Source organism: Pan paniscus, chromosome 20 (genome assembly GCF_029289425.2).
Source record: "Pan paniscus chromosome 20, NHGRI_mPanPan1-v2.0_pri, whole genome shotgun sequence".
NCBI lineage: Eukaryota > Metazoa > Chordata > Mammalia > Primates > Hominidae > Pan > Pan paniscus.
In genome coordinates, this window is record NC_073269.2 from 50584012 (window position 1) to 50698428 (window position 114417).

Here is a 114417-nt window from a genome sequence, read left to right on the forward strand (position 1 = left end):
TTTTGGAAATATGTTTCTCTGTTTAATCAGCTTGTCTTTAGTGTGTGGAACCAGTCAAAGAATCCTGAGTCAAAATTGAGAGAACGAACAAGCCTTCATCACCATGGCACATTTATATAAAAAAAAAAATGGGAGAGATATTGCGGGAAGTCAGGGACTCTGAACGTTGGGACAGGCTGAAGCCATGGCAGAAGAATATAAATTGTGAATATTTCATGGACGTTTATCACTTCCCCAATCAATACTCCTGTTTTTTCCTATGCCTGTCTTTAATCTCTTAATCCTGTCATCTTCGTAAACTGAGGATGAATGTCGCCTCTGGACCCTGTGATGACTGCATTATCTGCACAAATTGTTTAAAAAATATGAAATCTGGGCACCTTGAAAAAAGAACAGGATAACAGTGATGTTCAGGGAATAAGGGAGATAACCATTAGATCTGGCTGCCTGAGAGCCAGGCAGAACACAGCCATATTTCTCTTCTTTCAAAGGCAAATAGGAGAAATATTGCTGAATTCTTTTTCTCAGCAAGGAACAGCCCTGAGAAAGGGAATGCGTTCCTAGGGGTAGGCCTCTGAAATGGCAGCTCTGGGGACGTCTGTCTTTTATGGTTGCAGATAAGGGAGGAAATAAGCCCTAGTCTCCCGTTGCACTCCCAGGCCTATTAGGATGAGGAAATTCCCACCTAATAAATTTTGGTCAGACCGGTTGTCTGCTCTCAAACCATGTCTCCTGATAAATGTTATCAATGACAATGCATGCCCAAAACTTCATTAGCAATTTTAATTTTGCCCCAGTCCTGTGATCTCACTCTGCCTCCATTTGCATTGTGATATTTTATTACCTTGTGAAGTATGTGATCTCTGCGACTCACACCCTATTCGTACACTACCTCCACTTTTGAAAATCACTAATAAAAACTTGCTGGTTTTGCAGCTTGGAGGTGCATCACGGAACCTGCCAACATGTGATGTCTCCCCCAGACACCCAGCTTTAAAAATTTCTCTCTGTACTCTTTCCCTTTATTTCTCAGACTGGCCAACACTTAGGGAAAATAGAAAAGGACTCTTGTTGAATCATCATGGGCGGGTTCCCCCAGTGCATAGGTATACATGTGCCATGGTGATTTGCTGTATGCATCAACCCATCATCTACGTGTGCCATGGTGATTTGCTGTACACATCAACCCATCATCTACATTAGGTATTTCTCCTAATGCTATCCCTCCCCTTGCCCTCCACCCACCAACAGGCCCCGGTGTGTGATGTTCCCTTCCCAGTGCCCATATGTTCTCATTGTTCAACTCCCACTTATGAGTGAGAATATGCAGTGTTTGGTTTTCTGTTCCTGTGTTAGTTTCCTGAGATTGATGGTTTCCAGCTTCATCCATGTCCCTGCAAAGGACATGAACTCATTCTTTTTTATGGCTGCATAGTATTCCATGGTGTATATGTGCCATATTTTCTTTATCCAGTCTATGATTGATGGGCATCTGGGTTGGTTCCAAGTCTTTGCTATTATGAATAGTGCTGCAATAAACATACACGTGCATTCATCTTTATAGTAGAATGATTTATAATCCTTTGGGTATGTACCCAGTAATGGGATTGCTGGGTCAAATGGTATTTCTGGTTCTAGATCCTTGAGGAATTGCCACAGTCTTTCACAATGGTTCGACTAATTGACACTCCCACCAACAGTGTAAAAGCATTACTATTTTTCCACATTCTCTCCAGCATCTGTTGTTTCCTGACTTTTTAATGATCGCCATTCTAACTGGCATCAGAATGTATCTCATAGTGGTTTTGATTTACATTTCTCTAATGACCCGTGATGATGGGCTTTCTTTCATATGTTTGTTGGCCACATAAATGTCTTCTTTTGAGAAGTGTTTGTTCATATCCTTTGCCCACTTTTTGATGGGGTTTTGTGCCTGTAAGTTTGTTTAAGTTCCTTGTCGATTCTGGATATTAGACCCTTGTCAGATGGGTAGCTTGCAAAAAGTTTCTCCCATTCTGTAGGCTGCCAGATCACTCTGATGATAGTTTCTTCTGCTGTGCAGAAGCTCTTTAATTTGATTAGATCCCATTTGTTAATTTTGGCTTTTGTTGCAATTGCTATTGGTGTTTTAGTCATGAAGTCTTTGCCCATGCCTGTGTCCTGAATGGTATGGCCTAGGTTTATTTCTAGGGTTTTTATGGTTTTGGGTTTTACATTTAAGTCTTAATCAATCTTGAGTTAATTTTTGTATAAGGTGTAATGAAGGGGTTCAGTTTCTATTTTCTGCACATGTCTAGCCAGTTTTCCCAGCACCATTAAATAGGGAATCCTTTCCCCATTGCTTTTTTTTGTCAGGTTTATCAAGATCAGATGGTTGTAGATGTGTGGTGTTATTTCTGAGGTCTCTGTTCTGTACCATTGGTCTATATATCTGTTTTGGTACCAGTACCATGCTGTTTTGGTTACTGTAGCCTTGTAGTATAGTTTGAAGTCAGGTAGCCTGATGCCTCCTCTAGCTTTGTTCTTTTTGCTTAGTATTGTCTTGGCTATACAGGCTCTTTTTTGATTCTATATGAAATTTAAAGTAGTTTTTTCTAATTCTGCAAAGAAAGTCAGTGGTACCTTGATGGGAATGGCATTGAATCTATAAATTACTGTGGGCAGTATGGTGGCCATTCTCTTGATATTGATTATTCCTATCCATGAGCATGGAGTGTTTTTCCATTTGTTTGTGTCCTCTCTTATTTCCTTGGGCATTTGTTTGTAGTTCTCCTTGAAGAAGTCCTTCACATCCCTTGTAAGTTGTATTCCTAGGTATTTTATTCTCTTTCTAGCAATTGTGAATGGCAGTTCACTCATGATTTGGCTGTTTGTCTATTGTCGGTGGATAGGAATGCTTGTGAATTTTGCATGTTGATTTTGTATCCTGAGACTTTGCTGAAGTTGCTTATCAGCTTAAGGAGTTTTTGGGCTGAGATGATGGGGTTTCCTACACATACAATTATGTCATATGCAAACAGAAACAATTAGACTTCCTCTCTTCCTATTTGAATATGCTTTATTTCTTTCTCTTGCCTGATTGCCCCAGCCAGAACTTCCAATACTATGTTGAATAGGAGTGGTGAGAGAGAACATCCTTGTCTTGTGCTGGTTTTCAAAGGGAATGCTTCCAGATTTTGCCCATTTCATATGATATTGGCTATGGGTTTGCCATAAATATCTCACTATTTTCAGATATGTTCCATCAATACCTAGTTTATTGAGTTTTTTTTAGCATGAAGGGATATTGAATTTTATCTAAGGCCTTTCTGCATCTATTGAGATAATCATGTGGTTTTTGTCATTGGTTCTGTTTATGTTATGGATTATGATTATTGATTTGCATATGTTGAACCAGCCTTGCATCCCAGGGATGAAGCCGACTCGATCATGGTTGATAAGCTTTTTGATGTGCTGCTGAATTTGGCTTGCCAGTATTTTATGGAGGATTTCCGCATTGATGTTCATCAGGGATATTGGCCTGAAATTTTCTTTTTTTGTTGTATCTCTGCCAGGTTTTGGTTTGAGGGTGATGCTGGCCTCATAACATGGGTTATGGAGGAATCCCTCTTTTTCTATTGTTTATAATAGTTTCAGAAGGAATGGTAACAGCTCCTCTTTGTAGAATTTGGTAGAATTTGGCTGTAAATCCATCTGGTCCTGGGCTATTTTGGTGGGAGACTATTAATTACTGCCTTAATTTCAGAAATTGTTATTGGTCTACTCAGGGATTCGACTTCTTCCTGGTTTAGTCTTGGGAGGATTTATGTGTCCAGGAAATTTTCCATTTCTTCTAGATTTTCTATTTATTTGTGTAGAGGTATTTATAGTATTCTCTGATGGTAATTTGTATTTCTGTGGGATCAGTGGTGATATCCTGTTTATAATTTTTTGATGTGTCTATTTGATTCTTCTCTCTTTTCTTCTTCATTAGTGTAGCTAGTTGTCCATGTAATTTTGTTAATCTTTTCAAAAAACCAGGTCCTGGATTCATTGATTTTTTTGAAGGATATTTCATGTCTCTATCTCCTTCAGTTCTGCTCTGATCTTAGTTCTTTCTTGCCTTCTGCTAGCTTTTGAATTTGTTTGCTGTTGCTTCTCTAGTTCTTTTAATTGTGATGTTAAGGTGTTGATAGGAAGGCTGGGCACCTTCCTATCAGGTAGATGGTCTAGAGCTCCAGACAGCACCAACTCCTCCTCATGGCCTCTTTCTCCTCCTACAACTCTTCATTCTCAAGCCTCAGCCCTTTCCCGAGATAGGAAGGACAAGACCATGTTTCAGGTTGGTTGTTTTCTCTTGTGAAATACCACCTCAGGCATCAGAAAGCAAACATACCTCCCCCGTTGGTAAAAGGAAAAAGAGTGAAAAATGTATTGGGTGAATACATTACATTTCTATGTGAGGCAGAGTGTGTGATTCTGTTTTAGAGATGAAGAAAGGAATGGTGGATCTCAGACTTAAACCCAGGTCAGTACGACTTCATGATCTGCCTTTCTGCTCTGCTTGCTGCCTGCCTATGATAGCTTCATGCAAGGGCCCATGGTCAGATTATGCAGAGAGATGACTCTTAATGGTTGCACTCTTAGTGGTTAAAATAGGGTCTGACATAGTATCTATTGACTGGCCAAATGTCAGTAGTAGCCATTCGAGAGGCTGAATGTGATATGCAGTCACTCCTGATGGCCAAATTGCACAATCCCATGTTATGCTGTGACTCTGGGGTTCAGTGCAACAGGCTTAGGTGTTTTCGGTATTCTTAGCAACACATCTGGATGCAAGAGATTGCTCAAGTCATTTTAAAGGCATAGTGTTACTTCACAAAGCCCTTATTATACTTGAGATATGTGCATTCAGGCTGATGACTGTCCTGAAGTATAGTTGCAACTTGTTTAGATCCACACATGCTTCCGGGATATTGGTATCCTTTGTATCTGAACCCACCTTACCAAACGGCCACATCAACTTGTTGGTAGGATACGATGTTACTATCAGCATGAACCTTATATTCTGACCAGACCCATCTCCCCTACCAATCCACTCCAGTTAGAGACAACTTGCTTAATATCTGTCTCTATGTACTACCAGATTTTATTTCCAATGTTGTCCCCACAGATGGGCTGCTTTTACAACTCTGCAAATCCCCTTAAACTTGTATTAACCTTTCTACCATATAGCATTAAAAAAAATGACACCAGAGAGTAACACCTCATTTTATCTCATAGAAAGCACTGAATTCCTACCCCTACAGTAACCCATTGCACAACAGTTGCAGCTTTCTCTCCTTAACTGTCTGTATACCTTACTGCCACTGAAATCCTAGCAGCTGGTTGGCACCTGAGTAAACTTTAGGCAACCCAGTGAGACCTCAAGGACTGCAGACCCCAAAGTAGAAAAGAGACAGCACAAGTGCACAAGGCAGACCCACTGTTGGCATGTCCATCCTATCCACATTAGTCTCCCATGATTACATAGGTGGTGTGGTTTTAAGATGTGACCCCTCCCCTTAAGTGTAGCCTAGACTTAGTACTCATGAATATAGCAGAAGTGATGGTGACTTAAGAGACTGGGTCATAAAAGGCACCCTGGCTTCTGGCTTGCTCTCTCCTTTCTGATTACTTACTCGGGGGGATGTCAGTTGCTACATGATGAAGGCCTTTAGCCCTGGGAGGCCCACGAGGTGAGAAACTGAGACCTCTATTAACAGCCAGCAAGGAACTGAAGGCTCCTGCCTGAAGTGATCTTGGGAGCAGACCTTGTAGGCCCCAGTCCAGCATTCAGATGACTGCAGCCCCTGCCAACATTTGATAGCTGCCTCCAGAACATTGGGGGAGATACTGCCCAGAATTTGAGGAGTCTGCTGACAACCTCTGGGAATACAGAATGAGTTAAACTTTTCAGCCACAAACTTTGAGGTCTGAGGGGTGTCTGCATTTGTTCTGATGGCCATAAAACCCTACATCCCAAGTGACCCTGCTGCAGTTCCATAAATTACTTTTCATCCCTACCCCTTGCCCCCTTCTGAAACCTTATTTCCCACGGTAAATACTTTGGTTATCTAGATATAAAGTGCCTGTTCCCCACCTCTTGACATGTCTTCTCTCTTTGGCAGCTCCAGGCAGCAGAAGGCTCAGACCAGAGCAGACCCAGGTCTCCTGAGTCACCAAGACAGAGGTTATCCTGGAGGAACACGTGATGGTGTGCTGCCCTCTACAAAACCAGGCTTGCGGGCTCACTAGTCCAAGAAGGCAGGACTGAAAAATGGAAACACCATGGCTCCTAATTATCTAGACTGCCTTATCTCCTACCAGCCAGCAAAAATGATGTAGCCTCTGAGAGTATTTACATCACTCATTTGTATGCCTTATCTTTGGTACAGGGAGTTGGGTAAACAGGAGAAAAAGCCAAAAAAGTTATAGAGGTTACAACATGAATCTTTAATCATAAGGGATTGTTCCATCAGGCTAATTTGTAAAAAATAGCTCTACTGTTATTATAAAACGGAAAGATACTTTGTTACAAAGTAAAATACATAAAAGTACAACATATGTATTATACATTCAGAATCCCACCACTAGAGATAAGTAGTTATATGTCCTCTCCCACATCTTTTTTTCTCTGTTGCTCTAAACATACACACAGAAAAACATACTAACAAAATGGGGTCATGCTATAATTGTTGTTCTAAAACTCTCCTGGTTCACGAAATACTTCATGAGCAACCTTCATTGTCATTATCTGTGTGCCTGAAGATTTCTAGTGGCTTTCCATTGCATACATATGCCTGAACTTATCTAAAAAATTTCCTACCAATGGAAACTGGAATATTAACATTTGCTATTTTAAAAATGTTTTAAAAAAACTCCACCTTCTGCATGCGTTTTTGCCCAAGTGGGCAAATATCTCCCAAGTATCAATTACTACATATTTACTGCCACTTCAAAGGTTATAGAAATTGAATTGATACGTTAATGAATTCTTTTGAAAACAATGCACGGATTTTCTCTCTCACCAGTGAGTACATAAGACTTATTACGTCCATTTTTGCACTGCTATAAAGAACTACCTGAGACTAGGTAATTTGCAAAGGAAAGAGGTTTAACTCACTCACGGTTCCACATGGCTGGGGAGGCCTCCGAAAACTTAGTCATGGCAGAATGCAAAAGAGAAATAAGGACCTTCTTCACAAGGGGACAGGAGAGAGACAGCGAGGAAGGGCTACACCTTAAAACCATCAGCTCTCATGAGAACTCACTATCATGAGAACAGCAAGGGAGAGATCTGCCCTCGTGATCCAATCATCTCCCACCAAGGCCCTCCTCTGACACATGGGGATTAAAATTGAGATGAGATTTGGGTGGGGAACAGAGCCAAACCATATCAGACTGTTTCTACAACCACCCCCCCCGCCTCCACTGATGGGGGATTTGATGACTCTATTTTAATACTGCTAACCTGCAGGGTGAAATGGCACTTGTGATTTTTAAGATACCTAATATTTGATGTGTTAAACTATGAAATGAACTGGAGCAAAACCATTATATTCATGAGAGCAATAAAACAAATTCCTAGAAATATGCTTAAGATGACTCAGAATCTATTTTTAACCATCTCTAAGAAATATTACTGAGGGACCATATGAAATACTATCAGTGGTAAAAAAAAAAAAAAAAGTCATTTTTTTTTAAAGTGAAAAAAATCAGCATTTCAAAGATGCCACATTCTTTCAAAATTAACCTATAAATTCAATGCAATGCCAATTAATAAATTTATTTAATTAATAATTCAATGCAATGCCAATCAGATTTTGCTTTTTGAACCTGGAAAGAAGACATATTTCTGTAGTGTACTACAACTCCTCTGAGAGCTGTAAAGCTTACCTGCAAGATAGAACAGTCATAAAAACATGATAAAAATGTGAGACACACACATCACCCAGATCTGCCAAGAGGACTTTGTTCCTGGTCTTCTCAGAGTGACTTGTTTCAATAAATGTTAATGTTATCTTTTTGTTTTTATAAAGCGATCTTTAAAAAGGTATATACCAAACTGTTTTAGAAAGGTGGAAACTTGTTTCTACACTGTCCCATTGGTAGCTATCAACCCACACAAAGAATCTATGTCCATAATTAGCACCTTGGAAACATTCTCACCACTTGTACATTGTAAAAGCTCCCTCCCAGGCAGATTCTGATGAAAGTGAGGATTATTACTGAAACCACTGCTGCACTGTTTCTTTAAAGCCTACTCCGCTGCACAACAGACTCTTAAAGACTGAAGTTAGTAACTGAAGTGCTAACCTATTTATCACATGTCCAGGTGTTCCCTTCCTATGCAGACTAGAAAATGTAAAATCATCAGTTTCTCCTATAGCCCTCCTACGTGTCACTTTCCTATGGTTTTTCTCCTGTGTTGGCTCTCAGATGGATAGAAAGCTCTGACTCCCAGATGGAATCCTCTATGTACATCTACTTATAAGGGTTCTCGCCTAAATGCACTCTTTGGTGGTTCCGCAGACCTGAGGTATAACTGAAGCCTTTCCCACACACACCACACGTATAGGGCTTCTCTCCAGTGTGGACTCTCTGATGAACATGAAGACAGGAGCTGCGGCCAAAGCCCTTCCCACACTCCTTACATTTATAGGGTTTCTCACCAGTGTGGACCCTCTGATGACCTTGAAGATGTGAGCTCTGACTATAGCCCTTCGCACACACGTGGCATCTGTATGGCTTCTCGCCAGTGTGCACTCTCTTATGACTAAGGAGACCTGAGCCATATCTGAAACCCTTCCCACATTCATAACAAGTGTAGGGTTTCTCTCCTGTGTGCAACCTCTGGTGGGTGCGAAGATTAGAGCCATAACTGAATCCCTTGCCACACTGATCACACGTATAGGGCTTTTTTCCCGTGTGGACTCGCTGATGTTTGTGAAGGCTTGATGTGCACCTAAAGCCCTTTCCGCACTCTTGGCATCTGTAAGGTTTCTCGCCTGTGTGGACTCTCTGGTGAATGAGAAGCCCTGAGCTGTAACTGAAGCCTTTGCCACACTCAGCACATTTATAGGGTTTCTCTCCAGTGTGGACCCTCTGATGGATAAGGAGGTCGGAGCTGTAGATGAAACCCTTCCCACACACATCACACACGTAGGGCCTCTCTCCCGTGTGGACCCTCTGGTGGCTGTGAAGGTCCGAATTCTGCCGGAAGCCCTTCCCACACTCACTGCATTTATAGGGTTTCTCTCCTGTGTGGACCCTCTGATGGATGTGGAGGTCGGAGCTCCGGCCAAAGCTCTTCCCGCACTCGCATTTGTAGGGTTTCTCTCCCGTGTGCAGTCTCTGATGCATGAGAAGCCCTGAGCTGTAACTGAAACTCTTACCACACACATTGCATTTGTACAGATGCTGCCCCATGTGAACTCTCTGGTGAGCTTGAAGGTACGAGTTGTGACTGAAACCTTTGCCACACTTGTCACACTGGTAGGGCCTCTCGCCAGTGTGTGTCTTCTGATGACTGCTGAGGTGGGAGCTGCAGCTGGATCCCTTTCCACACTCGCCACAGCTGTAGGGCTCTTCTCCAGGGTGAATGTGCTGGTGTTTGTGCAGTGCAGACTTGGCACAGAAGCCTTTGCCACACTCACTGCAGGTGTAGGGCTTCTCCCCTGTGTGCAGCCTCTGATGGACTTGAAGCACTGAGCTGTAACTGAAGCCCTTCCCACACTCGCTGCATTTATATGGTTTCTCTCCAGTGTGGACCCTCTGATGGACAAGCAGGTTTGAACTTCGACCAAATGCCTTCCCACACTCCTCACATTGATAGGGTCTCCTTCCTGTGTGCACCCCTTGATGAATAAGAAGAACCGATTTATACCTGAACCCCTTTCCACAGACATCACATCTATAGGGCATGTCTCCCACAGGGGCTCTGGGGTGGTTATGTATGTGTGCGTTCTGTCTGACGCCCCGACCACGCTCAAGACTCTTAACAGATTTCTCTCCTGTGGGAATTCTTTGATGTCTGTTAAGATGGGCACTGTGCCTCAAGCCCTTACTAAACTCATGATATTGATAGGGTTTCTCTTTCAAAGGTACTCTTGGATGGGGGGGAAGATCTGCATCGTCCCTGAAGCCATTTCCGTATTCGTTACTTTTCAAGCCATTCTCTCCAGGGTTAATGTGATGAAGTACAGAGTTTTTAATGCAGTCTTTTCTGCATTTATTGCAACCACACGGCTTGTCTATTTCAGGGAATCTGTGATCAACATGACAAGATATCCAGCAAAAGCTGTAATCATCCCAGTTACATTTATATACTGTGTCTTCTGTGTTGAGATTTTTACATCTTTCTTGAACATCCCCTAACTGGTTCACAAACGCTTTTGCCCAAGATCCTTGAATGGGGATTGGTCTTATAGCTCTCCAGGCTGGAAACTGTTGATTTTCTAGACTGATAAGCCCATCCCCTTGTAGACTGTCCAGGAAACTCTCAACTGGAAAACATGGTGTAGATGCTCCTTCCCACCTTTGATGGGGAGCAGCATCTTCTGAGAACTGGAAGTCTTTTCCTTGCAGATTTACTCTACACTCTTGGCTCCCAGGTAATTCACCTACCACCTCTTCCCAGATTTTGCACGAGGAGAGCCCTTTGTGTGAAAAGAACCTTAATTCTTCATCTTGAATATACTCCATATCCTTTCCATTCTTGTCTCCTATGAGGTTAAAGACAATTCAGAGATGAGAACTAGTAAAAGACTGGCTCAGGGACATCAGACTTTCAGACTTGAACTAATAATAGCCTGGAGAAAAATTAGGCTTTATGTATCATAACTATTAGAGCACTTATGTTTATGACAAGAGGAGGCTCCTATTAATAAGTTTTGAAGCTAAATGCTAGTATGATCCTATTAGTACCAAACTATGTCTCATCATAGAATTGCCAGGCAAAAAAAGAATTTCGGAACAGATTTTTATAGAGAAAGTTCACTTCTTCGCTTAATAATGCTGCTATAACTAATAATATCTGACACTATTGTAACACTTCCTATCTGCCAATGATGTACACATATTAACTGACTTAAACCTCAGAATAATACTCAAGTAGAAACCATTATATTACCTTCATTTTCCAATGATGAAACCAAGTCAGAGAGAGGGTAGGTAACCTAGCACACTATTCCACCATACTGTGAGGCAGTGGTGGAGCTGGCATTTAAATGCAGGAAGCCCACACGGCCTTCTCCCTGCACTGTGTCTCAGGGGTGACTGTACTTCTGCGTATTTGTGAGCCATACTTCAGGAGGGTGCCAAATTTTCCAAAGTGCACCACCTGTGTCATCTTGTGTGAGCAGATTCAATAGGAATCCAGAAAATACTGTTAAGGCAGGAAGACACACAAATATTTGACTTATGCCTTGAGAACCTTTGGATCCCAGGCTGCAAAGGATCAAACTGTCATATTTACCACAGCTCTGGATGATTTTAAAAATTTGTCCATGTTTTCTGACATTCTTTATTGCCTATTTTTCTTTCAGGGCTTGGGTAACAAGAACCTGTTTATAACCAGGGACTAGTACAATACTAGAAGAAAGTGAGAAATTCATCTAAGGACTCTCAGTATTCTGGGACAGTCTCTGCCACTGGCTTGCCTTCTACTGCCTGGCTGTTTCTATTAGAGGGACGGAAGTCCAGAGGTCCCTCGCTCATTCTGGGTATGATATTCTGTGAAAGGCATAGAGAAACCATGAGAAGGTAGGAACTGAACGGAAGAAATGAAGTTGCAGAATAATCATCTACAATGCTGCCAACAGTACCCACAGGCAAGACAAGGGGTGAGGAATGGGACCTCCTGTGGGCAAGCTCACTTCTCACTGCCCAGCGAGGCTCCTGTCTCCAAGACCTCTAGTCCTCATGGTTCTCACCTGGAGATGCATTTCTTGGAGTTTCTCCATCTGTTACCCCAGTCTTCAAAAATTCCTATGTTGAAATCCTAAATCCCAACGTGATACCATTAGGAGGTGGTGGGTCTTCCGGAGGTAATTAAGTCATGGAGGTGGAACCCCCAGGAAAGAAATTCGTGTCCTTAGAAAAGAGATGCCCAGAGAGCTCTTCTCTGCTATGTGAGGACACAAAAGGAAGTCAGCTATCTGCACCCTGACAGAGGGCCCTCACCAGAACCCAACTATGCTGGCACCCTGATCTCAGACTGTGCCTTCCAGAAATAAACTTCTGTTGTTTATATGCCACTCAGTCTGGCAATTTTTTACAGCAGCTGAAACTAAGAGTTCTATAAAAATAGGATTTAACCTGTGTAAAAAAGCCAAAAATATCTTCTCTCCAGGAACAAGAACACTCCAAGAAGTTCAGTTCCAATTACCCAGAGGATTCCTCTCACCCACTGAGAGTAGGTTCCTGAAATTCTCCTGCATCACATCTTGGTACAGCTGCCTCTGGGTAGAGTCCAGCAGCTCTAGCTCCTCCTCAGTGAAGACCACAGCCACGTCCTTGAAGCTCAATGGCTCCTAAAATGAAAAACCATTAACACAAACATCTACTAGATGAAGACAAACTGGTGTCCACAGAGCAGGTTTATAGAAATAAAAAAATTTAAAAATCTGGATTAAGAAAATGTGGCACATATACACCATGGAATACTATGCAGCCATAAAAAAGGATGAGTTCATGTCCTTTGTAGGGACATGGATGAAGCTGGAAACCATCATTCTCAGCAAACTATCGCAAGGACAAAAAACCAAACTCCGCATGTTCTCACTCATAGGTGGGAATTGAACAATGAGAACACATGGACACAGGAAGTGGAACATCACACACCGGGGACTGTTGTGGGGTGGGGGGAGTGGGGAGGGATAGCATTAGGAGATATACCTAATGCTAAATGACGAGGTAATGGGTGCAGCACACCAACACGGCACATGTATACATATGTAACTAACCTGCACGTTGTGCACATGTACCCTAAAACTTAAAGTATAATAATAATAAAATTAAATAAATAAATAAATAAAAATCTAAACAATAAAGATAAACTGCATATCTCTAAAAAAAGAAGACAAGATAGCAGGAAGTTGTTCAGCCCGGTGTGTCAACTCCAGTTTATTAATGTTTGGTGCCAGTAATTTCAATTCTAACCAACTGAACTACCCCAGATATGCAGCATCAAGCAAGAAACACATCATATCCTGTGCTCACTTGGGGCACTTTTTTTTGGACACAGGGTCTCTTACTTTGTGGCTCAGGATGGCATGCACTGGTGCAATCATAGCTCACTGCAGCCTCAATCTCCAGGGTTCAAGCAATCCCCATGCCTCACTCAGCCTCCCAAGTAGCTAGGACTACAGGCACACACCACCACATCCAGCTAATTTTTATTTTTTTGTAGAGATGGGACCTTGCTGTGCTGCTCTGGCTGGTCTCAAATTCATGGCTTCAAGTGATTCTACCATCTTAGCCTCACAAAGTGTTGGGATTAACAGGGGTGAGCCACTGATATTTGGATATTTGCCCACTGATATAGTTTGGGTATTTGTCCCTGACCAAATCTCATGCTGAACTGTAATCCCCAGTACTAGGAAGTGGGGGTGGGAGGTGTTTGGATCATGCAGTCAGATCCCTCATGACTTGGTGCTATCTTCATGATAGTGAGTTCTTGTGAGATCTGGTCATTTAAAATTGTATGGCACCTCTACCCCTGCCCCCCAACTCTCCCGCCACACTTCTTGCTTTAGGCATATAAAGTTCCTGCTCTCCCTTCACCTTCCATTATGACTGTAAGCTTTCTGAGGCCTCCTTAGAAGCCCAGCAAATGCCAGCGCAATGCTTCCTGTTTAGCCTGCAGAACTGTGAGCCAATTAAACCTCTTTTCTTTATAAATCACCCAGTCTCGGGTTTTTGTTTTGGTTTTTTTGTTTGTTTGCTTGTTTTTGAGACAGAGTCTTGCTCTGTTGCCCAGGCTGGAGTGCAGTGGTGCAATCTTGACTCACTGCAACCTTTGCTTCCCGGGTTCAAGTGATTCTCCTGTCTCAGCCTCCTGAGTAGTTGGGACTACAGGCATGTGCCACCATGCCCAGCTAATTTTTTTGTATTTTTAATACAGACAGGGTTTCACCATGTTAGCCAGGATGGTCTCGATCTCCTGAACTCGTGATCTGCCTGGGTATTTCTTTGTAGCAATGCCAGAATGGCCTAACACACCTAGCCCACTGTGAGCACTTCTTCAGGAAATTTCTCTGAACTGGATCAGGTGAATCACCTGTCTGCACATTTTATAATCTGACTCTGACTTGTAGATTGCCAAATTTTTCTCCAAGAAGTCTGTTACAATTTACAGTTCCAACAGTGCCTAGTTTACTGTGCCCATGCCTGCATGTACCCCGAAATCATTCTCTCTGCCAGAATGATGGTTCTTTCCCAATCATTCACTACCCTTCCATCACCAGGTAGGCAAATCCTGCTCTTTGCTACCACAGCCCCTCTTCCCTTCCACACTCTTTTTAAGGGACTTCCATGTCAACAACTGACAGAAATCAGCTAATTTATGTCATGCAACCATCTCCTCAACCAGGTGAGACCTCAAAAGTAGCATTTTGAACCAAGGAATTTCAAACTATGCTGTGTCCCCTTCAGCTACGAATGGTGGCCTGTGTTTTTAAAGCTAATTGTTCCAGTTCAGTGAGAATAAATGGCAGTCATGTATTCTGCAATACAGTGATCATCAAAATATTACTGTAATATCATTGCTGTCTTCACTTGGACAGTGGCAAGCTTTCTTGACAACTGCATATGAGGGCTCTCAGAATTATACTTTGCCTTCAGCATGTCCCTGGAGTACCTGCGACAAGGTATTGCAAGTTAAGAATGAGATGAATGCTTTCACTTGACTTTTTTATTTAAGTCATGCATATATTTTTGATACGAAGGAATGGTAGCTATAGAAAGTTTTAGTGCATATTACATGGTTTGTCTCTGTCCCCACCCAAATCTCATCTTAAATTGTAGCTCCCATAATTCCCACGTGTTATGGGAGGGACCTGATGGGAGGAAATTGAATCATGGGGGGTGGGTCTTTCCCATGCTGTTCTCATGATGGTGAATAAGTCTCACGAGATCTGATGGCTTTATAAACAGGAATTCCCCTCCACAGCCTCGCTTGCCTGCCACCATGTAAGACATCCCTTGCTCTTCCACCATGAGTGTGAGGCCTCCCCAACCATGCGGAACTGTGACTCAAGCCTCTTTCCTTTATAAATTACCCAGTCTCGAGTATGTCTTTATTAGTAGCATGAGAACAGACTAATACAGAATGCATACCATATTACTTTTTCAAGAAATATTCAGTACCTATAAAATAATGTTAGGCACCAGGAATTAGAGAGATGAGCCAAAAAGCTAGAGTTTCATGGAGCTAGTATTGGCAGTTCCTAAAACCAGATCCAGGTCGTATGATTGGCCATGAGGACTCACAGGACCTGATATACAGTGACACTCATGGCTAAGACTTACTACGGTGAAAGAAAATAAAACACAATCATCAAGGGGAAAAGACGCATGGGGTGAACTTGGAAAGAAACCAGGTGCAAGCTTCCAAGAGTCCTTTCCTACTGAAGTCACACAGATATGCTTAATTCCTCCAAAAATAAATTGCAACAAGGCCTGTGAAATGCTGTCTATCAGAGAAGATCAGCGGAGACTCGGTGCCCAGGGTTTTCATTGGGGGCTGGACACATAGGTACCTCCTGACTTCCTGACTAGCACATACCAAAGTTTCAGACTTCCAGAAAAGCAGGTTTTCAGTAGAAACCATATTGTTTGCAGACAGTCCAGGTACTGTATGCCATTCTTATCAGAAGCAATGTTTACAGAGGCAAATGCTTTGTTTGAGAAAGTAAAACTGGATCTAAATTCTGAGGCATAAGTAGAAATTAACTGAGGGAAAACAGAGGAGAGAAAATTCCACACAGTGGGAACAGTTGGTGAAAACCCTTAAGTGGTAAGAAGCACGGCACATGTATCTTAGCCTCAGGCAATGCCGCTGTGAAGTAGGCAGCGGCCAGATCACTCAGGGCCTCTTAGGCTACATTGATGATTTTGGTCTTTCCCAAAAGCAGGAAACAAATAAACACTGAAGGGTAGTTTACAGTGGGTAGTGATAAGATTAGGTGAGCTGTCTTAAAATTATGAACCCGACACAGCATGGAAAAACATAGCAATGGATCAAGTATAGATACAAGGAGACCACATTGGACGCCACTGCAATATTTACAGGGAGACATGTTAGCCCGGACTCGGACATGGGAGGATTACTTCAGCCTAGGAGTTTTAGATCAGCCTGGGCAACATGGCAAGACCCCATATCTACAAAAAATAGAAAAATTAGTGGCATGTGGTAGTGTGCACCTGTAGTCCCAGCTGTTCCGGAGGCTGAGGTGGAAGCCTGGGGGTTCAAGGCTGCAGTGAGCTGAGAACGTACCACTGCACTCCAGCCTGGGTGACAGAGAGAACCCTGTCTCAAACAACAACAACTACAAAAACCAACACCAATCCAAAAACCACCATAAAAAAAGGGCACCATTACTAAGTTCTAGCCAAACTTTAATTCCAACACCATTTTTTAAATCAAATTTCTAAATTTCAAAAGTAGGTGTTTAAGCCAGGCACAGTGGCTCCTGCCGGTCATCCCAGCACTTTGTGAGGCCAAGATGGGAGGATCACTTGATTCCAGGAGTTTGAGACCAGCCTTGGCAACATAGGGAGACCTACATCTCTACAAAAAATAAAATAAGCTAGGTGTGATGGCGCACCTGTAGTCCCAGCTACTTGAGGTGGAAGAATCACTTGAGCCTGGGAGGTCAACGCTGCAGTGAGCTGTGGCTGCACCACTGCACTCCAGCCTGGGTGACACAGCGAGACTGTGTCTTAAAAAAAGAGTTGGTATTCAATGCAGATGTACAAGTAACTCGGTGAACCAGAGCACAGAATGCAGGAGCAGTCAGGTCCATGTGAAATATCAATCAATTGCTGTATTTCCTTCTGTCTTTGTATTTGATATGTATACATACATATATGTGTGTGTATATATATATTTTATATATTTACATGTACAAACATAAATATATATATATTTACACACACACAAATGAGGGTGGTATTTTGGTTGACTCGAAAAAGAATGATTGATGTAAAAATAACATTTTCATAACTGGCTATCCATCTTGAAGAAATGAACTTAAATGTCAACCTTATGTCATTTACAAAAATAAATTACAGTTATACTAGGGATAAAACATTTTTTCAGACCTTGCTGATGAGAAAAACATTTTTAATATAAATATTAAAGAGCCATTTAGATGACTTTTTGATTAATCTGAAAATGGATAAGGTCTTTTGAAACTACATGAAAGTAAATTTTCAAAAAGGAACTAATAAATCATTTAACTATATAAGAACCTTAAACTTCTTTACAGTTACCATTAAGAAAGTAAAAATTAAGAAGACATACATGCAGCCAACAAGCATATTTAAAAATGGTCAACATGACTACAGAAATGAAAATCAAAACCGTGAGATACCACCTCACCCCAGTCAGAATGGCTATTATTAAGAAGTCAAAAAGCAACAAACACTGGCAAGGTTGTGGAGAAAAAAGAACATTTATACACTGCTGGTGGAAATATAAATTAGTTTAGACATCATACAAAGCAGTGTGGTGATTCCTAAAAGAACTTAAAACAGAACTACCATTCAACCCAGCAATCCCATTATTGGGTATATACCCAAAGGAATATAAATTATTCTACCATAAAGACACATGCACACACATGTTCACTGCAGCACTACTGACAATAGAAAAGACATGAAATCAAACTAAATGCCCATCAACAGTAGACTAGATAAATAAAATGTGGAACATATACACCATGGAATACTATACAGCCATAAAATAGAATGAGAGCATATCCTCTGCAGCAACATGGAAGGAGCTGGAGGCCATTATCCTAAGCAAAGTAATGCAGGAACAGAAAATCAAATACTGCATGTTCTCACTTATAAGTGGGAGGTAAATGATGAGAACGCTTAGACACACAGAGGGAACAACAGACACAGAGGCCTACTTGAGAGTGGATAGTGGGAGGAGGGAGAGGATCAGGAAAAATAAATAATGGGCATTAGGCTTATTGCCTGAGTGACAAAATAATCTGTACAACAAACCCCCATGCCATGCAATTCACCTATATAACAAACCTGCCTATGTACCCTGAACCTAAAATTTTTTAAAAAGTAAAGATTGAGAGAAAATAATTATAACACTTTTGATAAGTGTTTAGAAGGGCTTCTAAAAACATGGTAAAAATGAATTAATGAGAAAATAGGCAAAAGTATTTCCTAAGCAATTTACTGATGAGAAAATACAAATATAGCCAATATACATATGAAAAGTGCTTATCATGTTTACAATGCAGGAAACTGCAAAATAAAATGGGGCATCTTTGCCACATATCCTCCATCAGATGAGCAAAAATATTTAGTACTAATCATTCTTGGGATTGAATGTGTGCAGAACAGCAAAAACTGCTATGATTTCTTCTCAAATACTGTGGCAATAATATATTAACAGTTTACAACGAAGTGTGTGATGCTGTGAAATAGATATTTGGTCTCTGTGGCATACAACTCCAAAAGCCCTTAGAAACTCCACCGTGATGTCTTTTTCTATGCTAATGGGTTGACTAGTAGCTGGCAGCTGGCAGGTAGCTTCAGGATGGGGCTGCTTACTGGAAAGAACAAGGAAGGATTAGAGGATTGGACTTATACTACTTCCCCCTCCCCCAACCTCCAGTGACGGGAGAGGAGCTGAGGGTGAAGTTGATCACTGGTGCCTACCTAATGAAACTTTCATAAAAACCCAAGAGGACCAGGTTCAGAGAAATTCTGGGAAGGTGACATGCCCAGAGAGGGCATGGAAGCTCCATGCCCCTTCCCCCATACCTTTGCCCCATGCATCTCTTCATCTGTATCCTTTTGTGATATCCTTTATAATAAACCAGTAAACATAAGTGTTTCCCTGAGTTCTGTGAGCTGCTCTAGCAAATTAATCAAACCCAAAGAGTGGGTTGTGGGAACCCCAACTTGCAGCTGGTTGGTCACAAGTTCTGGAAGCCTAAACTTGCAACTGGTGGGAGGGAGGAGCAGTCTCTTGTGGGACAGAACCCTCAACCTGTGGGATCTGACACTACCTCCGGGCAGACAGTGTCAGAATTGAACCGAAGGGCACCCAGCAAAACTGCCACAAAACTGATTGCTTACTTGAGGAGAAACCCACACACATTTGGTCACAGAAGTCTTCTGCTTGTGATTATTGTTGCTGAGTGTCAGAATACAAACAGAACTTAGAGTTTCAGTAGCTTTTTCCACACTAAGCATACCCCTTTGGGCCAGCAATATTCAGACACTTACATCATAGAATTTAAAGATTAAAGAACAGGATGCAAAAATCACATGTGTTTGTACTGTTTGTAGTGCTAAAACTGGTGGTAATCAGAACTGAATATCTTATGGTAGTAAAATACACATAACATGGAAAGCATACATGTTTCCATTTCCTTTTTTTTGAGATGGAGTCTCACTCTGTCGCCCAGGCTGGAGTGCAGTGGCATGATCTCAGCTCACTGCAACCTCCGCCTCCCAGGTTCAAGCGATTCTTCTGCCTTAGCCTCCCGAGTACCTGAGATTACAGGTGTGCGCCACCATGCCCGGCTAATTTTTTTACTTTTGATAGAGACAGAGTTTCACCATGTTGGCCAGGGTGGTCTTGAACTTCTGGCCTCAGGTGATCTGCCCGCCTTGGCCTCCCAAAGTGCTGGGATTAGAGGTGTGAGCCACCATGCCCAGCCCCATTTCCTTTTTAAAAAGAAGGTAACATATATTTTCACATGACAAAGATATTGATGGATTCACACCTCTTTGTTAATGTTGGGCATATTAGCGAGGACAGAATTTCAATTGGGGGAACCTAATTTATTTCATTATAGACCTTGGTATGGTCTGTCTTCTACTAAATCTTTATTTTAAAAGTTATAATGAAATATATATAAACTAGTATTATTAACATGGCTGAGCTACAGAGGTTTAATACTATGAGTGAGTATGGCAGACAACCCAAAAACATCTCCATGGGAGTCCCACAGAGTCTCACAGTTGTAAACTGCACAGACCATCTTAACACACAGGACTCAAAAAGCTACACCCACTCAATTTTTGTGTAGGGGGGAGCTTGCTAGAAAAAGAATTAATCAGAAATTTTTTAAGTGTAAAAAAAAATCGCTGCTAGGATTGGAAGAAAAAAACAACTTAGAGATTAGCTAAACAGATGAATGAACATCCAAGAAGAAACAACTGTAAAACAGGACAGGATTCTGGAACGCAGTGGAAAATGGCAAAAAGAAAGAAGAAAGAAAAGAAAAAGAAAAAGAAAAGGAAGAAGGAAGGAGAGAAAGAGAAAATAAAGTGAAAGAATAGGAAGGACAGATCCAGAAGTTACACCATTTATCCAGTAGGTATTCCAGGATGACCAACTGGATTAAATAATAGTAATAATTGACATCAGGCACAAACAGAATTAATGCCCGAGAGAACAGAGCAAGGAAAATAAAGTGTGATCCATGAAAATGCCACACACCCAAGCATAAACACAACAGATGCTTCTGGAAAAAAATGACAAGAATGAATTTAGCTCACCAGAAGGTGAATGGAGAAGCCACAATACAAAGTCCTACACAAGACTTAATATAAGAAGAAAATGACACAACCTGTACTGAGTCCAGAAAGTGTGAATGAAGAATTTTAAGCCCTGGCAACTTGCAATTTGAACATAAAACCAACATTCTTTTTTTTTTTTGAGACAGGGTCTCGCTTTTTCACCCAGGCTGGAGTAGAGTGGCATGATCTTGGTTCACTGCAGCCTTGATTTCCCTGGGCTCAAGCAATCCTCCCACTTCAACCCCCAAGTAGCTGAGACTATAGGAATGCACCACCACACCCAGCTAATTTTTTAGTATTCTTGTAGAGACAAGATTTTTACCATGTTGCCCAGGCTGGTCTCGAACTCCTGAGCTCAAGTGATCCGCATGCCTCAGCTTCCCAAAGTGCTAAGATTACGAGCCACTGCACCTGGCCCACAACATTCTTAAACTTGGAAAAATGCAGAGGATACTACAGCCAAGTCTTTGGCGTGGGGGAACAAAAAGACTGCATCCAAAGTCTTTGTAGATGAAACTGAGGCAACCAACAAATAAATTCAAGTAAGAAAGTTGTGGTAAAAGGAGAGGCGGTGAGCAATGACTTAAATACACAGAAGTGAGTCTCAACTGGGGGAACTGATGGTGATGAATCAGAAGACAACAATGACAATAACAATATAATAACCATCAGAAGATGGTGGGAAGTAAAAACGTGCTAATTGCTTCAACTTTCACAGCAGGAAGTAATCATAATATTTAAAATTAAGGTACACAGTAAAAGAAGTGAATCAAATCTTCAAAATCCTTTCACAATCTCTTTTCATAAAAAGAAAGGTTTAGAAAATAATGTTTCATGTGTTGAAAAAACATACTTAAAATTCTGCAACGGCTATGATTTTTTTCAGTTTAAAAGAAAATTAAGAAATATGTATATACTAAAGGATAGCCTATTTCCATATCCCTATATTTTCATTTACTTTATATCACTTGATAGCAGCTTAGAATCTAGACAAAAGAACGAATGAAACTACAATTCACTAATTCAACAGATGAACATGGAATCTTTATCACTATATGTGTTTGTATGTATATATATGTGTGTGTGTGTGCATATATATGTATATATATTTGTAGATATGTGTGTGTATATATATGCGTATATACACATTTGGCTGTTATGAATGATGCTGCAATTATCATTCTTTGCACATTTATTCTGACTTAGAAAAAATTCTTAGAGTGGGAAATGCTTGACCAGAATAAGGAGAACTTCTAGAAAGGCTGAAATACTCCTGCAGCTGTGTGGATGTACCCATTTCTCCATATCCCAGCTAACAGTGCATGTTGACCTTTCAAATCTTTGGCTGTCTGCTAGAAGAATAATCATAAATCTTATTTCAATGTGTATCATTTTGATTAATAGAGGCTTATAGTCTTTTCATATGATTAGTGGGCATTAGTTTTTCTCTGCTCCCTTCCTGAACAAGAATGCTCAGGTCTTTATGCATAACCCTCTTCTGAAAATAAGGATATTAAAATTTTGTCATAGATGAAACTTTTCTAATATGTTTTTCTTTTTTTAACTTTGTGCATGGTATACTTTTTGGTAGTGTCTACTACATGGAGAACATTACATCTATAAATGAATAACGTTCCACAGAGGAGAACAACCCAGGCAGCGATGATTCAGTATTTGGAGAGTCATCTCTCTGCTAATCTAGGCTTGGGCCTCTGCATGAAGCTACTGCGGTGGCAGGAAGGCATAGCGGAAAGGTAGATTATCGAATCCAATTGACCTGAGTTCAAATCCTGGATCCCCTATTCATTTCTTCATCTCTAAAACAGAATCATACTATCTGTCTCACATCACTATTTTGTGGATAAATGCAATGAGAAATGTATTCACCCAACACATTTTTCGCTCCTTTTCCTTTTACCGAGAAGGGACGTATGTTTTCTCTCTGATGCCTAAGGTGGTATTTCGGGAGAGAAAAGAAAACAACCCACCTGAGACATGATCTTCTCCTCCCTATCTTGGGAAATGGCTGAGGCTTGAGAATGAAGAGCTGTAGGAGGAGAAAGAGGCCATGAGGAGGAGTTGGTGCTGCCTGGAGCTCTAGATCATCTACCTGGTAGGAAGGTGCCCAGCTTTACAGACTGGTTTCTTCTCACTTGAGGAAATTCCTCAACACCCAACTTTTTCTCCTCCACACTCAGTTTGGATTCTCCCTCCACCCACCCCCTCTATTAGCTGTCACCTCTTTTCTCATGCCTTGAGGTCAAAGTCTCCATGGTCTCTTCTGCTAGGTTTTCTGCGAGCAACAGCAACTGTATTTATTCTCTGGTTTTCCTAAGCTGGAGACGCAGAAGATCCAGGCCTTTTTCATTCCGGAAACTCTCCAAGCTCTGACAAGTTCCTGTCTCCACCTTTACTGTCCAGAGCGTGACTGCTTCCCATGGTCAGGGGACCTGTAGGTTCAGGAGGGAACTTTACTTAGTCCTTTCTTCTGGGCCCCAAGGCTGTGGTTCACATCCTCTGGATAGTATTCATTCAGTAGTTTACAGGACATTTACTGAGTACTTGTTAGGTTTAGTCCCCTACTCTGAAGGGGCTCATAGTCCACAAAGCCAAGAGTGTTGCAGATGGGTAAGGACAGTCACAGAAGAGTCTGTGAGGAGGGTCCTGCAGCTAAATTCTCAGTAAGGCACAGGGCCCCTCAGAAGGGCAGAGAGACCCCACAAATATATGGGACCTGTGACCTGTGAAGAAACACCTGGAGAGGAAAAGCTTTATTAACACAACACTGTTTGACTTGCAAAAAAAATAAAATACAATAAATCCCCATACTTAGGGATTATAGAAATCAGGATAAAGATTAGAGCCATCCTTAAGTCAGCGTTTTTAACTTTTTTTGTGCCATGGCCCCCCTTCACTAATCTGATGATACCTAAAGATCCCTACTGAGAATAAAGTTTTAAATGCATAAAATGAAATGCAAAGAATTATATGGAAATACAACCTTCAAAACTATTAAAACTCTGCATGGCTCACTGTGCAAGTATAGTGCCACTTTATTAATACATTCAATATAAATAATAAATTTAACTACAATTTCAAAAGAGTAATGAGCATAAACAATACTCTGAAATATTTGCACAAACCAGAATATGACATAAAAATATATATGATGTATATGGATGACAAAGTCACAAGTACTGCTAATAATATTGTGGCTTAGCACCTATGTTCACAATGAAATGCTACTTGTGACTTAGACTAGTATAATTTTTTTCCCATTCAAATTCATGGAACTCCTGATTTATGCTCATAGAGCCCAGGGCAAGAATTCCTTTTCAAAATTAAGCCTCTTCTGCCCCGCCCCACCCCCCAGACTGAATTAATTACTCTGGGATCCAGCAACACATGGTATGAATTGCTGGTTACCACCTTTCACACGGCCTCCATGGTCAGATCTCTAAGTCATCAAAATAATTGAGTCTTCTTTTTCTTTATTTACCTTTCATGGCTCTGGCACATGGGAAGCACTTAAGGGTCCTAAGCAATTCTATCAGCAGGAGGTGATGCACACAGATTGAACAAAACTCTTACAATCTGCTCAGAGCTACTCAGGAGGTAGTGCAAAGACAGTGGACATGAGTTTCCAACCTTCCCCACCTTGCCTGGCCTCTTTCCTCTTGAAATTCAAGTCTCAAGGTCAAGTTCAGACAAACAGATACACATACTTGGGCTGTCTACTCTAGGACACTCACTGGATTTTACTGCTTCAGGAACTCAAATCTCCTTCTTTCCTCTAACCATCTGTACCAGCCCTCTGCATGGCCCACAGTGACAAGCATCTTTCTCTCTCCCTCCCTTCATGCACTGCCCTGAACTGGGGATTGCCCTTTGACCCAGGTGTGGACAACCAGGCAACACGCTACCCTCCTACACAAAGGACAAAGGGAAGAGTAGAGGCCAGATCTGAAACAAGGCCTCCACCGCAATGCCACTTAAACTCAAACTTCAGGATCCTCTAGGACTGCGCTTTGCAAACTTCAGTATGTTTAAAAATCACCATGAGCAATGATGAAAACAGACTGCTAGAGTCCAGCTCCAAAGATTCTAATTCTGTATCTCTGCAGTAGAGCCCAGGAGTCTGTGTTTTAAACAAGTTTCCAGGGGATGCTGACAAAGTGGGTCCAGGGGCCACACCTGAAGCAAACTTGCTAAGTTACCCTCACTTCCTCTGACTGGCTGATTTTCAGGGTTTCCAGAGACTTCCAGTGGGTAAAAATTTTCCTTGTGCTTCCTCCTCCTATCCCTGAACTCTTCAGGTCAGGAAGCCTCAAGAGTCAGCACATAAAGTTCTCTATCTTCTTTCACTCCCTTGGTGAACATATCCAGCCTCAGGCCTTCAACACAATCTACACACTGATGACTCCATGGCAACCTGCCATCTCCACTCTTATGTCTAAAAAGCAACTCAAAAAACATGTTCAAAAGAAAAGTCCAGATTTGCCCCTAGAGGTACTTCTCTCCTTTGAAATGAAGAGGAAATATTCTAGTCATCCTTGATTTCTTCCTCGTACTCTACATCCAATCCATCAGCAAATACCTACAAATCAGAACCAGAATCAGATTATTCTTGCTGCCACCGTCCACACCATCATGTCTCACCTGCATTAACGTGACAGCCCCCTAAATGGCCTCTGCATTCCTACTCCTGTTCGTTTCAGTCTACTTCCTACACAGCAGCTGGAGTGATCTTTTAAAAATATAAACTCATATTCTTCTCTGGCCAAAACCATCATTTTACTCAAAACCTTGCACCAAGGTCCTTTCAATGGCCCAAAGACCTTACACTATCTTCCTTCCCAATATTCAGTTTCCCACTTATCCTCCCTCTTTCTCATTCTGCTCAGCTCTGGCTTCCTTGCTGTTCTTCACATGCCCTCATCACCAGGCCTTCGTGTTGTTTTCTTTGCCTGGAACTGCTTTTCCTCAGATGCCTGCAGGCCCCTCACCTGCTTTGGGTCCCTATTCAAGCACCATTTTCTCAGTGAAATTCATCCCTCATTATCCTTCTCAAATTGGCAGACCAGCACTTCCTACACCCTTCTCTGCTTCATTTTTCTCCATGAAACTGACACCCTACCTACAGTCTATTTTTCTTGTTGACCATCTTTCTCCACCCACAAGAATGTGAACTCTATGAGGGCCAGTATTTCAGTTGGCACCTGGCACACAGCAGGTGCTCAATAAATATTTAAATGGGAGAACGGGAGTAACCTGAACTCAGCTTGCTGATATGGATCCTTGGGTCCTCTTGATGTCATCTTCACAGCAGAAGTGATTTTATTCTCCAGTTCATAGACTTAGTAATTTGGGTGCTAAAACCTCACAGCAGAACTGATTTTGTTCTCCAGTTCATGGACTTAGTAATTTGGGTGCTAAGGACTATGCTGGCTGTGTTGGGACCCAAGAGTGAACAGGGCAGACAATGACTCTGTGCTCATGCAGCTGCTAACATTCTAGGTGGAAATCAGCAGCCATAATGAATATCTACTGTGTTCCATGTGCTTAGGATACATTTCTGGACTGCATGGAGCTCACATTGGGGGAGAAAGAGGGTGACAGAAAGAGTTGGTACAAAGGCAGTGGGACACAGAAGTAATGGGAATAAGAGGTAATTGCAGAGGTAGAAATAACAAAACTAAAAGAATAATTCCATGTAGGGATGAAAAGGAGGAGAAATAAATATGATTCTGAGGTTGAAGTCTGAGGAAAACAGGTAAATTATGAAGTTATGATAAAATAATAAGATAGCAAAAGGGAAAGCAGGGTTTTGAAAATTGCAGCTCTAGTTTCTCAAAACTGGAGTTGTCAAAAGGTTTAGGTTCGAATTCTGGTTCAGCCACTTTGTAGTTACATTAACACCACAGGAGAGACTTAACCTTTTGAATGAGTCTGTACTTCTGTCAAATAAAGATAATCCTTACTTGCAAAACTAAAATAATTTAAGTTTTTCTCTCTTTCACACACACACGCCTATGTGAATAAACTTCAAAGCCCAGTATGTGGTACACAGAAAATCATCAATATACTATTACCATTGACCCAACCCAGCATTAACCTAGGAATACAGGAACTCATGCATTTAGTAAATGTACATTCAGTGTCTAACAACATCTTAGGAGAATAAACACTAGACATACAGCAGTAAATTAAGATGGAAAAGGTAATTGTTCTCATGGTGCTTACTTTCGGGTGGGTTAATCTCTCTACAAATTAGGTGACCTTTGGTTGCAAAAAGGGCTATGAAGAAAATAAAGCAAACATGATAGATTCCTGTTTTCCAACAAGAATGTAGGTGCTAGCAGGTGAAACATACGTGGCAGCTGTGGAAAGAGCAACATTAAATCAGGTGGTCAGGGACAGTCTCTAAGAGCTGCCTGACAAATAAATCAGCTGTGAAAAAACCTGGGATGAGACAAGTCCAGAAGGAAGCATAAGCGCAAAGACCTGGTTTCTGTTTAGAAGGTCTCCTGGCCAGGTCTTACTTAAGTTTCTTTAACTTTTTAAACCTTAGCAACTCATCTGTGACATGGGGATAATAGCTAACATACAAACTTGCTCAGAAAATTCAATAGAAATACATTCATTTATTCAAATATTTATTGGCAAGCCTGGCACTGTCCTAGACACCACGGATAAAGCATAATACCTGGCATATAGTAAGCACTCAGTTAATATACACCATCACAGTTACTCTAATTATTTCTACCCTGCGTTTCTTCCCTAGCATGGCGCTGAAACGGTGTAAGCCTTTACTGACCCAGTGACCCACTACTAGGAGCCAAGAAGAGAATACACTAAATAAAGACACTGGGAAATTCCTCAAACCTTCCCCATTTCTAGGGGAAGGCAGGTGTGGCTAAGGGGTCTGAATGAACATTTGTGAAATCAATGGGATGAAGAATGAGGTCACCAAGAGACCTGGCATTGCCACAAAAGAGAACCAAAGTTCACTCACCTGGAGCTCTAGTGTCAAGAGATGTGGGGTTATTTCTCCCTGTTTTATACAATTATCTCCGAGAAACGAACAATTCCAAGAAGGAAGCCTGTGAAAGAAAAATGAACAGCAGGATACCATGATTTAATCCCAATTCCCACCACGCCACAGGGGGAATCTCTCAGTGCCAGCTAGATGTAATCTACCCCTTCCTGTAATCTACCCTCGCTACTTGCTTCAGGAGCCAAGGAAAAGAGCCTCTCTTCCTATAGGACTCAGAGTACAAGGGACACGCCATTCCTGATGCCCAAAGAAACCGTCTAGAAGCCTACTTTCACTGCCCCTTTCAGGAGACAAGGAGAATCAAGACAAAATCTCAAGATTTGAATCCAGAGCTGACTGTCACATGCTGTGGGACACTTACAAGTGAAATTCTGCCTGTGTGTGCTTAGGCGGCTACAAAAAGCAGAGCCAGCAACGATACAGCAAACCAACTCCTAGGACTTGCACAGCGCTTAATACATTTCAAAGGATAAAATTAGAACACAGGGAATCAACTTCCTGTTTACAGAAATGACTTCGCAGAAAACTGTGAAATTACTCCACAAGTGGGTGGGCGGCTACCCTGAGAAAATTCATGTCATCGATCCGCGACTGACACAGTGGAGTCTCCCGCACTGCAGATCTCATCTCAAAGCCAGAGCTGGCCTCAAACTGCTTTTCCAAGCCTGGACTGCGAGGGCTGCCGACCCGGGCCCACCCCCCACAGGCGCTCAGAATGTTCGATACGTGCGCCTCCTTACACCCCTGCCTCACCAGGCCGAGCTCATGGAAATCCGTGGGCTTCGACCCTCCGCGGCACGTTGTCCCTTCACACTGGTCCTATAGAGCCGATCCTAATTCCCGTGGCCTGACAGTACAACCGCATGGAGATGCACGTCTCTAAGACGCCTCACCACTGCCTAAGAAGCAACCAAGGTGACGCGCCCACCGGAAACGGAAGTAGTCGACTCGAGGTGTGGGACTACCTTTCCCAGAACCCTCCGCAGCGCAGTCCGATCCTAGGGGCGATGGTGTCGTAAATGCGCGTCCACCTCGAGTCCCGCCCACTGCGAGGCGGCGGGAGGCGGCATGCAAGGTGTTTCTGAGTTGAAAAGAATGTCTTTACTCAGTACTAACATATTCGCGTTGTAGCAAACCTGACTATATTCTCAAACAAGCCCATCATCCCATCACCAGGGATATAAAGCATTATTGATTTTCTGGTGTAAAAGCCAACTAAATATTTATTTCAAAAGTAGTTCATATTACATGTAAAGAATGGTTAAAAAAAAAATTCTTACTTAATCCCTGGCTTATGTGAGTAAATATGAATTCTTAAGAATCCCATTTCCCAAATGGCATCATAATATTTTGTAATCATTTCTTGCCACAGGTCATATATCGTGGATAGTTCTGTATGTCACAAAAGACGTAGAGATACGTAGAGATAATAAAAAAAACACAAATTATTTGCAATACTTGCCTAGCATTCTTTAGTTTTTAGGGAAGTTACCCCTTTGTCCTCTATTGAACTTACACTTCTAATTTTATGATATCAAAACTAGACACAATCACTTTCTTTAATATTTTCCCAATTTGATGGACTAAATATCCTGTCTTATTTTCCCAATTTGACAGAGTAAATATGCTGTCTTATTACCGATTGCATTTCATTGTCATCTTTTATTGTCATACACTCTCTGTGTATGAATGATATCGCTTCTGTTATAAGTGATGAATTGCTCCCCCAGTTTCAACATTTATAAAGTAGTTTAGAAAAAAAAAAAACAACCTTCATCTGACAAGGTATATCAGTCTTTTCATTTGTGGCTTCTTTTTTTCCTCCAGTATGACCAAAAAGACATTCCTTAGCCTGATTCCCAATAAGTGCATATCTATATTCATTTCAGGCTCTTTCATTTTTCTTTTGAATCACCGCGTGATTCATTTAAGTATATGATATGAAAGGAAGATGGAGTTTCCTGTTTCACCAAAGGATTGTCTACTTTTCTTAACAAAGTTTACATAAATATTAATTCTTTCCTTTCTGATTTAAATGGCATCCTAATCACTTACTACATTACTATATATATAATGAAATATTTTCTGGGATACAAGTGTGTTCCAAAGATAGAGATTGCTGTTTCTGTGCCGTGATGAAAGGTTTCAGTTACAGTGATAACTCATTTCCTTATCTCTCCCTCCTTGTTGTGTTTCAAAAATTTCATCCTAGAAGTTCTAGAACTCTCCCTTATAAACAGATTATCGAATTGTTTTGATAAATTCTAAAAAATTGCCAATTGACTCCAAAGCATCCAAGCCCTTCAGGTATTTGGTTCCAAACCCACCCCTCTTTGCTTGGGTAGACACGGTCCTACTTCCCAGCCTGTATCCTCCAGTTTTACAAATGTCTGAATTTGCTGCTATTGTTCTTCCCTCTGTAAGTCCATCCTTTCCTGTACTATTAAAATCTTACTCCGTATTTAAGACACAACTTGAATACTTCCTCTATCGAGTGTTTTTGAACTCTATATCATAATTCAATGAACAGATCAGTCTGTGATTGGGAGAATTTCATGTGAGTGTAGTGGATGTTAAATACCACTCTCAGAACATTCTCATTTCCCCGAGAAATCAATAAATTATATTACTCTGGGATCCAGCAACACATGGTTTAAATTGCTGGTTACCACCTTTCACATGGCCTCCATGGTCAGATCTCTAAGTCATCAAAATAATTGACTCTTCTTTTTCTTTATTTTCTTTATTTACCTTTCATGGCTCTGGCACATGGGAAGCACTTAAGCAATTCAATCAAGTGTCTTGGCCGGGCGCGGTGGCTCATGCCTGTAATCCCAGCACTTTGGGAGGCCGAGGCAGGCAGATCACGAGGTCAGGAGATCGAGACCATCCTGGCTAACACGGTGAAACCCCATTTCTACTAAAAACACAAAAAAGAAAACAAAAAAAAATTAGCCGGGCGTGGTGGGGGGGTGCCTGTAGTCACAGCTAGTCAGGAGGCTGAGGCAGGAGAATAGTATGAACCCGGGAGGAGGAGCTTGCAGTGGGCCGAGATCAAACCACTGCACTCTAGCCTGGGCGACAGAGCAAGACTCCGTCTCAAAAAATAATAATAATAAAATAAACATAAAAATAATTATTTTAAAAAGGTGTCTTGACCTGGAAGCTAAGAGCCAACCTGCACAAAGTGTGGGTAGATGAATCCATTCCAAGGCCCAAGGTAAATATTCAGCCTTCATCCTACCTCATACAAACTGCAAAACACTGTAGAAACCGTGTGTCAACTGAATTTGAAACTGCTGTAATTTCCGACTCCCTAACAGTTTTGTTATTGTTAAGAAAAAATAACCCAATTTTAAGTAGGCAAGGTATTTCAGTAGACATATCTTAAACGAAAATAAACAAATAGGCAAGAGACACATGAAATGACTCTCCACATCCTCAGTCATTAGGGAAATGGAAGTCAAAACAATGGTGCCACTTCACACTCACTAGAATGGTCAGGATTGAAAAGCAGAAAATAGGCTGGGCACAGTGGCTCATGCCTGCATCCCAGGACTTTGGGAGGCTGAGGTGGGCGGATCACCTGAGGTCTGGAGTTCGAGACCAGCCTAGCTAACATGGTAAAGCCCCTTTTCTACTAAAAATACAAAAAATTAGCTGGGTGTGGTAGCATGCATCCTTAATCCCAGCTATTCGGGAGGCAGAGGTTGCAGTGAGCCGAGATCGCACCACTGCACTCCAGCTTGGGCAACAAGAGTGAAACTAAATCACACACACACACACAAAAACAGAAAATAAAAAATGCTGATGATCATGTAAAGAAGCTGTAACATTCCTGCACTGCTGGTAGGAATTTCAAAATCTACAGCCATATTGGAAAATAATCTGGAAGATCCTCAACATGTTAAACATCATAGAAGTCTCCAAATGACGCAGCAATTCCACACCTAGGTATGCACCAAGAGAAAACATTTGTCCAAACTAAATATTGTACAGGAGTGTTCATAGCAGCATTATTCAAAAAAGTAGAAATTCATCACCTTAAACGGGTGAATCTTATCCAGGGCATCCACGTGGAGACAGGGGCAGACACAGGGAAAGAGAATGAGGAAATGTCTGAAATGGAGGCCGAAAGAGAGACAATGAGAAGGCCTGTGAATGGAAGAAACCGAGCGCAGGGAAAACGGTCATACGTATACATCAGAGATCTGAGAACGGGGGATCACACCGACAGTGTCACTGCCAGGAAAGGGGGTCAAGCTAGAGATGTCCCCGGTGGCATCGCCCGCAGAAACACAGACAGGTTGGGGGTTCACGCTGGCACGGGCGCCAGCAGCCACGTCAGCAGGCAGGAGGGTCCCACTGCACAGCTGAGGGGTGATGATAGCCCGGGTAGTGATGTTGGCCATCAGAGGGGCCTCTCCTGCCAGCAAGTGTGTGACAGTAGCAAGTAGAAGGACAGGTCTTTGTGTGAGGCCGGAATGCGGGAAGGGCTCTTCTGTGGCTGAGTGTGGGGTCCTCAGCAGGAATGTGGATAAATGGCCAGGTAACTGCATCACGTTGGCTAGGAGGATGGCAAGGACTTCGAGCTGAATGATGATAACGGGGAGTGACTGTGAGACCCTGCGAGGGTCTGAGTGTAAAAGAAGTTGGGTGCAGGGCCCCAGGGGAGTATGTGGGAGCCACTGCTGTGTAGATGGAGGTCGTTGGGGAAGAATCTGGTGAGCTCTGTGAATTTCCAGGGGTCTCCTGTGTGCTGGGGGCTGACTCTTGCAGAAAACTGGGGATGGTTGGAGAGTAGCTGGGAGACAGGAAAGAGACCCTAAGGAATGGCGGTACAAAGGTCAGAGAGGAGCGGGAGGAGCACAGTGAGGTCTGTGAGTTTCCAGGTGAGTCCTGTGTGTTATGGGCTGGCCCCAGGAGAAATCTGGGGATTGTTGGAGAGGAGCAGGGGGATGCTGGAGAGTCTCTGAGGGATGGGGATGCAGAGATGGGAGACACAGGTGAGGAGCACAGGGAGGTCTGTGGGTTGCTAGGTGATGCCCTGAGCATGAGAGGCTGACTCCAAGAGAAATCTGCAGATGGCTGGAGGGGAGCTGGGAGACACAGGAGAGCATCTGAGGGCTGCAGATGAGGAAATGGGAGACATGATTAAGGAGGGCACCGACATTTGTGAGATTCTCGGTGACCCCCGGGTGTGGGGGGCTGTGTGTTGCAGAAATCTTGGGATAATGGGAGAGTAGCTGAGACACACACACGAGTAGCCAAGGGCCTGGAGTAAAGAGTTGGGAGACATGGGGACGGAGCCCCGTGAGGACGCTGAGTTTCCAGGTGTTTCTTTGGTACAGGAGGCTAACTGGCTGAGAAAGGTGGGGAGGTCTGAAGAGTAACTGGGAAACGTGGGAGTGTCCCTAGGGGGTGGGGGTGAAGAGATGGGACACATAGGGGAGGAGTGCAGTAGGAACTGTGAATTTCTGAGTGTTGCCTCGGTGTGTCGGTTTGACTGTTGTAGAAACCTGGGGCTGGTTGGAGTGGAGTTGGGGGAAACCAGAGAGTCTCTGGGGGATGGGTATGAAGAGATGGAACACATTGGGGAGGAGCACAGGGAGGTCACTGAGTTTCTAAGTGATTGCTGCGGGAGAGAGGCAGACCCCGATAGATATCTGGCAATGCTGGGAGAGTAGCTGGGACAGACAGGAGAGACGCTGAGGGCTGGCGAGGACATGAGACAGACTGGGGAGTAACTCAGTGAACGTGGTGAGTTTGGTGCAGATTTATGGGTGCCTGGAACTGATTCCCGCTGAAATCTGGGCGTGGTTGAAGAGTAGCTGTCACAGACAGAAGAGTCCCTGAGGGTTTAAGAATTACCCGTGTAAGTGAAAAGACTTTTAAGAAAGAGTGGAGATATGCGTTGCATATTCTTTTGCTCTAGAACCACGTAGAGACATGGGAGCCAGTTGGGTGGAGCATTCATTGGATGAGGGTGCTTGGCTTAGGACTATCAAGGAATATCAAGGTGTGGCTCCAGATAATTCAATCATCTAATTAAGTTTTCAGTTATGCTAATCTGTTGTAAAATTCCGTTTGTGTAAATTCTTTTACTCAGACTGAGAATGGCAATGCCTCAACCCCAATTTCCAGGGAGGGTTGAGAGCCTCAGGTTGAGTTGATCACCAATCGCCTATGGTTTCACCCATCATGCCTATAGCATGAAGTCTCCATAAAAACCCAAAAGGACTGGGTTTAGAGAGCTTCTGGATAAAACTTCCCGGAAGGTAGTGCGCCCCTCCCCACATGCCGGGCCCAAAATCTGTTTTCTGAATGTTTTGCAACATCCGCTATCATACAATGGTAAATGGAAGTGTTTCCCTGCGTGCTGTGAGCACTTCCAGCAAATTCATGCAACTGAAACAGTGAGTGGTGGAAACCTGATTTATAGCCAGTTGCTAGGAAGCACAGGTAAAACAACGTAGGGCTTCCCACTGTTCTTAGAGTGGGAGGCCAGTCTTGCGGGACTGAGGCCTTTGGAATCTAATGCTATGTCCCGGTAGATAGCGTCATCATTGAATTAGAAGACACATGTATGTTGAGAATAATTTTTCTAGTCATTTGCTGTATGTCTTATTTACAATATGTAATCAAATTCTTTGTCCTGACTTTATGGCACCTGGGTTGGGAAAAGGTGGTCTGTCACTTTCTCAGTTTGAAACTTTATTTCGCCGCTAGCGTTTTGCTATTCTTTTTTCGTTTTGTTTTGTTTCGTTTTGTTTTTAAGTTCTGGGGTATATGTGCAGGATGCGCAGATTTGTTACAAAGGTAAACGTGTGCCATGGTGGTTTGCTGCACCTGTCGACCCGTCACCTAGGTATTAAACCCAGCCATGCCAAAGCTATTTCCCTTAATGCTCTCCCTCCCCCAATCCCACCCCATGACAGGCCCCAATGTGTGTTGTTCCCCTTCCTGTGTCCATGTGTTCTCATTTTTCAGCTCCCATTATAAGTGAGAATGTGCTGGTTGGTGTTGTGTTCCTGGATTAGTTTGCTGAGGACAATGACTTCACATCACTAGTGTTTTGTTTCTATTTTAAAGACTAGTATTTTATTGAATTAGATTTATTCACAGAAAAATAAGCTTTAATCTACAATGAATGCCAGAGTGTACAGCAGAAAGCAATTTTCTCAGTTTTCCACACACAAGGGTTCCTACTAAGTGAAAAAAGCCATAAAATCTCATTCGCAAATGTACTACTCTGTCTCAAAACATTTCACATAATTATGCACAACACTAATACAATTACACCTGTTACTCAGTCAGGTTAAAGTATCCCTCTAATAACTGATTTTTAAAATGCTATCAGTATCCACTCCCTATCAGTCTGCCATTGTTAATGGTGTACAGCGTTATTGAATACAAAGGAATCCATGAAGCCCATATCCACGGACAAACCGTGACTTATGATGGTTTGATTTATGATTTTTCAACTTTGTGATGGGTTTATTGGGACATTAGATCATTTCTGAGTTACACTGGCTTTATCAGTATGTGACCCTATACTCCAGAAATAGCTGTATAAAGGAAAACAGGTGTACCTCATTAAAATATACTCAGTGACTTGAGAGAAACCAGTAGATGTTTACAATTGATGGAGAACCGTGAAAGAGAGATACCAGTAAATAAAAACAATAACACAATTTTCCTGCAACTGTCAAGGATTTCCCAAAAACACACAGAAAGTAGGATGCACCAAAGGCATACGAAAGAGAGAGGGCAGAAGGAGTAAGAGAGAAATAGGAGGAAGGAAGGAAGGAAGGAAGGAAGGAAGGAAGGAAGGAAGGAAGGAGAAAACACCTGGTGTTACTAAAACCAAAAAAAAAAAAAAAATGGTTTCCCACTGTGGGTAACGCTACAATGTGGATGAACCTTGAAAATATTGTGCTAAGTGTAAAGTCGGTCATAAAAGCTCCCATATTGTATAATTCTGTTGATAGGAAACGTCCAGAATATGCAAATCTATGGATATAGGGTTGAGCGCTCTATGTAGTTGTTACATAGGGCTGAGGGTTGGCGAGATGGTTTGAGACAGAATGAGGAGTGACTCACGTTTACAGGGTTTTTCTCTGGGAGGGGGTGATAAAATGTTCTCAAATGGATTGCGAATTAAAATTGAATGTGCACAACCACAAATATACTAAAAGCCACTCAATTCATGACTTTTAATGGGGGAATCTTATGTGGCGCACTCTCGTCGAGACCACGGCAGACATAGTGAAAGCGAAAAAGGTGAGTAAATATCTCAAATGGAGGCAGAAACAGAGAGAATGAAAAGCCCTGTGAATGGAAGAAAGAGAGAAAAGGGAAAATGGTCCTATTTACAAATGACAGATCTGAAACTGGGGCTCACATCAACAGTGTCGCTGCCAGGGAGGAGGGTCATGCTGGCCATGTCACCGGTAGTGTCACCCACAGGGACACCGACATGCTGGAGGTTGGTGTCAGCATGGGCTCTGGCAGCCACGTGGGCCAGCAGGAGGGTCCCGCTGCACAGCGGTGGGGTGAGGATAGCCTGGGCGGTGATATCGGCCATTAGAGGGGCCTCTTCTGCTGGCAAGAGTGTGACAGTAGCAAGCAGATGGACAGGCCTGTGTGTGAGGACGGAATGCAGGAGGGGCTTTTCTGCGGCTGGGTGTGGGGCGCTCACCAGGAATGTGGAGAAATGGCCAGGTAACTGCGTCATGTTGGCGAGTAGATTGGCCAGGGCTTCGAACTGAAGGACAATAACGGGGAGTAGCTGTCAGGCCCTGGGAGTGTCTGAGTGTAAGTGGAGATGGGTTTGGGGTCACTGAGGGATACGTGGAAGCCATCCCTGTATAGATACAGGTCATAGGGAAATAGTCTCGTGAGGCCTGTGAGTGTCTAGGGTTCTCCTGGGTGCCTGGGGCTGACAGCGGCAGAAATCTGGGGAAGGCTGGAGAGAAGCTGGGAGACACAGGAGAGTCCCTGAAGGCTGGGGGTGAAGAGGTGAAATAAATGGGGGAGGGTGGCAGTAAGGTCCATGAGTTTGTAGGTGATTCCTGGGTGTGGGAAGCTGACTCCGGCTGAAATCTGGAGATGGTTGGAGAGTAACTGAGAGAGACAGAACAGTCCCTGAGGGCTGGGGGTGAAAACATGAGTGAGACTGGGGAGTAACTGAGTGAAATTGGTGAGTTTGCTGGTGTGTCCTGGGTGCCTGGAACTGACTCCAGCTGGAATCTAGAGAAGTTTTGAGAGTAGCTGAAAGAGACACAAGAGTCCCTGTGGGCTGACGGCAAAGACCTGAGAGGGACCGCGGAGGATCTCAGTGAGGTCTGTGGGTCTGTAGGTGATTCCTAAGTGTAGGAGTCTGACGCCCGCTGAAATCTGGGCATGGCTGGAGAGTAGCGGGGACAGACGGGAGAGTCCCAAGGGGCTGGGGGTGAAGATATGAGAGAGACTGGGGAGTAACTCAGTGAAATTGGTGAGTTTGTAGGTGATTCCTGGGTGCCTGGAACTGACTCTCGCTGAAATCTGGGCGTGGTTGGAGAGTAGCTGGGACACACAGGAGAGTCCCTGAGGGCTGGGGGTGAAGACACAAAAGAGACTGGGGAGTAACTCAGTGAAACTGGTGAGTTTGGTGGTGATTCCGGGGTGCCTGGAACTGACTCCAGCTGAAATCTGGGCGTGGTTGGAGAGTAGCTGGGACAGACAGGAGAGTCCCTGAGGGCTGGTGAAGACGTGAGAGAGACTGGAGAGTAATTGAGGGAAACTGGTGAGTTTGGTGGTGATTTCTGGGTGCCTGGAACTGACTCCCGCTGAAATGTGGGCGTGGTTGGAGAGTAGCTGGGGCACACAGGAGAGTCCCTGAGGGCTGGTGAAGACATGAGAGAGACTGGGAAGTAATGCAGTGAAATTGGTGAGTTTGGTGGTGATTTCTGGGTGGCTGGAACTGACTCCCGCTGAAATGTGGGCGTGGTTGGAGAGTAGCTGGGACAGACAGGAGAGTCCGTAAGGGCTACGGGTGAAGACATGAGAGAGACTGGCGAGGATCTCACTGAGGTCTGTGAGTTTGTAGGTGTTTCTGGGGTGCGGGAGACCGACTCCCGCTGAAATCTGGGCGTAGTTGGAGAGTAGCTGGGACAGACAGGAGAGTCATGGATGGCTGGGGGTGAGCTGCTGGATGATGGCAGTAAGAACATATGGTATATTATTGATGAATGAGGTGACTGTGAAGAATCTCCAGAGGAGGACACGGGAGAGCACAATGACATCAGTGATTGTCCTGCTTGGTCAGGAAAGGGAAATGTAAAGTTGTGAAATTGTGTTGATGATGGATGTGAGAGTGGTGAAGCCCTGCGGGATGATGTAGAGTACTTCCACATCCCTGGCGAGGAGCTGCCCCTTGGGTCTGAGTTTCTGGGAGGGGAGAGGGAGAAGCTGGGTGAGGCAGGCATGAATCTTGAGGAGTCAGGGCTGGGGGACCGCTCATAATCTCCCGAGACCTGTGAGTTTCTGGGGGACTCCTGGGTGCATGGGGCGGACTCTCGCAGAAACCTGGAGATGGTTGGAGAGTAACTGGGAGACACAGGAGAGTCCCTGAGGCCTGGGGATGAAGAGATGAAAGACACAGGGGAGGAGCACCGTGAGCCTCGTGAGTTTGTAGGTGATTCCTGGGTGTGGGGGGCTGACTCCAGCTGAAATCTGGGGTTGTTTGGGGAGTAGCTGGGAGACACGGGAGTCTCCCCGAGAGCTGGGGGTGAGCTGCTGGGTGATGGCAGTAAGATCATGTGGTATATTATTGATGAACGTGGTGATTCTAAAGAATCCCCAGAGGAGGACGCAGGAGAACCCAATGGCTTCATTGATTGCCCATCACGGTGAGGAAAGGGAAATGGGAGCTTGTGGGATTCTGGTGATGACAGAGGTGAGTGTGGTGAAGCCCTAGAAGGTGGTGAATTGTAGCTCCGGATACCTGGTGAGGAGCTTCCTCTTAAGTCTGAGTTTCTGAGAGGGGAGAGGGAGAAGCTGGGTGAGGCTAGCATGGATCTTGGGGAGTCCGGGCTGGGGGACGGTTCATAAGAAGAGCCAGACAAGACCCTACTGTTCTTAGGTGCAGACATGATTAGGTAACCTGCAGCTCCCAAGGACCCCTACCAATTTCCTAACCCGCAGAATGAAGGAGTGTGTGTGTGTGTGTGTGTGTGTGTGTGTGTGTGTGTGTGTGGTGTGGTGTGAGGTATGTGCTCCTTAAGAAAATGGAAATAAACCAACCAATGAGACAGACAGACAGACAGACAGACAGAGATTCACTTACCCAAGTGTTCTGTCCTGTCCTCTGAATCCGCTTCCAAGTCGCAAGACGCTGTAAGCTCCAAGTCCACGCAGAGCCCGCAAAACGCTCTGGCCGCTGCTCCGCTCTGCGAAGATCTGAGTACAGGCCCGCCAGGGTGGGTTTAAATAGCCTCGGGCGGGCGCAGCCTAGCAGCGGAAAGGGCGGAGCTTCACTCCTCCTTTCCATCAATCACCCCCAACTTTCCCAGGCTACACCGCGTAGGAAACTGCTCTCCTGATTTGATTTCATGCGCCACATTTGGGACAATCTAAGAACTTACGAGTTTTTTTGGCCAAATATATTATGAATTAAATGCACTGAAACACTGAAAACCATCTAGTGGTTCTGTGGTTCTCACCTTGTGGTTTTGAGACCAGCAGCATCCTTGCAACCCTCAAACCCCGGACATCCACAGATCTGTGTTGTAATAAGCCCTCCCCCTGACCCTGATGCATGGCAGTTTAAGAATTACCCGTGTAAGTGAAAAGACTTTTAAGAAAGAGTGGAGATACGCGTTGTATAAACATTCTTTTGCTCTGGAACCACGTAGAGACTTGGGAGCCAGTTGGGTGGAGCATTCATTGGATGAGGGTGCTTGGCTTAGGAATATCAAAGGTGTGGCTCCAGATAATTCAATCATCTAATTAAGTTTTCAGTTATGCTAATCTGTTTTAAAATTCCGTTTGTGTAAATTCTTTTACTCAGACTGAGAATGGCAATGCCTCAACCCCAATTTCCAGGGAGGGTTGAGAGCCTCAGGTTGAGTTGATCACCAATCGCCTATGGTTTCACCCATCATGCCTATAGCATGAAGTCTCCATAAAAACCCAAAAGGACTGGGTTTAGAGAGCTTCGGGATAAAACTTCCCGGAAGGCAGTGCGCCCCTCCCCACATGCCGGGCCCAAAATCTGTTTTCTGAATTTTTTGCAATATCCGCTATCATACAATGGTAAATGGAAGTGTTTCCTTGCGTGCTGTGAGCTCTTCCAGCAAATTCATGCAACTAAATCAGGGAGTGGTGGAAACCTGATTTATAGCTATTTGGTGAGAAGCCCAGGTAAAAAAAAAAAACATAGGGCTTCCCATTGTTATTAGAGTGGGAGGCCAGTCTGCGGAACTGAGCCTTTTGGAATCTAATGCTATGTCCAGGTAGATAGTGACATAATGGAATTAGAAGACACCCAGCTGGTCTCCACAGCAGAATGGATTGTGTGCTTGACTGACTGAAAGAAATCCCCAGACATGTCCTCACAGAAATCTTCTGTGCTGATTGTTGTGATGTGAGAGCGGAGGAAAAACAGTTTTTGTTTTTTTCACTCAGCCTAAAATGTAAACGTGTCCAGTTTCTCACGCTATTGAGGATCACGTGATTTATAATAAAAATGTTCAATCTTTGTCAAATTTATATATAAAAAGGATGTTGGTTTTCATTTTATTGCTCACAATCAAGGTGGTCATCGTTGATGCCTTTTCATCATTTTTCTTTTCACTGCGTTGTTATGTCTTTCACCCCCTTTTTAATTTTTTAATTTTTCATTTAAAAAATTTTTTACACCAGGTGCAGTGGCTCACGCCTGTAATCCCAGCACTTTGGGAGGCCGAGGTGGGCGGATCACGAGGTCAGGAGATGGAGACCATCCTGGCTAACACGGTGAAACCCCGTCTCTACTAAAAAAAAAATTACAAAAAATTAGCAGGGCTTGGTGGCAGGTGCCTGTAGTCCCAGCTACTGGGGAGGCTGAGGCAGGAGAATGGTGTGAACCTGGAAGACGGAGGTTGCAGTGAGCCGAGATCGCGCCACTGCACTCCAGCCTGGGCAACAGAGCGAGACTCCATCTCAAAAAAAAAAATAAAAGAGAAAAGAAAAGAACTGCCCCAAATTATTAACTCCATTCTCACCTCACATGCTGTGAGCCAGGGAGTAGGGACTTTGAGTATTATAAAGCACATTAGCAAATATAAGTTGTTAAATTACACTCCACAAATTTGAAGTTTGAACACTCTCTGTATATTTGATAAAGTTAGAGATTTTGTGTTAATTATTTTAGGTGTAATAGCAGCATTTATTACATTTCTGATCGTGTTTCTGGGCAATTGCAGTTCCAGATTCAGCTGCACTTTTCCTCTAGGTCTTCATTCCCTGAAGAGGTTGATATGGGCATCTGGTCTCATTCCTGATGCATTCCTCAGATCAGAGTAGCTGTCAGGGTGAGGGATGAGAAAGGCATTTGTGTGAGAGAACTGTGTGGACTTTGGCAGACAGGGAAAAAACAAGAGTCTTGAGGTGTCATGTGTCCCATGCCTTTGGCTCCCCACCTTTTCCACCCTGCTGTCTGCCCTGAAAGGCAGCCATTGCCTTCTGGCCTTGCTTGTCTTTGGCCAATGGGAAGTCTCAACAGGAAAGTTTGGAGAGAGGAAGAAGTGTGAGTTGGAGTATCTTGTCCCCCTGTTCTCTCTCTGCAGGATTGTCACAGATTAGCTGCCCTTCTAAACAACAGGTCATAGTTTAGGTGGCCCTGGCCACACAGTCCTCTTAGTTCCAGGCTCCAGGGACTGCTCCCTCCCCTTACCTCTTAAGGCCCAGGTGTTATAATGGCACCTCCCTGTCACTCCCCAGGATAGAGCCTTATCCACTGTGACTTCCTTACCCCCAGCCAACACCATTGTAAGCTGTCTGTTTATTAAACTCCCCTCAAATTTCAATGTGCCATCTGGTTCGTGCCACGGCCCTGACTTGATACAGGCAGGTAGTGTCTGAAGCCAGAAATTCAGGAAACCAAACCCCCAACCATATATGTGTGAGTGCATGTGTGTGGATGTGTGCTTCAAAATAAACCTGTCCCATTATTGGCTCTTCAGTGAGAACAGGTACTGGAAGTAGAGGGTGAGTTTATGTCTTTGCACGTGCATCTAATGTATAATATCCAAGCCAATTCTATTTGTGCATTTGTTAATATTGAGAAACATTGATTGAGTGCTTGTTAAATGATAAGATCCTTACCAAGTACAGTGGATAAAAGACTACAGCTTGGTTATTATTTTTTTTTTTTTAGGATTTGTAGTTTTTTGACAGGGGAAAGGAGGAGTGTTTTCTTGGTAGGTTTTAACTATTGTAAAACGATGTAATTCATGCTGTACTAATGAGTTGAACCCTCCTTATTTTGGCCTTTGTTGGAGCCCAAAATAAAAAGTGATTAATGATGTCTCTTAAAGGTAGGAAAGGAGAGAAAAAGAGTCCAAGGATTTACCAAAAAGACATTTCCTATTCTATTAACCTGATTCTATAACCCTGTGAGCTGCAATTCAAAGGGTAGCCAACAGACCAGTGCCAATAAATGATATTGGTCTGTGACCAGATAATTTGAGAACTTGAGTGTAGATGTTTAAAATTTTGTCTTATTGATTAACATAATAATAACAATCGGGCTTTAATTTGCTTACTTTCTTAATTTCCTTTTTCCGGTAATTTAAATTTAAATTGCATACCTTCTTAATTTCCTTTTTCCAGTAATTTCTTGTTACTGTATCTTACCAAAATATCAGTCTGTGACAGACTGAAAGTAACCGTAATAATAATTTAAAAACTAGTCCTTTATCACAGTTAGTGTGAGAAGCACTATCTGAGAAGACAGAAACTGGTTTTGGCCTTTTATTTTTTAATCTTCGGAGTTTCCACAGTGCCTAAAGTGGCAATTTTATACAGTAAGTTTCTCCACGAAGGCCAGAGGCAATTGTGTTTACAGAGTTTATCAGATGGAATCCCAATAAAAAATAAACAGAACACTCGAATTGGGTAATTTGAGAAGAGCTTAATAAAGAGACAGTCTATAAAGTCGTAGGCAGGCTGTGGTAATCAACAAAGGATACTGCAATATTTCAGAGCTAGTGAGAGCAGGGTAACTTCCTGGCTTTAGGACTGAAGGGCTAAGGGAGGAGGCAGTCACTAAAACCTGAAGAAAGATTTATGGGATGACAGCTGCCTGATGGAGGCCATGACCTTTGGTCAATGGATATGGAACATAGCCATTCCACAGCAACCTCTAGGGAAAAACGTGGGGGAATAAATATTCTGACTTCACTCTTGTCCCTTCCCTGGATCTCTTGCTGGCTTTCCCCATTGGCTGAACGCAACTGGAAGCTAATTGGCAAGGGAATCCACTGATATAAGCAGAACAGGAAGGGGCTGTAGTGTATATGAAGTGGCAAGCTTAGAAGGTCTCTGTCTACCCACTTTGGTCTACCTGCAGTCTGAGGATATTTATAGCTCAGTATACTGTGAGCATTTGCAGAGCAGAGAATGCGTCTTATATGTCATAGGTGTGTCATCAATACTTGCAAAAGCAGGGGATAGAATGGGTGCTGGAGAGAGAGTTTAGGAAGACAAGAGTCAAGGTGTAGATGTTTAAAAATTTGTATTATTGATTAACGTAATAATAAAAATTGGGATTTAATTTGTATGTCTTGGCTAACTACAAGTCCTTCAGACCACAGGCCTGGCCATACAAGATCAAGTCTTGCAAGTGAAAGTGGAAATAGCAGAAGGTCCCTGTCATCCTGAGATTGCTCTCTTTTTTTTTTTTTTTTCTTTTTTTTGAGACAAAGTGTCTCTCTGTTGCCCAGGCTGGAGTGTAGTGATGCAATCATGGCTCACTGCAGCCTCCGCCTCCCAGGTTCAAGTGATTGTCCTGTCTCGGCCTCCTGCGTAGCTGGGATTACAGGTGTCCGCCACCACACCCAGCTAATTTTGTATTTTTAGTAGAGACAGGGTTTCACCATGTTGTCCAGGCTGGTCTCAAACTCCTGGCCTCAAGTGATCCACCCGTCTGGGGTTCCCAAAGTGCTGGAATCACAGGCGTGAGCCACTGTGCCTAGCCCTGAGATTGCTCTCTTAATCAGCAATTCCAGAGCCTCTTTTCCAGCGGAATTCAGATGTAGACTGTGTCAGTTCATTCACAAGTCTGAGAAATGGAAAACAATGTGCAGGTTTTGACCCAAAAGCTTGAGGAGAGAGACAGGAGTTATACAGTGGTCTGAGATTGAGGGACTGGGGACAAATCTAGGGAAGTCTTGAGGAGGTGGGAGTTCAGTCTGTTCAGAGTGAGAAGAGATGATATCTAGGGAGAGGAGAAATTGTGAGAAACTTGTACAGATAAGGAAGGAACCAATGTTCATTCACAACTTGTTGGATCCATGATCTCATGGATTATTTCTTCTTTGCAGTTCTGCTTTTCCAGAATTCTGCCCTTTCCAAAAGGAAGACGGTATGATTAAGTTCCAGGTAAGTTAAGGGTTTCTTTCTCTTTAAATATGCTGTTCATTCTGAGGAACCAGACACTTCTGTTTTCTGAAAGGAGGTCAGCATTTTTTGAGTGACTACTATGTATTAGGTACTTTATCTGCTCATAATGACTTTGTGAGGCAGGTGATATGACTCCCTTTATAGAAGTGAAGAAACAAACTCACAGATTTCAAGATGTCTACTTTGGTGCTACTCTAATTGTAGTTCATGTATCAGTACCAGTCCATGAACTCCTTGTCAGTGCCCCATGAGGGAAAAAGAATCAAAAGTAAGTTCAGAAACTTTTATAGCAATTTGGTGTTGCTGCAGCATCCGAGTGCATGGGCAGCATATACATGACCATACTCTAAATGTCACTGGTCTACTTCAATAAGTAGCATGATTTGAATGGGTATGTATTGGTCAGAGTTCAACCAGCAAGACAGACCAATAAGAGATATATTTTAAAAGATTTATTGTAAGGAATTGGCTTATATGATTATGGGGGCTAACTAGGCAAGTCCAAAATCCATAGGGCAGCCCCTCAGGAAGGGTGGGCTGGAATTCCTGGACACAGACTGAAGCTACTGTCTGTGGGTGGAATTTCTCCCCCTCCCAGGGAAGCCTCAGTTCTGCTCATAAGACCTTTCATTTTATTGAATCAGACATACTCAGATTAGTTAGAATAATCTCCCTTAAAGTCAACTGATTATGGACTTTAATCACATCTACAAATTATCTTTATAGCAATACCTAGATTAGTGTTTGATTCAATAACTGAGGACTGTAGCTTAGCCAAGTTGACACATTAAAAAGACCATCACAGTGTGGTGGAAGGATTTTCTTTTAATCATGAAAAATTTAATGATGAAAATACACAAAAAAGGGCAAAGGGTATTATGATCCTCCATTTGCAGTACCCATCATGCAGTTTCAACAATTAACTTTTTGCCAAAGAGATTTGCTTAATCTCTGTTTCAGTATTTTTCTTTCCCAAAGTATTTGAAAGAGGCATGGTATTTTACACTGTATTGGTTTTTCTCTGAGCATATCACTTTTGTATAGTACCTTATTATATATGCAACTAAAATGAATGAGCTCACACTTTTATCCTTCTGCCTGGAAACCATCTTGCCCAAGTCCAAGATTCATTAGGTACATTTTCTATCTTCTAAATTACAGCAACAGTTCACCAAATGTTCACCACTGCATCACCCAGGTCACCATTTTTCCAGCCTCCTGTAACAGTGTCCTCAATGGTTTTGGCCTGGACCTAAAGCCAATGCCATGAATATTTGGTAGCACTCTGCTGGTTTTGGTTAGCTTGGGTATGTCCTCATAGCAAAGACAGAGGGGCAAGAGAGCAAGTGGGCATGTGAGATTTCTCAAGGCCCAGGCTTAGAACTGGCACATTATCACTTTTGCTTCATTTTGGTAACCAAAGCAGGTTACATTGCCAAGTCAAAACTAAAGAGGTAAGGAAACACACTCTGGTCCTTTAGTGGGATTGGAGAGCATGGAAGAGGATATTTCTAAACAGCAATCTAATTTAACACACTCTCTATGTATTTCAGTATATATTTCCTTAGAAATGGACTAATGAGATAATCAATAATTATTTGGTATTATCTAATGCCCAGACAATAATCAAATTTCCCTGATTATCTCAAAAAAATTTTGACAGTTGCTTTGTTCAAATGGGATCTTAACAAGGTCTATACTATCATATAGTTGGTTGTTGTATCCCATAATGTCTTTTAATCTAGAGAAATCTGCCCATCTACTTTATTCTCTCCTGCTGTTGACTTGTTGTAGAAACCAAGTTTGGTGTCCTGTGTTCTTTCCTACATTTGGAATGCATTTGTTTGCTTCCTTTTGGTGTCTTTCAGTGTGTTACTCTATCCACAGTATTTTTTGTAAGTGGAAGCACCAGATGCTTGAATAGATTCAGGTTGAAGGTTTTACAAGAATATTTCATAGATGGTTTTACAAGAATACTTCACAAAGGAAAAGATTTAAAGATGTTTTGCATGTATTTATTGGTTTATAAATTTGGTTTCTTAATATTTGGGGGCTGTCCTTGTACCTGCATCCTATGGCATTCCCTGCCTAGGATTCCTACCACCCCAAGTAGGCTTCAGGGTATCTGTATTTCCTGAATGATTAATTCCAATTCAATTTTGTTGCCTCCCACAGAAGAAGGCATACAGTAGTGTTACTGAGAGAGCAGTGCTATTAGGACAACTGTGCTGACTCCCCTAGATTTTGTTTTTAATCATTGTCAGATTTTGGTAATTGGACAATTGTTAGTAACATATTCTTTTTGAAGTCCTTTATAACTGCTTACAACTTTCGTTTGAAAGCTCTTCTTTATTTAGAGATGCAGAATCTATTGAGAGAACATATCTGTAAATACTTGACTCTGAGCAGTGTGACATATGCAGTGATAGAAATATTTTATGTAAAAATTGGTTTCTTGATTAGGAGATCGTTATTAATATCAGATTATTCCCCGCATCCTTTTATTTTAAGAAATTTCAACTTCTCGAGAAAATGAAAGAATAGCATAATGTGTAATCTTCACCTAGATTCACCAATTGTTAACAATCACCACAAACATATGCATAATATATGTATATACACACACGTATCTATATTTTATTTTGATGACCCAGTTGGGATAAATTGCAGACATCATTATAATTCATCCCTAAATATGTCAGCTTATATCTCCTAAGAATAAGAGCATTTTCCTACATTTCCACATTACTGCTAACATACTCAGGAAATTTCACATTGATACCATTATTTTTTAATAGTTGATATCCAAATGTTCTAAATTATCCTAATAATCTCCCTCTTCCCTTTTCTGTTTTTTGAATCTAGGAGCCAATGCTTTAAGTTACCCTGTCTTCTTACTTTCTTTTAACATGATAAAAATAGATTAATCTGCCATGAAAAAGTGAAAATACCAAACCTTGGCGTGTGATGGGAAATGAACTCATGAAACACTACTGGACTTGTGTATCAGCAAAACACCTTAGTATAGATTTATCTGCGCCTGTGTCCTGGGCCATATTTTATAATTTGATTAATATTGTCCTTTGGGAATCCCTGATTCAATAGGATTAGTATCCTTATGAAAAGAGACTCAACAGAGCTTGCTCTCATTCTCCCTCTGCCATGTAAGGACACAGTGAGAGGACAGCTGTCTACAAGCCAAGAGAAGAAACCTGAATGAAACCTATCTTGGTGGTACTTGATCTTAGACTTTCCGATCTCCAGAACTGTGAGAAATAAGTTTCTTTTGTTTGTTTAATCTAACCCAGACTATGGTATTTTATTAAGGCAGCCCAAACAGACTAAGACCAGTCATTTGTGTGGATGATTGATGTGGCATGTGGTTGATGTTTTAGGAAAGGGTGATATTCAAGGACATGGCTGTTGTCTTCACCAAGGAAGAGCTGGCACTATTGGATAAAGCCCAGATCAACCTGTACCAAGATGTGATGTTGGAAAACTTCAGGAACCTCATGTCAGTGAGTGAGTAACTGAGCATCAGACCACTGGACCTGTTTCCTCAAATCATCATTTCAAACCAGATAGAATATTCCAGTTAGACCACAAAGAGAAACTTTGACCACTGGAGAGAAAACTCCTAAGAGCTGCATGCACAAGTTAGGAACCTGCAGTTAACGAGCTGTTACAGATCATTGTGAGGACGTGGCGCCTTGTGATGGGTTTGCGAGGGAGCTCTCCCCAAATCTTCCACCCCTGGCCTGTGGGCATTCATTGCAGGAAGTAAGCCCTTCCTCCCCTACTCACACATTTAGGCTCTCATTCTTTCCTCATATTTCTCAGAATGAGACTGATAAAATTCACACACCACCAAGGACCTTGATCTATTTGTTGCTTCTGGAGAAAAGTCAATGTTTATCCAATGTTTTGGATAAACCAGTGTTAATGGAATCATGGGAGAACTTTGATTTTGTTGGAAGTTACAATAGCCAACACTTATGGGTATATAGTAAGTGTAATCTAAGTGTTGGCTTATTTGATTACTTTTTGATAAATATCCAACCTCATTTTCATTTCTCAAAGTTTCATGTACAGTTAGGTATTACCTAAGTTTAGTTTATAAGATAGTGATATGGTTTGGCTGTGTCCCTACCCAAGTCTCATCTTGAACTGTAGTTCCCATAATTCCCATAGGTTGTGGGAGGGGCCTGGTAGGAGGTAACTGAATCATGGAGGGGGGTCTTTCTCGTGCTGTTCTCATGATAGTGAATAAGTCTCATGAGATCTGATGGTTTTATAAATGGGTGTTCTGCACAAGATTTCTCTTTGCCTGCTACCATGTAAAATGTCCCTTTGCTCTTCCTTTGCCTTCCACCATGATTGTGAGGCCTCCCCAGCCATATGGAACTGTAAGTCAATTAAACCTCTTTCATTTATAAATTACCCAATCTCAGGTATGTCTTTATTAGCAACGTGAGAACAGACTAACACAGATAGTTGATGTTATTATCCCCCTTTTATGGATGTATTACTCTGTTTTCACACTGCTGATAAAGACATACCCAAGACTGGGCAATTTACAAAATATGAAGGTTTAATGGACTTACAGTTCCACGTGGCTGGAGATGCCTCACAATGATAGCGGAGGTGAAAGGCACGTCTCACATGGTGGCAGACAAGAGAAGAGAGCTTGTGCAGGGAAACTCCCCTTTTTAAAACCATCAGATCTCATGAGTCTCATTCACTGTCATGAGAACAACACAGGAAAGACCCACCCCCATAATTCAGTCACCTCCCACTGGGTTCCACCCATGACACATGGGAATTGTGGGAGTTACAATTCAAGATGAGATTTGGGTGGAGACACAGCCAAACCATATCATCCGCCCCAGACCCTCCCAAATCTCATGCCCTCACATTTCAAAACCAATCATGCCTCCCAACAGTCCCCCAAAGTTTTAACTCAGTTCAGCATTAACTCAAAAGTCCACAGTCCAGTGTCTCATCTGAGACAAGCCAAGTCTCTTCCACCTATGAACCTGTAAAATCAAAAGCAAGGTAGTTACTTCCTAGCTATGGTGCAGGTACAGGCATTGTGTAAATACAGCTGTTCCAAATGGGAGAAATTGGCCAAACAAATGGGCTACAGGCCTCATGCAAGTCTGAAATCCAGCAGGGCAGTCAAATCTTAAAGCTCAAAAATGATCTACTTTGACTCCATGTCTTGCATCCTGATCACGCTGATGTTGGGTTTCCATGGTCTTGGGCAGCTCCGCCCCTGTGGCTCTGCAGAGTATAGCCTCCCTTCTGGCTGCTTTCATGGGCTGCTGTTGAGTGTCTGTGGCTTTTCCAGGCACACGGTGCAAGCTGTCGGTGGATCTAGCATTCTGGGGTCTGAAGGACAGTGGCCCTCTTCTCACAGCTCCACTAGGCAGTGCCCTGGTAGGCACTGTGTGTGTGGGCTCTGACATGTGGGAATTATGGGACACAACACATAGGAATTATGGGAGTTACAATTCAAGAAGAGATTTGGGTAGGGACACAACAAAGCCATATCAATGGATGAAACAACTGAGTCACAGAATTAATAACTTGCCCACAATCACACAGCTTATAAGAAGAACTAGGATTTGAACCCTCCTAATCTGGTCCTAGGTCCTGTGATTTTAATAAATAACCTCGTGAAACCAAAGAGTAAACTGTAGACACAGGACCTTTTGCATAAATCAGCATATCTCTGCAGTTGTTTCTCAAACTGCAGGATAAAACCCTCTTGGTGAGTCCTGAAATCAAATTACTGTGTCATAACTAGCAATTTTTAAAAAGCAAAATAGATTAATAGAACAGAAAACAAAAGAATTTATCAAAGTACATTGCACACAGTATGTAACTATCAGCTGAGCAAGTTTTAGTGAGCAGTCTGTGTTGATGTTTGTGCCTATTCCTACTGAGTCACAATGCTGATTTTACTGTGGGTTACAATCAAAACAATTGGGAAACCACTGCTTAAACCCTATTCAGGGCAGCTCGTGGTCTCCCTTTCCCTGATACTATCTTATAAACTAAAGTCACTTTCAATAAAACAACCCAGAAAGGACCTTGAACCAGAAGCAGTATCCAGTGGGACTTGACCATGATATTCATGCCATTTTGAAATCCATCTTAGGATCCCAAGAATATGATCGTCCTCTTCTGCCTCAGCCCCCTGTTTGTTATATACCACAGTCTTGCTTCCCTGGGTGCCAGGCCATGGACAGTGCCACAGTATCTGTTCCCCATTTTCATAGTCATGGCTGTCTGAGATTCTGCAATAACTTAAAAGGGCAGAACTTAAGGAAATGGATTGTAGGATCTGAGTGGTATCTATCTTTTCATGAAGACAAAGAACCTTGGGGAAAGTAAAAAGGATGTCTCTTAAAGCTTGTCTCAGAGGTTTACATATGCATCCCCACACAATGCCAGGACCATATTTCACAATGTTTACCCCATTTCAATCCCCATTGCCTTTTTATCCCCATCCCCTTTAGGCTCACCATGTACAATTGTGCAGGTTGTACACAAACATATGTGATAGTCCTCCATATGACAGTGATGTGAAGGAAGGGAACCTATCCAGAGATAGGACTTGTTGCTTGTTTCTGAAACCTCTTGTGACCCTTTGTGTCCCTTACTCTGCCCAACATATAAAAAACACTCCATCAATATGTATTATTTATATACACACATACACTACATAAAATGGGAGCCTTTCCCATACCTTTTGTAGCAAGATTATTAAAGGCTTTTTATCGACTACTCTTATAGCAGGGAGGTGAATTTCTTCCTTCAAAATTTTTTCCTAAGATTTCCTTTTTTTTCTTTTTTGCAGAGTGGGGGTGGAAAGGTCTTGCTCTGTCACCCAGGCTGGAACGCAGTGGCACAATCTTGGCTCACTGCAACCTCTGCCTCCCAGGATTAAGCAATCCTTCAACCTCAGATTTCCAAGTGGCTGGGATCATAGGCAAAACTGAGCCAATTTTTAATTTTTTTGTAGAGATAGGATCTCATCATATTGCCCAGCCTGGTCTTGATCTCCTGGGCTTGAGTGATCCTCCCACCTCAGCCTCTCAAAGTGTTGCTATACAGGCATGAGCCACTGCACCTGGCCAAGATTTCTTTTAATTTCCCTACAACACTTGATTTCCAATTGGCAGCTCACAGGTTAGAATTACCATGGCTCTAATTGTTTCATATGTCAATAGAAGCCAGGGACAACTTCCCACCCCATCATATTTCGTTTTCTCAAAACCTCTGGACAGATGATTGACTTGTTCTCTTAGCCAAGTTCTCTTTCTTCTCATAAGAGATGGGATTAAAAACAACATTTTGAATCTTCAGGAAAAGGGGTTGAGTTACCTTTTACAAGAAGTGCTTCATTGCTGGCAGATTTTGAAACAAAGGATCCAGGATTTAACTGGGAGTCAGGATTATATCATGAACCTTCAAGAAGAGTGTTCCCCACATTTAAAAATGTTTCCCTCTGTGAAGAGTGGGCAGGCATTTCTCTTCAGATTTCTGAAAATGAAAACTATGTAGTAAATGCCATTATCAAAAATCAGGTTATCACAGCATGGTAAAGCCTGACACAGGTTCTTACCCCAGAATCGTGGAGGAAAGCCAACATAATGACTGAGCCCCAGAACTCTCAGGGAAGATATAAGGGAATTTACATGGAAAAGAAATTGTACAGACGTGCTCAGCATGATGACAGCCTCAACTGGACCTCACATGATCATCATGAGTCCCAAGAATGTAAAGGAGAGGACCCTGGTAGACATCCCAACTGCAGGAAAAACTTGGATATGAAATCAACAGTTGAACAACATAATGCAGTCCATGTATTACCACAGCCTTTCCCATGTAATAACTGTGGGGTGGCCTTTGCAGATGATACAGATCCTCATGTCCATCACAGCACTCACCTAGGAGAAAAATCTTATAAATGTGACCAGTATGGAAAGAACTTTAGTCAGAGCCAAGATCTTATCGTTCATTGTAAAACTCACTCTGGCGAGACTCCCTATGAATTCCACAAATGGCCTATGGGCTGCAAACAGAGCTCAGACCTTCCCAGATATCAGAAAGTCCCCTCAGGAGATAAACCCTACAAATGTAAAGAATGTGGCAAGGGCTTCAGGTGCAACTCCTTCCTTTATAACCATCATGGAGTCCACACAAGGGAGATGCCCTACAAATGTGATGCATGTGGGAAAGGGTTTGGATTTAGGTCACTTCTTTGTATTCATCAGGGAGTACACACAGGCAAAAAGCCCTATAAAAGTGAAGAGTGTGGGAAGGGCTTTGATCAGAGCTTGAAACTTCTTGTCCATCAGAGAGTCCACGCTGGGGAGAAGCCCTACAAATGCAGTGAGTGTGGCAAGTGCTTTAGTTCAAGCTCCGTTCTTCAAGTCCACTGGAAGTTTCACACAGGGGAGAAACCTTATAGGTGTGGTGAGTGTGGAAAGGGCTTCAGCCAAAGTACACACCTTCACATTCACCAGAGAGTCCACACAGTGGAGAAACCATACAAATGCAATGTGTGTGGAAAGGACTTTGTGTATAGCTCTGTTCTTCACACTCATCCGAGTTCACACTCGAGAAAAACCATATAAATGAGAAGTGTGTGGAAAGTGCTTCAGTTACAGTTCATATTTTCACTTACATCAAAGAGATCACACCAGAGAGAGACCATATAAATGTGATGAGTGTGGTAAAGGCTTCAGTCAGAATTCAGATCTTCATGTTCATCTCAGAGTCCACACAGGAGAGAGGCCCTATAAGTGTAAGGCATGTGGTAAGGGCTTCAGTCGTAATTCGTACCTCCTTGCCCATCAGAGAGTGCATATAGATGAGACAAAGTACACACATTGTGAGCATGGCAAGGACCTTCCAACTCATCAAAAACTACATAAGCAGAGAGAAACATTATAAACGTAGTAAGTCAGGGTTCAATTAGGAAAACAGAAGCCACACTGTATTCCAGATGATAGAGGCTAACTCAGCCTTTGGGAGGGCTGGGGGAGCAAAAGACAGGGGCGCTGCCATCGATGATGTCAGCATGACAGGCTGGGGGTTCGAGCTGGCACAGGCGCCGGCAGCCACATCGGTAGGCAGGAGGGTCCCGCTGCACAGCTGAGGGGTGATGATTGCCTGGGTGGTGATGTCGGCCATTAGACGCGCCTCTTCTGCCAGCAAGTGTGTGGCAGTATCAAGTAGAAGGACAAGCCTGTATTTGATGCTGGAACGCGGAAGGGGCTCTTCTGCGGCTAGGTGTGGGACCCTGAGCAGGAATGTGGAGAAATGGGCAGGTAAATGCATCACGTTGGCCAGGAGATTTGCAAGGACTTACAGCTGAATGATGACAATGGGGAGTGACTGAGCCCTGGGAGTCTCTGAGTGTAAAGGAAGATAGGTGTGGGGCCCCCGGGGAGTATGTGGGAGCCATTGCTGTGTAGATGGAGGTAGTTGGGGAATAATCTGGTGAGCTCTGTGAATTTCTAGGGTTCTCCTGAATGCTGAGGGGTGACTCTTGCAGAAAACTGAGGATGCTTGGAGAATAGCTGGGAGACACAGATTAGGCCCTAAGGAATGGTGGTATAGAGGTGACAGAGATAAGGGAGGAGCACAGTGAGGTCTATGAGTTTCTGGGTGACTCCTGTGTGTTAGGGGCTGACCCAAGGAGAAATCTGGGGATGGTTGGAGAGGAGCTGGGAGACACAGGAGAGTCCCTGAGGGTTGCAGGTGAAGAGATGGGAGACGTGATAAAAGAGGGCCCTGAGATTTTTGTCTATAGGTAATACTTGGGTTTGGGAAGCTGAATGTTGTAGTAAGCTGGGGATTGAGAGAGAGAATCTGGGAGACACAGGAGAGTACCTGAGGGCCTGGAGTAAAGAGTTGGGAGACATGGGGCCAGAGCCCTGTGAGGTCCCTGAGTTTCTGGTTGTTACATGGGTGTCAGGGCCTGACTGTTACAGAAATCTAGGGATGATTGGAGAGTAACTGGGAGACATGAGACTCCCTGAGGGCTGGTGGTGAAGAGATGGGAGACATAGGGGAGGATCCCGTGAGGTCTATGAGTGTGTCCGTAATTCCTGGGTGTGGCAGGCAGACTGTCACTGAATATGAAGAATGTTCATGGCTTATATATTTTTTATTTTTACTTTATTTTCTAGGTCTCATCATAGCTCATATATAACACTCAAAACATCATTAAACCATCTAATCTAATATTCAACCATATCATTTCTTTCTTTACACGACTTGTGAGATAAGTAAGATATCAGTTAAAATTTTCATTTCAGCATTTGTTTTTCTCATATCCCCTTTGTGCTTCTTAAAGATGGTTAAAATAGGACAGACAGACTTGGAACTTTGTTCAACTGTCTTAGGAAAAGACCATTGCAGGGGCACAGTCTTTCAACCCCACTGGCCATGTAAGACTAGGCCTGGAGCCTGGAACACATCCTTCCCAAGAGATACTGAACCTCTTTCAGACTCATTGAGGGTTCTTCAAAGTGTGGGTCAGTGGTCCCCAAGGGATGCCCGCAGCTTTCAGTATTTCACACTCCATGAAAACATCAGCAACTGTTTTCCCAGACCTGACACTGCCAGGTGTGCAACAATCTCTGGATTAATCCTCATAGAGATGGCTCCACTTAGGGTCATCTCATAGGGATAGAATTTTGCTAAGGATAACCCCATCAGTTACCCTTTAAGTTTTCTTTCCTATCCCAAGGGTATCAACCTCTATTATCTGGTCTCTCAGTTCAACTTTCAGCTTATTACCTTTCTGGGATCAGAGGCTTCAATATATGGTGATCCACAGGATTCAAATTCATGATTCAAGGGAAAGGTCAGAAAGACATGTTAATCAAATCTTAAATATCAAAGAGTAACTAAAACCTTGCCTCATGAAAGCATTTTTGCAAGCATAATTTAGATGGTCAGCACTGAGCCAGGGAAGCACCCTTCTATTCAGAGAACTCTCACATCAGGGAACATATCCCAGAGGAAAGAGACAATACTACATGAGGGGAAGAACTAAAACATGAAAATAGAGTTCCTTAATATTGCTTTGCATATATGAAAATGAGCCCACTTGCCCTCTATACTTCCCACGCATTTTCAGTTCTTCATATGAAACCATTTCTGGCCAAAATTTCTAGTTACCTATTTCCAGGAATCTATTTTATTTTCAATGAGGAATGTTCCTAGGAATCTATGTCCTAAGTAGTAATCTGCTCATGCTATTCCAAACATAAACCTCATTATCCTGAGGGATCTTTGCTATTTGGTTGCTTAGTCTTTCCTAAATAGTCAAAGAAGGAAATCTTTGTATTTCATTTTTGGTTTTGAATAATTTTTACTCATTATATCATTTATCATAGCATAACAGCATACATTCCAAAAAGGAAGGCCCAACATAAACTGAGAAATTGAATAGATACATCCATAATCCCTTTCTATTCTAATCCATACACAAATATTTTATCATAATGGTTTTAGAAGTGAATATTATTTCTGTATTCTTTTCCCACATTTTTCACTATATATCATAGACACTTTCCTAAAATTTATAAAATCTTCACATGTAACAACAGCAAGTGCTGTAAGGAACAGATTACAAGCTATCTAATTGGAAGATCATGTAGTAAAATGATGCACTAAAATATGGTTTTCCAGCCTAAGTTCTAAACACTACAGCAACCTTTCAATTTTCTCAATAAGCCCACTAGTGTTAGCATTCCATTTACTCTTTATGGAAAAAGAGGTCTCACACTGGTAGTTGGCTTTGGCATATGATTTTCTCTGATTCAGGTCTGAGTGCTTTCTGCAAGGAAAAGTGCCAGTATTTATTATTTTCGTAGGAATATGTCATAAGCATCAAGTTTAACGTTGTATATGGAATTGCCAGGTTGAAAAGTCGTTCATAGACTTTTCCCCCTTTCTTTTCCAGAACAAATTTGAGACACACAATTAACAGAGGGCTGGAAGTTTTCCCACATATATTGTTTTTATAGTAGTTCTTCCAACTACATGTACTATCTTAAAATAAATTTTTTAAAAGAATGAAATAAAAAGGAATAAATCCCAGCTGATTTACAAACTAGTTACATTCATAGAGTTTCTCTTCAGTATGAGTTGCCTGATGCCTAATAAGTTTATAGCTATTAATGAAAGCTTTTCCACACTGAATACATGTAAAGGGTTTCTCTCCAGTATGAGTTCTTTGATGCACAATAAGTCGAGCACTCAAGCTAAATGTTTTTCCACACTGATTACATTCAAATGGTTTCTCTCCAGTATGAGTTCTCTGATGTTGAGTAAGGCATGAACTCTGTCTGAAGGACTTCCCACATTGACTGCATTCATAGGGCTTTTCTCCAGTATGAGTTCTCTGATGTACAACAAGAACATAACTCTGGCTGAAGGATTTCCCACACTGATTACATTCATACGGTTTTTCCCCAGTGTGAATTCTCTGATGCATAACAAGGTGAGAACTGCGGTTAAAAGATTTTCCACATTCACTACATTCATACGGTTTCTCTCCAGTGTGAGTTCTTTGATGTGCAACAAGCTGAGAGCTCCAGCTGAAGGATTTCCCACACTGATTACATTCAAAGGGTTTTTCTCCTGTGTGAGTTCTCTGATGAGCAACAAGTTTATAACTTTGACTAAAGGATTTCCCACACTGATTGCATTCATAGGGTTTTTCCCCAGTATGAATTCTTTGATGTGCAATAAGTTTATAGCTCTGGATAAATGATTTCCCACATTGATTACATTCATAGGGCTTCTCTCCGGTATGTGTTCTTTGATGTGCAATAAGTTTATAGCTCTGCCTGAATGACTTTCCACATTGATTGCATTCATAAGGCTTCTCTCCAGTATGAGTTCTTTGATGCACAACAAGGACATAACTCTGGCTAAAGGATTTCCCACACTGATTACACCTGTAAGGTTTCTCTCCAGTATGAGTTCTCTGATGGGAAACAAGGTGCGAGCTCCGGCTGAAGGATTTTCCACATTCACTACATTCATAAGGTTTCTCCCCTGTGTGAGTTCTCTGATGTGCAACAAGATGAGAGCTCCAGCTGAAGGATTTCCCACACTGATTACATTCAAAAGGTTTCTCTTCAGAATTATTTCTCATGTTTTGAGTAAGGGAGGAACTATGAGAGGTTTCACTACATTTATATTGACTCTCTTCAAAAGGAATTCTCTGTTGTTCATTATGGGATATTTTGGGGTTCAAAACCTGCCCACATTCTTTAAAATCAAAGGTTTTTCCTCCTCCGTGAATTTTTTCATGTATATGTAGGGGTGTACCATGGCAAAAAGATTGAATACGGTCACTAAATCCATAGGATTTATCTTTTGTTTGAGTTCTTGTAAACTGAATAAGGTGAATGCTCTGAGGGTGTTTTCCACATTCATTATTTTCATATAGTGTCTCATTCTCATTAATCTTCTGATGACTGTTTACAGCAGCATTAAGATGCCATTTTTTAGCATGTGATACATGTTTATGAAAATGGTTTCTTATGGGTATAATTGGGGGTGAAAATAGACTGGAATTCAGACCACTCTTGTCCCCAGGTTCATCACTTTTGCAGACTCTCTCATGAATAACTGCTTTCCTTTGAGTGAATGCCACTTCCTGCAAAAGTATCTCTTGTTTTTCCTGTTGCTTCTCCAACTGGTCTTTATAATCACCAACTTCTTCACATGAAGATAACCAAGGATCATCCCTTGTAAACCTTTCTATCTTCACTCCATTAGCTGGTTCTTCATCAAAAATCCTCTGCTTTGAAGTTGAATCTTTTTTTCCAACTGCAGTTGCCAAGTCTGAAAGAAAGCAATATAAGACATCCTAGCCAAAAAATATTAGAGATGGAAAAATGGAATAAAGCTAACAAGAAAGTATGAAAAATATATATGAATTTGTTTTCAAATACTGACCGATAACCTAGGTTGAAAAAGCAAAAGGGTGAGATAAAGTATTAAGTACAGAACTACCACAGCCCAATATTACAACAGAGCATTAAAATGGAACTATTGTAATCTTGGTTTAATCTTAGTCTGAATAAATAAGACTCTGGATGTCAAATACCTGCATATTCCAAAATAAGATCATCTACGTAGAGCCTACAGAATTGCAACCCAATTTTGCAATATGTATAGAGAGTCTTTTCCACTCTTTAGTGCTACACAGATGTTCACTAAGAGATTAGTGTCTACATATCCAGGAATTTCTGAAGGCATAAAACTTGCTAAATACTCTACTCTGTGTCAGTGAGGCATGAGGAAACTACGTTTTTGAACAAAAGAAAAGGAATGGGGCATTATTATCCAGTTCCCTAACTACCTTAGGAACCAATACAGCCCCACAAATTTCTGTGATTCCAACTGAGAGAGACTAGAAGTTTGCTCCTAGCAGCCTGGGTGGCTACTAGGTCAAGCAATAGAGAGTATATATGGAAAAAGTGGTCATATATACAGTCCACCAGGAGGTGGGAAATGAAGAAAAATGTGGCATCTTCTATGCGGATTTTTTCAAATGGACCTTCTACACCTGTAATGACCCCTATGTGTCTGGTTCTCACTTGAACACATGTATTGGAAAATTCTTTTTATATTCTTTCCCTTGCTCCAACTAGGAGATTGTATCTGCTTCAAAAAGCTGACAAGGAAAGATACAGGAATTTGAGTTTTCAAAGCTGGGGACAAAAGAAAATTACTGCAGAATCTGCTCCTGGCCTTTGGTCTTTAGGAACATGAAGACTGAAAATCTCAAGCCCAAGAATCTGCACTATTTCTACCCTACAAACTAAAATTAATCTTCACTGGGGAATAAAGAGCACAAACACAATCTAGATGCAGCCAAAATCATTCTGGCTGCTGAATTTCACAGTTTTTAATCAATCAGAATGTGAAATCATTTCAGTAGATGGATCTTCATTAAAGAGGAGTGTATTCTTACCCCAAGAGACTAGGTCCCTGTGGTTCTCCAGGATCACATCTCTGTCCAGGGTCCTCTGAGCAGGGTTCCAAGTACCCTGTTCCTCCTGGGTGAAGTCCACAGTCACAATTTTGAAGTTCACTCCTTCCTAAAAAAGGACACACATTCCTGCTCAGCTGGGCATCATTTCCTTCCAAAGTTCATGGAGGAGGAAAAGTCTGACAGATGGAAAAAGGAAAACTGGTGACCTGGGAGTTGTCCTGAAATTGTCAGTGCCCAAAAGATTCCAGTCAAGATGTACAGGTGCCTTCTGGGTGAGCTCTTTGGGTTTTGGATGCTGGACCTGTTTCTACAACTCCAAAAAGGAATACCAGATAAGAACTGATATAAACTATTTTATCTTGTCTGCCTTAAAAAGGATGCTTATTCTGACTTTTGCACTGGTGAATATAGAATTCCCACTTAGGAATTCCCTCTAAATTCCCAAGAAACTAATGAAACAGGGGTGGTTGATTTTTTTCTGTCAAAGGCCAGATAGTAAATATTTTACACTTTGCCAGCCATACAGTCTCTATCACACTACTCAACTCTGCTGCTATAGCAAGAAATTAGCCACAGAAAATATATAAACAAATGGGTGTGGCTACATTACAATAGATCTTTATTTACAAAAACAGCCACTGGCTGTACTTTGCTAATGCATGAGACAGAAAATGAAATGTGGACCTCGATGAAAAGCAGTATGTATAGGTGAAGAACACTGACTGGATGTAGAAGATAAAAAGACTTGGCTTTCTCACCTATAAAGGGCATATATCTACTTAAGAAATACATCTAATCTGACAATCTGTCCTTTTTTTTTCTTTTGAGACAGGGCCTCACTCTGTTGCCCAGGCTGGAGTACAGTGGCACAATCATGGCTCACTGCAGCCTCCATCTTCTGGGCTCAAGTGATCCTCCCACCTAGTCTCCCGAGTAGCTGGGACTACAGGTGTGCATCACCGTGCTTGGCTAATTTTTAAAATTTTGTAGAGACAGACCCTCATTATATTGCTTAGGCTGGTCTCAGACTCCTGTGTTCAAGGAATCTTCCCATCTCAGACTCCCACAGTGCTGGAATTACAGGGATGAGCCACCACACCTGACCCAGTTGTCTTTCCGTGGCGAGTTTATTCCATTTTTATTTATTAGGCCTAATAACACCTAAATCATTGGGTTGAATGAATAATTACGATGATCTATGAAAAGCCACTAGCAGAGTTTACTGATGAAACAACAAAGGCCAGCAATTACAGGCTGAGTATCCCATAGCCAAAATACTCAGGACTGGAAGAATTTTGGATTTCAGATTTTGAAATATTTGCATTTACATGACGAGATGCCTTGAAGACAGGATCCAAGTCTAAACACAAATTCATTTATGTTTCATATACACCTTAAACATATAGCCTAATGGTAATTTTATGCAATTTTAAAAAAAATTTTGTGTATGAAACAGTTTTGACTGTTTTGACTGTGAGTGGTCACATGAGGTCAAGTGTAGAATTTTCCACTTGTGGCATTATGTCGGGGCTCCAAAACCTTCCAATTTTGGACAATTTCAGATTTTTGGATTAGGGGTGCTTAGCCTGTACTGTTATGATTAGTAGGTCTCAGGATCCTGAAAGATTAACTGAGAGCCAAAGTGACCTTTATTCTGAATGCTCAGTCTTCAAATAACAGTTCTGTTTCTATCCATATCCAGCTGCATGGCAGAGCCTTTTAGGAGACGTTTGCTGTTATTACTGCCATATAAATGGGGTCTCTTGGGCTGCCTCCTCTAAGCAGGAAAGGGCCTGTTCTTAAGATAACTGGGCAGGAATTTTAATCCAAAAGAGAAGTGCTAAGGGTGATCTGTCCTTACCCAGGCACAGCAAAGGCAAGGGGAAATCGAATGCCTCTTGCCACTAAAGGCTCTCTAAATAGACCAGGCATTCTTGAGCTGCAGTTCATGAATAGGATACAGGGTCCTGAATGCCATGAAAACACATGCAAAATACTGCTGTATATGCCTCTAAGTTTGAGCCTAAAAATTTCACTGAAACCTCAAATGTTTTCATGATTAGCCCAACGTGAAATTCAAAAAATAACTCGCCAACTGCTGCCTGTATTTAACATTAATCTTTAAGGTATTGTCTTTCAATCTGTAATGCATGCTTCTTTTTAATAAACACTCCCCCTTTCTGTGTAATATAGGTCTCTTTAGTATAAAGCTTGTTCAAATGTCAAACAGATAATACTAAACTAGATTAGCACCCCCACTCCACTCCCAACTATATATTCTCAAAGTTCCATGGACTTCTATAATCACACTTTCTTATTTGCAGAATGGTCATCTCTGTCACTAGGCCATGATCCATGAAGGCAGGGACAAGGTATTTACAGTTTGCAAATGTAACTCCAATGCTTAGCATAGTGTTTATATATAGTAGATATTACATTTATATTTCACAAATTATTTTAGTAAGTAATGAACACTATCAATAAACCTTCTAAGATATCACAATAACCCTCACCCAAATTGATTTAAGTCATCCCCGCTCACCTGGATCTCACAAGCTGTACCACATACCCATTTGAAAAGGCCCCTCAATGTGCAGATACTAGCTTTTCTGGACTTCTATCCCACTTATTCTATTCTTCCCACTTGTCCCAAATTCCTCAACCTGAAAACTCCTTCCCAAAATCTTCAACTGCCCTTGAAACTCATCTTTTGTAACAATAAAATAGGATGGGTGTGGGGGGGCTCATGCCTATAATCCCAGCACTTTGGGAGACTGAGGTGGGTGGATCATTTCAGCCCAGGAGTTCAAGACCAGCCTGGGCAACATGGTGAAACCCTGTCTCTACTAAAAACACAAAAAATTAGCCAGGCGTGCTGGTGCATGCCTATAGTCCCAGCTACTCAGGAGGCTGAGGTTTGGAGAATCACCTGAGCCTGGGAATTCAAGGCTGCAGTGAGCCGTGATCACACCACTGCACTCCAGCCTGGGTGACTGGAGTGAGACCCTGTCTCAAAATCATAATAATAAAATACTGCAGTTTCAATATCCTTCACCAAACATTCCCTATACATCCCCGTGTTAATGGAGACTTATACTTCCTGCTGACGACTTCCCTCCTCCTCAGTCTTCAGAGGCTAATAATGCTCATACTCTCCCATCCTAGATTTCAGCATCAAAGAAGGAGTGCATGTCCTCCCAGTTACTCTGAAACTCATGCCATTTACCTCACTTCTCGGAGCTCTGTCCTACCCACCTCCTGAACACCACCCCCACCCCATTCACTGAAGATTCATACTTGGGATTTATCCTATAATATAAGAACTTGTACTGTCTTGTCTCATATTGTCTATAGCATCCACTTGTATAGTCAGCTGATGAGAATATAAAAATAACTGACTTTAATGAAGCACTTATGAGTTTGCATGAAGCATCACCATGGTGCCAGGCATTGTGCTAACATGTCACATGGATTATTCATTTAATTCTCACAGGGCTCCTGTGAGAAAACACTATTAGCAGTACTATTTTTTTCTTATGAAGACCAAGGGAGTCAGAGAAATTAAGACATATGCCTAAGGTTAGTAGTAGAGGGATACAACCTCAAGCTTGCACATTGATGACTGTGTTCTCAGTCATCAGTTCATATGGCTAACCCAAGTCTCATATTCTGAAGCTGCTCTTCATCAGCTCATTCTTCGGGGGACACCCCAGACCTTGAAATTGTCATAAAACACTCCACCTTTTGAATCACAAATACAAAACTGCCCACGTTTCACTACAATGTCAGATTGCTCCACTGTATTGGCTCAGTTTTTTCCCTTTACTCTTGTTCCTTGAAAGTTTAGGGCCATTATGCTACCGAAATGTCTACTATTACCACTACCAGCCTATATTCTTTTTCATTTCTACTTAGTAGGCTCTTTATCACTTCCATATTAATTACTCAATTTAAGGTCCATGGATCATTTTTAATCTTTCTACTTGACGTATTTTTAAATTCTCTTTCCAGTATTCCCTTGACCTTTGGAGTGTCCACTCCATAGGAAGTGGACCTGGCAAATTACAAAAACTAAATGAATTTGAATGTCAGTCTGCTATCTGTGGAAAGTGGGCTACAAATTGCCACTGCAGGGAAAAATCCACAAAAGCAGCAGGATAGAGTATTATAAATTAATGGCCACTATCTCTGAATGAACCTTTCAGATTGACCAGCAATCCTATTACATTTACTGGAGCGGCCTGTTTCCTCTCATAATCCAAAATTGCTACTTTAAGCCTTCTCTACCCTTGTCATACATCTCTCCATTCCAATTCCCACCATCATGCTCATCTGATTTTTCACAGTGAAAGATCAAGCTTTCAAATAATTCCCTCAACCTCACTGTTCCTATATAAATCCTTCTCCTCATATAGAGCTAATTTATTTAAGATGTTCTGAATTAATTTCTCTGGTGCTAACCAAGGACTCTGCTTCATAGTTTCTCTCTTGTCGCCTGATGAATAACTTTTTTTCCTCTACTAACTCCTTCCTGTAATCATTTAAACTGAATTGAATCTTTTCAATCCCTTTAAAAAAAACCCTCAATCTCAAAAGTCCTTGAAGTTTTCACTTTCTTCTACCTTTCACACAATAACCAAACTTCTTGAAAAAGTTGTCCACTCTTATCTCCATTTCCTCACTTTCTTTCTTTTTTTTTTTTTTTTGAGATGGAGTCTCACTCTGTCACCCAGGCTGGAGTGCAGTGGCGCGATCTTGGCTCACTGCAAGCTCTGCCTCCCGGGTTCACACCATTCTCCTGCCTCAGCCACCCAAGTAGCTGAGACTACAGGCACCCACCACCACACCCGGCTAATTTTTTTTTGTATTTTTTTAGTAGAGACGGGGTTTCACCGTGTTAGCCAGGATGGTCTCGATCTCCTGACCTCATGATCCGCCCGCCTCAGCCTCCCAAAGTGCTGGCAGTCACCGCGCCCGGCCTATTTGCTCACTTTCTACTCACTTCCCAGCCATGCACATTTCTCAGTGTAAAGACAGAGGCCTTGCCCAACCTACCTGAGATGGGATGGTCAGAGACCCAGTGTCTTCTCCCTCGACTTTGATGATAATCTCTTGAGGAAGGAAAGAATCCTGAAAAGGCAAAACAGATGAGAAAAAGGAAAACAATCAGGGAGCTAAGTGGCAGCTCAAATCTCCTCCGGTCAGTGGGCTAAGATTTGACATACCACCTATTTTAACGCATCCCTCCCACCATATTTCTCCTCCCTCCTCCCAGTGGTAAGCTCCGCTAACCATGTGGAGAGAGAGAGGAGATACCTGGAGGAGCACCAAGGCCCACAGATACCTGGGCATGAGGTCTTTGTGGGTCTTCTGGGCCAGCCCAGTTGCAGCTAAATGCAGCTGACTGAGTGATCCAAGACACTAAGGAGCACTAAGACGCTAAGAACTGTCCAGTGGGACCTGCCAAAATTCCTGGGTCACAAAATTATAAGCAAATAAAATGGAATACAGCATGACCAATGCCAGAATCATAAAGAAAAAGATAAACAAATTAATTTCATAAGATGTTTAGCAGGCCGGGTGCGGTGGCTTACACCTGTAATCCCAATACTTTGGAAGGCTGAGGCAGGCAGTTCACTTGAGGTCAGGAGTTTGAGACCAGCCTGGCCAACATGGTGAAACCCCGTCTCTACTAAATATACAAAAACTTGCCGGGCATGGTGACACGCACCTGTAGTCCCAGCTACTTGGGAGGCTGAGGCAGGAGAATCACTTGAACACAGGAGGTGGAGGTTGCAGTGATCCAAGATCATGCCACTGTACTCCAGCCTAGGCAACAGAGCAAGACTCCATCTCAAAAAAAAAAAAAAAAAAAAGTTTAGCAAAAGGTGCCACATGATCAATAAGAATCTATACTATTAAGACTTCTTCCAAATCAGTAAAAGGTAGCCTCAACAGAAAAACAGACAAAGAAAAATGCACGTGCAACTATGAAGAAACTGCTGTGAATATACAAACAGATGCTCGCCTCTTTACGTCAAAATCAAACATCTATTTCTTTATCTGTATATATTAGAGACCATAAGTTCACATGGATACCTCCAATTACAATTCAATAACACATTTTATTCTGTCTAGCTTTTCTCCTTTCTTTATGTATACTTTCTTTCTCTGGCTCCCATTTTCCTCTTTATATTTACTTATTTGCTCAAGCCCTGTACATAACCAACATCCTGACCACATCGGGTGTTTTTGTGACAGTCACAGTCATTAGTCTGTTGCTAATGACTCCAGCTCTGGCAGCCCACTGGCCAAGAGCTTCATATATTCTTAGAAGAAGTATAAATTGATACAACCCTCCTGTATTGGCTATATATTAAATATCTGTATTTATAAATACTGCTTTATTTTGAAATCCTTAAAGATTCACAAGAAGTAGCAAAAATAGAACCACACTCAGCTTTCCCTGGTAATATCATATATAACAACAGTACATTGTCAAAACCAGGAAATTGAAATTTTGGTACAATATTATTAATTCATGTACAGAGTTTATTCCATTTTTATGTACACTCTTTTATTTTTGTTTTTTTAAAGGCAATATTTTTTAAGGTGTAATGTAACATCCATTAAGTCTACTTGTAAGTACTTATCCTTAGGAAATAACATAAAGTACATCAGGATGCATATACAAGAAACCTCATTAGCAAGTTACATTATCATAGCAAGATGGGAAGGGAGATTAAATGTCCACTACGAAGTGCCTGGTTAAATAAATTATGCTTTATTCAGATGACTGAATATTATTTAGCAGCCAAGAGAAGAAATAAATTTGCATGTGCTGATACATATAAATAATAGAAAGATGTCTATAATATATTGCTGAGTGAAAAAATGAAGAACATTATACAGAAGATGAATAGATTTCTATAAAATATAAATATGCACGGAAAAATCTGGAAAGATGTTCTCAAAAGCATTAAAAGGAGTTATTCTTTGAAGGGGTAGAACTGAGGAGCAGGTTCACTGTCTCTCTTTTAATGCTGCATCCATGTTTTTCAAAAGCACTTATTTTAATTAAATATTTGGAAACCAGGAAAGGTGCTTCCCTCTTTAAAAATCACCTTGAAACAACGCAATTCCTTTGTAGTGTCCTCAGGTTTTTTCCTACAGGATACAATAATTCAGTCTGTTAAATGATAGCCCATTCAAGGATACTTTGCTCCTCCTCAAATCAAACACTGAAAAGCAACTACTGCTAATTTTTGATAACTCATTTCTTTAGAAGCCATTGGATCAAAAACTAAAAGAAAATAAAAGTGGCCAGGTGCAGCAGTTCATACCTGTAATCACAGTGCTTTGGGAGGCTGAGGTGGAAGGATCACTTGAGCCCAGGAGTTTGAGCCCAGCCTCAGCAACACAGTGAGGCTCCCCTGTCTATACAAAATATATAAAATAGGCCGGGCACGGTGGCTCACACCTGTAATTCTAGCACTTTGGGAGGCCGAGGTGGGCAGATTGCCTGAGCTCAGGAGTTCGAGACCAGCCTGGTCAACATGGCAAAACCCCATCTCTACTAAAAATACAAAAAAAAAAAATTAGCTAGGTGTGGTATACCTGTAGTCCCAGCTACTTTGGAGGCTAAGGCATGAGAATCACCTGAACCGGGAGTTGGAGTTTGCAGCAAGCTGAGACCATGCCACTTCACTCCAGCCTGGGCGACAGAGTGAGACTCCATCTCAAAAAATAATAAAGAAAGAAATAAATAAGCCAGGCACGGTGGTACGTGCCTACAGTCCCAGCTACTTGGGAGGCAAAGGTGGGAGGATCACTTGATGTGGAGAGGTCAAGGTATAAGTGTGTCAATTTTTTCTCCTTATCTATCTAGAAAATATTTTACTATTACAGTAGGAATGGTTATTAAAAATGGCTAGCATTAATGTATTTAAAGGTAGGAAAGGATTCTCCAAACCTAAAAACACCACTGTATATTTACTGGGTAGGTTGTGAGGTTCACAATAAGTATCAAAGAGCCAGAGCTGCTGCAATGTAAAGAAGGCCCAATGTGAAAGCCAAGAGGTTGTGTTGCTTGCATTACTACCACACATACTACAACAGTTAAACTGCCGTTTTATTTTTTGTAGAAGACAGGGTCTTGTCATGTTGCTCAGACTGGTCTCAAACTGCTGGTCTCAGCGCCATGACAGTTTTGTCAGGAAGTTACCCTCTATGGTCTAAAAAGGAGAGGAACCCTCAGTTCTGGGAATTGCCCACCCCAGTCCTGGAAAACTCATGAATAATCCACCCCTTGTTTAGCAGAAAATCAAGAAATAACCAAAAAATGGGCAACCAGAAGCCCCTGGGGCTGCTCTGCTTATGGAGTAGCCATTCCTTATTCTTTTACTTTTTTTGTTTGTTTGTTTGTTTTGGTTTTGGTTTTGAGACAGAGTCTCGTGCTGTCCCCAGGCTGGAGTGCAGTGGCGTGATCTCAACTCACTGCAACCTCCGCCTCCTGGGTTCAAGTGACTCTCCTGCCTCTGCCTCCTGAGTAGCTGGGACTACAGGCGCACATCACCACGCCCAGCTAATTTTTGTATTTTTTGTAGAGATGGGGTTTCACCATGTTGGCCAGGATGGTCTTGACCTCTTGACCTTGTGATCTGCCCACACTGGCCTCCCAAAGTGCTGGGATTACAGGCGTGAGCCACCGTGCCCAGACTACTTTTAAAAATAAACTTGACTGAAAGAAAAGAAAGAAAAGAAGAGAAGAGAAGAGATGAGATAAGAGAAGAACAAGAGAGAAAAAGAGACAGAGAGAGAGAGAAAGAAAGAAAGAAAGAGAAAAGAAAAGAAAAAGAAAGAAAGAGAGAGAAAGACAGGAAAGAAAGAGGGAAAAGAAAGAAAGAAGAAAGAAAGAAAGAAAGAAAGAAAGAAAGAAAGAAAGAAAGAAAGAAAGAAAGAAAAAGGAAAGAAAGAGGGAAGGGAAGGGAAAGAAAGGGAAGGGAAGGGAAAGAGGGAAAGGAAGGGAAAGAAAGAGGGAAGGGAAGGGAAAGAAAGGGAAGGGAAGGAAAAGGAAAGGAAAAAGGAAAGAAATAGGAGAAGGAAGGAAGGGAGGGAGGGAGGATGGGAGGGAGGGAGGGAGGATGGAAGGGAGGGAGGGAGGGAGGGAGAGAGGAAGGAAGGAAGGAAGGAAGAAGAGAAAACAAAGAGAAAAGAAAAGACAAAACAAAAAAACTACTGGTCTTAAGCAGTCCTCTTGCCTCAGCCTCCCAAAGTGGGATTACAGGCGTGAGTCACCACAACTGGCCTAAACTGCCTTGAAATTGCTGCATGAACATTACAAAATAGCCCAAAATGCCAGAAAACAAAAATAAAACTCACAATGCCAAAAAATAGCCACAACCAAACTACAGATGGTACAAGGGAGCCACAAGTTTTGACCCCAAACTGTTAATGGATTCAATCTTATCTGGCCTGAAAGAAAAATTACATTCCTGATATACACCCATGACAAATACATCTTTTCTTAAAAAATGCCTGGGAAATGAGAAAAGTTATTCAAGAAAGGAAAATTTGTAAATGCTAACCTGTATTTTAAGTTATTACAAACTCCTTCAGATAATATCACACTGTCAGTTAATTTAAAAAAAAAAAGCTAATATCAGTTAAGAAATAATACCAAGAATTGGACAACTTAATGTTTCTCTCAGCAGGTACTTGGCAGAAACAAAATTCCAAAATGTCACTATCTGCCATAACTGCTAAAACTATTATACTTGGAGAATATGGTTGCACCTCCTCTTGAATGAAAACTGTTTTTAGCACCTTTTTGTTTAAAAGTTTTCACAAGAAAACAAAAGAAAGCTCATCTTTCCTCAAGGTAGACGCTGAATGAAATGTCCTTCCTTGCCCTGACCCCAGCAGTCAACTCTATACTTTACCCTGCATTCATATCTTCACATCACATATATTCTTCTACCTTTGGCTTTTTATTTAACTCTTCCACTAGAGTGAGTTTCATAAGAGCTGAGATCTTGTCTGTCCTGTTTACCGTGGCTCCACCGTGCTTAGATCACTACTGACACATAGCAGGCTCTTCATAAATGTATGCTGACTATAAACAGCCACTAGGAGAAGGGACATGGAATGTGCTACCTGTAACTTTGCATTTGTCCCTGGGGTCCCTGGAGGCACTAAAGCAAAGCTGAGCTCAAGCCCCTCCCTTGGTTAGAGGAAATCTTTGTTGGGTGCCTTTTCTTTGCAGAAAATTCAAAGTGTCAGTATCCAGAACCTGCTCCCAACTTACTCTTACAAACTAAATGCTCAGAAACAAGCTCGCAACAAATGCATGTGAGCCCGTGCATGCATGCACACCCACACACCCTGAATTTTTCCCTAGGTTCTACTCACTTTGGATTACTGACCATTTTAGGAATATCTCCTGAATTTACATCTTAGCTCCCTCAGTTTCCTTCAGATAATGTCAATGTAATCTATCATTTGCCTAGTATTTTTAGTAATACATAGAGTACTTCAACACAGAATTTCCATCTCACAAAATCATCTAAACTTTTTTTTTAAGAGCTAGGGTCTCATTTTGTTGCCTAAGCTGGAGCACAATGGCACCATCATAGCCTACTATAGTCTTGAACTCCTGGGCTCAAGCTATCCTACTGTCTCAGCCTCCCAAGAAGCTGGGACTACAGAGGCACGCCACCACAACTAGCTAATTTTTTTGTTTTTATTTTCTGTAGAGGTGGGAGTCTCACTATGTTGCTCAGGCTGGTCTTGAACTCCTGGCCTCAAGTGATCCTCCCATGCTGGTCCCCCAAAGTGCTGGGATTACAGGTGTGAGCCACTTTACCTGGCCTAAACTTTTTTTTTTGAAGAAAAGAGTAATATGTCTATTCTATTTCACCAATGCAGAAATTAATGGTAATAAGGTTTAGTAAGCTCATTTAAGTCCACTGATTGCCTGACACAAACTCTTCTGCTTTCCATTGTCTTACCAAAGTCTGTCTAATCACCCAAGGCCCAGATCAAATGCCACCTCCTCCATGAAGCGTTCCCAGATAGCAGAAAACTTCATCTCTTCTTCTCTCAGGACTTCTTAGCTTTGCTGGCCCTTTACTATACCAGTAAAATTATTCTCTTCATATTACTACCATTTCTATATACCTCTCCCCTGGGTCCTGGGTTCTATATTACAAAGCACTGTATATTTTTTATCTTTGTATTCTCCTCAGTATTGAGTAGGAGCACAATAAAAGTTCTCTGCATTTGACAAGACTAGAGACACGTGCAGAGTTTGGGACATAGGAATAGAATTAAAAACTTTTACTCTACTTTCTGTATGCTCTGGAGCATCTTTAAATTACCCTCTTGTTCAACAGTCACCTCTCTAGGTCGTAGAGGAGCATTTCCCTTTTTCTTTGCAGACTTTACGAAATGGGAACAGGAATTAGACTGTTGACTTGCACAGAGAAAAGGGTTGTGGGCAGGAGATAATAATTGTTCCTTCTGTAATGTATGTGGGACCCCATGGGACCCAAAGCAGGGGGAAAGAGAAAAGCAGAGCTACCACGGAGTGACCTGTCCGCTTCATAGTGAGACAGTGGTCAAATCAGACCTAGGGCTAGGGCTATTTGCTCACCTATAAATAGAGATGACCAAATATTCCTTTCCCAATCTGAGGCATTCTTGGGGCAATAAAATGAAGTTTCTAATCAAATCACAGAAGTATTACTGGACTCAATTCTCAGAGCTTTGCTTTGGGGGTCTACTGGCAGGAAACCCTCTATATCTGTGAGAACATTTAGAAAACACAGGCTTCACACAGGCAGACTTCTTGGTGTGTTTCCATCTCTTCCTGCCCTGGGAGCTGGAAGGTGGAGCTCACATTTCAGCTCAAGGGATATGGCGTCCACAGGGCCCATGTGGGAGGCCCTGAGGTTTCTTAATCACCAAATCTAGAAGGCGTAAAACCAATCTTCACAAACTACAGCACTGGAAAGAAGGTTCCCTTCCCTGATTTTCTCAGAAATCATCCTGACAAGAGGATCCCTTTAGTCCTCATGCACAAGAAAATTCCCTCTCCTGCCCCACCTTATCATCCATGAATAATTCTCACTGTCCTGAAATACACAGAATAGACCATCCACATAGGGCCACCAACAACCTGCACAACTTCGAATGTTGAGAATGACAGTGGATGGGTGAGATTCTACCACCTACTTGGCAGCAGTTTTGGTCTCAGTCCCTGAAGGCAGGTAGGGCTCAGAGTTGGCTCAAGGCCTTCGCTGGACCAGCTGCTACTTCCCTGTGTATGAGCCACTAAAATCTCTAAGGTGATGCCCCAATACCCAGATGGCTTCTTCCTACATCAGCTCACTGGACTCATGGCCTTCGTTCAAAGCAAAGACTTTGGCTCCCTTGATTTTTCTCTCCCTTCCAGGGTTCTAATATCCTTCAGGTCCAAATCAAGTACTTGTTCATCTTCTGATAATAATTAAAATTAACTAGAGGACATTCAGAGTTGAGAAGTATGGTAGCCAGACTCAGAGATGGCTCCCAAAGACCCTTACTACCTAGTATTCATGCCTTTGTGTAGTCCTTGCCCAATGGTACCAAGGTGGGTCTGTGTGACCAACAGAATATGGAAGAAGTGATGGTGCGTCACTTCTGAAATCAGATGATAAAAGACATTGTGGCTTCATCTTGACTGTGTGCAACTAAGTGCTCTTGCTCTCTCTTGCTCTCTCTCTCTCTCTCACTGGGATCACCTGCTCTGGCAGAAATCCACTGCTATGCTGTGAACACCCTGGAAAGAGGCCTCTCTGGTGTACAGCACCTCTTGCCAACAGCCATCTGAGTGAGTTTGCAACAATATCGTCCCACCTAGTCAAGCCTTCAGAAGTCAGCAGCCCAGACAACAACTTGCCTGCAACCTCATCAGGGACCGTGAGCACCAGAAACAACCAGTTAAGCTGACCTGGATTCCTGACCCTCAGAAATTGTGTGACAAAATAAACATTGGCTATTTTAAGCTGCAAAATTTTGGGGTACGTAATAACAGATAACTAATACAACAAAGAGGATGTTTTTGCTTTCCCTATGTAGCCTTGGAAAGTATAAGAAGCGCGTTTCTGGTTGTGAGAACTAAGTCATGCAGGGCAGTGCTGTCTGCCTCATCTTTCCCCACAGTGCTTTGCACAGGGCCTTACACTGGTTAGGCAGTCAATAAATATGTGACAAAAGTCATTTAATGAACAGACTTCTAATTCAGCTCACAAAAAAGAAAATGGTAAAAGGACCATTAAGAGTCCCAGAAAACACCTAGTGCCTCGCTTAAATTAGAACACCAATGACCACATCAAAACACATTCTACCAGCCAGGCACTGCGGCTCACCCTGTAATCCCCGCACTTTGGGAGGCCAAGGTGGGAGGATGGCATGATCCCAGGAGTTCGAGACCAGCGTGAGCAACACAGCGAGACCCTCTCTACAAAAAATAAAAAATAAAAAAATTAGCTGGGCATGGTGGTGTGCACCTGTAGTCCCAAATACTCAGGAGGTTGAGGTGCGACGATCACTTGAGCGCAGAAATTCCAGGCTGCAGTGATCTATGCTGGTGTGCCATGTACTCCAGACTGGGTGACAGAGTGAGACACTGTCTCTTAAAAAACAACAAAATAACAAAAACCCACACATTTTACCTGTAGTTTTGATAAAGATATAAATGTAAACTTATATTTGCTTAACTCTTTCTAAAACAATTGCACATGTATACATGGAATCCCATACAAAACATTTATATCAATGCTATTTGTAACAGCAAAAAAATATAACACTAAAGAGCCATTAACAATAAACCCATAAAACCTGTAACATATTTAGAAGGTGAAATGTGGGCACTAGGTATGCGTAGTGGTATTAGGATGTCACTGCTCCCAGCCCTCCATGGACAGACAGGGAATCTGTGTGCACACATACGCACACCGATACAAGCACACATCTCTATATATTTCTAGATTAATGTGTACTGAAAACCATGAGCCCACAATAAAACCTCCAATTCCCACTGCACACCAGAGTCCACTCAAATGTTCTTTCTTGCCATATCTGTACCTCCCTGATTTGATGGCAAGGCGCCTGGCTCCAGTCCCTTATATATACACTTACTTATCTGATCTAGGCCCCTGTAGGTAGCTCCTCTCCCATTTCCACAATGATGCCTTCTCCCTATGGATGCTTTCCCAGACTCCCTGGGCTCTGCCACCCCACACTCGGCCACCCTCTGCCCAGGGGAGCTCCTCACCCTGCTTAGACTTTGACTCCCCAGGCTAGGCTGCCCCATCTCTCAGACTCACTCCTCTGCCACTTGGACTTGGACAGCCCACGTCAGGCCACCCCACTGTGTCAGTACCCTCCACATGCTGCTGGGCTCTGACACCCCTGCAGGCCACCCTCATGCATGATGCCCTCAACATACTCATGCTCTGACATGCCACACCAGGCTGCACCTGACCCCCAACACAGGTGCACATCTCACCCCACTCTGGCTCCAACACCCCATCTACCATGGACACCTGCTCACTGCACTTGGACTCCAACTACCCACAATGAAGCACCCCCTCTCTGGATGCCTTGCTCACCTGCTCTGACCCCGTCACCCCACACCAGATCTCCATATATGGACACTGGCCTCAGCCACTTGGGCTCTGACACCCACATTGGGCTGCACCACGTGCACAAGCGACTTCTTCATTCCACTTGGGCTCTGACTATGCTGGGATGTCATCCTGTGCAGATGCACTCCTCACCCTGCTTGGTCACTGACACCCTGCACATGGACACTCTCTTCACAGCAGGCAGTCCTGACAACTGTAGGTGCCCCCTAACACTGCCCCACCTCATGGCTTCAAGGCTGACTTGTTCAGGAAGAGAAAGGAGAAGCTCTAATTTAACCGTTTTAAGAAATTAAGAGTTTTCAAAGAATATTTGCGGTGGGAAATGTTCTAAATTGTTAACTTGTTTTTTAGAGACAGAGTCTCTCTCTGTTGTCCAGGCTGCAGTGCAGCGACACAATCATAGCTTACTACATCCTAGACCTCCTGGGCTCAGGTGATCCTCCCACCTCACCCACTCAAGTATCTGGGACTATAGGTGGACACCACTATCCTGGCTAATTTTTAAAATTTTTTATAGAGACAGGGTCTCACTATGTTGCCCAGGCTGGTCCTGTACTCCTGGCCTCAAGCAATCCTCCCACCTCGGCCTCCCAAAGTACTGGGATTATAGGTGTGAACCACTGTGCTTGGCCAATTGTTAATATTTTTACCTTAAAGTGTACTGTACAAAAATATGAAAATACAAGCCAGGTGTGGTAGCTTATATCTGTAATCCTAGCACTTTGGGAGGTTGAGGTGGGAGGATGGCTTGAAGCCAGGAGTTCGAGACCAGCCTGGAAAACATAGTGAGGTATCGTTTCTACAAAAAATTTTTAAAATACACACACACAAAAAATATTAGCCAGGCTTGGTGGTGCCCACCTGTAGTCCTACCTATTCAGGCGGCTGAGGCAGGAGGATGGCTTGAGCCCAGAAGTTTGAGGCGGCAGTGAGCTAGGATTGTGTCACTGCACTCCAACCTGGACGACAGAGCAAGACCCTGTCTCAAAGAAAAAAAAAAAAAAAAGAAGAAAGAAAAGAAAAAGAAAATACAGATAAATAAATGATAAAACGACTACAGATAATGTTTGTTAACTGATTGCTATATTTATAGTCTTCTAACATATTTTCTATATACCCAAAAACTATATCCCTTTTTAAAAAGTGATGATTTCTAAGTGCAATTTACTTAACATAGGTAATAAATAACTTTTTCTGTCATTAAATTTGCATTATCATCAGTTTCAATGGCTACAGTGTATTCTATTTCATGGTCTTATCGTAATTCATTCAGCTATCCTCTTACATTGCACATTTAGTATATTTCCAATTGTTCATTCTCAAAGCTGTGAATTGCTGGCCAAAAGGGAATCAGCATTTTAAGGGCTTTTGATTCAGGATGCCAAATTCCTTCCAGAAAGAGTTATCTGGGCTAAAAAGGTGAGGCAACTAGCAGGGAGATTCATAAAATATATAGTAAGTGTTAGAAGCCTGATGGCCATGAGGGCCCCAAACCCCCTAAAAGGCTGCAAAGAGAGTCAGGGAGGAGCCACAGCCTCCCAAGCTGAGAGGGTCAGGCTGCAGACAGACCCAAGCTCTGGGTCTCCACTCACTTGTGCACAGGCCTTCGGGGGCTCTGGGGGCTTCTCATCCTGCTCTTCCATGCTCTCCTCCAGGCACAGCAGGGTGCTGAGGTCCTGAGCTGCACTGAGAGAAGCCCCAAGTAAAGCATGAAGATGTAGGTCTGCCGGAACCGCTGGGCCCCCCACCCCCATTAGCCCCTGCTCCCAGGATGCAGGATGCATTCCCATAGCAAATGTACTTCTGGAGGTTCCTGCCAGCTTCCTGCCCAAATACCTGTGTATGTACTGAGAGTCCCTCAGTCCCTCTCCCAGGCCAAGTTTCTGCAGCTCCAACCTGGTTCCTCCACTATCTTGGGCCCCTGGACCATCTACCTGTAAGCCCAGCTTGTGCCCAACATGGCCTTCTGCCCACCACCAAAGTCTGCAGCACCAGTCCATCCCTCTCCTATTCCACTGGGCCCTGGGATCCCCACAAATATCAGGCATATCGAGGACCCCCTGGTGTTCACCCCATCCTACCCCTACCAACCTCAATCTACAGCCCTAAGCCAGCACTTCTTCCTAGGGCCAGAATCACACTCACTGCCTAACTGCATGAAGCTGGTGACACAGCTCCACTGCTCCCAGGAACTGATTCAACAACTAAGACTGATCCTACCGTTCCATCAGCCAGACCTGTCCCTCCAGCAACTCAGCACAGAGGGCCACCCACATCCTGCTCAAATAGCCAAGCATTTATGCACAGAGCTCAGCTATACCCACATCCTGTTCCCTCCACACTTCTGGGGTCCACTGGCTCCTACTCGAACAGCACCAGCCAGATTCCCACCCTAACACCCTCCCAGGCCCTGAATTTGTAGCTCTAAACCAGTCCCTCCACCAACTTGGGTATACTCAGGCCTGAAACTACAACAAGGCCTGCATAGGGCTGGGGGCCTCCAACAGACACCAGCACAAGCCAGACAAAAGCAGCCCTATCCAGGCTCTAAATACATGTCTCAGAAGCTCAGGTGCCTCTGTACCAACTAGGTGTTTCGGGATCCAAGACTAGAGAGGCCCCTGGCAAATCCTACCCTAGGCACCCCACCCTCTGCACCCCATCTCTCCCACTTACTCTCTCCCCTGCTCCCACCATATTCTCACGCAGCATAGCGTAGGTTCACAATGCAGCTGTTTCCTGAAATTGCACCCAAACTGTTTCCTCCACCTTCCTCCACAGCCCCCTGCTTGAGCCACACCTGCCCAGATTCTGACCAAACATCTTTCAGGGGCACCTGTGGCTCAGGAAGATCCTGTCTTTCCACCAAACTGGGCACCATCAGGCTGTGATCAGGGTTCCAATCACACAAAGACCCCAGCACCCTCTGTCTAAAACTCATCTCCGGCCTCCTGTTTCCCAACCAAACACCGGTGTGTGTGCACAAGGGGTGCCTGACACAGTCCCGCCCCTCTGCAGCTGCTCCCCCCACACACCTGGGCATCCTCAGGCAGAATCAGGGTCCTAGGACTGCCCATGCCTCCCCAATCTGCCCAAATGCCAGCACATGTGCAGAGTGTTGCTGGAGCAGTCCCGTGCCTCCTAAGACCAGATCCAAACTGGAGCCCCCAGGCCTCTATTCCACAGCCACTGCACACGGGCCACCCACCTAGACTCCCTCCTACTGATACAGCCACAGAGCAGGTTCGTGCTCACAATCTGCATCCAGGACCTGGCTCCTCTGCCCGTCTGGGGGCACACCATGCTCCTGAGTCAACAATCTACATCCCTCACCCTGTGTCTCAACCTGCCTGGGACATCTCAGGTACCCACAGCCTCTGTGTAGGTTCTGGGGTCAACTGCCCCACTATTTGCCTGCAGCCAGGACACTACAACAACTAAACAGTAGCTTGAGCATACAGCTCCATAATCAGCCCCAGGACTTGGGCACTCGCCAGCGTGGGGGTTCTCAAGCCAACGATACAGCAGCTCAATGGGAACTGGGTCCTTTGGCCTTCTCTTGCCCAATCATGACGGCCTGGGTGTTGTGCAGTCAGCTCTTCCCGGGACCAAATCTGCAACACAGACTCTGTCCCTCTACTAACCTGCACATTCTCACGCCTGCAAATAGCGTACCCAAGTAAAGGTCTCAGCAACACCTGCTTCATAACGATGCTGGCAACATACTGCTTCCTCCCCAGCTACCAATTTGATGGCAGCTGTTGCAGCTCTGTCCTTCCTGGACTTAAATTCTGTATCTCCAACCCGGAGTCTCTGCCCATCTTGAATGCTCTAGAGCTCTGCACTATCCTACATAGGTCCCTACTATCAGTTCAAGTTTCTGTTTTCCATTCAGACACCCCCAGGACGTGCAGGGGGCCCTCTGCCCGGAACCTGTTTCTAGGCCCTGATACCCTCCTTCAGCCTGGGAGTTTGCTGCCCATGGGTAATTCCCACCAAGGGTTCACTAGCAACACTGCCTCTTCTGGGACAAGAATCTGCAACTCCAATCTGGTCTCTCCACCAACCACAGCGCCCCCAGACCTTGGAGAAGCGCGTTGTCTGCTCCAGGGGCCCAGAGCCACCTGCTCGGAATCTTACCTACAACCTTTTGCTTCCTACCCAAATACCTGATCAAGAGTAAAGGGACAGTGGCACAGCCCCTCCTCTCCAGAAACCACAATCTGCAATGGAGCACTCCATCAACCCGGACATCCTCAGGCCTCCACTAAATAAGCCCGGCATTGGAGGAGGGGAGTTCTCAAGATGCCCCCTTACATCAATGCGTGTGCCCTGTGTTCCAGCAACCTGGGCATCCTCAGGCCCCAGACAAGAGCACCACCTGACCAAGCACCCGCGCATGCACGCAGAGGACAGTCGCGGAATATACAGCTGTATCAGTAACTCCATCAACCCCGGTGACCCGAGGCTAAAGCGCCACCCGCACAGATACCAGGTCTCCCCGCTACACTCACCACCGCTTCCAGCTTCCCGCGTAGACCCTGCGCATGCGCGCATCGGACACCAAGCGCTGCCCCACGCCCCTACCAACCTGGGCGTCCGCTGGCCCGCAGCCCAGGCTGGGCCTGTCACCGCCTCAGTGCCTAGCACGGCTCTGCGGCAGGACGAACTCGGGTTAAGCAAGCCCCTGCCCCGATTCTGCAACACGGCCGACTCGGGTTAAGCTAGTTCGGTCCCCTCTCCTAGTCAGCATCCGCAAGGCCGCTGGGGGTTAACTCTGAAGGGCCGAGCTGCTCGGCGACAGCAAGCGTCCGCGCGCGGGACGATGGCTGCTCTTGTGGCCGAACCCGGAAGTGCATTTGGGCTCGGAGAGCCAGAACTACAATTCCCAGAAGCCTCCGCGGCGCGGGCGGTGAGTGGGCGGGGTTCCGGCTTCTCCAAGGAAGTGGGGCGGGGGACCCGGCCAGAAGCTAAGCTGGCGTCCGCGTCCGGGGCCTGGCGGGGCGCCGTATCTGTGCATGTGCAGGTCTAGGGGGAGCACTAAGACCAGCCGCGGGGCCGGGAGGCCGAGGCCAGTGCAGCGACGCGTGGGAGTCGCTCTGGCGTGACGTCAGAATCCCATAGAAATGGCGGGGACCCTTTCTGGGTGCCCCCTGCCTGTCAGACGCTGCGCGCGACCCCTTGTCTCCTCTAGTCCTAGGGGAAACCTGTGAGACAGTTGCGACATCCCCATTTTACAGTGGAGGGAGCGTCTACCGAACCCTTCAGGAATCTATGTTTTTACATTTAATAATACTAAAATATAATCATTTTATTTTTAAATTTTGAGTTCTTTCTCTGCCTATAAGGCCTGAAGGATCTGTTCCCCCCACCTCTCCCCTTTTCTCTGTTTTTGTTTTGTTTTGTTTTGTTGTTTTGAGACGGAATTTCGCTCTTGTCGCCCAGGCTGGAGGGCAATAGCGCGATCTCGGCTCACTGCAACCTCCACCTCCCGGATTCAAGCGATTCTCCTGCCTCAGCCTCCTGAGTAGCTGGGATTACAGGCGCCAGCCACCACGCCCGGCTAATTTTTGTATTTTTAGTAGAGACGGGGTTTCACCACGTTAGCCAGGTTAGTCTCCAACTCCTGACCTCAGGTGATCCGCCCTCCTCGGCCTCCCAAAGTGCTGGGATTACAGGCGTAGTCCCCTTTTCTCTTTGCCCTCATTTCTTGCCCATTTGCTTGGCACATTTTCCCCATTCTCCAACAGATCCAGCAGACTCCAGCCCCTGGTCGTTTTCATGTGCTCTTTGCACTCCCTAGCAGCCTCTCCTGAGGGATTCATTTGGCTCTCACCGTCTGGTCATTAGGGGAATATCATCTTCTCATGAGGCATTGCCCCACCACCCGTTGTGAACTTGCAAGAAAACGCATCCCTCCCCACATGCTCTGTGCCTCCCCCTTCATCTTTTATTTTTTTTCTCTGAAGAACTTTTCACTATCTAGCACACTATATATTTTAATTATTTATTTGGTCTACTGTCTGACCTACCACTACGATGTCAATTCCATAAGGAAAAGCATTTGTATCGATGTTGATCACTGCTGCATCCCCAACACCTAAAAAAAAAAAAAGAGACCTGGCACATAATAGATGCTCAATAAATATTCGTTGACTAAATAAAGGTTCCTGTCTCTGTATTAAACACTTTAATATTTCATTACCAAGCCCAATCACCCTATGAGGTAGTTGTGTTAATTTTCATCCTACCAGGGAGGTAGCTGAAAATTGGAGCCCTGCTGTATGAAAATACATAATTTTTTAGTTTTTAAAATGCTTGTCAAAGCACTCCTGTAGTTTTCTTCACGTAAATTCTGACCTTTAAAAACAATGAATTATTACTATTTGAAATGTAATCTCTATCCCCAAAGCTTCTTATTATTGGTTATTGTGGTTGATCTTTTAAAAAATACTTATTTTGTATCTGGTTAACCTACTGCAATGTTATTAATTCTTACAATACTCCAGTTGACTCTCTTGGCTTTTCTATTGAGACAGTTATCTTTAATTTCATCTTTTCCTTACCAGTATTTTAAATTAGACGTTCTCTTTCATGCTGGATTATATTGGCTACCATTTCCAAAAAAGTATTACTAAAAGAGGCATTCTTGTTTGTGTTCTTTTAATGGACATATCTCTGAAGTCTGAGGGTTAAATGTGACATCGGTTTCTACATTGAAGTAAGTAGCTTATTTTTTTAACCTTTTATTTTGTAAATTTCAAAACAAAAGTAGGGACTCAATTAATGACTCCCCATGACCTATGTCATCCAACTTAAATATTTTCACTCAGTCTTGTTTCATCTGTATTTCCACCTATGTTGTGCATTTGAGACCAAGAAGTTGAACTCTAGAGTCCATGCTCTTAACTTTTACATTATGTTGCCCCTTGTCTACACATCAATATCTTTCCTCTACATGCAAGCAATACTAAGTTTGCAAACAAAACGGAAAAAGTTCATATGTATTCACAAAAAAGCAAAAAAAAAAGCCTTATAAGTAAATTTAGTAAGATAAATATGTCATCTGAAGAAACCCTCAAAACCTTACTGAGAGAGAAAAATGGACAAATAGAAACGCCGTGTTGCTAGCTGTGTGTTGTAAAGATGTAAAATCTTGCAGATTGATCTGCAAATACAATTATGACAAAATCAGAATGGGATGCTTTGAGTGTTAGGTCGTCTTCCTTTTTTCACTTCATTTATTCTTCTGCTAATTGTTTAAGATATTCAGAAAATAGGCCAGGCGCAGTGGCTCACACCTGTAATCCTAGTACTTTGGGAGGCTAAGGCAGGCCAATCATGAGGTCAAGAGTTCGAGACCAGTCTGGCCAACATGGCAAAACTCTGTGTCTACTTAAAAAATACAAAAATTAGACAGGCATAGTGAGGCACGCCTGTAATCCCAGCTACTCAGGAGTCTGAGGCAGAAGAATCGCTTGAACCTGGGAGGCAGAGGCTGCAATGAGCCAAGATCACGTTGCTACACTCCATCCTGGGCAACAGAGCAAGACTCCATCTCAAAAAAAAAAAAACAATTTTCAGAAAATAAAGCGTTAGTACTATGTAATGTAAAACTGACTTTGTTTATCTGTCTTTTGTTTAGTCTTTTTTATTTTCTTTCACAATGAACAAGGTGGTAATGTTTACTTCCAGGAACCTATAAATCCTGACTTAACCTGAATATTACAGGGACTTTAGAAGAGTTACCACTGCTGGGCGCAGTGGCTCACGCCTGTAATCCCCGCACTTTGGGAAGCCGGAGCAGGAGGATCACTTGAGCCCAGGAGTTTGAGACCAGCCTGGGCAACATGGCGAAACCCCGTCTCTACAAAAAATACAAAAATTAGCTGGGCCTGGTGGCACAAGCTGTAGTCCCAGCTACTCAGGAGGCTGAGGCAGGAAGGATTGCTTGAGCCCAGGAGGCGGAGGTTGCAGTGAACAAAGATTACGCTACTACACTCCAGCCTCAGCGACAGAGCCAGACCCTGTCTCAAAATAAATAAATGAATAAATAAAAATTTTAAAGAGTTACCACTCAGGAACATTCTAGAAAGATGCCCATCTAATCTAGAGATTTATCTGTCAACTGTCGGGAAGAGCTGAGACCAAAGTTTATATTAAGATTCTGTTTATTGGCCATGAATTGGATAAGGGATCAAGATACAGTGAAGAGCAAGAAGATTATGAATCCATTTACTATAAATACTAGAAAACAAAGTAAGAGTCACGAGAGGGTAGAAGGGCATGATCTGTCTCTAGGATGTCAGGGGGAGGGGGACATTTCTTGGCAGGGAAGAGGAAAGTTCCCAGGGTTCAAATAGGGTGGTGTTTCTGGTACTACTGAGTGCAACCCTTAAGATCCTAATTCCGGTCTCTTGTATCACATCTAATGATTAATTTTTAAAATCTGAATTAATGTTATCATCATCATGATAGCCATTCAGCTCCAAGGATAGCAACAACCCATTCTGAAAACTCTTCATTTCCAGGAGTTTTCAGTGTTGGTTTCCCCCTGTGTTAACAGTCCTTTTTTTTTTGTCTCCTTTGCTTGATCTCTCCTGTAAACATCAGAGGAACCCAGGAATCAGCTGTCAGCCTGTCCCTTGCCTTGTCTTCATCCACTCTGCTCGGGGTTGACATAACAGGCCTATTGCTCAAACTCTGTAAGTTCCCCAGAAGGTCCTGTTTTCCTGACTAGCCTTTGGGCAGCTCTGGGAACTGAGCTCTCATAATGTTCTATCTGGTAAGAGTGCTTTTGTTTGCCTGAGGCCTTGAGCCATGCTGTACCACTTTGTCCAGATGGTTTATACTAACAATGTAGTTTATGGAGGAACATCTGCTTTCCTTCTAGGAGTCTGGAGCTTCAGTGACTGACCCTTTATAAAAACCATGGACACCGAGGTTTAGGTGAGCTTCCCTCGATGGCAATGCTTCACACACGTTGTCACACATCATTGCTGGGGGATTTCCCATGTGCTGTGGTTTGGATATTTGTCTCCTCCAAAACTCATGTTGAAACTTAATCCCCAGTGTGGCAATATTGAGAGGTGGGGGTTTTTAAGAGGTGATTGGCTCATGAGGGTTTTGCCTTCATGAATGGATTAATCCACTCATGGACTAACGGATTAATGGGTTATCATGGGAGTGGAACTGGTAGCTTCATAAGAAAAGAAAGAGAAACATGAGCTAATATGTTACCACACTCAGTCCCCTTGGCATGTGATTCCCTGCACCACTTCAGGACTCTACAGAGAGTCCCCACCAGCAAGAAGGGCTCTCACCAGATGCAACCCCTAGACCTTAGACTTCTAAGCCTCCATAACTGTAAGAAATAAATTTCCTTTTTAAAACAAATTACCCAGATTTAGATATTCTGTTATAAGCCAAAGAAAGCAGACTAATACACCATGTGACTCCACTGAAAGAGAACACTTGGAAGCTGGTGCAGGGTATCCTCCAGACTTCACCCCATGCACCTTTTCCCTTTGCTAATTTTATTCTCCATCCTTTTGCTGTAATAAACTATAACCATGAGTATAACAATTGGGTCCTATGAATTCCTCTAGAAAATCTTTGAGCATGAGGTGGTCTTGGGGACCCCCCTGACAGAGGAGCTCATCCAGCCCCATAACTTTAAGTCCCACTGACAAATCTCAAATGTGTATCTCCAGCCATGATCTGTCTAGATTTTTATGAACAATTGCCTACTTGATTCTGCAACTGATTCTTGACATGTCTAAATTCTTGACATGAAGCAAATTCTTTATTTCTCTCCTTATCCCAAAGTTTCTCAGAAAGTGACCTGCCAATCATCCAGTTGCCCTGGCAAGAAACCATGGAGATATCCTTGTCTCCTAACTCTCTTTACCTTCAGCAAATCTCATTCTGACTCTCTCCGCCCCTGCAATTCTCAGGATTCTAAGCATTTCATGCCTACCTCTCCTCAGGAGCCTCAATCCATCACTTCACTACGTGTTTTCTCCTTTTATTAAGAGCTCTTAATTTCTTAAGAGCTCCTTGTTCCTTATCTTCTATCATGATTTGAAAAGCCACTTCTTCTCTGACACCTGTCTTTGTCCCCTACTCCTCTCTGGCTGACTCAGACTCACTCTTCTCTCTGGAGTCCACCAACAGTGTTTGCTCATCCTCAGCCTGCAACTATGATATCCTAAGCTGTTCAGTCTCAAACCTTGGTCCTCTAACTCTAGATCCACGGGCTGCCATTTTCACCCTTACTATTGCTTTGAAAAAAAATATGAGTCAAAATCTAAGATTCTATGGGAGCCAGGGCCTGACCAACCCATTGCAGTAGAACATCACAAGGTCTACAGAGATGACAGAGAATGACTGGCTTATAATATGCACTTAATAAATGTCATTAAATATATGATCAAGCATGGTTTCTCTAGGACTCCTGGAGAAAAGATCTCTGCTTCCGTTAGACCGAGGGGTTGATTTGGATGTAAGTGTTGGGCTCTGGATTCACAAGCTCCTGTTAAACAAAGAGAAAATGTGAGCTCCATTTGCTAGGTGGACCCTCCCAGTCTACTCACTGTAGTCTGGGGCCCAAACAGCCTGGAACTTTCCTTTCTTTGAAAATTCCAAAAATCTTCCTCCATTCTCATCACACTTTAGTAACACTGGCACATCTCTGTTCCTGGAATGGCCCATGTACTTCCCCACTGTGGTAAACAGACTCTAAAGTGGTCCCCTTTAGAGTAATAATAATCCCTGCCTCCTGGTATTCATTCCTTTATGTAATCTCCTCCCCTTGAGGGCAAGACCTGTGACTTGCATCTAACCAATAGAATATGGCAAAGGTGGCAGGATATACATGATTGCATGTATGTGATTCTGTTACATAAGATTATGACTTCTGTCTTGGCTTGAAGAAGCAAGATGCAATGTTGTGAGCTGCCTATGGAGAGGGCCACATGGCAAAGAACTGAGGCTGACCTCCCGCTGACAGTAAGAAACTGAGGCCCTCGTTATGACAGCCTGCAAGGAACAGAATGCTGCTAATGACCACATGAGCTTGGAAGTGGATCCATCCCCAGCTGAGCCTCAGGTGAGACCTGGGCTTTGACTGGCACCTTGATTATACAGCCTTGCAGAAGAGCTAACTAAGCAATGCCTGAACTCCTGACCCACAGAAACTGTGAGATAATGAATTCACGTTGTTTTAAGCTGCAAAGTCTGTGGTAATTCATTATACAGCAACTGATAACTCTACACCCACTTCAGGGCCTTTTTTACTGATGCCTCTCAGGTTGGAATGTTTCCTTCCATACTGTTTACATGGTTTGCTCCTTCTAATCCCTCCAGAATGTAGCAGACACTGAGTTGACTGACCTAACCTTCTTCCCCACACCACCTCCCTTGCTTGCTTCTATTGAAGAGACTGGGAATGTTAGTGTACCACTTTCTCAGCCTCTGTTGCTACAAGGAGCACCATATGACATTCTGGCTAATGAGAAATAAGAGGAAGCTTACTAGGTGGGATTTCTGGGAAGACCTTTTGCCCAACTAATAATAAGAAACAAACATGGCTCCCCTACGCAGACACTGGTGAAGAGAGGGACTTAGGTGGCTAAGTTTTTACCAGTTCAAAGCTGATTAGAGAGCTGACAAACCTAAACATGATCCATACCATGGCCTGAACCAATCTGATTCTTCTATGGAGAATTTGAACCTAGAAATGCTTAAAGGGCAGCAGAAGATGTTGTTATATATACTCTGAAGTTATAGAGAAGCAATGACAAGGAGACTTACATAGAAATTCAATCTGGATTGAGAAGAATGAGATGAATTCATAGATTAGTGAAAATAAGAAACTATATAATAAGAGAGAAACAGCTTCTTGATAGCATTCGAGTTGCCAAGAGGCCCAGGAGTAATTTCTGAAATTGAGTTATCTGATATTTCTCAGTGTTCTCTCAATTAATCCCCATTTGAACTACATTCAAAGGGTTTAACTTTCTTAACATTAAAAATTCTTGACTAAGATATTAATATATGAAACATTCAGCCAGGTGCAGTGGCTCGCATCTGTAATCCCAACACTCTGGGAGGCCAAGGTAGGATGATCACTTGAGCCCAGGAATCTGAGGCTGCAGTTGGCCATGATGGCACTACTGCACACAACCTGGGCGAAAGAGCAATACCTTGCCTCAAAAAAATAAAAAGGTATATAGGATATTCACATTTTTCAAGAATAGTTCATCTGTCTGTTAGGCTAAAATCTACCCCTCGTTTACCTGTCCTCTATGGTAATTTATATGCCCTATGGAACAACAAGAAACACATTTATCCCTCTACTTGAAGCCTGTCAGACGCTAAAATATTGGAGTTCTCTGTCCCTAAACTTTCTCTTTTCCAAACCCAGTAAAACCTTGTCAGTGGGACATGGATTTGAGCCCCTGTTCTGGCCTCTCTCTTATTCCTCCTCTGGATAAACTGACTGGTCACTGGCTTGTTCAGAATATAGAATCTGAAGTCCATTCTTGGAATTGGAGTAATCTGGCTGTCCTGATGACAGGGTTGAGATCACTTGCATTCTCTAAAATAATTCTACTAGTCCTTAGAACTATGGAGCCATCACTTGACTGCTCTAAACTTGTTATTGGAATTTTGCTTAAGCCTGGATGAACTAATAGTTTTCTTCTTTTTTATCTTTTTCTTTCTGAGACAAGGTCTTGTTCCGTTGCCCAGGCTGGAGTACAATAGCTCGACCTCAGCTCACTGCAACCTCCGCCTCCCAGGCTCAAGTGATTCTCCTGCCTCAGCCTCCCAAGTAGCTGGGATTACAGGTGCCTGCCACCATGCCCAGCTAATTTTTGTATTTTCAATAGAGACGGTTTGACCATGTTGGCCAGGCTGGTCTCGAACTCCTGACCTCAAGTGATCTGCTCACCTCCACCTCCCAAAGTGCTGGGATTACAGGCGTGAGCCACCGCGCCTGGCCCAGTTTTCTTCTTTTTGAATGATGTAACTAATCATACCTCTCTGTTTTATTGTTACCAGGAAGCTTAGAGACACATAAGAGATATAGTGGCAGATATCACGTAGGCCCAGTATATATTTTTACTTTTTACCCATATATTGACTTCTTACTATTGTTAAAAATATTTTTTCTGATTGTAATTTCTATTTCTAATTTAACACCATTTTGTAGTGTTGTATATAAACTGCTTCAAATCTTCCATGGGAAAAACTGCTTCAAATCTCCCATGAGAAAAATGTGGGGAAGTAAATATCATGAATGAAATGAAAGATTGGAAAGGAAAGGAAATGAATGAAAAGGAATAGACTATTTAGGAATGTAACTGAAAGAGATGGCAAAGGCATAAATGAAATGGAGGGAAATTGAATAGGACAGACAGGAATACAATAAAAATTAAAGGCAGAGAATGGAGTGAAATAAAATGGCATGATGTCCAAAGAAGTGCAAATGAAAGAAATTAAATGAAAAGGAAAATTGTAACAGAAAGAAAGAAATAAAGTAAAATAAAATGGAGCAGAAAAGAGAGTAATAAAATAAGGTGATGAGGGGAGAGAAATGGAGAGGAAATTAGAGAAAAGTAATATAGTAGAAGGAAAGTATAACATTAAAGAATAAAAATAAAGCAACAAAATTAAAAAAAACAGAAAAGGGGGGAAATGGAATGCCATGGAATATAAAATAATGAAATGAAATGAAACTGAAATCAATGGTATAAAGAGTAGGAAATGCAAAGGACTGGAAAGAAATGGAAAGAACTTAAATGAAATGAAAAGGAGTGGAATGGAATGACTTGAAAAGAAGAAATTAAATGGAAAGCTTGAAAAGGAAAGTAATAAAGACAAGGGGATGAAGTACCATAAAGGGCAGGAAGGGAGAGGATGAAGTGAGAAAACATGGAGTAGAACGGAATGGAATAGAATAGAGTGGGGTGGATTGGAAAGAAATGAAAAGGGAAAGGAATTGAAGAGAACAGAGGGAGAGGAATGGAAAACAGTGAAATAGAATTGAATGAAAGGGAAGGGTATGGAGAAGAGAAAGTGAATGGAAAAGAAAGAAGGGAATGGGAAAAAAGAAAAATTGAATGGAAAAGAAATATAAAGAATAAGAACTGGAATGCAGTGGAATGAAATGAAAACCAATCAAATGGAAATGAATGTAAATAGGGACATTGCCTAGGAAGGAATGGAGAGGTAGGAAATAGAACGGATGAAATGGATTAAATATATGGATGGAAATAAGAAGACTGAAATGGGATGGGAAGAATAAGAATGGAAATGAAATAAAGTCGTGGGATGGGAATTGAGTGGGCTGGAATAAAACAGAGTGTAATGGAATGTAAAATAAATGAATTGAAAGGAATTAAAAGAAAAAATAAAAATGGATAAAATGCAATAGAAAGAAAGGAAAAGAATGAAAAGGAATGAAATAAGAAAGAGATGGAAAGGAGTGTAAAGGGATCAAACAAAGCTGAGTGGAATGGAATGAAAAGGCATGGAATGAGCCAGGCAGGGTGGCTCATTCCTGTAATCTCAGCACTTTGGGAGGCCAAGGCGGGCAGATCAATTGAGGTCAGGAATTCAAGACCAGCCTGGCCAACATGGTGAAATCCCATCTCTACCAAAAAATACAAAAATTAGCTGAGTGTGATGGCTCGTGCCTGCAGTCCTAGCTACTTGGGAAGCTGAAGTGGGAGAATCCCTTGAACCTGGGAGGCAGAGGTTGCAGTCATCAGAGATTGAGTCACTGCACTCCAGTCTGGGTGATGGAGCAAGACCCTGTCTCAAAAAAAAAAGAAAGATGAAAGGAAGGAAGGAAGGAAGGAAGGAAGGAAGGAAGGAAGGAAAGAAAGAAAGAAGGAAGGAAGGAAAGAAAGAAAGGAAGAAAGAAGAAAGAGAAGAAAGAAAATAAAAGGCATGGAATAGAGTAGAGTGAATGGGAAGAGCTGGGATGGGGGGAAATAGAGTGGAAGGAAATAAAACCCAATGGGATGGAAAGAAAATGGCAGAGTGAAGTGACATAGAAATACAGAAAATGAATAAAGCTAAATGGATAGAAAGGAAATGGGTGGAGTGAAACATGGAATGCAATAAAACGGAGTGCGTTGGAAAGGAATGAAGTAAAACTAACTAGAAAATGACATGATGGAAATGGATAGGATGGAATTGAGAAGATTTTTAAAGGGAAATTTTTCTTCATAGTTCATCCTACAGACTCTTTAGTAGGGAAGAAAAAGCAGATTGGTGACAGATTTCCACCTGTCCAAAGACTCAGTGTGGCATAAACATACCTCATAGATTGACTCCATGTTTTTTGGCACAGTGGAGACCAATCTGAATGGGGGCATCAGAGGTTTGGGTGGTGGCTTCCAGGGGCTGAAAGAATTGCCTCCACGGCTTGCTGAAGGCAGCTTCGTCTGCAAGTAAGCAGAGAAATTAGGCAGGGCCCACAGACACAGATTGCCAGGAATGTACCAACTTACACTCTTCAGGGACCGAGAGAGTGGAAGGAATCTGTTCAGGTTCTTGCAGAGAATCAGAGGTGGAAGCAGGGTTAGAACCCAGGCCCTTGCCCTGGCCCAGAACTCTCCTTTTTCCTGCTGGATCTGCAACCTCTACTCCCAGCCTCCTTTTCACCCCAGCATGTGCTGGTCCAGTACCACCTCATTGGCAATCCAATTCCAAGCCCTGGAGGTGGAAGGAACGAAAGAGGATCCAGGGTCATGGCATCTGACCCAGCACTCTGTGAGGCCTTAGGCTACTCTCTTCCCATCCCTGGCCCTGTGATGTGCCATGAAAGGTTTAGACAAGATGATCTCTCAGGCTTATCACATATAAAATTTTCAGATTGTCTTTCCTTCATAGATTCTTTAACCAAACCCAGCAGGGCCAATGTACCTCATAGGTCTCCTCTGGAAGGTCTGATGGTCGCATCTGGGGAAAAACAAAGTTGCAGAGAGGTCATAGGGCTTGGAATAGGGGCTACCCCAAGAGATGCTCAGAAATAGCTTTGGCCTCAGAGGCAGTTATAGCACTTCTGATTCCCAGAGGGCTCAAAGCTAGGAATTGTCATGTCAAAGAATAAGAAGACGAGGAGAAGAGATGAAAAAACCCGGGAGGGTCTTGAGATCCTCAGAGAAGTCAGAGGAGGAGATGCAGAGAGACTTAACCTGGCACTGGGTTTTCTCAAAAGATCATGCCAGCCCCCACCCTAACAAGTAAGACTATAGCAGCCTGGTCAGGGGATCAAGGAGGGTTCCCTCTGCAGCATCACTCACCAGTTCGACTCTGATCCGTCCCTGAAGCTGGGATATATTGCAATACTCAGGACTCAGGCTTTCTAGAAAAAGTGAATCTCAGTCAGGAGCTGGAGTTCGAAAGAGATATGGGGCAAGGGGCTGTTTTTCCAGGACCCCTGACCCCAGGAAGGAAGTGCAGAAATCCTTCCCAGGACTCCCTGTCATATTTCCAGTGAGCTTGACCAGGAATGTCCTGGAAATCAAGTTCTGGGTTAGGTAAGGCTGTTTGGTGACACAGATGAGGGGAGAAATCTAAATTCTAGCCCAGTTTTGACACTGGGTCCTCTGTAGCCTGGATTTAGCCCTTTATCCCTAATGGCCTTGGTTTTCGTCTCTGTAAAATGGGGCTGGATTGGACAGTTTCTAGAAAGCCTTCCATATCAAAAGGCCTATCCTTCCAGAATCCCAGACCCAGAGATGGCAAATACGTTTCATTTTGTCTTTGGTTAACTCTAACCCATCAGTAGAGGGCACTCGAGGCACTCTACTGAGATATGTTATGAGGCTGGATTTGGATTCAGCAGGAAGGAGTGTTGTGGTTGATTCATTCTGTCTACAACAATCAGTTAAAAAAGTCTTCTGAGATTGAGAAAGGAGAGAATTCCAGCCTGTTGTCCTGCTTTTGCCGGGACTGTTGGAACAGGCAGAACCCATCAGAGGGCTTGACTCCAATCTCATCCAAATTCCAGATGGGAACACAGAAGCTCAGAGTGGACAGGGCTTGCCCTGATCATACAGTGACCTGGTGGCAAAGCTGGGAGCACCCAGCACCAGCCTCTTCCCCAGCCCTCACCCCTGCCCCAGGCACCAGCCACCATAGAGTCACTTACTGGAACTGGGCTCTGTGGGGTGCTCCTCCTTCGGGATGGGTTGTGAGGTCTCATGACTGGGGTCCTCTGTTGTTTTCCTTGAGGGCCTGAAACCCCAAAGCCCTCATTATTCTGTGCCTCTAGTCCTTGCCCATCTCCACAGGTTCTGCCCATATCCCATGTCCATTCTTGAACAATGCCCACAACTCTCTGAATTCCCCAGGTGCCAGACAAGACTCAGCACCATGGTCAGCAACACGCCCGGCAAGCGCCCCCTGCTGGCCACATCCCCATCCCCATCCCCCTCCCTGTATCCCTGTGTTACCGTCTGGCATTTCTGATGTAGAGAAAATAGCCCAGTTCTGAGGCCACAGCAATGACAGCCAGGATCCCGATGACAATACCAGCGATGGCCCCTGAGGACAGGGAGGAGGACTGGGGACCTGGGCAAGGAGACGGAATCAAGACCCAGGCTTGACACACCCTCATCCCTGCTCCCAGCCCGTTCCCAAGCTTGCAGCTTTTTCTCTACTGACATTTTGTGAGCACTTGTTTTCCAGTCGTTGGGAGGTATCAGATTGTGGTTTTTGGTTTTTGGTTTTGCTTTTTTTTTTTTTTTCAGACAGGGTCTTGCTCTGTCACCCAGACTGGAGTGGAGTGGCGTGACCTCAGCTCACTGCAACCTCCAGGTTCAAGTGATCCTCCCACCTCAGCCTCCCCTAGTAGCTGGGACTACAAGTACCTGCCACCATGCAGGCTGATTTTTTGTATTCTTTGGTAGAGAGGGGGTGTTTCACCATGTTGGCCAGGCTGGTCTGGACCTCCTGACCTCAAGTGATCCGCCCACCTCAGCCTCCCAAAGTGCTGGGATTATACGTGTAAGCCACTGCACCTGACCTCAGTCTGTGGTATTAACAGCATCATTTCTAAACTAAAACATCCAGTTTCTGCGTCCAAATTTCAGCAGTGTGACTTTGGACATGCTACTTAACCTCTCTAGGCTTCAGTTGTCTCTTTTGTAAAATGGGAACAATAGGGTTTATAGGGCTTCTGGAAAGATTAAACATACATGTATTCATTTTCTATAAATATAGTGTTTGTTTGGAGCCATGGAAAGTGATCAGTAAATGTTGGCCATGATGACAATGTCAGTTAGGATAATGGATCAAATATGGCTTTGCCTTTCATTCCTCCCAGAAAAGAGGCACAGACCAGAGAAAAGAGCTTTGGCAACCAGAAACCCGGCTTTCACTTAGAGCCCCTTGACTCACTGGGGCCGTGTGACCCTGGACAAGTGAATTCATTTCTGAGTCTCACTTCTTCATCTGTAAATAGCACAGGATGTTTGCAAAGATGAGATGAAATCATGAATGTTAACATCTGGCACATACTAGGTGATTAATAAATGGCAATTGTTTTCATTAATATTGACCTGCCGATTGCCCATCTCACTTCTGCCTGAACCTCTCTCAAAAGGGTGGAATCGAGCCACTGAGTTAAGAACACAGCTACAAGGATCAGGAGGCTGAGGAAGGAGCTCTGCTTTGGAGGGGCAGGAGGGAACTTCCCGGGGTGCTTCAGGGATTCTTAGTTTCATTCTCTGCATCTCCATTTTTTTTTTTTTTTTGAGATGGAGTCTCACTCTGTTGCCCAGGCTGGAGTGCAATGGTGTGATCTCAGCTCACTGCAACCTCCACCTCCCTGGTTCAAGCAATTCTTCTGCTTCACCCTCCCAAGTAGCTGGAATTACAGGTGTACACTGCCATGCCTGGCTAATTTGTGTGTGTGTGTCTATTTTTAGTAGAGATGGGGTTTCGCCATGTTGGCCAGGCTGGTCTCAAACTCCTGACCTCAGGTGATCCACCTGCCTTGACCTCCCAAACTGCTCAGATTACAGGCATGAGCCACCATGCCTGGCCGCATCTCCATTTCTTTATATGCCAAGCAAGGATAAGAATTCCAAACTCTATAGACTTTTTAAAAATTTTTTAAAATTTTTAAATTTTAAAATTTAAGGCCAGGCTGGAGTGCAGTGGCACGATCTTGGCTCACTGCAACCTCTCCCTCCTCTGCAACCACTGCAACCTCGCTGCCTCCCAAGTGATTCTCCTGTCTCAGCCTCCTGAGTAGTGTGATTACAGGTACCCACCACCACGCCCGGCTAATTTTTGTATTTTTAGTAGAGATTGGGTTTCACCATGTTGCCCCGGCTGGTCTTCAACTCCTGACCATATGTGATCCACCTGCCTCAACCTCCCAAAGTGCTGGGATTACAGACTTGAGCCACAGTGCCCGGCCTCTATAGACTTTTGAAGGGATTAATGAGATCTTGTATAAAACTACCAGCACAGTGCCTGATACATACCAGATGCTTGACAAATGGTGATGATGGTGATGATGATGATGATAATGATGATAGAAGCTGCTATCTAGCAAGCTCTAAGCACCAAGAGACCTTCATACATGATCTCATTCAAATCCTACAATATCCCCGTGAGCATCAACTGAACTCACTGCTGCCTTCCCTGAGCCTGTTGCTCCATCCATCAAATGGTCTTAATAAGACCACAAGATTGTTCTGAAGATTAAATGAGGTAATTTGGAAGTTGATATAAATGGTGTCCTAGGCTTAGTGAACAACTTGAGGAGGCCAGCCTGGTTTCAAACCCCAATGACAGGATTTGAGTCTATAGGTCTCAGTTTCCCTTCCTGTACAATGAAGAAACCAACAGGCTCACCTCAAAACTGGCTGACGGAGAGTACCCAAGAAGTGTTTGCTGATATTATATATGGGAAAGTTGGATTCAGACATGTGGCACAGGCTCAATAAATAATAATTTTAGGCTGAGCTTGGTGGCTCAAGTCTGTAATCTCAGCACTTTGGGAGGCTGAAGCGGGACAATCACTTGAGCCCAGGAGTTTGAGACCAGCCTATGCAACATAGGGAGGCCCCGTCTCTACAAAAAAATATAAATAAAAAATTAGCTAGCTGTGGTGGTGCACACCTGTAGTCCCAGCTTCTCAGGATGCTGAGGTAGGAGGATAGCTTGAGTGTGGGAGGTTGAGGCTTCAGTGACCCATGATCATGCCACACACACAAGAAAAGGAATAATTTTATTTGTTTAACAAACACAATATGCCAAGCACTGCCCTAAGAACTTTACAAATGTTAACAACCTTCAACAACCCTAAGAAATAGGCAGAATTATTATGTTTTACAGATAATAAATCAGAGGCCCAGAGAGGGTAAGTAACTTGTCCAAGGTCACACAGCTAACAAGCATTGGAGAAGGATGTGAATCCCGGTGAAGAGTGACACTGTTGCCTTCTCAAAGAACTAAAGACAGAGATACAGGGACTTCCTGCCAGTCATGTCCAGTTGTTATTAACATCATTTCCGATTCCCCATATAGCTCACTCCTTCCCTCACTGGGTATATCTCTGACTCATTGTCCTTCTAAGCAACTCTGAAAGATAGGCATCACGATATGATTTGGCTGTGTCCCCACCCAAATCTCATCTTGAATTGTAGCTCCCATAATTCCCAAGTGTTGTGGGAGGGACCTGGTGGGAGATAATTGAATCATGGGGGTGGTTTCCCCCATACTGTTCTCATGGTAGTGAATAAGTCTCACGAGATCTGATGGTTTTATAAAGGGTTTCCCCTTTTGCTTGGTTCTCATTCTCTCTTGTCTGCCACCATGTAAGACATGCCTTTTGCCTTCCACCATGATTGTGACACCTCCCTGGCCACGTGGAACTGTGAGTCCATTAAACCTCTTTTTCTTTATAAATTACTCAGTCTTCAGCATGTCTTTATCAGCAGCATGAAAATGGACTAATACACATCACAAACCCAATTTACAGGCAAACAAACTGAGGCTCAGAACAGCTTGGAGAGTTTTCCAGGGAACACAGCAGGAAGTACAGGTTCTACATTTCCCTGAGCATTAGGGGTTGGGATTCAACAGCTGTGGACTGAGAACCTGCTCAGGCAGTGTGGAGACTGCCACACTCCAGCCCTCGGTAGGGGTAGACTAGGTAGCTGGGACCAGCATCAGGAAAGGCCCCTCGGGTCCTGGGAGAAGGCGACCCTGAGAGACTCACCTACCACCTTGACCAGGACTGAAGCGGAGCGGGCCAGGCCAGTGAGAGAGTTGGAGGCTGTGCAGTTGTAGATCCCGTCGTGTTCCCAGGTCAGAGCCCTGATTATCAGCTGCTCACCCAGGTGCTCCCCGGTGGAGTGTTCAAGAGTCCAGCGATACTCGGCACCTGGCTTGGACTCGGCCCAACACTGCAGGGTCAGGCTGGAGTTGAGCTCTGCCTCTGTGGTGCTGATCATCTCAGATGCTGACTCCCTGGTGATGTGCACTTGGTCAGGACCATCTGTGTGTAAAGCCAAACGTGATGCACCCTGGCCCCCATCAGCGAGTCATCCCATTCTGCCCCATTCACTTTCACCTTGGAATTTCAGTAAAATAAACAGAACATGCTCCCTTTTCCTCCTTAGCTCTCTGACAAGCAGAGTGTGGTCCACAACACTGGGGGTGGGGCAGATCAAAACAAAAACAAGGGCCAGGCACGGTGGCTCATGCCTGTAATTAATCCCAGCACTTTGGAAGGCCGAGGCAGGCAGATCACGAGGTCAGGAGATCGAGACCATTCTGGCTAACATGGTGAAACCCCATATCTACTAAAAACAGAAAAAATTAGCCGGGTGTAGTGGCACGCACCTGTAGTCCCAGCTACTCGGGAGGCTGAGGCTACAGAATTGCTTGAACCTGGGTGGTGGAGGTTGCAGTGAGCCAAGCTCATGCCACTGCACTCCAACCTGGGCAACAGAGCAAGATTCCATCTCAAAAAAAAAAAAAAAAGAAAGAAAAAAAAACTGCCTTTGTAAAAGTTAATTCAAAGAAGTGTTTTAGGTCACCCAGGCATCAGAAATTGTTGCTAGGCCAAGTGCAGTGGCTCACACCTGTAATCTTAGCACTCTGGGAAGCCGAGGTAGGTGGATGTGAGTGGAACTCCTGAGACCAGGAGTTCAAAACCAGCCTGACCAGTGTGGCGAATCACGTCTCTACTGAAAAATAAAAATAAAAACTAGCTGGATGTGGTAGCACATGCCTGTAATTGCAGCTACTCGAGTGGCTAAGAATCATTTGAACCTGGGAGGCCGAAGTTGCAGTGAGGCAAGATTGCGCCACTGCACTCCGTCCTAGGTGATAGAGTGAGACTCAAAAGGAAAGAAGAAAGAAAGAAAGAAAGGAAGGAAGGAAGGAAGGAAGGAAGGAAGGAAGGAAGGCAGGCAGGCAGGCAAGAAGGAAGGAAGGAAGGAGAGAGAGAGAGAGAGAAAGGAAGGAAGGAAGGAAGGAAAGGAGGGAAATTGTGGCTGCGTCCTGTGTATATAATCCCTAACTTCTAGTACTGTGTATTCTCAATGGTATAAACACGTGCAAATTTTCTTTGTAATGTCAGAGGGGATCATTGTCACTTTTCTCTTCCACCACATATAAGAAGGAAACAAATGAAAGTAGTTGTTGGATTTCTCATATAAATTAAAAGAGTTTAGGCCTGGGGCCGAGGCTCATGCCTGTAATCCCAGCACTTTGGGAGGCTGAGGCAGGGAGATCACTTGAGTTCAGGGATTCAAGACCAGCCTAGGCAACATAGTAAGACCCTGTCTCTATTTAAAAAAAAAAAACCTGAAAGAGTTTAAGAGTCATACTTTACTTAAATTAATGTAAAATACTGGAAAGGATGCAAAAGGTTGCTAATCGAGACATTCTAGGAGGGGAGGAATACCCTGACTCTGCTCCCTCCTAAACATCATTTGAACCTGTTCATTTCTCCCCATCCTGACCCCATTGCCACTTGGATCCCTCACCTGCATCCCAGCTCCTCCTGGTCTCCCCATCCCAGTCTCATCCTCCACACAGCAGCCAGAGAAGTCTTCCTAAGTACTAAAGTATCACTGTCCCTCCTGTGTTCAGAACCCTCTGTGGCTCCCCAGTGCCCTTGGGACAAAGCCTATGTCTGATGAGGCCATTTACAATTTGATTCTTACAGACTCCCTCCAGCCCCACCTTTCCACACCTCTTGCTCTCATTCAGGAATTAAATCCCACTCGGAGATTCCATCCTTGTTACACTCTCTCTTGCCTCAAGGCCATCGCACACTCTCTTCCCTCTGTCTAGAATGCTCTTCCCTGACTCTGCTCTAAGCAGCCTACTCCTACTCATCCTTCAGCTCTTATGGTGGACATCCCCATTCATGATGACCCTTTGCAACATCCCCCAGATGGAGGCTTCCTTTGGGCTCCCCATACCCTCCCTTTCTCCCCCGAGGTCCCATTTATCATGCTGTGTTTTATCTGCCTGCTTAGTGACCTCCCCATCCCCAGCAGGCTGTGAAAGCTGAAAATCATGTCAAGTATCAAATGCCCAACATGTTGCTTAGCACAGAGAGAGCACAAAACATATATTTTTGGTTTAATGACTGAATTGAAAAGGAAAGAGGAGTGAGCAACAGATAAGTGTAAAGAGGAGCAAAGACATGTACTTAACCCCTACCTCTGTGTTCCCTACTGCTTCCCATGTATGAAAGTGCACCCCTCCTTTCTCTCCCTGCAGAAACCTCTTCTCCCCCAATCTTCTCCATCTTGGTTCGTGACTCCTACGTCCTTTCGGTGGCTCAGGCAATAAACCTTAGAGTCATTCTTGACTCCTTTCTTTCTCTTTCACCTAATATCAGTCAGTAGCATATTCAAAATACATCCACAGTGCAACCATTTCTCAACACCCGACAGTTGCCATTCTGGTCCAGCCCTATCATCTCTTGCTGCGCAACTCTGGCCACCAGGAGAAGCTCTTCAAAGACCTCCAACGGCAGAAATGTAATTGACCAAGGGCCCAATTGCTGTGCCCCCAAATCTACTCCCAGCCCTTCCACAGGCTGCACCCTGCCAGTACCTGAGTGCATCCAGGAAACTAAGGCAGGCCCCTTCCTGGGAGATATGGAAGGTCCCAACAGCCATGATGGGTGTTCCTTCAAGTGCATGGTTATCCAGGTGCTTCCATTCAAGTCTCTGTCCCTCACCCTGTCACTCGGGGTCACACTTGCATCTCAGTCTCTCAGTCTGATGGCTCTCCCAGCCTCCCTGCAGCTGCCTCCCTAGTTATCCTCACAGGAGCATTTCCCCTAATAAAACCCTTGCATGAATAATCCCGTTAATCCCACCGTGGGGTCTGCTTCTCCAAGGATCTGGACAAATACAACTCCTTCTCTCACTCCCCCTCTCCCCCACTTCTATGTTTGCCTCCCTGTAGACAAAGGCCAGTGAGACCCTGTGAAAGCCTAAATCTGGTGGTGTCCCTAAGCCTTATCACCTGCTTCTCTGTTTATGGTCTGGCTTCTCCACTAGAACATAAGCCCCCTGAGGGCAGGCACTTGGCCCTGTCCAGTGCCCAGATTCATGCCTGACACAGAGCAGGAGCTCAATAATCATAGCATGAATGACTAGAAGGAAGAACTTAAAGAGAAGGAGGGAAGCAGGGAGATGGGGAAGGTCCAGGCCCTGGGTGACTCACAGTTGATGGTCAGCTCAAGGGGCTCACTCCGGGCCCGGCTGCCCCAGTTCCAGACCTCACAGGCATAGGGCCCTGTGTCATTCCGCTGGAGGCCATGGATGATTAGGGTCCTGTTGTCAGCTGACAGCTGCAGGTGCTCACTGGGCAGGAGGGGCTGGCCACTTAGGAACCACTGGACATTCACACTCTGATTGACGGTTTGGCAGGTCAGGTCCACAGACCTAGCATTCTCCACAAGGTTCAGGCTTGAAGGCACGACTTGAGGCATGGTCAGTGTTTCTGGAAACACGTGGAGATACACAGTCAGGTTAAGGGAGATTTCCCTCATCTCCTGCCCTTGTGGGGCCCACAAGTTTTTCCAGGAGTGCGTGTGTGTGTGTGTGTGTGTGTGTGTGTGTGTGTGTGTGTTATAGGTGGTGTATATGATTTGCATAATGCTGGTGTGCGGGGTACGTGTATGTCTTTTGTGGATGAATGTGTGTCGTGTGATTATTATGTGAATATGCAATGAGTTTTGTGTGTATGGAGAGTGTGTGGTGTGTAAGTGTTTTGCGTCTCTTGTGTGTGTTGGGTGTATGCGTTGAATATGAAGTATGTGTGTGGTATACATATGCACTTTGTATGTGAGTATATGCTATGTGTATATATTTGTTGTATATGAATGTGTGTGCTGTGTCTGTGGTATTGTGTTATGTGTTTGTGTTGTGTGATGTGTGCATATGCTCTATGTGCTGCATGTGGTATGTGTATGCATTTTGTGTGTGCATTGTGTGTCTGTTGTATATATGTGTTGAGGGTGCTGACTGTATGGTATATGGTGTGTTTTCCATGTTGTCCATCTTGAGTGTCTGTGATGTTGAATGGTTGTAATGTTTAGTAGGTGCTGAATGTCAATGATATGTGTTGTGTGTGTCCATTAGTGCATATTAGGTGTATATATATTTTATGTGAGTGTGTCATGTATATGTGATCTTGTTTGTTGTGTAGATGTATGTGAGATATGTATGTCTGCGTTTTGTATGTCATGTGTGTTGTATATGTGTTGTATGTGTGAGCATTTTGTGTCTGTGTTGTGAGTTTGTGTATATGTGTTGTGGGTTTGTATGTATATGCTGTGTGTATATGTGTATGTGCTGTGGGTTTGTGTGTATGTGCTATGGGTTTGTATGTGTTGTGGGTTTGTGTGTATGTGTTGTATGTCTGATGTGTTATGTACTTTGTGATGAGTGAGTTGTACACCTCTGTTGTGTGCATGCTATATGTGTGTATGTTTTGTGTGAGTGTGTGTTGTATGTCTGTGGTATTGCACAGTTGTGTACGTATTATATATGAGTTGTGTTTACTGTGTGTATTGTACATGCATGTGAGTGTGCTGTTCATGTGGGGATATTATCTGTGTGTGTACGGAGTGTGTGAATGTTGTGTTAGTGTTTTTAAATGTAGACAGTTAAACCCCCCATCTCCAGACAGTCAAATTGTGGGCAACCCCTAGAGAGCCACCAGGGTCTCGTGCAGGATGTACCAAGCCAGGCAAAGGAGCCAGTGTGCCCAGCCTTCCCTGTAGTCGGAGCCCTGCTGCATTGGAAATCCTCCTGGGTCCTCCTCAAACTCTGGGGTATTGGTGTAGCTCACTGGCTCTTAAGATTTTTTTTTTTTTTAGACAGAGTCTTGCTCTGTCGCCCAGGCTGGAGTGCAGTGGCGTGATCTCAGCTCCTGCAAGCTCCGCCTCCCAGGTTCACGCCATTCTCCTGCCTCAGCCTCCTGAGTAGCTGGGACTACAGGCGCCCACCACCACACCTGGCTAATTTTTTGTATTTTTAGTAGAGACAGGGTTTCACCGTGGTAGCCAGAGTGGTCTCAATCTCCTAACCTCCTGATCTGCCCACCTCGGCCTCCCAAAGTGCTGGGATTACAGGCGTGAGCCACTGCGCCTGGCCTCTTAAGGTTTTTTTTCAGAGTTCAAGATCCCTTCAAAAATCTGATGACAATCCTAGATCCTTCCTCTAGAATACAGCGCAAACATTTTGCATGCAACTCAATGTCATGCAGGGATTTCTCCCTCACACAGTATCCAAAGGCCCTGGATTAAGAACTCCTGGTTCCTTCTGACATGGCCAGCATCTGACGCTCAGAAGAATGAAGGAGAGGAACCGGGAAAGCAGACTCACCAAGTACTCGGACCTTCAGAGTACCCAGGCTGGACAGGTGGGTGGCACTGTTGGACACCAAGCACCTGTACAGGCCCTCATGTTCTCTGGACGCAGCATGGATGGTGAATGTTCTCGTGGTGTGAGACAGAATGGAGTCAAGGAGAAACCAAGTATAGGCACAGGGTGGGTGAGACTTTGTTTCCGCCAAGAAGGTCACGCTGGAGCCCTCCATCACCTCAACCACCTCCCCACTGGCAACACCAGACTCCAATTTGATTTCAACAGGATCAGGACCATCTGAGAGGACAGGAACAATTACAGCAGTAACAACAGCATCAGCAACAGGTCTCTTACAGAGGTCTTTAATGGATCAATAAATACTTTATTTCCCTCCTCCCCACTCAAAGGCTAGATCAATTGCAAACGAGGTACAGCAGTCAGATGGAGATGAAATGTCAGCCTCATCCCTGGGTAAAGCAAGATTGAAAGACACGTCTAAAGTATGCCAGCTGAATGGTTATTGTAGCTCACACCTGTAATCCCAGCATCTTGGGAGGCTGAGGCAAGAGGATTGCTTGGAGCAAGGAGTTTAAAACCAGTCAGGGCAACATACCAAGATCCCATCTCTACAAAAAATTTAAAAATTAGCCCGGTGCAATGGCTCATGCCTGTAGTCCCAGCTACTCGGGAGGCTGAGGCAGGAGGATCGCTTGAGCCCAGGAGGTCGAGGCTGCATTGAGCTATGATTGCACCACTGCACTCAGTCTGGACAGCAGAGTGAAATCTTGTCTCAAATGAATGAATGAATGAATGAATGAATGAATGAATGAAGTGAGCCAGCTAATGTTCTTTGCTCACCCCTATCGAGGCAAGGTTTTGGATCAAACGCCTGAGGTTTGGGAGCTCAATTTTAGTTGAGCTTCACATTAAGGCATACAGGCATGAGCCATTGCACCGGGCTAATTTTTAAATTTTTTGTAGAGATGGGATCTTGGTATGTTGCCCTGACTGGTTTTAAACTCCTTGCTCCAAGCAATCCTCTTGCCTCAGCCTCCCAAAATGCTGGGATTACAGGTGTGAGCTACAATAACCATTCAGCTGGCATACTTTAGGCATGTCTTTCAATCTTGCTTTACCCAGGGATGAGGCTGACATTTCATCTCCATCTGACTGCTGTACCTCGTTTGCTTCACATTAAGTTGGAGGTTTCCAGTAGAATCCAAGTAGAGATGTCAAACAGTTATATGTTTGAAGTTCAAAGGTAGACAAGTCCGCATCTGGATGGTATTTCAAGCTGTGAGACTGAACGAGGCACTAAGCAAGTGAGTGTCAGTGAGGGGTTGGAGAGAATGGAAAAGGACTCACACTTCACATCCAGGAAGATGGGGTCGCTGCTCTGGCTCAGAAGGGCATCTCGAGCTTCACATTGGTAAGTCCCTGAGTCCTCCCGCTGGACAATGAGGATGGTGAGGATCTTGCCATCCTTGGACAGCTGCATGCGCTCATGGAACACAACGGAGAGGTTGTTGGAAACCCAGTGGATGGTAATGTTGACGTCCTTGGTGATGCAGTAGAAGGTCGCCATGTCCTTCTGCTCTATGGCAGTGCCTGGGCTGACTGCAATGGAAGGCTTGGCCAGCTCTGAAAGCAAGCGAGGGAGACAGAGGCAGAGACACAGGTAGAGGAAGAACAAACAAGACATAGTCACAGAGGGACCCAGAGAAACAGGACTAGATTGGAATTGCCAGAAGACTCTCTGGAGTTGGATGCCTGGGCTTGAATGCTGGATCTACTGCTCATTCTTGGTGTCATCTTCGGCAAGTTACTTCCCCTCTCCAAGCCCCATTGAAAGTGATTGTGCAAGTGAAGCAGAGGGTCTGGGACCTGACAAGGAGTCAATCAATGTCAGCTGCAATGACAATCAAGCTTACAACATGGGTGCCAGCAAGGGCCCCCTATCCACTCTTTTTCTTTATTGAAACAGGGTTTCATTCTGTCACCCAGGCTGGAGTGCAGTGGTTCAATCACGGCTCACTGCAACCTTGACCTCATGGGCTCAAGCGATCCTCCCACCTCAGCTTCCCAAATAGCTGGGACTACAGGTGTGCACCACCAAACCTGGAGGATTTTTTTTTTGTACACATGGGGTCCCCCTATGTTGCCCAGGTGGGTCTCAAACTCCTGGGCTCAAGTAATCCACCCACCTCAACCTCCCAAAGTGCTGGAATGACAGGTGTAAGGAACTGCACCCAGCCCCCCTACCCACTTTTTAGCCAACTTTGCCCACCCCAGCCATGACAGCCACAGCCCTCCCTCTTTACCCCTGACCCCTGGCACAGCTGACTGAACCAGTTGTTGCTGGACCCTGGCTGAGCCAATCAGATTCGTCCTCTGGGGACTTTGGGCGTGAGGTTCGGATGAGGGATCTCCATGGAGGCAGAGATCAGAATGACCGTCTTGTTTTCTGGCCCCTACCTCTGGATCTGCCATGAATCTGGGGTGTCCTGGGGGTCCCAAACACAGGCAGAACAACATCCTCACTTTGGGTGGCATCAAGTGGGTTGGCATTGAGGGTGAGCTGGGCTGCAGCTGGAGGACTCCATACGGTACAAAGTGAGGCTACAAGGGGAGAGAGGAGGCATTCAGGGAGGGAGAGGTGTGTTGGGGGTTGCCCGGCTAAGGTCTTCAGAAGCACAGGGAGCTCTGAGGCCATAGGACTGGCATTCCACCCACAGAGACCTGAGTCCTACTCGTTACTTACAGCTATGTGACCTGCAGCATGTTTTCTTGTTTGTTTGGTTTTTGTTTGTGTATGTGTTTTTGTTTTTGTTTTTTGAGGCAGAGTCTGGCTCTGTCACCCAGGCTGGCATGCAGTGGCGCAATCTCAGCTCACTGCAATCACTGCCTCCCAGGTTCAAGGGATTCTCCAGCCTCAGCCTCCCAAGTAGCCGGGATTACAGGCACAGGCCACCATGCCTGGCTAATTTTTGTATTTTTAGTAGAGATGGGGCTTTGCCATGTTGGCCAGGCTGGTCTCGAACTCCTGACCTCAAATGATCTGCCTGCCTCGGCCTCCCAAAGTGCTGGAATTACAGGCATGAGCCACTGTGCCAGCTGCAGCATGTTTTTGTCCTCTCTGAGCCTCAATCTCCTCAACTGTAAAATGGGCATACTATCACCTGCTTCCTAGGGTTGTTGTGGGGGTGGTAATGAATATTGGCAAACTTTGACTGGGCCCCCTGATAGTCACTGTGTTTTCTCCAATGATGTGCCCTCTACTGGAGACACATGATGGTCCCTGTATTCCACATAGAGGAAAAACCGATGCTCGGAGAGGTGATGTCACTCACCAAGATGGTATTGTCAATGGCAGAAGCTAAACTTGAACCTGGCCTGCCAGGCCCTGAAGACTGTGCTCTCAACACTGTAATTCCTCCTGTCAGCCCAGAGATGGCCACACAGCCAACCCTTGATTAACAGGTACTTCTACTGTGATCTTGGTGAAAAATATTGACTTTTGTTACTTCCTCTGATGTGCCCCAGGCAAGATTTCACTTGCATGGGGAGGAAAGGAGAACAAGATAGCAGAAGTTTCCAGTTTTCAGCGGGGTGTGGTGGCTCATGCCTGTAATCTCAGGACTTTGGGGGGCTGAAGTGGGAGGATCACTTGAGCTAAGGAATTTGAGACCAGCCTGGGCAACATAGTGAAGCTCTGTCTCTACTAAAAATTTTTAAAATTAGCTGGGGGTGTTGGCCCACATCTACAGTCTGAAATGGGAGGATCACTTGAGCCTGGGAGTTTGAGGCTGCAGTGAGCTATGATTGCACCATTGCACTCCAGCCTGGGTGACAGCAAAATCCTGTCTTAAAAAAAAAAATAGAAACACACAAAAAAATGAGTTCCCAGTTTTCCATTTGATCATTCTGCACACCACTACGGGGGCTTCAAGAGACTATGGGACCTGGCGCGGTGGCTCATGCTTGTAATCCCAGCACTTTGGAAGGCAGAGGTGGGTGGATCACTTGAGGCCAAGAGTTCGAGACCTGGTCAACATGGTGAAACCCCGTCTCTACAAAAAAATACAAAAATTAGCTGGGTATGGTGATGTGCACCTGTAACCTCAGCTACTTGGGAGGCTGAGGCACAAGAATCTCTTGAACCCAGGAGAAAGAGGTTGTCGTGAGCCGAGATTGTGCCACTGCACCCCAGCATGGGTGACAGAGCTAGACCTTGTCTCAAAACAAACAAACAAAAACACGAGACTTTGCTGGGGCCCGACCCCAGCAGCTGTGCTCACACGCAACTGACCTCATCTCTCCCATGAGCTCAATTAACACAGACCTCTGCACTTCTCAAAAGGGCCCCAATGTGGCCCAAACACTGCCCCATTCCCTGCCCAGTGAGTGAATAAGGGCACGAGCTCTTAGGAACAAATATGAACTCTGTCACTTACTAGCCCTACTATCATGGGTAAGACTTTCTCTTTGTGAGCCTCAGTTTCTTCCACTGAAAAATGGAGATAATAGTAGAACTCAGCTCATCTGGTGGTTGTGAAGGCTGAGTGAGATATCAAATGTGGCATGCTTAACACAGTTCATAGCAAATATTCAGCCACCATGATGGCAACGATGATGATGATGGTGGTGGTCTTGATGATGAGTTCTTGTGTCTGTGGTTTCTCTGCCTCAAATGCTATTAGAGGTTAGGCTCACAGCCTCAGAGCCTGACCACCTGGGTTTGAATCTCATCTTTGCCATTTATTTGGGCAAGTGATGTTACCTATCTGAGCCTCAGTTTCCCCATTTGAAAAATGGCGGTAGTAACAGTTCCAGCCTCACTTAACTGTCATAAGGATAAGTGAAATGATGTGAGCAAAAGCATTGATGGGGCCTCATCATACCCACCCGAGACAGGAAGCCTCTCTGTGGAAAGCCTGCCGCAGCCCCTTCCCTCTGGCTTTCTTCTCACAGGGTCCTGCCGTTGTCCCCCCCAGGAAGAGGCAACACTTACAGACTCACTGTGGATGCGGCTGATAACTCTCAGCCTCCCAGGACTACAGAGCCCCTGCACCCTTCCAGGGTTAGCCAGGAAGCGCCGGCCCAGAGAAGGAGAAGCTGGTCTCAGGGACACACAGCAAGGCTGGGCTGAGCCCTCACCTCTGCACATGACCTGTTGCAAAATCATGTCTTCACTTCCAAAATACTTTTTTCATCAAAATATTCTAGTTTCTGCCTTTTGTCTCAGATGCCTTCTAGGCAGAAATTTCACATCCATCCCCATCCTGATCCGTGGACCTGGCCACTCAGGGCTGGCACAGCCTCCCTCCACCTGGCTCTCATCTGCTTGTCTGAATCTCTGTGATACTCCAACTCTCTCCCCGCGTTTCTGAATCTATTTCTGGCTGTGTCTTTACCCAGTTCTTTCCCTGTCTCTTTGTCCTCTGTCTCCCTCTCTTTCTGCCCCTTCCTGTTTTTCCCACGGGTATCTTTTCTTTCTTTATTTCTTTTCTTTCTTTCTTTCCTTTCTTTCTCTCTCTCTCTTTCTCTCTTTCTTTTTTCTTTTTCTTTTTTTTTGACAGAGTCTTACTCTGTCACACAGGCTGGAGTGTAATGGCACAATCTCGGTTCACTGCAACTTCTGCCTCCCAGGTTCAAGCAATTATCTGCCTCAGCCTCCCGAGTAGCTGGGATTACAGGTGGCAGCCACCACACCCAGCTAATTTTCGTATTTTTAGTAGAGACGGTTTCACCATCTTGGCTAGGCTGGTCTTGAACTCCTGACTGCGTGATCCACCCGCCTTGGCCCCCCAAAGTGCTGGGATTACAGGCGTGAGCCACTGTGCCTGGGCCCCACTGGTATCATTTCTAAGGTTATTTTTTCACCCTTTGTCTCTGTCTCTCTGCGTATCTTTTCTCCCTGTATTTCTCTCTGTCTCTCTTTCTCCCTGGGTCTCTGGTTCTGTGGCTGTGACTCCATCTTTCTCTGTCTCTCTCTCTTTCTCTGTGTACACAGACACACAAACACACATCTTTGTCTTTCTTGTCTCTGGTCTCTGTTTATGTCTCCTTCTGTCAGTCTCTTGCATCTGTATTTTTTTCTGTCTCTGTCTCTCTGTGTCTGTTTCTCTCTCTGCCTCTGTCTCTCTTTCCTCAAGTTTATACACACACACACACACATACTTACACACACCACTGACAAATATACATATATCTTTGTCTCTCTGTCTCTGGTCTCTGTTTATGTCTCCTTCTGTCTATCTCTTTCGTATCTATCTTTATTTCTGTATTTCTCTTTATTTCTTTTTCTTTCTTTTTTTTTTGAGACAGGGTCTTGCTGTGTCAAACTAGAGTGCTATGGTGTGATCTCAGCTCACTGCAGCTTCCGTCTCCGAGTTCAAGGTTCAGGTGATTCTCCTACCTCAGCCTCCCAAAAAGCTGGGACTATAGGAGTGTACCACCACACCCAGCTAATTTTTGTATTTTTAGCAGAGACGGGGGTTTGCCATGTTGGCCAGGCTGGTCTCGAACTCCTGGCCTCAAGTGATCCACCCACCTCAGCCTCCCAAAGTGCTGGGATTACAGATGTGAGCCACCACGCCCGGCCCTAGCTTTATATCTGTATCTGTCTTTATTTCTGTCTCTGTCTCTCTATTTTTTTTCTCTGCCTCCCTTTTTCCTCGAGTGCACACACGTGCACACACACACACACACACACACCGCTGGCAAATAGATGCATACAACCTCCCTCCTCCCCCATCTGAAGGAAGCAGGGCACTCACCTGAGAGCAGGATTCCCATCCAGTGGTGTCCCCATGAGTCAGCAGGCCCCATGGGTCCCGGCACCTGACTTCAGTGTGCCAGGCCGTCTGTCGCCCCGGCTTGCACACACAGATACAGTCCTCACTCCAGGTGCAGCCTCTCCACCTCCCTTCTCTCCTCTCCCACCCTGCTACAAACTCACACACACTGCAGTAACTGCAGCTTCCAGGACAGACAGGGGTGGTGGCAGGAAAGTAACTTTGACCCCACCTCTGCCCTCCACCCCCAGGGCTCACTTTCCTTCCCTGCCCAGCACAGAGAGCGGGAAGTCCAGGAACCCTGGAGACCGGGAACTGCGATTACGATAGTCAATAGCAATGATAATAAAAAACAACAATGACCAGCTCCTTGTCCCCGAGAGCTTAATAACCAGGCCCAGTGCCAAGTTCATTATAAGCAGCCAATAAATATTAAATGAGCCGGAATCATGCTTGTGATATAGATCCTGGTCATAAACAAAAGCTCTGGAGTCAGACCGGCAGGAATCTCAGACTGAGCAGGACTGGGGGACCTCCAGGAGGAGCCTGACGTGGTCTTGGGAGAAGGGGCAGGGAGGGCCTCCTGGAGGAGTGGACATCTGAGCTGAAACTTCGAGAACATAGTAAAGGTTCCATATATAAAAGTTACTTTTTAAAAAATCTCTATGACAAGACAAGCTGGTGGGCTTTGACAGTGTATAGACCCAGACCCAGAAGATTTAACAGAACCAACCAGCAGAGGGAACTATCATTAATCCATGTATCCATCCATTAATTTAACAAATACTTCCTGAATTCTCTTCCTTTATTTTTTTTTTGAGATGGAGTCTTGCTCTGTTGCCCAGGCTGGAGTGCAGTGGCATGATTTCCCCTCCCTACAACCTCCACCTCCCAGGCTCAAGTAATTCTCCTGCCTCAGCCTGCCTAGTAGCTGCAACTACAGGCGTGCACCTCCACACCCAGCTAATTTTTGTATTTTTAGTAGAGACGGAATTTCACCATGTAGCCCAGGCTGGTCTTGAACTCATGAGCTCAAGCAATCCGCCCGCCTCAGCCTCCCGAAGTGCTGGGATTACAGACGTGAGCCATCTCGCCCAGTCCTGAATTCTCTTCTGTGCTGACCCCTGCTCCTGGTGGTAATGGGGACACAGCTCTGACTAAGACAGCCCCAACCCTGTTCTCACAGAGGCTCACAGTCCAGTGGGGGAGACAGAACTGTCCCCAGACAGTGACAACCCAGAGTGGGCAGGGCTGGGATGGAGGAATTCAAAGGGGGCGCCTGGCTCAGCTTCAGGATCAGGGAGAGCTTCCTGGAAGAGGGGACATGGTAGCTGAGACCTGAACAGCATAGGGGTGAGCCAGGGGGAGCAGCATGTGAAAAGTTTTTGAAATTGGGGCACAGAAGGAAGGTCAGGTGGGTCTAGAATAGAGGAAGTGAGAGAGGATGGGTGATTCAACAGGAGGCTTAGAAAACTCTGGAACTGTTACTTAGGGTATGAGGGGCAGCTTGGCATTGCAAGAAAGAGATCGTGACTCACTCAGCTGCCTCGTTTTGCTGCCCTGCTTGCGTCTTGCTCCTGCTACAGGCAGTCACAAAGTATCTGCCCTGATAAAGCATAAGGCTGAGCCAGCTGGCTCTGGAGCCAGAGTGCATGGGTTCAAATCCTGACTCCCCGACTTGCTAACTGGGTGGCCTCAGCAGGTCAGCTCCCCTCTCTAGGGACTACTTTCCTCAGCTCTAAAATGGAGATGATGCCCAGGCACACTGGCTCACGTCTGTAATCCCAGCACTTTGGGAGGCTAAGGTGGGAGGATCACTTGAGCCCAGGAGTTCAAGACCAGCCTGGGCAACATAGTGAGACCCCCATCTCAATTAAAATAAAATAATAAAGCAGAGTAGATGATGATGCTTTTGTCTCCTAGGAAGCTCTGTGGTTATGAGCACTTAACCTCAGTGTGCCAGGCCATCTGTCACCCTGGCTTGTGGCACCATTTACAAGCACTAGGCTAGCTGGCTGCCTGGGCTGGCAAGACAGTCCTTTACATCCCAGCCATGGTTCATTGGGAAAAATTTGTCACCCTTGCATGCTTCCGTGTGCTCCATCTGCAGACTGGGAGAAATCACAGACTCCCCGCACAAGACGGTTGTGAGGATCGAATGAGTCAGTGCCAGGAAAGTGCTCAGAGCAATGCCTGGCACAGCGTAAGCCATCAACAAATGCGAATTCCCACTGGATGTCGTGACTGCCCTGCATCATAATCTCACTGCAGCCCTGTGAGGGGGTATGCATTCACTCACTCTGTCACTGCTGTGGACTGAATGTTTGTCTCTCTGTCATTCAGATGTTGAAGAAATCCTGATCCTGCATGTGATGGTTTTAGGAGGCAGAAACTTTGGGAGGTAATCAGGTCCCTCCCAATGGGATTAGTGCTCTTATAAAAGGGAACTCAGAGAGCTCTCTTGTTCACTTTCCACCACGTGGGGAATGCAACAAGAAGACGGCAGTCTGTCACCCAAGAAGAGAGCCCCCACCAGAACCTGACAAAGCTAGCACCCTCATATAGGCCTTCCAGCCTCCAGAACGGCATGAAATAGCTTTCTGTTCTTTACAAATCACCCACTCTGTGGTCTGTTCTAGCAGCCCGAACTGACCGAGAGCCACTCAACATATATTTCGTGAGTGCCTACTGTGCCTGTTCTAGGTGCTGGGGACATAGCAGGTAACGAGACCATCAGACGAGGCCAGGTGCAGTGGCTCATGCCCATAAATCCAACACTTTGGGAGGCCAAGGTGGGATGATTGCTTGAGCCCAGGAGTTTGAGACCAGCCTGGGCACCCCTCTCTACAAAAAAGTTAAAATAAAAAAAATAAGCATAGTGGTGCGTATCTGTGGTTGCAGCTACTCAGGAGGCTGAAGAGGGAGGATTGCTTGGGTCTGGGAGTTCGAGGCTGCAGTGAGCCATGATCGCACCACTGCACTCCAGCCTGGGTGATGGAGCAAGACTCTGAAAAAAAAAAAAAAAAGAAAGAAAGAAAGAAAAAGAAACAAAGAAAGAAAGGAAAGAAAGAAAGAAAGGAAAGAAAAGAAAGAAAGGAAAGAAAGGAAAAGAAAGAAAGAAAGAAAGGAAGGAAGGAAGGAGGGAGGGAGGGAGGGAAGGAAGAAAGGAAGGAGAAAAAAAAAGAGTGGGGTAAGGAATATGATTATTCCATCCCATAGTTAAAAACACTGAAGCTCACAGAGGTAAGATGATTTGGATAAAGTCACAGGGCATCTCAGGCCCTGGCCCTCAACCTCCATGTGCGTGTGCCTTTTTCCAAGGGCCCTTCGCTGCCCCCAGCCCCACCTTTCTGTACACCCAGATCAATGAACACCAATGTGGCCACATCACCCCGCCACGCCTTCAGACTCTATGGGTCCCTGTACTGAAGGCGCCTGACCCAGACCAGCCCAGCATTCAAGGTCTCTGCCACCCACCTCGTTCTTCCCAGAATGTCTGAAACTTCTGACCACCCACCTTCTCCTAAGCCAGCTTCCCTCCCCACCACCTCTGCCCTGAGGCACTCTCCCCTCTTCCCCTCCTCCCTACCCAAGACAACAGAGCTGCTGCTGGAATGGACTTCCCAAATCTGCCCCTTCATGCAAAGGCAGGGTTTCCTCTCCTGAAATTCCCACCAACTCACCCACTCAGCCCCCAGGGCAGATTCTGTTTTTTGCTGCCCCAAGGAAAGAAAGGGACTTTCTGGGCCCCTCCCTGTAGCACAACTTCCAATTCTTTCCAACAGGTGAAAATAAACCAGGTCCTCTCCACTTCCCACCCTTACCTACCAGGTCTCAGCCATGTAGGCTGGCTCAAAATTGTGTCTTCCCACGGGACTGACCTCCCAGCCCAGGATGCTGCCCTATGACTGTGCCCTCACTGAGGCCATTCACTCAGCAAAGATTTGTATGGCCCTACTATGTGCCAGGCACTGTTTCAGGTATCAGGGCATGCCAGCAAATGAAACAAATAGAGATCTCTGCCTTTATAGAAATGACATGTAATGAGTGCTGGGAGGGGAGGAGGGAGACAGATAATAATTGAGATACGTGGAAAATAACTGGCTGGGCATGGTGGCTCATGCCTGTAATCTCGACATTTCGGGAGGCTGAGGCAGGAGGATCACTTGAACCCAGGAGTTTAAGACCAGCCTGGGCAACGTAGCAAGATCCCATCTCGAAGTAAATAAATAAATGTGCTTTTTTAAACATTTAAAAATGTGAAAATATTAAAATTAATTTTTTTAAAAAAATTAGAAAACGTAGCCAGCCACAGTGGCTCATGCCTGTAATCCCAGCACTTTGGGAAGCTGAGGTGGAAGAATCACTTGAGCCCAGGAGTTCAAGACCAGCCTGGACAACATAGGGAGATCCCCATCTCTACATAAGATCAAAAAGTTAGCTGGGTATGGTGGTGTGTGCCTGTACTCCCACCTACTCAGGAGGCTGAGGCAGGAGGATCACTGCCTGGAGTTTAAGACCAGCCTGGGCAACATAGCAGGATCTCACCTCAAAGTAAATAAATAAATGCTTTTTAAAAATTTAAGAATGCAAAAACATTAAAAATAAAAAAATAATAATTAGGAAATGTGGCCAGGCACAGTGGCTCATGACTGTAATCCCAGCACTTTGGGAGGTTGAGGTGGGAGAATTGCTTGAACCCAGGAGTTCAAGACCAGCCTGGGCAACATAGGGAGAACCCATTTCAACACAAGATCAAAAAGTTAGCTGGGTATGGTGATGTGTGCCTGTACTCCCAGCTACTAGGGAGGATGAGGCAGGAGGATCACTTGAGCCCAGGAGTTTGAGGCTGCAGTGAGCTATAATCATGCCACTGCACTCCAGCCTGGGTGACAGAGTAGCTGGGATTTTGTCTCTAATATAAATAAATGAATAAATAAGTGGAAAATTACTAAACTATCTATGATGTTGGAAAGTGATGTGTGCCATGGGGGATGAGGGCAGGCAGCGTCAGAGTGCCAGAGTGGGCACGCAGGATTCAATGCTAAAGCAGGCAGTCTGGGTAGACCCCATGGAGTTTTAAGCAATGACTTGAAGGAGGTGAGAGGGCAAAATATACATACATTTGGAGGTTTCTAAGAATTAATTCACTTCTGAAAAAAAAATGCAGGCAGAGTCCCAAGGAGCCATTCCCTGCTTCCTGCATTTAAATAACTGAGTTTTCTATTTGCTGCCACAATAAATTCCTCCAGACTCGGCAGCTTAAAACAACATAAGTTTACCCTTTTGCAGTTCTGTAGATAGAAGTCCAGGATGGCTAAATGACTTCTCTGCTCTGGGCTTTATGGAGCTAAAATAAAGGTGTTGGCAGCTGAGCTCTTAATGGGGGAGCTTTGGGAAGAATCTGCTTCCAAGCTGTCATTCAGGCTGTGGTTGGCAGAATCCAACTCCTTGGTATTATAAAGCTGGAAACCTGTTTCTGCGATGGTTGCCAGCTGAGGGCTGCCCTTAGCTCTGGAGGCCTCTCTCCTGTCCTTGCCTTTGAGCCTGTACATCTCAGAGCCAGCAACGCCACAACAAATCCTTCTCGGGCTTGGGATCTCTCTGGATTCCCTGTCTGTTGCATCTCTTCACAATTTTTTTTTTCTTTTTAGAGACAGCGTCTCCCTCTGTCGCCCAAGCAGTGGTGCAATCATAGCTCACTGCAGCCTTGAACTCCCGGGCTGAAGAAATCCTCCTGCCTTGGCCTCCAAAAGCACTGGGATTACAGGCATGAGCCACTGCACCAGGCCCTCTGTCTGCCACGTCTCTCTTCTGCTTCCAGCTGGGGAAAATTATCTGCTTTGAAGGGCTTGGGTGATTAGGTTGGACCCCCCTGGATAATCCAGGATAATCTCCTTATTTTGAAGTTTGTAACTGTATTAGTCCGTTTTCACACTGCTGATAAACTGGGCAGCTTACAAAAGAAAGAGATTTAATGGACTTACAGTTCCACATGACGGGGGAGGCCTCACAATCATGGCAGAAGGCAAGGAGGAGCAAGTCACATCTTACATGGGTGGCAGCAGGCAAAGAGAGAGCTTGTACAGGGAAACTCCCCCTTATAAAACCATCAGATCTCATGAGACTTATTCACTCTCAGGAGAACAGCACAGGAAAGACCTGCCCCCCTGATTCAATTACCTCCCACCAGGTCCCTCCCACAACACACGGGAATTCAAGATGAGATTTGGGTGGGGACCACAAAACCTAACCACATCAGTAACCTTAATTACATCGGCAAAGTCATTTTGCTTTTGTAATGTAACATATTCACAGGTTTGTTCATTTTTTATGGCTGAGTAGTATTCCATGGTGAATATATATCACAGGTTCCAGGAACTAGGACGTGGGCACCTTTGGTCGGGGGTCACTATTCTGCCTACCATAATGACATGATGTGAAAGCAGGAATGTCTAGAGTTCAGGCAGCCATTCTGAGACCATGAAGTAGC

At 44.0% G+C, this 114417-nt stretch overlaps 3 protein-coding genes and 1 pseudogene across 14 annotated transcripts; 1 reads left to right on the forward strand and 3 right to left on the reverse strand.

Moving 5' to 3' along the window:
* Window positions 1-1460: 1460 nt before the first annotated feature.
* Window positions 1461-28803, reverse strand: ZNF229 (zinc finger protein 229). Of its 7 annotated transcripts, none has more exons than XM_008970775.4 (6): window positions 28616-28803; window positions 27821-27908; window positions 23045-23255; window positions 22794-22852; window positions 12410-12554; window positions 1461-10745 (listed from the first exon to the last, which is right to left on the reverse strand). In XM_008970775.4, the coding sequence occupies exons 3-6, from the start codon at window positions 23076-23078 to the stop codon at window positions 8506-8508; spliced, it is 2478 nt and encodes an 825-aa protein (XP_008969023.3). In that variant the 5' UTR covers window positions 23079-23255; window positions 27821-27908; window positions 28616-28803; the 3' UTR covers window positions 1461-8505. The 7 variants fall into 7 exon arrangements, with proteins under 7 accessions (XP_008969023.3, XP_054960125.2, XP_008969025.3 ...); XM_055104150.2 differs by having other exon boundaries at window positions 23045-23560; window positions 28616-28797; XM_008970777.4 differs by having other exon boundaries at window positions 12428-12554; window positions 28616-28783.
* A 15670-nt stretch (window positions 28804-44473) lies between these two features.
* On the forward strand, window positions 44474-53476 carry LOC134729577 (zinc finger protein 285-like; annotated as a pseudogene).
* Window positions 46858-81823, reverse strand: ZNF180 (zinc finger protein 180). Of its 5 annotated transcripts, none has more exons than XM_055104152.2 (5): window positions 75835-75928; window positions 65284-65405; window positions 64608-64682; window positions 59532-59658; window positions 46858-58396 (listed from the first exon to the last, which is right to left on the reverse strand). In XM_055104152.2, the coding sequence occupies exon 5, from the start codon at window positions 57699-57701 to the stop codon at window positions 56652-56654; it is 1050 nt and encodes a 349-aa protein (XP_054960127.1). In that variant the 5' UTR covers window positions 57702-58396; window positions 59532-59658; window positions 64608-64682; window positions 65284-65405; window positions 75835-75928; the 3' UTR covers window positions 46858-56651. The 5 variants fall into 5 exon arrangements, with proteins under 5 accessions (XP_054960127.1, XP_054960128.1, XP_008969021.1 ...); XM_055104153.2 differs by lacking the exon at window positions 65284-65405 and adding an exon at window positions 75116-75221 and having other exon boundaries at window positions 75835-75919; XM_008970773.4 differs by lacking the exon at window positions 65284-65405 and adding an exon at window positions 78757-81823 and having other exon boundaries at window positions 55888-58396; window positions 75835-75923.
* CEACAM20 (CEA cell adhesion molecule 20) lies at window positions 80322-109564 on the reverse strand. Of its 2 annotated transcripts, none has more exons than XM_057300708.2 (12): window positions 107907-109564; window positions 103603-103746; window positions 102493-102768; window positions 101146-101424; window positions 98978-99256; window positions 95499-95777; window positions 91717-91834; window positions 91413-91498; window positions 90562-90623; window positions 90182-90217; window positions 89575-89700; window positions 80322-80342 (listed from the first exon to the last, which is right to left on the reverse strand). In XM_057300708.2, the coding sequence occupies exons 1-12, from the start codon at window positions 107956-107958 to the stop codon at window positions 80322-80324; spliced, it is 1758 nt and encodes a 585-aa protein (XP_057156691.1). In that variant the 5' UTR covers window positions 107959-109564. The 2 variants fall into 2 exon arrangements, with proteins under 2 accessions (XP_057156691.1, XP_003817603.1); XM_003817555.5 differs by lacking the exon at window positions 80322-80342 and adding an exon at window positions 83152-84776.
* Window positions 109565-114417: the final 4853 nt, after the last annotated feature.

Bases quoted from the DNA above. Each gene is read 5' to 3' on its own strand.
- CEACAM20 (XM_003817555.5), bottom strand. From the start codon at position 107,958: ATGGGGCCTGCTGACTCATGGGGACACCACTGGATGGGAATCCTGCTC. The intron at 102,769-103,602 runs GTAGGGGCCAGA...GCTTGCTTTCAG, and splicing joins GATTCATGGCAGATCCAGAG to AGCTGGCCAAGCCTTCCATT. The intron at 84,777-89,574 runs GTATGTTTATGC...TTTGTTTAACAG, and splicing joins ACATGGAGTCAATCTATGAG to GAGCTTGTGAATCCAGAGCC.
- ZNF180 (XM_008970773.4), bottom strand. From the start codon at position 78,799: ATGCGCGCATGCGCAGGGTCTACGCGGGAAGCTGGAAGCGGTG. The intron at 75,924-78,756 runs GTGAGTGTAGCG...CTCTCAGTGCAG, and splicing joins GCGGGAAGCTGGAAGCGGTG to CTCAGGACCTCAGCACCCTG. The intron at 64,683-75,834 runs GTGAGTGGAGAC...TTGCCTTTTCAG, and splicing joins CCCCGAAGGCCTGTGCACAA to GATTCTTTCCTTCCTCAAGA.
- ZNF229 (XM_008970775.4), bottom strand. From the start codon at position 23,078: ATGGAGACTTTGACCTCAAGGCATGAGAAAAGAG. The intron at 22,853-23,044 runs GTGACAGCTAAT...CTCCTCCTACAG, and splicing joins CTCAAGGCATGAGAAAAGAG to CTCTTCATTCTCAAGCCTCA. The intron at 12,555-22,793 runs GTGGGTTGTTTT...TTTTCATTTTAG, and splicing joins AGGAGAAGATCATGTCTCAG to GAGCCATTGAGCTTCAAGGA.